Raw genomic sequence first — 102,183 nt, 5'->3', positions numbered from 1 at the left:
CAAAGCTCATCATTAAGCTAAGGACCCTGGCACTAAACACCTCCCTCTGCAACTGGATCCTGGACTTCCTGACGGGCCTCCCCCAGGTGGTAAGGGTAGGCAACAACACATCTGCCACGCTGATCCTCAACACCGGGGCCCCTCAAGGGTGTGTGCTTAGTCCTCTACTGTACTCCCTGTTCACCCAAGACTGCATGGAAAAGCACGACTCCAACACCATCATTAAGTTTGCTGACATCACAACAGTGGTAGGCCTGATCACCGACAACGATGAGACCACCTATAGGGAGGAGGTCAGAGACCTAGCAGTGTGGTGCCAGGACAACAACCTATCCCTCAACGTAACCAAGACAAAGGAGATGATTGTTGACAACAGAAAAAGGCAGGCCGAACAGGCCCCCATTCACATCGACGGCGCTGTAGTGGAGCGGGTCGAGAGTTTCAAATTCCTTTGTGTCCACATCACCAACAAACAAACATGGTCCAAACACACCAAGACAGTCGTGAAGAGGGCACGGCAACACCATTTCCCTCTCAGGAGACTGAAAAGATTTGGCATGGGTTCCCAGATCCTCTAAAAGTTATACAGCTGCACCGTCGAGAGCATCCTGACTGATTGCATCACCGCCTGGTATGGCAACTGTTCGGCATCCGACTGCAAGGCGCTACAGAGGGTAGTGCGTACGGCCCAGTACATCGCTGGGGCCAAGCTTCCTGCCATCTAAGACCTCTATACACTAGGCGGTGTCAGAGGAAGGCCCAAATCATTGTCAAAGACTCAAGTCACCCAAGTCATAGACTCAGCTACCGCACGGCAAGCGGTACCGGAGCGCCAAGTCTAGGTCCAAAAGGCTTCTTAACAGCTTCTACCCCCAAGCCATAAGACTGCTGAACAATTAATAAAATGGCCACCCGGACTATTTACAATGACCCCCTACTCCCCATGCTGCTACTCACTGTTTATCATCACTTCACCCCTACCAAAGTACAAATTACCTCGACTAACCTGTACCCCCACACATTGACTCGGTACCGGTACCCTCTGTATATAGCCTCGGTATTGTTATTTTATTGTGTTACTTTTTTTATTTTAGTTAGTAAATATTTTTGTAAATATTTTCTTAAATCTATTTCTTGAACTGCATTGTTGGTTAAGGGCTTGTACATACTGTAAGCTTTTCACTACACCTGTTGTATTTGGTGCATGTGACGAATAACATTTGATTTGATTTGATCAACTGTGCAAAGGAGATGTGTCGCGCTGCATGAGGCAAGTGGTGGTCACACAAGATACTGACTGGTTTCGTGACCAACAGATGCATATCTGTATTCCCAGTCATGTGAAATCCATAGATTAGGGCCTAATATATATGAATATATTTCAATTGACTGATTTCCTTATATGAACTTTAACTCAGTGAAGTCTTTGAAAAGGTTCCGATAATCACTGTCCCTTGCTTGGGCATTTGTACAATAAATTTAAGGTACAAATGTCCCCTTCCCAAGTGACATTTAAGTTACAAATGTCCCTTGCCCAAGCAAGGGAGAGTGATTATCGGAGAGGCAACGTCCTTGGTGAATCTAGCTACGGACTATCAACACATACTGAACAGCTCACGGGTACAGACAGGAGCATGCTACGTGGCAGACCAATCCAAACTCATCTCCTGGCATGTCCAATCCATCCATTATCTCAGCCAATCATGGCTAGTGGGAAGGTTCCTGGCTTTTCCCCTGGCTAAACCAACTAGGCTTGTAATTTAACAATTTTATTCATATTTATGGATGGAATACAAGTTTGTTATTAAATCACATGAAAGGTCACACGTTCCAGAAGACATTTCTGCCCCGCCCCCCCCCAAAAAGACGCATTTTGATAAAAAAAAAAAACGTTTACATTCAAATGCCTCTCCTCTGAAGTAGCGATGTGTGAAATACGTCTAGTTTCCTGAAACTAGTCAAAAATGTCTCTAAAAGACAGAGCCTGTCTGACAAACACAGAGCAGGCATGTAACAGAACCCTCTGTGTGTGTGTGTGTGTGTGTGTGTGTGTGTGTGTGTGTGTGTGTGTGTGTGTGTGTGTGTGTGTGTGTGTGTGTGTGTGTGTGTGTGTGTGTGTGTGTGTGTGTGTGTGTGTGTGTGTGTGTGTGTGTGTGTGTGTGTGTGTGTGTGTGTGTGTGTGTGTGTATGTGCGCTAGTTAGCAGAGCAGGCATGTAACATCAGAACACTTGACCCTGTCTGCCACCTCTTCTTGATTGAAGCACAATGACTGGTGACAAGAGAGAAAACTAAAATGCCCAAAGATCATATTCTCTATTTTCTTACGTAACAGAATCTAATATTCATCCTGTGGCTATAATTGGTTGCCAGGACACGTTAATAGTATAAATAATACATAAAAATTGAATATAATACATCTTATATATATCTTATAATACATCTTATGTCTATTTCCAAGATTTTCTCCTGTCTTCAAATTGCTCCTCTATTCATGGCATTGATGTCAGAGCGAGGTTGCAAACTGTTTCCCCCCCATTTAGTTATGTTGTCAATGTCCTATTTATATAGTGAAAGGGTGAAGGACCTCCTCAGTGTAAGAGGATGAGTAATGGAAGAGCTGTATAGAGCTGTCTTTAACCTGCTGTCTCTCTCTCTCTCTCTCTCTCCCCCCTCTCTCCCCCCTCTCACTCTCACTCTCTCTCTCTCTCTCTCTCTCTCTCTCTCTCTCTCTCTCTCTCTCTCTCTCTCTCTCTCTCTCTCTCTCTCTCTCACTTCCTCTCTCTCTCTGACTCTCTCTCTCTCTCCGTCTCCCTCTCTCTGACTCTCTCTCTCCATCTCCCTCTTTACTTCCCTCTCTTTATCTCTTCTCCTTCTGTCTCACTGTGTCTCTCTCTCGCTCGCTCTCCCCCCTCTCACTCTCTCTCTCTCTCTCTCTCTCCTCTGTCTCTCTCTCGTCTCTCTCCATTTTGTCTGTCTCTATTTCCCGTCTAACCAGCCGTGTCCTGAGTAACTGTCTGAGGTAAGAGGTAGGAGCCAGAGAGGAAGGGAAATTACTTTTATTCATATGGCGGAACTTTCATTATCACTCAGAGTATTACACTCAATGGATGTTTACAAAAGTAGTAAATAAATGTTGTTACACATGCAATTAAACCCAGACTCAATTGGAATATAGTTTACTCCTATCTCTCTGTGCAATTACATTTGTTTTTCTATTTGAATTTTATCAATCAAGTCAGTTAAGAACAGATTCTTATTTACAATGACGGCCTAACCCAGCCAAAACTGGACGACACTGGGCCAATTGTGCACCACCCTATGGGATCCCAATCACAGCCGGATGTGATGCAGCCTGGATTTGAACCAGGTACTGCAGTGACGCCTCTTGCACTGAGATGCAGTGTCTTAGACCACTGCGTGCCACTCAAAGAGGTGGTATTATGAAAATTATGCTCAGAATTCTTTAGAAGGGTGATATCTTAGTGCCCTCCAGTGGCGATGACTATAATTGCAGCCAGAGAGACAACAGCAGCAACACTCAATAGGTGTACCGCTTCTGTGCTTTGGCAAAGTGGGTGGGGTTATATCCCGCCTGTTTGGCCCTGTCCGGGGGTATCGTCGGATGGGGCCACAGTGTCTCCCGACCCTTCCTGTCTAGGGTCAGTCTGTTATATCTGGTGTCCTGTGTGAATTTAAGTTTGCTCTCTCTAGTTAGTTCTAAATATTTCTAAAACCTAAAGCATTGTGTTTGGGACAAATCATTCCCTAAACCCTAATCCTCAACTATATCTCGTAATGAATAATGTGGAAATTGAGCAAGTTGAGGAGACTAAACTGCTTGGAGTAACCCGGGATTGTAAACTGTCATGGTCAAAACATATTGATACAACAGTATTTGATATATTGATATATTGATATTGATATTGATCCGTAATAAAGAGCTGCTCTGACTTCTTAATAACACTATCACCTGGACTACAGTTCAGTCGTGTGGTCAGGTGCCACAAAGAGGGACTTGGGAAAATTGCAGTTGTCTCAGAACAGGGCAGCACGGCTAGCCCTTAAAAATACACTGAGAGCTATACATTAATGACACGCATGTCAATCTGTCCTGGCTCAAAGTGGAAGAGAGATTGACTTCATCACTACTTGTTTTTGTAAGAGCTGTTGACAAGCTGAAGGTACCGAGCTGTCTGTTTAAAATACTAGCACACAGCTCGGACACCCACGCATACCCCACAAGACATACCACCAGAGATCTCTTCACGGTCCCCAAGTCCAGAACAGACTATGGGAGGTGCACAGTACTACATAGAGCCATGACTACATGGAACTGACTACACCTTATGGAACAGCGGGGGCTTGTGATGTAACACAAACATAGGCACAGACACATGCATACACACACACGATAACACACACACACGTACACATTGATATTGTACTGTAGATATGTGGTAGTGGTGGAGTAGGGGCCTGAGGGAACCCAGTGTGTTGTGAAATCTGTGAATGTATCGTAATGTTTTTACAATTTTTATTTAATTTAATTTTTCTATTGTCTGAGCCAATAGAGTTGGCGTTGTGTCCCAAATGACATCCTATTCTCTCTTATGGGTCAAAAGTAGTGCACTAAATAAGTGATAGGGTGTCATTTGGGACACATACAAATCTATTGGCACAGACAAGATGGTCCCTGTGGTAGACCTGTGGCGGACCTGGGGTTTGCCAACAGCCAACGCCTTCACCCACCCACATACGACCCAGCCAGCCACTGCCGTGACCACAGCCGTGCGTAAACTGTTATCATTCATCATCCCCCCACCCCATTCTTGGTTCTCTCTTCCTCCATCATCCCCTCTCTCTCCTATCGTCCATCTGCTCTATCTGTTCTTCATGATTGATCACAGGAGTATAGGTTGATGAGGGCGTAGCTAATGTCTCTGTTACTAATAATAGCAATAAGGGCGGTACCGTCCTCTGTGTTCCTTACCTGTTACAATCACACCTTCGTTGAAGACAGAGCTGTACTATTTAACTTTCTTCATCAACACCTGTCTTTCTGACCCTGAACAAGGCTGTTAAAACCTTCTCAGCAACACCCTACTTCCTCTCACCAAGACAGTTCAAATGATTACTGAGGAAATAAATGTCAGTTATTCCTCCAAGGTGCCAAACGTTGGGGAAACAGTCAGCTTGGCATTACATTCAGTGTTAATAACAACCAAATCCAGTGTGTTGTTACATAAACCATAAACAACTCTACTTCCACTCTGCAAAGTGTAGTGGCCATAAAAGCTGTGGTCTAGAGGGTTTGATGTACAGTTTTTGGGGGGTTTATACAGACTCTCCAGCATTCTCTCTCTCTCACACACACCCTTTATCTCTGAACTAGCACGGCTCTGGCCATTAGAAGGAATGATTCCAGTTGAATATTTTAGGACCAGTCCTCTCCTCTCATCCATTGAAGTTCCCCTATAATAGAGACTCCTGGCTTTCGACCAGTAGAGTAGAGACAATAGAGACAATAGATAATCATTATAAGAGGGTAAAGGTAAGGGGCTATATTTCACATAATTCCTAGCCGCCTACACAGTACCGATCAAATCAATTTTTCCATACATTGACAACTCAACTACCAGAAATAATTTGACAGGACATTAATCTTATTGCATTGAATTGTTAATCTGTGTGCTTTTTCCTCAGAGAGGTCAAATGATAGTACTGTACTCCCTGCTGACCTTAAACAAAGAACCCTTTCATTTAGAATATGTTGCGTCGTTGCTATGGTTTCACAACAATTATTCACTCATAGTGTTTCTACTTAGTGGATGTAGCTATATGACCACTAGATGGTGCTGTAACACTTCATAGGTCTTTTGTAGCCCACATGATGTGTAGCCTATTTGTATGTAGGTTATATCCTCATGTAGCTGCACTTAAAAGACATTTTACTCATGCTTTTCCTTTCATCTACGTTTCATTGAATATCGTTGTCACAGAGCTGATCTCTAATGTTAAAAAGGTCCAATGAGTCACCGATTAAAACTGTTTGCAGTGGAAGACCTTTGATCAGTGTAGCAAAGTTCTCTGTTATTTCTATTGTTGTTCAACCGTGAAAAGGAACATAAATGTATGAGACATGCCGATTCATTTGGTTTAGTTTTGTGGCAAACCTTTTGTTTACAGCTCTACTCTTTCCATTCATGCATTTGGTGATTAAAAGTACTATTACAAAGTGATCATGTTTAAGAACTAACACTTGGTTCTCTTCCTCCATCACCCCCCCTCTCTCCTGTCATCTATCTGCTCTATCGGTTCTTCATGAATGATCACAGGAGTATAGGTTGATCAGGGCGTAGCTAATGTCTCTGTTACTGATAACAGCAATAGGGGCGGTACCATCCTCTGTGTTCCTTATCTTTTACAATCACAGCCTCCCGGGTGACGCAGTGGTCTAGGGCACTGCATCGCAGTGCTAGCTGCGCCACCAGAGTCTCTGGGTTCGTGCCCAGGCTCTGTCGCAGCCGGCCGCAACCGGGAGGTCCGTGGGGCGACGCACAATTGGCATAGCGTCGTCCGGGTTAGGGAGGGTTTGGCCGGTAGGGATATCCTTGTCTCAGTATGTAAAATGTAATAAAATGTATGCACTCTACTGTAAGTCGCTCTGGATAAGAGCGTCTGCTAAATGACTAAAATGTAAATGTAAAATGTTGAAGACAGAGAAGCTAGGATTCTAAAGCCAGAGCTGTACTATTTAAATTCACTGGCAACAGCTCTCGTGAACATTCCTGCGTTCAGCATGTGAAATGGCACTCTTCCTCAACTTCATATATCTGTGGCATTGTATCCTGTACATTTTAGAGTGGCCATTGATTGTCCCCAGCACAAGGTTCACCTGTGTAATGATCATGCTGTTTAATCAGCTTCTTGATATGTCACACCTGTCAGGTGGATGGATTATCTTGGCAAAGGGAAAATGCATAACAGCGACATTTGAGAGAAATACTTTTTTGGGATGTTTTATTTCAGGACATGAAACATGGGACTTTACATATTGATTTATATTATTGTTCAGTGTATTCCTCCAGGTGCTGCAGTGGGACCAACACTTTACATGGTGATTTATATTATTGTTCAGTATATTCCCCCAGGTGCTGCAGTGGGACCAACACTTTACATGGTGATTTATATTATTGTTCAGTGTATTCCCCCAGGTGATGCAGTGGGACCAACACTTTACATGGTGATTTATATTATTGTTCAGTGTTTCCCCCAGGTGATGCAGTGGGACCAACACTTTACATGGTGATTTATATTATTGTTCAGTGTATTCCCCAGGTGCTGCAGTGGGACCAACACTTTACATGGTGATTTATATTATTGTTCAGTGTATTCCCCCAGGTGATGCAGTGGGACCAACACTTTACATGGTGATATATATTATTGTTCAGTATATTCCCCCAGATGCTGCAGTGGGACCAACACTTTACATGGTGATATATATTATTGTTCAGTGTATTCCCCCAGGTGATGCAGTGGGACCAACACTTTACATGGTGATATATATTATTGTTCAGTATATTCCCCCAGATGCTGCAGTGGGACCAACACTTTACATGGTGATTTATATTATTGTTCAGTGTATTCCCCCAGGTGATGCAGTGGGACCAACACTTTACATGGTGATTTATATTATTGTTCAGTGTTTCCCCCAGGTGCTCCAGCATCAAAAGGTAATTTAATTAATTCCAGGATTTGCATGTTTAGTGATTAATGAATATAAATTTAAAGTCTTTCATGTTATTTATCTCAATCTCTTCAAAGACTCAATCATGGACACTCACTGACAGTTGTGGCTGCTTTGTAATGTCTATTTTGTTCTATATTTTAATATAATTTATATTTGTAATGCCAGCCCCCATCGGAGGCGTTTTGGTAGGCCGCCATTGTAATAGTTTTCTTGACTTACTTGCCTAGTTAAAGGTTAAATACAATTTAAATAGTCCCACTGAATAACTACAGAGTTTGTGTTAGTAAATGCACTGAACATGCTCATCAGTTGAGTCTGTAGATGCTCAACTTGTTTCACTTTATTTGGATAGTTCCAAATCGTCTTTTAAAATTTGACCTTTTAACTAGGCAAATCAGTTAAGAACAAATTGTTATCGATAATGACGGCCTAGGAACAATGGGTTAACTGCCTTGTTTAGGTGCAGAACAGATTTATACGTTGTCATCTCTGGGATTTGATCTAGTAACCTTTCGGTTAATGGCCCAACGCAGGCTAACTGCTGGCCCATAGTTACTAGAATTTCAACAAAAATGCTGATAGTTGTAACTGATATGCAGCTGAGATGCTGCTTGTATCCTACACAATGAATAGTCCAATATTTACATCGAGTTATGGGGGAAAGCGTTTAAATTGTTCATTATATGAGTGTTAACAGATTTGGTGGGGGTAGCGTTAATGTGCACACGTGTGTGACTGCATGTGTTAAGCATAAAGAATGTTTGATTATTCCTATGTAATGATAATTACAATATTTGCGAATGTTATGAAATGTCCGATGGAAGTGAAACTATACTGGAGAAATAGCAAACATACAAGAACAATTTTGTGAAATCAAGTTAGTTACATAATTGTTTATGGTAAATGGGGGTCTAAACATATAAAACATTTTTAAATTAATATTGTTCAATAATTCATACATTGTGTTATTACCATGTCAATGGACCAAAAGGCAACGGATTGTAGGAAAGATCCACCTATTGTTGTACCTTCTGAGACAAAGAACTGGGTTCAATTAGAATCACTCACAGATGATCATAATAACAGAAAAGGCACACAGAATCAGTAACGGTGTCAATTTCTATTACTGCACTTTTTATTCATAAAGTCACACACTTGTCTCATGTCTCCTTTGTGGACATCCTCACTGAAGTGTAAGTCACACCAGTGTAGATGCCGTTGGATGGGAAGACCAGCTGACTGCCATTCATGCAGGTGACTTTAACTGTGGCCCTGTAGTCGAGGTCGATATTCGCTTTCCCCATTGTGATATCAACATCTATGGTCTTCCCTGGTGGGATCTTCATGTTGATGGTACCCGATTCTGTTATGGTCTCTGTCTTGTGCAGGTTGGTGAATTGCTCCACTCCCATGGTCAAGCTGAACCCTGATGACACCTCGACCAGATCTGGGATCCCTGCTTTGACCGACACATTCAAGGTGGACTCCATTTTGTTGCTGACAGACCAGGAGGAAGTCTTGGTCAGGGTCTTGCTGTATGAAATGGACTTTTCTAGAACCAAGGAGGTGTCGTTGTGGTGAGACACGGATTTCACATTTTCTGAGATCACCTAAAACCAACAAAGATAAGTTGTTCAAACAAGACAAAGACAATTTAATAACTTATAGATTTTTAGAAAGCCAACAATAATAACAGGTGTGTGTGCTTGCTATCGTGGACTGATGCGTACGAGTAAAGGTAAAAAACATTTAAAAAAAAGGTGTTAGGCCTATTTTACTGACCAAGGCAATTAAACATAAGGCATGACTGTCCTAGAAATGAGATGCCTGATGAACGTCGACCCCCATATTGGATTACATGTTTTAAAGTGGACAGCCCCCTTAATGTTAGAGCATCGGTAGAGTTTTCCTGAGCCGTCTACACACACCTGGGGTTTGAAGAGGGACAGGGTGGGATACTCCATGTCAGTCATTACGGACGACTTGATGGTTTTGATGAAGAGGAAGCCCATGCAGTCGATGTCCGAGCCAGACCTGCCCTGCAGCCCCAGGCAGATTCCGGACCCCACATCTATGGTGTACTCAGTCTTCAGTTCCCAGCTGGTCATTTTTTCAAAGAACTCCCTGTTCTCACTCGTCGTGAACTTGATGGCACCCAGACGTGTGCCGGCGCCGTTACCCCACAGAGACAGCTTTGTGATGCGCTCACCGAGGTTGAACTCAAACTCATTGAAAGTGTTAGCATCTCCAAAAGTCGCTACTTTCCCGTCGGTCAGCTCCGCCCGCACAGCTTTCACCTGCGAGCCTCCCACCGCCACTCCGATCTTCTTGAGGGTGGCACCGTTGTCCATGCCGTGGAATTCAAAGGAAGTGCCTCCTCCACCACCGATCAAATGCAGTGTGGTTGCCATGTGTGTGCGCGTCACGTAACCTGAAATACAAATTTGTACCAATCAATTTAAGAAACCTCCAACTCAAGGAACTGATTCAGACATTCAAAGCCACAGAGTCCCTCTCCTACTCCCAGAACCTCCCCACTCTGCCTCCTGATCAACACCATGGAGTCCCTCTCCTACTCCCAGCACCTCCCCACTCTACCTCCTGCTGTTTCTTCCTGATCAACATGGTGACTTATATGTAATGAAACATTGTTGTGTAAGTGAGCACATCTCTATTAACTTTAAGTAGAAGTGCATTCTGATGTTGTTATATTTACAAAGAATCATGATGAATATGAATGTTACAGATTCCACACCAGAATGTGAATTGGTTATGGAGCTGGAACTCACCTTACCGCTTTGAAATATCTGAAAGAATAAAGATGGCATTTTATTAATTAATATATAACCATATTTATTAACACAGGCTAGCATATTCACAGGTATGTACTAAAATATTTTGACAATGTCTAATATAGAACAGGGTCTGTCAAACTTTTAAATTTCCTGTCCAATTAAAAAAAAAAAAATAACCCTCAGATTTAGTCAAGTAACACCTAAAACATGACTGAATAATAAAGTAAAGTGAACAATTTCAATGACCAAAAACAGTCCTTTTGACATACGTCTGCAGGACCAGCTACAAAATACAAGACGTACCAAGAAGCTCTCCCTGAGCAACACAGGACATCAAAGAAGCTCTCTCTTCCTAACAAAGGAACACTGGCTTATAAAGCTGCAGAAGGAGTTTGTAATTGCCGACAGCTGTATCCCCTAACGAGAGGGCGGGATCAGAGCTCCAATCTGCACTGGGGCTGACCAATCAGCTGCTTGGGGGAATCCAGGAAGCCATTTCCTGAAATATACATATACACAAACCCACAACTCAAAAACTGGGGAACGTAACAGTATTGAAGATGAAGAGACAGCTTGATGTAAAACACTACACTCAACAGTCTACTCACCTCACATTAAACATCATACTAACATCATACTTTTGAATTCAAAACAGAACAATAGGAAGCTGAAGTCAACCATGTGAAAACAAGGCCACAGTAAACATGTCGTCCCCCACGAATGATGCACCGCCTCCTGGGCCAATTGACTTATTGTGTGTTACTAACAAATTGCAGTTAATTACCATAACTCCCACCTTGGAGCAATCAGTGTAATTTTGTAAATGTTGGATCTCTATGGCAAGACGAATCATTCACCCAAGCTTAGTCAAAATATTACCAGTGCTGTCTGAGATATCTTGTTTTACTAACTTACAAGCAAACATACTGACAGAGACAGATCCGTAGTCCCCTCCCCAATTCCATCGTGGGGAACAACAAACCCATACCATGCTTGATTAACTAGACTTTATAAATGATTAAGCAACTGTTTCAGAATATAGGAAGCTAAATATATATATATGTATGTTTTGTTCATTATTTGGTCAAAATAAAAATGTAGCTCTGAAATATTTCCTCATATAGCAAGATGAGTTATGTAGGGACATTGTGTAATTACATACAACGATATGCAGGCCTCAGTGTTCAGGATGACTATAGAAGATAGTAATTGAAGTAAACTGATATGTCTGATTGAATATGCAATAAACCTGTTTAAGAGTCAAGACTCAGAGTGAAGTTCAATTGTTTAACACCAAAGACGCAACAGTTGAATACGTGTCTCTGGAGGGGAGAAGCACTCTTTCATAAAGCAGCAAAACTCCTCCCACGTCCATACAATGATGTGCATCAGTAGTTTCTATTGAAATTCACACAAACCCTTTGACCCTGATTAAGACATTGTATTGTGCTAATCATGACAAATATGTATCAACAGTTTCAACTACTCTTGGCACCACTTCCTCTTCTTGCTCTTTGAGTAAGAGAGCATATCGGTGGTTTCCAGTCACTACCCTAAACACGTTCACTAATATGCAACAACAGCTTTCTCTACTCATACTATACACTCTTAGAAAGAAAGGTTCTATCTAGAACCTAAAATGGTTCTTTAGCTGTGCCTAGAGGAGAACCCTTTGAAGAACCCTTATTGGATCCAGGTAGAACACTTTTGGTTCCAATTAGAACCCTTTTGAGTTCCATGTAGAACCCTTTACACAGAGAGTTCTACAAGTAACCCCAAATAGTTATATCTGCGACCACAAAGGGTTCACCTTGGAAACAAAAATGTTTCTCCGATGTGGCGAGTCGGATAACCGTTTTGGAATCCATTTTTCTAAGACTGTAGTTTTGTTCATCAAAACATCCTATAAGTGTATTAATATCATACCTTTACTTCAACAAGGAACACAGACTGAGACCAAGGTCTCTTTTACAGCTGGGCCCTGCGTATACATGTTTACACATACAGTTTAGGTACAATGATTAAAAAACTAAACAAGACAAACAAAACAATCACAGATAACACAAAAAAATACAGCAACAGATTGCATTTACACGCAGGTTATTCCCCTAACAGCACAAGAACTTGCATTACATGAAACAGTTACAAGGAATACAAAAATAACAATTCTCCAATAAATATTTAAAATGGGCAAGGGGGACAAGAGTCTCAAGTTTAAGTTTAGTCTACAAGCTATTCCATAGGCAAGGTGCGTCCATGTGGTGGAAAATGTCTTATACTGAAGACATAGCAGTAAATTGTACCAGTGGCATTTCCTTCAACCTCATTAACACATTTTATTGTGCTAATCATGACAACTGTGTGTGGTGGAAATTCAACACCAGGGTCACCTGAAGTCCGTATTAAATGAAACATGATTTACTATCAGTTAACTGGAGGTAGGTAGGGGTAAAGTGATTATTCATAGATAACAGCGAGTACCAACAGTGTATGTGAAGAGTGTGAAGGAATGTGTGTGTGTGTGTGTGTGTGTGTGTGTGTGTGTGTGTGTGTGTGTGTGTGTGTGTGTGTGTGTGTGTGTGTGTGTGTGTGTGTGTGTGTGTGTGTGTGTGTGTGTGTGTGTGTGTGTGTGTGTGTGTGTGTGTGTGTGTGTGTGTGTGTGTGTGTGTGTGTGTGTGTGTGTGTGTGTGTGTGTGTGTGTGTGTGTGTGTGTGTGTGTGTGAGTACAGTAGTGCGTGTGAGTGTGTGTTTAGAGTTCACTGAGTGTACATCGAGCCTGTACTAGAGAGTCAGTGGAAAAAATAAGAATAAATACAAATAAAGTAAGGGTTTCAGTGCAAATATTCATTCTAGCCATTTTATAAACTGTTCAGCAGTCTTATGGCTTGAGGTTAAAAGCTGTTAAGGAGCCTTTTGGTCCCAGACTTCACGCTTCGGTACAGCGTTCCATGTGGAAGCAGAGAGAACAGTCTATGTTTTGGGTGGCTGGCGTCTTTGACAATTTTTTGGGCCTTCCTTTGACACAGCCCAGTATACAGGTCCTGGATGGCAGGAATCTCGGCCTCAGAGATGTACTGGGCCATACGCACTACCCTCTGTAGCTTCCTTGCGGTCAGATGCCGAGCAGTTGCCAAACCAAGTGGTGATGCAACCAGTTTGAAATTGTTGCCCCATCTAGATTGAAGTATAAACAGATATTTCCATAGAGGCCTGAAATTGCCAGTATATAAGTAGTCAGTCCTGAGAACATTGACAAGACTGAGAACATTGACAACATTGAAAACCGTGTGAACACTGAGAGCTATCAAAACTCTGAGAACTCTAAGAACACTGATAACTCTGAGAACACTGAACACTGAGAACACTGAGAACACTGAACACTGAGAACACTGAACTCTGAGAACACTGAGAACACTGAGAACACTGAGAACACTGTGAACACTGAGAACACTGAACTCTGAGAGCACTGAGAACACTGTGAACACTGAGAACACTGAGAACACTGAACACTGAGAACTCTGTGAACTCTGTGAACACTGAGAACACTGAACACTGAGAACACTGAACACTGAGAACTCTGTGAACACTGTGAACACTGAGAACACTGAACACTGAGAACACTGAGAACACTGAGAACACTGAGAACACTGACCACTGAGAACTCTGAGAACACTGAGAACACTGAGAACACTGAGAACACTGAGAACACTGTGAACACTGAGAACACTGTGAACTCTGAGAACACTGAGAACACTGAGAACACTGAACACTGAGAACACTGAACACTGAGAACTCTGAGAACACTGAGAACACTGAGAACACTGAGAACACTGAGAACACTGTGAACACTGAGAACACTGAACACTGAGAACACTGACCACTGAGAACTCTGAGAACACTGAGAAGACTGAGAACACTGAGAACACTGAGAACACTGAGAACTCTGAGAACACTGAGAACACTGAGAACACTGAGAACACTGAGAACTCTGAGAACACTGAGAACACTGAGAACTCTGAGAACACTGAGAACACTGAGAACACTGAGAACACTGAGAACACTGAGAACACTGTGAACTCTGAGAACACTGAGAACACTGAGAACACTGAACACTGAGAACACTGACCACTGAGAACTCTGAGAACTCTGAGAACACTGAGAACACTGAGAACACTGAGAACACTGAGAACACTGTGAACTCTGAGAACACTGAGAACACTGAGAACACTGAACACTGAGAACACTGAACACTGAGAACACTGAGAACACTGAGAACACTGAGAACACTGACCACTGAGAACTCTGAGAACACTGAGAACACTGAGAACTCTGAGAACACTGAGAACACTGTGAACTCTGAGAACACTGAGAACTCTGTGAGTGAGAAAAAACCATGATAGATTGAAACAATATCCCAATATGACTCCTAGACCAATTCTTGGTGTGCTGTGTCCTTTGTGTTTGAGTCCTAACAACAACAACACACCGATAGATGACATTCTCCGTGAGGGACCTGATAGTCTTAGCAGTGTTGTACATACACTATATACAGTGCATTCAGAAAGTATTCAGACCCTTCACTTTTAACCACATTGTTTTACGTTACAGCCTTATTCTAAAATGGATTCAATTGTCGTCGTCCCCCCCCTCATCAATCTACTCACAACACCTATAATGACAAAGTAAAAAGAGGTTTTTAGAAATGTAACCCTAACCCGAATGTGTTAAAAAAAAAAATTAAACATCACATTTACAGACCCTTTACTCAGTACTTTGTTGAAGCACCTTTGGAAGCGATTACAGCCTCGAGTCTTCTTGGGTATGACGCCAAAAGCCTGGCACACCTGTATTTGGGGAGTAGTGAATTTCAAGCACAGATTCAACCATAATGACCAGGGAGGTTTTCTTATGCCTCTCAAAGAAGGACCCTGATTGGTAGATGTGTAAAAAATAAAAAATAAAGCAGACACTGAATATCCCTTTGAGCATGGTGAAGTTATTAATTAGGCTTTGGATGGTGTATCAATACACACAGTCACTACAAAGATACATGCGTCCTTCCTAACTCAGTTTCCGGAGAGCAAGGAAACTGCTCAGGGATTTCACCATGAGGCCAATGATGACTTTATAACAGTTACAGAGCTTGATGGTTGTGATATTAGAAAACTAAGAATGGATCAACAACATTGTAGTTACTCCACAATACCAAAAGAAATGACAGAGTGAAAAGAAGGAAGCCTGTACAGAATACTAATATTCCAAAACATACATCATGTTTGCAACAAGGCATTAAAGTGATACTGCAAAAAATGTGGCAAGAAATGAACATTTTGTCCTGATTACAAAGTGTTATGTTTGGGTCAAATCCAACACAACACATCACTGATATCCCTCTTCCTATTTTCAATCATAGTGGTGGTTGCATCCTGTTATGTGTATACTTGTCATCGGCAAGGACTAGGGAGTTTTTTAGGAGGGAAATTAAACGGAATACAGCTATAAGCACAGGCAAAATCCTAGAGGAAAACCTGGTTCAGTCTGCTTTCCAACAGACACTGGGAGATGAATTCACCTTTCTTCAGGACAATAACCTAAAACACAAGGCCAAATCGACACTGGAGTTGCTTACCATGACGACATTGAATGTCACAGCTTAAAAATCAATGGCAAGACTTGAAAATGGATGTCTAGCAATTATCAACAATCAACTTAACAGGGCTTGACGAATGTTCAAAAAATAATGGGCTAATATTATACAATCCAGGTGTGCTACGCTCTTAGAGACTTACCCAGAAAGACAGCTGTAATCACCGCCAAAGGAGCCTCTACAAATAATTGACCTAAAACCTCTTAGGGCTAGGGGGCAGTGTTCGGAAGTTCGGATAAATGACGTGCTCAAAGTAAACTGCCTGTTACTCAGGCCCAGAGGCTAGGATATGCATATAATTGGTAGCATTGGATAGAAAACACTCTGGAGTTTCTAAAACTGTATGTCTGTGAGTATAACAGAACTGATATTGCAGGCGAAAACCCAAGGAAAATCATCCAGAATTGTTTTTTATGGTCACTGTCCATTTCAACACCTTTCTGTTGGATACACAAATAAATAGCTCCCAGATTGCAGTTCATATGGCTTCCACTAGATGTCAACAGTCTTTAGAAAGGGTTTCAGGCTTGTTTTTTGAAAAATGATTTAGTAGTTGTAGTTTTTCAAGGTGGCTCTCATTTTGGCTGTAGTCTTGTGGCGCGCGTGGATGAGGGTGTGCACCTGGTTATTTATCTCCGGTATTGAATATACTACATTCCGTCTTAAATTGTATCATTTATTTACATATTAGGGTACCTGAGGATTGATTAGAAACATTGTTTGACTTGTTTTGACGAAGTTTATTGGTAACTTTTGGGATTCCTTTGTATGCATGTTGAACTAGTGGAACGGGTGGATTACTGAATCAAACACGGCAACTAAACTGACTTTTTTTGGATATAAAGAAGGACTTTATTGAACAAAACAACCATTTGTTGTGTAGCTGAGACCCTTGGGATTGCAATTTTAAGAAGATCTTCAAAGGTAAGGGATTTATTTTATCGCTATTTCTGACTTCTGTGACCCCTCTGCTGGTTTGGAAAATGTTTTTAATTCTTTTGTATGCTGGGCGCTGTCCTCAGACAATCGCATGGTATGCTTTCGCCGTGAAGCCTTTTTGAAATCTGACAACGTGGTTGGATTAACAAGAAGTTAAGCTTTTAAATGATGTTTGCACTTGTATGTTCATGAATGTGTAATATTACAATTTTGTAATTTGAATTTGGCGCACTCCAGCTTCACTGTATGTTGTCGATTTTGATCCCGAGTTGGGTAAGAACATGGTCCATCTTGTTGAGGTGATGTGAACAAGTCTCACTTCTCATGAGAACGTCGTCCACATAGATTATCGTACCCCTGGACGCTGCATCTGGCATTGCCTTGTGCAGGAAAATGTTTAACTCTGAGGGGGAGTTCTCATAAACAAACGGGCAACAATTGAATGTGAAGAGCTTGTTCGAGAACGAGAAAGCCAACTTGTGTTGGTCACAAGCTGTGTCATTGGACAACAAGACAACATGACCAGTTTGTTGAGTTGTCTATGGTCAACGGTAAGACGCCATTTACCCGTTGGTTTCAGAACAGGCCACACGGGAGCACTGTACGTACTGTTACATTCGTTGATTATCCGTTTAGCTAATAGGGAGTCGATAATCTCTTGTACCACTGTGTATGCTGCGAGCGGAATTTTGTATTGTCTCACAAATGTAGGAGATGTTCCGGGTGGCGTAGGAATACGCACCGCATGAATGCCCATAACACCGCAATCCAGTGAGTCTGTCAACCAGATCTCACTGTGTTTGTTAAACAATTCTCTCAACTGATGCCTTTCCATGTCCTTGACAAGACCGTCAGCCTCCGACAGTAGTTGTACTACCTGTGCATGGAAACCAGGATATGGTTCGGGGACATTGTACAGGTCTTCACCGGGTGGTGACGGCATGACTATCCTACCGATCCTTGACTTTGGCGATGTCATTTACAAAATAGCCTCCAACACTCTACTCAGCAAATTGGATGCAGTCTATCACAGTGCCATCCGTTTTGTCACCAAAGCCCCGTATACTACCCACCACTGCGACCTGTATACTCTCGTAGGCTGGCCCTCGCTTCATATTCACCGCCAAACCCACTGGCTCCAGGTCATCTATAAGTCTTTGCTAGGTAAAGCCCCACCTTTTCTCAGCTCACTGGTCAACATAGCAGCACCCACCCGTAGCACGCGCTTCAGCATGTAAATTTCCCTGGTCACTCCCAAAGATTATTCCTCCTTTGGCCGCCTTTCCTTCCAGTTCTCTGCTGCCAATGACTGGAACGAACTGCAAAAATCCCTTAAGCTGGAGACTCATATCTCCATTACTAGCTTTAAGCACCAGCTGTCAGAGCAGCTCACAGATCACTGCACCTGTACATAGCTGATCTGTAAATAGCCCATCCAACTACCCTATCCCAACATTGCTCTTTTTTATTTTTATTTTGCACCCAGTATCTCCACTTGCGCACTCATCTTCTGCATATCTATCACTCCAGTGTTTAATTGCTATATTGTAATTATTTCGCCACAATGGCCTATTTATTACCTTACCTGTCACGTTCTGTCCTTAGTTCTTTTGTTAAATCTTTGTTTTAGTATGGTCAGGGCGTGAGTTGGGTGGGTTATCTATGTTCGTTTTTCTATGTTGGTTTTTGCGTTTGGTCTGGTATGATTCTTAATCAGAGGCAGGTGTCGTTAGTTGTCTCTGATTGATAATCATACTTAGGTAGCCTTTTTCCACCTGTGTTTCGTGGGTGTTTATTTTCTGTCTATGTGTATGTCACCAGACAGGACTGTTTCGTTTTGTGTCATTCTCGTTTATCGTTAGTTTTGTTGTTTTGTTCGAGTTTCGTTTTCATTAAAATAATGAATACTTGCCACGCTGCAGTTTGGTCCTCCTCTCTTTCGCCCGACGACGAGCGTTACATTACCTCCCTTAAAACTCCAGTGTTTAATTGCTATATTGTAATTATTTCGCCACGATGGCCTATTTTTTGCCTTACCTCCCTTATCCTACCTCGTTTGCAAAAACTGTATATAGACTTTTTCTATTGTATTATTGACTGTATGTTGTTTATTCCATGTGTAACTCTGTGTTGTTGTTTGTTTAAGTGGATCTAGCGGTTAGTTCCAACAGCGGGTTGCCATTGATAGTTAGCCCCAAGCCGAATAGTTGCGGGGATAGGGATGGAAGAACGCAGTGGTGCCTTCCATCCGGTATCCGGGCGCCAGGTTCAGTCTTACAGAAACCTCTGTGGTTCTTGCCTAGAATCCCCATGACGGACTCAGTTATCACCTTGCAAGCTTCAGGAATAGTCTGCCCGGTTGCCATTCGCACCGGTTCGAAAGACAAGGCATGTTGGTCTGGCTGCGCCAAAGACCGAAGAACTTGGTGCATGGTATTGAGTTTAACACCCAATCTTACCAACATTTCTGCTCCCACATAGAATGTATGTGGGAGGTCTGCGACAACCAGTTGGTAGTGAGATACTTCCTTGGTTCCAATGCAGATTGATAGCGCACACACCCCTATAGCGGTGAGTATCGTCTGGGGAGTCTTTCCCAGTGGAAATCTGAATGTTTTCGGCACAAGTGGATTGCAGTTAGCCGTTTTCGAAATTGCGTTGAATATTTACATACTGATTGCAGATTTTTCCAACCAGGTTGCCAGTATGGCATCCTCAACCATAGTGCCGTTTAGGCACACACCCCTTATCAGAGGAGGGCGGTAAGTGTCAGCTGGTGAATCACCCAAGCCACACAGGAAAATCTCATGTTCAGTTAAGTTCTTAGTTGAACTTTTCACCTTGTCATTTGCCACCAATGGCGGACTCATGACCAAGTTCATCGGGTTTGCGTCAGATGCTGACATCGAACCCACGTCGAACCCGCAAGGGGTATACTCCCTCTCCCCCTCTAAAGCACTCCACGTCGCCGGTCAACTAACCACCATTCCTGGCAAACATCATTATGGACACCTGGACTTCCTCATTACGCACACCTGTACGTGTTTGCTTTAACATCTCCAGTTAACTGATAATGTCATAATTTAATATGGACTTCAGGTGTCCCTGATGTTCAATTTCCAACACACACATTTGTCATGATTAGCACAATAAAAATGTGTTAATCAGGGTGAAAGAAACCCCACTGGTGTTCCCAGCCAGAGCTTCACTGCTGAACCACCACAGACAAATCAACCATAAGTTTGTGATGCCAGAATTGAGGTGGAAATTTACCACCAAGGACTCAGAATCTCAAAGCAAATGAAGCAATCTTTATTTGTTTAAAACTTCTTCAGGCTGCAGGGTGAATATTGAAAAAACTGGAAAATATGTGCACATTTTCAAACGGCCTCTTAAGAAATTTTTGATTTTACAATATGCATATATTTACTACTGTTGGATAGATAACAGTCTATAGTTTCTAAAAAGGTTTGAATTATTTCTCTAAGTCGAACAGAAATATTTTTACAGCCATTTTCCCAGCCGAATTGAGATTTCCAAAATGCGATGTGTCTCTTTAAGACCTTGTCTATAAAAGGTCATTACACTTAGGACCGTAGAAACACGTCATACGCCTTCATCAGCGTGTAATGCGGAAGTGAGAATTGAAAGGAGTCGAATATCTCGTCCATGGACTGAATACCACACCTTCTTGTGAGACCTGCGCAGTTAAAAAAAAATTCCGGGCGCGAGGCAGAATTTGGTCTCGGCTACTGGAAGAAGGTCGATAAAGGTGAATATGATCTCTGACTTCGATATTATTTGATACATGTCACAAAATCATCCTAAAGTATGTTTTTTCAATATACTTTAATTATATTATTGCAATTTATTCTGGACTTTAGACGTGATGTTTTGGAAGAATGTTTTGAAGACAGAAAGTTTAGCGCCGCACATCCGTGGTGCTTGCTAACCAAAGAGGGAAATATTTCGTTCTGGAACCCAACTAAAGACTGTACTGGACATTGGACCCCGTTACAACATTCTGTTGGAAGATCAACAAAGATAAGGACCCAATTTGGGATGCTTTTTCATATATCTGTCGAACTGTTCAATGCTAACTGTGCTAACTGTGCTAGGCTAGCGCTTGACTAGAATCAATGCTGCCTTATGCTAGCTTATGTTGTTAGCTAATATAACGATATATTGTGTTTTCGCTGTAAAACACTTCAAAAATCGGAAATATTGGCTCTATTCACACGATATCTGTCTTTCATTAGCTATCCACCATATCTTTTTCTGAAATGTTTTATGAGGTGTAATTAGTAGTCGACGTTGGTGTATGTATTTTCTCTGGCTACTCCCGTCTGGATTCAGACTGTAGCTATGTGGTAGCATTTATGGTAGCATCAATGTAAAACTGATTTATAGCTAAAATATGCACTTTTTATGAACAAAACATAGATTTATTGTGTAACATGTTATATGACTGTCATCTGAGGTAGTTTTTTCTGGGTTCTTTAGGTTGGTTTTAGTTTATTTCGGTTGGCTTGTGCATGCTACTTGAATCATAATTCATACATCATAATCATATTCATACGTGTCTGTCCACTTTTGTATTTGGTGGTGAGCTAACATAAATATATGTGGTGTTTTCTCTGTAAAACATTTAAAAAATCGGACATGTTGGCTGGATTGACAAGATGTTTATCTTTCAAATGCTGTATTGGACTTGTTAATGTGTGAAAGTTAAATATTAAAAAAAAATAGATTTTGAATTTCGCGCCCTGCAGCTGTTGTCATTTTCGTTCCGACATCGGGTTTGCAGCCCAAACAGGTTAATGTACAGAGAGGTTTACAAACCTTGGTATAGGTCTACTGAAGCTCTGAAGGGGCAAAGTAAAAACAGGTTTTTGGAAATGTAAGTATGATTTGCGGGTTAATTCCTGCATGCGACTGGCTGTTATCATGTGGGCTCAGTTCACAAAGAAATTGAGCAAGGTCTCATATTTTAACTTCCAGAACATATACTGGACATTTACCAATTCATCTGAGGGGGAGGTTATGATCGTGTCCCTTTGTGTATTTACCCAGTCACCTTCACGAACCATGATAAACAGAACAGAGAATGCATACAGCTTGTACAATTCACTACTATGTCTTCAGTTTAAGACATTTTCCACCACATAGGCTTTAAACTTGTAGAATGTGTTGATGAAAAAACTACAGTCTCAGAAAAAAAAAATCCAAAATGGTTATCAGGATCTCCCCATAAGAGAACCATTTTTGGTTCCAAATAGAACTGTTTGTGGTTTCAGGTAGAACTCTTTTGGGTTCCTTGCAGAACTCTACATGGAATTCAAAAGGTTTCTACCTGGAACCAAAAAGGGTTCTTCAAAGGCTTCTCCCATGGGGACAGCCAAAGAACCATTTTAGGTTCTAGATAGAACCTTTCTTCTTAGAGTGTATAGTATGAGTAGAGAAAGGTGTTGTTGCATTTGAGCATGTTTTGGCAAGTGACTGGAAACCACCAATATGTGTCGCCACTTCCAGCAAGAAGAGGAAGTGTACAATGTCTTAATCAGGGTCAAAGGGTTTGTGTCAATTTCATTAGAAAACTACTGACGCACATCATTGTATTGGCATGAGGGGAGTTTTGCTGCTTTATAAGAGAGTGTTTCTCCACTCCAGAGACACGTATTCCACTGTTGCATCTTTGATGTTAAACAACTGAACATCACTCGGAATCTCGGAACCAATCAATTTTCTTCCATCAAGATCTTCAATAGCCATCCTTAACACTGAGGACTGCATAACATTGTACGTAAGTACACAATGTCCCGAAATAACTCATCTTGCTATATGAGCAATATTTGAGAGCTATATATTTATTTTGACCAACTTATTAAAACATTTCAGCGAACAAATGCTTCCTATACTCTGAAACAGTTCCTACATCAGTTATAAAGTTTAGCTGAACAAGCATGGTATGGGCTTGTTGTCCCCCAATATTACATTGGGGAGGGGACTACGGATCTGTCTCTGTCTGTCTGTTGGTATGTTTGTTTGTACGTAGGTAAAACAACATATCTGAGAGCACTGGGCTGATTGTGACAAAGCTTGGGTGAATGATTCGTCTTGCCATAGAGATCCAACATTTACAAAATTACACTGATTTGCCCAATGTGGGAGCTATGGCAATTAACTGCAATTTGTTAGTCACACGCAATATCTAAATTGGCCCAAATCAAATCAAATGTTATTTGTCAGATGCGCAGGTGTCACCTTACAGTGAAATGCTTAATTACGAGCCCTTAACCAACAATGCAGTTTTAAGAAAATACCCCCAAAAATGTAAAAAAACCCCCAAAAAGTAATAGATAAGAATAACAAATAACAGCAGCAGCATAATGTAAAAACAAACAAAATAGCTTGGTTGGTTGAGAGATGATAAGACGGCAGCCCTTCCCTCCGGTGCCATCGTGAAATAAATAGTGGTTACTGCATCAGTCAATTGGCCCAGGAGGCGGTGCATCATTCGTGGGGGACGACATGTTTACTGTGGCCTTGTTTTCACATGGTTGACTTCAGCCTCCTATTGTTCTGTTTTGAATTCAAAAGTATGATGTTAGTATGATGTTTAATGTGAGGTGAGTAGACTGTTGAGTGTAGTCCTATACATCAAGCTGTCTCTTCATCTTCAATACACTGATTGACACATCTAGCATTGGGTGCTGTCATTTTCAACGTAGGTGACTGGTCTATCTCAGGCAAAAAACAGGCTTTGTTCAGTCACTTTACCAACTTCGTTATCCTTAATTTAAATGTAATGCATAAACAGGAACGTTACCAACAAACAAACATTTAACTGGCTCCAACTTCTGCTCCTCTGTGTGCAGCGATAGACCCTGCAGCAGCTGAGCAGGAGGGGAGGGACTCAACTCTCACACACACTCTCGTTCGCTTTCTGTGCCTTCTGCCTGCAGACATAAATGTTAATAAATCCCAAATAATGAAATTGATATAATTCATCATGTATATTTATCTGTTTAAATCAAATTATTTGTGCACATTAGGTACCTCCCTACTAGGGACACGATTGGCTGGAATGATATTTCAGAGTGATTGCAGAGTGAAGGACAATCAAAGAAGCTGGATCTTCTCTTTGAATATTTTACATACTGATAGCTGACAGTGTGATGACAATTTCACCAAATTAAAAAATAAATCTGACGTAATGCAGCTTTAAAATGGAAGCTTACTTAAATTAAATTAGAGAATTTATTTCCATCTTTGAATCTGAGGCCTGCATACGTGTTGTATGCTAGTAAAAACAAATCTTAACAACTCATCTTGCTAAGTGAAAAAATTTTGAACTAATGTTGATTTGACTACTAATTAACTGCACATTTCTTGGAACAAATGCTTCCTAAATGATGAAACAGTTGACTTACTGGTCATTATTATTAATAACCATTTGAAATCAAGGTTAATTTTGGATCTACATTCAATAATGAAGTTTGAATGATTCATGTTTTAGGTGTTACTTGACTAAATATGATGGTTAGTTTTAATTGGACAGACACTTGATAAAGTTAACAGACCCTGTTCTATATTAGACACTGTCATAATATATTAATACATACCTGTGAATACTAAAGCCTGTCTGAAAGAATATTGGACTATATTATAATATATTAATACATACCTGTGAATACTAAAGCCTGTCTGAAAGAATATTGGACTATATTATAATATATTAATGCGTACCTGTAAATACTAAAGCCTGTGTTAAAATATTGTTTTATGTTATAATATATTAATGCATACCTGTGAATACTTTAGCCCATCTTAAAGAATATTGTCCTATATTATAATAAATGAGTACATACCTGTGAATAGTGCAGCCTCTGTCCTAAAGAATATTGTTCTATATTATAATAAATTAATACATACCTGTGAATAGTGCAGCCTCTGTCCTAAAGAATATTGTTCTATATTATAATAAATTAATACATACCTGTGAATAGTGCAGCCTCTGTCCTAAAGAATATTGTTCTATATTATAATAAATGAGTACATACCTGTGAATAGTGCAGCCTCTGTCCTAAAGAATATTGTTCTATATTAAGTCATGTCAATCTTTATTCTTTCAGATATTTCAAAGCAGCAACGTTTTTTGGAAAGGTGAATTTCAGCACCATAAACACCTCATATTATGATGAGCATCTATTACATTCATACTCATCATTATAGGGCAGGTTATCATATACTGATGTAGCATCTATTACATTCATACTCATCATTATAGGGCAGGGTATCATATTCTGAAGTAGCATCTATTACATTCATACTCATCATTATAGGGCAGGTTATCATATACTGATGTAGCATCTATTACATTCATACTCATCATTATAGGGCAGGTTATCATATACTGATGTAGCATCTATTACATTCATACTCATCATTATAGGGCAGGTTATCATATACTGATGTAGCATCTATTACATTCATACTCATCATTATAGGGCAGGGTATCATATACTGATGTAGCATCTATTACATTCATACTCATCATTATAGGGCAGGTTATCATATACTGATGTAGCATCTATTACATTCATACTCATCATCATAGGGCAGGGTATCATATACTGATGTAGCATCTATAAAATGTGCACTCATCATTATTCATGAGTATTCCTAATTATAGCAACATATGAAATAATTTTATAAGTGCATAGAGATGTGTTCACTTACATAACAATATGTTTCATTACATATAAGTCACCAAGTTGATCAGGAAGAAACAGCAGGAGGTGGAGTGGGGAGGTGCTGGGAGTAGGAGAGGGACTCCATGGTGTTGATCAGGAGGTAGAGTGGGGAGGTGCTGGGAGTAGGAGAGGGACTCCATGGTGTTGATCAGGGGGTAGAGTGGGGAGGTTCTGGGAGTAGGAGAGGGACTCCATGGTGTTGATCAGGAGGTAGAGTGGGGAGGTGCTGGGAGTAGGAGAGGGACTCCATGGTGTTGATCAGGAGGTAGAGTGGGGAGGTGCTGGGAGTAGGAGAGGGACTCCATGGTGTTGATCAGGAGGTAGAGTGGGGAGGTGCTGGGAGTAGGAGAGGGACTCCATGGTGTTGATCAGGAGGTAGAGTGGGGAGGTGCTGGGAGTAGGAGAGGGACTCCATGGTGTTGATCAGGAGGTAGAGTGAGGAGGTGCTGGGAGTAGGAGAGGGACTCCATGGTGTTGATCAGGAGGAAACAGCAGGAGGTAGAATGGGGAGGTGCTGGGAGTAGGAGAGGGACTCCATGGTGTTGATCAGGAGGAAACAGCAGGAGGTAGAATGGGGAGGTGCTGGGAGTAGGAGAGGGACTCCATGGTGTTGATCAGGAAGAAACAGCAGGAGGTAGAGTGGGGAGGTGCTGGGAGTAGGAGAGGGACTCCATGGTGTTGATCAGGAAGAAACAGCAGGAGGTTGAGTGGGGAGGTGCTGGGAGTAGGATAGGGTCTCCATGGTGTTGATCAGGAGGTAGAATGGGGAGGTGCTGGGAGTAGGAGAGGGACTCCATGGTGTTGAGCAGGAGGTAGAGTGGGGAGGTGCTGGGAGTAGGAGAGGGACTCCATGGTGACTCAGGTCCGTAGCTGAGGAGGAAGGAATGGGTGTGATAGATTCCAGACGAATAGAGATGGAACGATCAGAGGAGGGCAAGGAGGAGTTAGGAGCAATAACAGAACACGTCATTCTCAGTGACTTGAGGATTGTGCAGCGATTTACTCACCCTAGACCAGAGCTACCGTCCTGTATTTTTTCATTACAATCCCAATCTAGTCCACCTGATTCTAATAATTAACTTTTTGGTATACTGAATCAGGTTAGTTACAACTGGGGCTGGAGTGAAAACCTACAGGAGTGTAGCTCTCCAGGAACATGGTTAGAGAGCCCTGCCCTAGACTGATGTGTTGCTTGACCTCTAGTTCCTACCATGAGTCATTATATCCCTTGGTTATTGTTTGATCCTTTCATCTTGTTCTTTAATTTACTTTTGGTGCTTCGAATTTATGAATCAGATCTGAGTTTGAGTTAGAGGTTTCTTAAATGTATCTGTACAAACTTGTATTTCAGGTTACGTGACGCACACACACATACTGAACATGGCAACCACACTGGAACTTATAGGTGGTCAAGGAGGCAGTTCATTTGAATTCCACGGCATGAACAACGGTGCCACCCTCAAGAAGATCGGAGTGGCGGTGGGAGGCTGGCAGGTGAAAGCTGTGCGGGCGGAGCTGACCGATGGGAAAGTAGCGACTTTTGGAGAGGCTAACACTTTCAGTGAGTTTGAGTTCAACCTCGGTGAGCGCATCACCAAGCTGTCTCTGTGGGGTAACGGCGCCGGCACACGTCTGGGTGCCATCAAGTTCACGACGAGTGAGAACAGGGAGTTCTTTGAAAAAATGACCAGCTGGGGACTGAAGACTGAGTACACCATAGATGTGGGGTCCGGAATCTGCCTGGGGCTGCAGGGCAGGTCTGGCTCGGACATCGACTGCATGGGCTTCCTCTTCATCAACACCGTCAAGTCGTCCGTAATGACTGACATGGAGTATCCCACCCTGTCCCTCTTCAAACCCCAGGTGTGTGTAGACAGCTCAGGAATACTCTACCGATGCTCTAACATTAAGGGGGCTGTCCACTTTTAAACATATAATCCAAAAATGGGGGTCGACATTCATCAGGCATCTCATTTCTAGGACAGTCACACACACATACAGACACATTAGTTACTATTGTTGGCTTTTTAAAAATCTATTGATCAGTTCCTCACTGATGATTACTTCTAAAATTGTCTTTGTCTTGTCTGAACAATTTGTATCTTTGTGTGTGTGTTGATTTTAGGTGACCCCAGAATATGTGAAATCCGTGTCCTACCACAATGACACTTCATTGGTTCAAGAAGAGTCCATTGCATACAGCAAGACCCTGACCAAGACTTCCTCCTGGTCCGTCAGCAACAAGATAGAATCCACCTTGAATGTGTCGGTCAAAGCAGGGATCCCGGATCTGGTCGAGGTGTCATCAGGGTTCAGCTTGACCGTGGGAGTGGAGCATTCCACCAGCTTGGAGAAGACAGAGACCATAACAGAATCAGATACCATCAACCTGAAGATCCCGCCAGGGAAGACCATGGATGTTGAGATCACAGTGGGGAGAGCAAATATCGACCTCGACTACAGGGCCACAGTGAAAGTCACCTGCATGAATGGCAGTCAGCTGGTCTTCCCATCCAACGGCATCTACACTGGTGTGACTTACACTTCAGCGAGGGTATCCACAAAGGAGAGATGAGACAAGTGTATGACATCATGAATAGTATGCACAGTGATAGAATGTGACACCATGACTAATTCTTTGTGTGCCTTTTCTGTTATTATGATAATCTTTGATTGATTCTTATTGAACCCAGTTGATTCAGCTCTTCTGTTATTATGATCATCTTTGAGTGATTCTTATTGAACCCAGTTGATTCAGCTCTTCTGTTATTATGATAATCTTTGAGTGATTCTTATTGAACCCAGTTGACTCAGCTCTTCTGTTATTATGATAATCTTTGAGTGATTCTTATTGAACCCAGTTGATTCAGCTCTTCTGTTATTATGATAATCTTTGAGTGATTCTTATTGAACCCAGCTGACTCAGCTCTTTCTGTTATTATGATAATCTTTGAGTGATTCTTATTGAACCCAGTTGATTCAGCTCTTCTGTTATTATGATAATCTTTGAGTGATTCTGATTGAACCCAGTTGACTCAGCTCTTCTGTTATTATGATAATCTTTGAGTGATTCTTATTGAACCCAGTTGATTCAGCTCTTCTGTTATTATGATCATCTTTGAGTGATTCTTATTGAACCCAGTTGATTCAGCTCTTCTGTTATTATGATAATCTTTGAGTGATTCTTATTGAACCCAGTTGATTCAGCTCTTCTGTTATTATGATCATCTTTGAGTGATTCTGATTGAACCCAGTTGATTCAGCTCTTCTGTTATTATGATCATCTTTGAGTGATTCTTATTGAACCCAGTTGACTCAGCTCTTTCTGTTATTATGATAATCTTTGAGTGATTCTTATTGAACCCAGTTGACTCAGCTCTTTCTGTTAGTATGATAATCTTTGATTGATTCTGATTGAACCCAGTTGACTCAGCTCTTTCTGTTATTATGATAATCTTTGATTGATTCTGATTGAACCCAGTTGACTCAGCTCTTTCTGTTATTATGATCATCTTTGAGTGATTCTAATTTAACCCAGTTGATTCAGCTCTTCTGTCTCAGCAGAGGGTATAAAGACAGGTGGGTGATTCCTACAATCCGTTGCCTTTTGTGTCCAATGACATGTTAATAACACATGTTGTGTTTAATTATTGAACAACATTATGGTTTGTCCCCCATTTACCATAAACACAATGTCATGTAACGATAACTTAATTTCATAACGAATTTGTCTTGCGTGTTTGCCATATCTCCAGTTAAGTTTCAACTTCCATTGGATATACTATTCATAAAATTCACAAATATTGTAATTATCATTACATTTGTCACGCCCTGACCTTAGAGAGCCATTTTATTTCTCTATTTGGTTAGGTCAGGGTGTGATGTGGGGTGGGCATTCTCTGTTCTATTTTCTATGTTTTTGTATTTCTTTGTTTTGGCCGGGTATGGTTCTCAATCAGGGACAGCTGCCTATCATTGTCTCTGATTGGGAACCATACTTTGGCAGCCTTTTTCCCCACCTGTCTTGGTGGGTAGTTAACTTTATTTGTGGCACTAAAGCCCTGTAAGCTTCACGGTTGTTCGTTTTGTTTCTTGTTTTGTTGGCGTCATTCCAAAATAAAAAGGAATATTTACGCTCCCCACGCTGTACCTTGGTCTGCTTCTGATGACGCCCTTGACAACGTTGAGTTCTCTTTCTAACTAATTGTTTATCCTGATTAACACATGCAGTCACTCAAACACGCGCACATTCCCGCTAAACACACATCGCATCTGTTGACAGACTCGTATTATGATTGCAAAATACTGCAAAATTTAAACACTTGCCCATAATCCCCCTAACCCAAAAGACATGTAAATATTGGACTATACATTGTGTAGAATACAAGCAGCATCTCAGCTGCAACTAACAGCATTTTTGTTGTAGTTCTAGTAACTATGGGGCAGCAGGTAGCCTAGTGGTTAGAGCGTTGGGCCATTAACCAAAAGGTTGCTAGAATCCCTGAGATGACAAGGTATACATCTGTTCTGCCCCTGAACAAGGCAGTTAACCCACTGTTCCTAGGCTGTCATTGTCAATAACAATTCGTTCTTAACTGATTTGCCTAGGTAAATAAAGGTCAAATTTTGTGTTCCAGGCTAGATCCAATTTGCTGAGTAGAGTGTTGGAGACTATTTTGTAAATGACATCGCAGAAGTCAATGATGGTAGGACAGTCTGTTTTATGAGGGTATGTTTGGCAGCATGAGTGAAGGAGGAAGCCAATTCTACCTTTCATTTTGGATTGGAGATGTTTAATGTGAGTCTGGAAAGAGACTTAAAAATTTAACCAGACACCTAGGTATTTGAGGGCAGCGATCGGTTGAAGAGCCTGCATTTAGTTTTACTTGCATTTAAGAGCAGTTGGAGGCCACGGAAGGAGAGTTGTATGGCATTGAAGCTCGTCTGGAGGTTAGTTAACACATTGTCCAAAGAAGGGCCAGGAGTATACAGAATGGTGTCGTTTGCGTAGAGGTGGATCAGAGAATCACCAGCAGCAAGAGCGACATCATTGATGTTTACAGAGAAAAGAGTCGGCCCGAGAATTGAGCCCTGTGGCACCCCCATAGAGATTGCTAGAGGTCCGGACAACGGGCTTTCCGATTTGACACACTGAACTCTGAGAAGTAGTTGGTGAACCAGGCGAGGCAGTCATTTGAGAAACCAAGGCTGTGGAGTCTGCCGATACGAATGTGGTGATTGACAGAGTCGAAAGCCTTGACCAGGTCGATGAATAAAGCTGCACAGTTTTGTCTCTTATCGATGGCGGTTATGATTTCATTTAGGACCTTGAGCGTGGCTGAGGTGCACCCATGACCAGCTCGGAAACCAGGTAGCCTAACGGTGGGATTCGAAATGGTCAGTGATCTGTTTTTTAACTTGGCTTTCGAAGACCTTAGAAAGACAGGGTAGGATAAATATAGGTCTGTAACAGTTTGTGTCTAGAGTGTCACCCCCTTTGAAGAGCTGGATGACCGTGGCAGCTTTCCAATCTTTGGGGATCTCAGACGATACAAAAGAGAAGCTGTTGACCGGGATAGGGGTGGCCAGGTGGAAAGCATGGCCAGCCGTAGAAAAATGCTTTTTGAATTTCTCAATTATCTAGGATTTATCGGGGGTGACAGTGTTTCCTAGCCTCAGTGCAGTGGGCAGCTGGGTGCTATTATTCTCCATGGACTTCACAGTGTCCCAGAACTTTTTGGAGTTTGTGCTGCAGGATGCAAATTTCTGTTTGAAAAAGCTAGCCTTTGCTTTCCTAACTGCCTGTGTATATTAGTTCCTAACTTCCGTGAAAAGTTCCACACATCGCGGGGGATATTCGATGCTACTGCAGTACGCCACAGCATGTTTTTGTGCTGGTCAAGGGCAGTCAGTTCTGGAGTGAACCCTATCTGTTCCTGGTTCAAAAAATGTTGAATGGGGAATGCTTATTTAAGATGGTGAGAAAAGCACTTTTAAAAAGCAACCAGGCATCCTCTACTGACGGAATGAGGTCAATATCCTTCCAGGACACCCGAGCCAGGTCGATTAGAAAGGCCTGCTCGCTGAAGTGTTTTAGGGAGCGTTTGACAGTGATGATGGGTGGTCATTTGACCGCAGACCCATTATTGACACAGACAATAAGGCAGTGATCGCTGAGATCCTGGTTGAAGACAGCAGAGGTGTATTTGGATGGCAGGTTGTTTAGGATGATATCTTTGAGAGTGCCCGTGTTTACAGATTTGGGGTTGTACCTGGTAGGTTCATTGATAATTAATTGATAATTTGTGTGAGATTGAGGGCATCAATCTTAGATTGTAGGACGGCCGGGGTGTTAAGAACAAATTCTTATTTTCAATGACAGCCTAGTAACAATGGGTTAACTGCCTTGTTCAGGGGCAGAACAACAGATTTGTAGCTTGTCAGCTTGGGGGTTCAAACTTGCAACCTTCCGGTTACTAGTCCATCGCTCTAACCACTAGGCTACCCTGCCTAACTGTGCCTTAAAATCAAAAATAAATTACTGACAGTGTCACCAACAAAGAACCCCCACACCATCAATCACACCGCCTCCTCCATGCTTCACGGTGGGAACCATACATGCGGAGATCAATTTGAGTGAATTCGAAGTGTACCTGTGGATGTATTTCAAGGCCTACCTTCAAACTCAGTGCCTCTTTGCTTGACATCATGGGAAAATCAAAAGAAATCAGCCAAGACCTCAGAAAAACAATTGTAGACCTCCACAAGTCTGGTTCATCCTTGGGAGCAATTTCCAATCGGCTGAAGGTACCACGTTCATCTGTACAAACAATAGTACGCAAGAATAAACACCATGGGACCACGCAGCCGTCATACTGCTCAGGAAGGAGACGCTTTCTGTGTCCTAGAGATCAATGTACTTTGTTGCAAAAAGTGCAAATCAATCCCAGAACAACAGCAAAGGACCTTGTGGAGATGCTGGAGGAACCAGGTACAAAAGTATCTATATCGACAGTAAAACGAGTCCTATATCGACATAACCTGAAAGGCCGCTCAGCAAGGAAGAAGCCACTGCTCCAAAACCGCCATAAAAAACCCAGTCTACGGTTTGCAACTGCACATGGAGAAAAGTCTTCTGGTCTGATGAAACAAAAATAGAATTGTTTGGTCATAATGACCATCGTTATGTTTGGAGGAAAAAGGGGGAGCCTTGCAAGCCGAAGAACACCATCCCAAACATGAAGCACGGGGGTGGCAGCATCATGTTGTGGGGGTGCTTTGCTGCACGAGGGACTGGTGCACTTCACAAAATACATGGCATCATGAGGGATGAAAATTATGTGGATATATTGAAGCAACATCTCAAGACATCAGTCAGGATGTTAAAGCTTGGTCGCAAATGGGTCTTCCAAATGGACAATGACCCCAAGCATACTTCCAAAGTTGTGGTAAAATGGCTTAAGTACAACAAAGTCAAGGTATTGGAGTGGCCATCACAAAGCTCTGACTTCGATCCCATAGACCATTTGTGGGCAGAAATTAAAAAAGCAAGGAGGCCTACAAACCTGACTCAGTTACACCAGCTGTCAGGAGGAATGGGCCAAAATTCCCTCAACTTATTGTGGGAAGCTTGTGGATGGCTACCCGAAACGTTTGACCGAAGTTCAACAATTTAAAGGCAATGCTACCAAATACTAACTGAGTGTATGTAAACTTCTGACTCACTGGGAATGTGATGAAAGAAATTAAAGCTGAAATTAATAATTATTTCTACTATTATTCTGACATTTCACATTCTTAAAATAAAGTGGTGATCCTAACTGACCTAAGACAGGGAATTTTTTACTAGGATTAAATGTCAGGAATTGTGAAAAACTGAGTTTAAATGTATTGGGCTAAGGAGTATGTAAATTTTTGACTTCAACTGTATATATACAGTGGGGCAAAAAAGTATTTAGTCAGCCACCAATTGTGCAAGTTCTACCACTTAAAAAGATGAGAGAGGCCTGTAATTTTCATCATAGGTACACTTCAACTATGACAGACAAAATGAGGAAAAACATTTCCAGAAAATCACATTGTAGGATTATTAATGAATTTATTTGAAAATTATGGTGGAAAATAAGTATTTGGTCACCTACAAACAAGCAAGATTTCTGGCTCTCACAGACCTGTAACTTCTTCTTTAAGTGGCTCTTCTGTCCCACGGAAAACAACATGGTCCTATACTCAGACCCCCTACTGACCCTCAACATGGTCCTTAGTCTCAGACCCCCTACTGACCCTCAACATGGTCCTTAGTCTCAGACCCTCTACTGACCCTCAACATGGTCCTTAGTCTCAGACCCCCTACTGACCCTCAACATGGTCCTTAGTCTCAGACCCTCTACTGACCCTCAACATGGTCCTTAGTCTCAGACCCCCTACTGACCCTCAACATGGTCCTTAGTCTCAGACCCCCTACTGACCCTCAACATGGTCCTTAGTCTCAGACCCTCTACTGACCCTCAACATGGTCCTTAGTCTCAGACCCTCTACATGGTCCTTAGTCTCAGACCCTCTACATGGTCCTTAGTCTCAGACCCTCTACTGACCCTCAACATGATCCTTAGTCTCAGACCCCCTACTGACCCTCAACATGGTCCTTAGTCTCAGACCCCCTACTGACCCTCAACATGGTCCTTAGTCTCAGACCCCCTACTGACCCTCAACATGGTCCTTAGTCTCAGACCCTCTACATGGTCCTTAGTCTCAGACCCCCTACTGACCCTCAACATGGTCCTTAGTCTCAGACCCTCTACATGGTCCTTAGTCTCAGACCCCCTACTGACCCTCAACATGGTCCTTAGTCTCAGACCCTCTACTGACCCTCAACATGGTCCTTAGTCTCAGACCCTCTACTGACCCTCTACATGGTCCTTAGTCTCAGACCCTCTACTGACCCTCAACATGGTCCTTAGTCTCAGACCCTCTACTGACCCTCAAAATGGTCCTTAGTCTCAGACCCCCTACTGACCCTCAACATGGTCCTTAGTCTCAGACCCTCTACATGGTCCTTAGTCTCAGACCCCCTACTGACCCTCAACATGGTCCTTAGTCTCAGACCCTCTACATGGTCCTTAGTCTCAGACCCCCTACTGACCCTCAACATGGTCCTTAGTCTCAGACCCCCTACTGACCCTCAACATGGTCCTTAGTCTCAGACCCCCTACTGACCCTCAACATGGTCCTTAGTCTCAGACCCTCTACATGGTCCTTAGTCTCAGACCCCCTACTGACCCTCAACATGGTCCTTAGTCTCAGACCCTCTACATGGTCCTTAGTCTCAGACCCCCTACTGACCCTCTACATGGTCCTTAGTCTCAGACCCTCTACTGAACCTCAACATGGTCCTTAGTCTCAGACCCTCTACTGACCCTCTACATGGTCCTTAGTCTCAGACCCTCTACTGACCCTCAACATGGTCCTTAGTCTCAGACCCTCTACTGACCCTCAACATGGTCCTTAGTCTCAGACCCCCTACATGGTCCGTAGTCTCAGACCCCCTACTGACCCCCTACATGGTCCTTAGTCTCCGACCCCCTACTGACCCTCAACATGGTCCTTAGTCTCAGACCCTCTACATGGTCCTTAGTCTCAGACCCCCTACTGACCCTCAACATGGTCCTTAGTCTTAGACCCTCTACATGGTCCTTAGTCTCAGACCCCCTACTGACCCTCAACATGGTCCTTAGTCTCAGACCCTCTACATGGTCCTTAGTCTCCGACCCCCTACTGACCCTCAACATGGTCCTTAGTCTCAGACCCTCTACATGGTCCTTAGTCTCAGACCCCCTACTGACCCTCAACATGGTCCTTAGTCTCAGACCCTCTACTGACCCTCAACATGGTCCTTAGTCTCAGACCCTCTACATGGTCCTTAGTCTCAGACCCCCTACTGACCCTCAACATGGTCCTTAGTCTCAGACCCTCAACATGGTCCTTAGTCTCAGACCCCCTACTGACCCTCAACATGGGCCTTAGTCTCAAATCCCCCTCTCAGATTCAGCTTGTCATCTTTCTGTATCTAATGCACAATGTGGTGGGAGGTCACCCACTAAGGACCTCCACCAGCTGCATACAGACACACATAAAGCGGGATTCAGAAAATGTACACCAAATGGGAAACCAAAATATTGTTTGGCTTCAGCAGGCCTTTATTTTTTTTTACATTTGCGTCATTTAGCAGACGCTCTTATCCAGAGCGACTTACAGTAGAGTGCATACATTTTATTACTGAGACAAGGATACCCCTACCGGCCAAACCCTCCCTAACCCGGACGACGCAATGCCAATTGTGCGTCGCCCCACGGACCTCCCGGTTGCGGCCGGCTGCGACAGAGCCTGGGCGCGAACCCGGTGGCGCAGCTAGCACTGTGATGCAGTGCCCTAGACCACTGCGCCACCCGGGAGACCCTTTATACCCTTATACCCTATATACCCTATATACCCTTATATACCCTTATAACTTTGTGGTTATCTAGACATATCGGTGAGAGACTGTGGAGAGAGTTGAGCCCTTAAATCCACAGGTCCCTGCACAGTTCTGAGAAAGGAGCGATTAAAGGAACTCTGACACACTGTAATCACACAGCTATGACACAGCCACAACTCAGAACCTAAGTGAATCATACTAAGTGACTTCGCCAGAGAAAATAATATGTTGTGAGAACTCTCGCTCCAGAGAAGGAGAAAGAGGTCGGGGTACTGAAGTGATTGAATAAAAAAAGGTATTGTTTATAATTACGCTGCACATTGTAGAATCGAAAGCAGCTGCAAATGGGAAAATTGTGTTGGCCACCTTCTCTCTGCCTTAAAAGACGTTTCAGAAAACACATACTTCTAACCTCTAAGAGCTTGGACCGTTAAAAACTGTTCCTTTTTAAATTAATTTTAGATTTCACATATGGCAGGCAAAGAGTAAACACATGTTTAGCATCCATGTGTAAACAGGATATGTGTTATATCTTGGTTCTATTCCCTATAGCTCAGAATGCTGATAACAAACGTGTGTGTCTGTGTGTGTGTGTGTGTCTGTTTCTCATAGTTTGGTATGAAGATCAGAGGATGAAAGTGAATATTTACAGTTATTTTGGGGTGAAGTGGGGTTGAAAGTATCGACTAGGAGACTAGTGTTTATTGTTATGTTGATGTTGGGGCATGTCGGGCTCTGCCAGATCAGCACTCCCTCTTTGACCTGTAGTGTCCATGTGTGTCTGTCTCTCTCTCTGTAAAAATCTCACCAGGAGTTACACCAAAACTATCTTCAGGGTTCAATGAAATTATATTTTTTTGTCTTTTCATGTCTGAGGTTTTCCAAAGTTTTACCATAGAGCTATACAATTACATCTTTACAGGTCCATTTACAGCTATCTGTCTGTGCCTCCAGCAGGTGATGTGATGTGTAGGAAGTATGTGAAATATAGCCCATTACCTTTACCCTCTTATAATGATCATCTATTTTCTCTACTGTCAGGCCGAAGATAGTTTTTAGTCTATATTCTTAGTAGTTGTCTATTTACCACCACAAACCGATGCTCACACTAACACGCACTCAATGAGCTGTATAAGGCCATAAGCAAACAGGAAAATGCTCATCCAGAGACGGCGCTCCTAGTGGCCGGGGACCTCAATGCAGGATAACTTAAATCCATTTTACCTCATTTCTACCAGCATGTTAAATGTGCAACCAGAGGTAAAAACTCTGTGCGTGTGTGAGTGTGACTGCATGTGTGCTAACAAACACATTAGAAGATTCTTAAATTAAATAATAAATGAATCATGACTAACAATTAGTTAGAAAGATTACAACTCAATGTAATGATCATCAAAATATTGAAATGATAATTACAATATTTGTGAATTTTATGAATAGCATATCCAATGGAAGATGAATAAACTTAACTGGGGATATGGCGCAAGCTTACTGACACACCAGACAAATGGTTTATTATAAATGAAATGAATTATAGTTACATAACATTGTTCTGTAGTGAATGTTGTTCAATAATTCACACAACACGTGTTAAAATGTAATTGGACACAAAAGGCAACGGATTGCAGGAATCACACATCTGTTGTTATACCATCTGCTGAGACAGAAGAGCTGAATCAACTGGGTTCAATAAGAATCACTCAAAGATTATCATAATAACAGAAGAGCTGAATCAACTGGGTTCAATCAGAATCACTCAAAGATTATCATAATAACAGAAGAGCTGAATCAACTGGGTTCAATTAGAATCACTCAAAGATTATCATAATAACAGAAGAGCTGAATCAACTGGGTTCAATCAGAATCACTCAAAGATTATCATAATAACAGAAAGAGCTGAATCAACTGGGTTCAATCAGAATCACTCAAAGATTATCATAATAACAGAAGAGCTGAATCAACTGGGTTCAATAAGAATCACTCAAAGATTATCATAATAACAGAAGAGCTGAATCAACTGGGTTCAATCAGAATCACTCAAAGATTATCATAATAACAGAAGAGCTGAATCAACTGGGTTCAATCAGAATCACTCAAAGATTATCATAATAACAGAAGAGCTGAATCAACTGGGTTCAATCAGAATCACTCAAAGATTATCATAATAACAGAAGAGCTGAATCAACTGGGTTCAATCAGAATCACTCAAAGATTATCATAATAACAGAAGAGCTGAATCAACTGGGTTCAATCAGAATCACTCAAAGATTATCATAATAACAGAAGAGCTGAATCAACTGGGTTCAATCAGAATCACTCAAAGATTATCATAATAACAGAAGAGCTGAATCAACTGGGTTCAATCAGAATCACTCAAAGATTATCATAATAACAGAAGAGCTGAATCAACTGGGTTCAATCAGAATCACTCAAAGATTATCATAATAACAGAAGAGCTGAATCAACTGGGTTCAATCAGAATCACTCAAAGATTATCATAATAACAGAAGAGCTGAATCAACTGGGTTCAATCAGAATCACTCAAAGATTATCATAATAACAGAAGAGCTGAATCAACTGGGTTCAATCAGAATCACTCAAAGATTATCATAATAACAGAGAAGGCACACAAAGAATTAGTCATGGTGTCATATTCTATCACTGTGCATACTATTCATGATGTCATACACTTGTCTCATCTCTCCTTTGTGGATACCCTCGCTGAAGTGTAAGTCACACCAGTGTAGATGCCGTTGGATGGGAAGACCAGCTGACTGCCATTCATGCAGGTGACTTTCACTGTGGCCCTGTAGTCGAGGTCGATATTTGCTCTCCCCACTGTGATCTCAACATCCATGGTCTTCCCTGGCGGGATCTTCAGGTTGATGGTATCTGATTCTGTTATGGTCTCTGTCTTCTCCAAGCTGGTGGAATGCTCCACTCCCACGGTCAAGCTGAACCCTGATGACACCTCGACCAGATCCGGGATCCCTGCTTTGACCGACACATTCAATGTGGATTCTATCTTGTTCCTGACGGACCAGGAGGAAGTCTTGGTCAGGGTCTTGCTGTATGTAATGGACTCTTCTTGAACCAATGAGGTGTCATTGTGGTGGGACACGGATTTCACATATTCTGGGGTCACCTAAAATCAACACACACACAAAGATACAAATTGTTCAGACAAGACAAAGACAATTTTAGAACTAATCATCAGTGAGGAACTGATCAATAGATTTTTAGAAAGCCAACAATAATAACTAATGTGTCTGTATGTGTGTGTGACTGTCCTAGAAATGAGATGCCTGATGAATATCGACCCCCATTTTGGATTATATGTTTTAAAGTGGACATCCCCCTTAATGTTAGAGCATCGGTAGAGTTTTCCTGAGCCGTCTACACACACCTGGGGTTTGAAGAGGGACAGGGTGGGATACTCCATGTCAGTCATTACGGACGACTTGACGGTGTTGATGAAGAGGAAGCCCATGCAGTCGATGTCCGAGCCAGACCTGCCCTGCAGCCCCAGGCAGATTCCGGACCCCACATCTATGGTGTACTCAGTCTTCAGTGGCCAGCTGGTCATTTTTTCAAAAAACTGCCGGTTCTTACTCGTTGTGAACTTGATGGCACCCAGACGTGTGCCGGCGCCGTTACCCCACAGCGACAGCTTGGTGATGCGCTCGCCGAGGTCAAACTCAAACTCACTGAAAGTGTGCGAATTTCCAAAGGTCGCAACGCGCCCGTCGGTCAGCTCCACCCGCACAGCTTTGATCTGCCAGCCTTCCACCGCCACTCCAATCTTCTTGAGGGTGGCACCGTTGTCCATGCCGTGGAATTCAAATGAACTGCCTCCTCCACCACCGATCAAATGCAGTGTGGTTGCCATGTTGAGTGTGGGTGTGCGTCACGTAACCTGAAATACAAATTTGTACAGATACATTTAAGAAACCTCTAACTCAAACTCAGATCTGATTCATACATTCGAAGCACCAAAAGTAAATTAAAGAACAAGATGAAAGGATCAAACAATAACCAAGGGATATAATGACTCATGGTAGGAACTAGAGGTCAAGCAACACATCAGTCTAGGGCAGGGCTCTCTAATCATGTTCCTGGAGAGCTACACTCCTGTAGGTTTTCACTCCAGCCCCAGTTGTAACTAACCTGATTCAGTATACCAAACAGTTAATTATTAGAATCAGGTGGACTAGATTGGGATTGTAATGAAAAAATACAGGACGGTAGCTCTGGTCTAGGGTGAGTAAATCGCTGCACAATCCTCAAGTCACTGAGAATGACGTGTTCTGTGATTGCTCCTAACTCCTCCTTGTCCTCCACCCTCCTCTGATCGTTCCATCTCTATTCGTCTGGAATCGATCACACCCATTCCTTCCTCCTCAGCTAGGGACCTCAGAGTCACCATGGAGTCCCTCTCATACTCCCAGCACCTCCCCACTCTACCTCCTGATCAACACCATGGAGTCCCTCTCCTACTCCCAGCACCTCCCCACTCTACCTCCTGATCAACATCATGGAGTCCCTCTCCTACTCCCAGCACCTCCCCACTCTACCTCCTGATCAACACCATGGAGTCCCTCTCATACTCCCAGCACCTCCCCACTCTACCTCCTGATCAACACCATGGAGTCCCTCTCCTACTCCCAGCACCTCCCCACTCTACCTCCTGATCAACATCATGGAGTCCCTCTCCTACTCCCAGCACCTCCCCACTCTACCTCCTGATCAACACCATGGAGTCCCTCTACTACTCCCAGCACCTCCCCACTCTCCCTCCTGCTGTTTCTTCCTGACCAACACCATGGAGTCCCTCTCCTACTCCCAGCACCTCCCCACTCTACCTCCTGATCAACACCATGGAGTCCCTCTCCTACTCCCAGCACCTCCCCACTCTACCTCCTGATCAACACCATGGAGTCCCTCTCCTACTCCCAGCACCTCCCCACTCTACCTCCTGATCAACACCATGGAGTCCCTCTCCTACTCCCAGCACCTCCTCACTCTACCTCCTGATCAACACCATGGAGTCCCTCTCCTACTTCCAGCACCTCCCCACTCTACCTCCTGATCAACACCATGGAGTCCCTCTCCTACTCCCAGCACCTCCCCACTCTACCTCCTGATCAACACCATGGAGTCCCTCTCCTACTCCCAGCACCTCCCCACTCTACCTCCTGATCAACACCATGGAGTCCCTCTCCTACTCCCAGCACCTCCCCACTCTACCTCCTGATCAACACCATGGAGTCCCTCTCCTACTCCCAGCACCTCCCCACTCTACCTCCTGATCAACACCATGGAGTCCCTCTCCTACTCCCAGCACCTCCCCACTCTACCTCCTGATCAACACCATGGAGTCCCTCTCCTACTCCCAGCACCTCCCCACTCTACCTCCTGATCAAGACCATGGAGTCCCTCTCCTACTCCCAGCACCTCCCCACTCTACCTCCTGATCAACACCATGGAGTCCCTCTCCTACTCCCAGCACCTCCCCACTCTACCTCCTGATCAACACCATGGAGTCCCTCTCCTACTCCCAGCACCTCCCCACTCTACCTCCTGATCAACACCATGGAGTCCCTCTCCTACTCCCAGCACCTCCCCACTCTACCTCCTGATCAACACCATGGAGTCCCTCTCCTACTCCCAGCACCTCCCCACTCTACCTCCTGATCAACACCATGGAGTCCCTCTCCTACTCCCAGCACCTCCCCACTCTACCTCCTGATCAACACCATGGAGTCCCTCTCCTACTCCCAGCACCTCCCCACTCTACCTCCTGATCAACACCATGGAGATAGATAGATAATAGATTCTACATCAGAATATGATAACCTGCCCTATAATGATGAGTATGAATGTAATAGATGCTACATCAGAATATGATAACCTGCTCTATAATGATGAGTATTATTGTAATAGATGCTCATCAGAATATGATAACCTGCCCTATAATGATGAGTATGATTGTAATAGATGCTCATCAGAATATGATAACCTGCCCTATAATGATGAGTATGAATTTAATAGATGCTCATCATAATATGAGGTGTTTATGTTGCTGAAATTCACCTTTCCAAAAAAAGTTGCTGCTTTGAAATATCTGAAAGAATAAAGATTGACATGAATTAATATAGAACAATATCCATTAACACAGGCTGCAGTATTTACAGGTATGTACTAATATATTTTGACAATGTCTAATATAGAACAGGGTCTGTCAACCTTTTAAAGTACCTGTCCAATTAAAACTAACCCTCAGGTTTAGTCAAGTAACACCTAATACCTGAATCATTCAAACTTCATTACTGAATGTAGATACAAACTTTACCTCGATTTCAAATGGTTTCAGAAAGGTCAAGTATTTTTTTTTACCGGCATGTGATGCTACTCTGTAGTGTGCAAGCAGCTGCATCATTGGTAGTGTAGTCATGATTTGTATTGCCTTATTCTTGAATTATGTCCTATAAGACCCTAATTATGAATATCTATGATCACATGGTAGCGCCTGCTCTTCTCCAGATTGACTGGTAGAAAGTGTAGACAGACACCCATAAACGCTTTAGACACTAGACATGTTAGAGCTGCAGTGCAGTTCACCTTTACCTGCAGTTTAAACCTGTTGAGGACAGAGGGCGCTGTTTTCACTTTGGGGGAAAATCGTGCCCAATTTAAACGGCCTCGTACTCAATTCTTGCTCGTACAATATGCATATTATTATTACTATTGGATAGAAATCGATGCTCTGTTCTAGGGCCTGCCTATAAATGGGCTTCATATATATCAGTATACATGCACTTCATATGTCTTCCACTAGATGCCGACAGGCAGTGAGAGAAGAAATGGAGGGTATAACTTGATCTGGGGTCGAATAAAAGCTCTCGGCATGACGTGTCACCAGTTTCCTGTTTTCTGGAGAGCGCGTGAAGGGACCTGGTTTTGCCTTCTGAAAAGCTGTCGTTATAGACAACTAATATCTCCGGCTTTGATTTATGTGACAATATCATCGTAAAGTATGTTTTTTCAATATAGTTTTATTAGATTATTGAAATTTATTCGGGACGTTAGGCATGTTGCGTTGTGTGCCTTTGTTCAGGAAGGAGAGCTTTGCGCTACTTTGCTAGCTTTCCGTGCTAATTGACTGGAGAAGAGGACATTCTAAATCCAAACAACGATTGTTCTGGACAAAGGACCCCTTGTACAACATTCTGATGGAAGATCGTCAAAAGTAGGACCCATTTTATGATGCTATTTCATATATCTGTCGAACATGTGAAATAGTCGTTTGCGCCCAGATTTTGGGCACGCTCTCGCTATAACTAAGCTGGATGTCGTAATGAAGTTATTTTTCGAGTTCTAACACGCCGATTGCATTAAGAACTAGTGTATCTATCATTTCCTATACAACATGTATTTTCTAGAAACGTTTATGAATAGTTATTTGGTCAGAATAGTTGAGTGTCAAAAAAATATCCGCACATTCTGGGAAAAAGATGCTACGTTAGCACAATGTATAACCACTGATTTCAGCTCTAAATATGCACATTTTTGAACAAAACATAAGTGTATGTATAACCTGATGTTATAGGACTGTCATCTGATGAAGGTTTATGAAGGTTAGTGAAAATTAATATCTTTTGCTGGTTTATTCGCTATCGCTAACGTGCCTATTGCTATCGCTAACATGCCTTGATGAATGAATGCGGTAATGTGGTAGGCTATTGTAGTAAGCTAATATAATGCTTTATTGTGTTTTCGCTGTAAAACACTTAAAAAAATCGGAAATATTGGCTGGATTCACAAGATGTTTGTCTTTAATTTGCTGTACACCATCGATTTTTCAGAAATGTTTTATGATGAGTATTTAGGTATTTGATGTTGGTGTCTGTAATTACTCTAGCTGCTTCAGTGCTATTTCTGACGGTATCTGTGATGGTAGGTGCAATGTAAAACTGATTTATACCTCAAATATGCACATTTTTCGAACAAAACATAGATTTATTGTATAACATGTTATCCTGTTTGGGCTGCAGGGGGCGTATTGATTAGTCAGTTAAATCGTGCCCATTTCAAACGGCCTCGTACTCAATTCTTGCTCGTACAATATGCATATTATTGTTATTATTGGATAGAAAACACTCTCTAGTTTCTATAGCCGTTTGAATTATGTCTCTGAGTGAAACAGAACTCATTCTATAGCACTTTTCCTCCCAGTGAGTGAGTTTTCAGAAATTTGGCCTCTGGTTCCAGATCAGTTTTAAAGCCCCTGTAAATCCTATGAGGATACAAACACTGCCCACGCCTTCCTCTAGATGTCAGTAAGTGGTGACAATTTGAATGGAGTCGATTGCGCAATCATGGCCTCTATAAATCACCAAATACCGGAAGTAGCGTTCTTTTGGACTCTGCGCTCAACGCAAGAAGGACATCGGACTGACCTTTTTCCAAGCCTTGGTTTAGCCAGTAATATAGCGCCGGTCATGTTTTTACTCGTAATAGGTGTTAAAAACATCATAAGGTAGTTAATTTAAACCGTTTTATAGCAATTTATATCCGTTTAGTGCGATTTTGAGGCATTTCTATGTGATACTCTTTGAAGCGCTGGGCACGTTTCGGGGTCCCGGTCGAATGTTAGTGGGCATTTCGACGGACAGAGGGCATCTTTCGACCAAAAGAAGATTAGACCCAAGAGAGGATACATTGCCCAAGATTCTGATGGAAGATCACCTCATAGTAAGAAATATTTAAGATGATAAATCGTTGTTCTGTCGAAAAATTTTAAACGCATATTCCGCCATTTTGTTTGGTATAGCTTCGCTTGGCGAACCCTGTATTGCACAGTAAGGATAATTTTAGAAATGTAATTCAGCGATTGCATTAAGAACTAATTTGTCTTTCGATAGCTGTCCAACTTATATTTTTTTAGTCAAGTTTATGAATAGATATCCATGAGACAAGATCACTGTGAAAGATGGCGACCGACATTTTCAGGCTAGTTTTGCTAGTATTGTCATTGTAGAACCACGGTTTTAGTGGCTAAATATGCACATTTTCGAACAAACTCTATATGTATGTTGTAATATGATGTTACAGGAGTGTCATCGGAAGAATTCTGAGAAGGTTAGTGAAAAAATTAATATATTTTGGCGATGATAACGATATCGCTCTCTTTGGCTTGAATCAATGGTCGGGTAACGTTTGCATATGTGGTATGCTAATATAACGATTTATTGTGTTTTCGCTGTAAAACACTTAGAACATCTGAAATATTGTCTGAATTCACAGGATCTGTATCTTTCCATTGCTATGTGCTGTGTATTTTTAAGAAATGTTTTATGATGAGTAAATTGGTAATACACATTGCTCTGTGTATTTATTCTAGTCGAGTTGTGATGGTGGGTGCAATTGTAAACTATGATTTATACCTGAAATATGCACATTTTTCTAACAAAACCTATCCTATACAATAAATATGTTATCAGACTGTCATCTGATGAGGTTTTTTCTTGGTTAGTGGCTATCAATATCTTAGTTTAGCCGAATTGGTGATAGCTACTGATGTTGAGAGAAAATGGTGGACAAGGAAAAATGGTGTGTTTTGCTAACATGGTTAGCTAATAGATTTACATATTGTGTCTTCCCTGTAAAACATTTTAAAAATCTGAAATGGTGGCTTTATTCACAAGATCTGTATCTTTCATTAGGTGTCTTGGACTTGTGATTTAATGATATTTAGATGCTGCTATTTAATTGTGACGCTATGCTAGCGATGCTAATCAGTGTGGGGGGGGGTGGGGGGATGTTGTCATAGGTGTACCGGTGTCGGGCTGCAGCCATAACAGGTTATAAGACTGTCATCTGATGAAGTTGTTTCTTGGTTAGTTTGGTTGGTTCTTGGTTAGTTAGGTTGGCTTTTTGCATGCTACCTGTGCTGTGAAAAATGTCTGTCCTTTTTTGTATTTGGTGGTGAGCTAACATAAATATATGTGGTGTTTTCGCTGTAAAACATTTTAAAAATCAGACATGTTGACTGGATTCACAAGATGTGTATCTTTCATTTGCTGTATTGGACTTGTTAATGTGTGAAAGTTAAATATTTCTAAAAAATATCTTTTGAATTTCGCGCTCTGCCTTTTCAATGGAATGTGGGAGGAGTTCCGCTAGCGGAACCCCGGTGCCAGACAGGTTAAACATTTACAATCTGTCATTTCAGTATGAAATACTAGTTGTGTTAGTCAAATAAAGATGTAAAGGAAAGTTTGGTATAAAGCACTAGACTCAACTATATTGGAACAACTAAACATCATACTGTCATACCACATCTGTATATCTGAGTCAAATTAATCCCTGTGATAATATAGCAGAAATACAACATGAAAATGCAACAAGAAATATGATTAGCTAGAGAAACCTGTGTTTAGTCACTGACCTGAACACATGTTACACAGGATCAGCAGAGCAGGCCAACGTCCACCATGTGAAAACAAAAACAATAGCAGGCTAAAGTGAACAATGTGAATACAAAAAAATATACCGATCAACTACAAATAATGACCAGTAAGCTTCCATTTTAAAGCTGCATTACGTCAGATGTATTTTTTTATTTGGTGAAATTGTCATCACACTGTCAGCTATCAGTATGTAAAATGTTCAGAGAGAAGATCCAGCTTCTTTGACTGTCCTTCACTCTGCAATCACTCTGAAATATCATTCCAGCCAATCATGTCCCTAGTAGGGAGGTACCTAATGTGCACAAATAATTCGATTTAAACAGATAAATATACGTGAGGAATTATATCAACTTCATTATTTGGGATTTATTAACATTTATGTCTGCAGGCAGAAGGCACAGAAAGCGAACGAGAGTGAGAGAGTTGAGTCCCTCCCCACCTGTTCAGCTGCTGCAGGGTCTATCGCTGCACACAGAGGAGCAGAAGTTGGAGCCAGTTAAATGTTTGTTTGTTGGTAACATTCCTGTTTATGCATTACATTTAAATTAAGGATAACGAAGTTGGTAAAGTGACTGAACAAAGCCTGTTTTTTGCCTGAGATAGACCAGTCACCTACATTAAACATTTCAGTACCCAATGCCAGATGTGTCAATCAGCGTATTGAAGATGAAGAGACAGCTTGATGTAAAACACTACACTCAACAGTCTACTCACCTCACATTAAACATCATACTAACATCATACTTTTGAATTCAAAACAGAACAATAGGAGGCTGAAGTCAACCATGTGAAAACAAGGCAACAGTAAACATGTCGTCCCCCACGAATGATGCAGTATCCACTATTTATTTCACGATGGCGCCGGCGGGAAGGGCTGCCGTCTTATCGTCTCTCAACCAACCAAGCTATTTTGTTTGTTTTTACATTATGCTGCTGCTATTATTTGTTATTCTTATCTCGTACTTTTTTTTACATTTTTGGGGGGTTATTTTCTTAAAACTGCATTGTTGGTTAAGGTTAAAGTTTAAGGGCTCGTAAGTAAGCATTTCACTGTAAGGTGACACCTGCGCATCTGACAAATAACATTTGATTTGATTTGGGCCAATTTAGATATTGCGTGTGACTAACAAATTGCAGTTAATTGCCATAGCTCCCACATTGGGCAAATCAGTGTAATTTTGTAAATGTTGGATCTCTATGGCAAGACGAATCATTCACCCAAGTTTTGTCAAAATCAGCCCAGTGCTCTCAGATTTATTTTTTTACCTACGTACAAACAAACTTATGAACGGACAGACAGAGACAGATCCGTAGTCCCCTCCCAAATTTAATATTGGGGGACAACAAGCCCATACCATGCTTGTTCAGCTAAACTTTATAACTGATGTAGGAACTGTTTCAGAGTATAGGAAGCATTTGTTCCCTGAAATGTTTTAATAAGTTGGTCAAAATAAATATATCGCTCTCAAATATTCCTCATATATCAAGATGAGTTATTTCGGGACATTGTGTACTTACGTACAATGTTATGCAGTCCTCAGTGTTAAGGATGGCTATTGAAGATCTTGATGGAAGAAAACTGATTGGTTCCGAGATTCCGAGTGAAGTTCAGTTGTTTAACATCAAAGATGCATCAGTGGATACGTGTCTCTGGAGTGGAGAAACACTCTCTTATATAGCAGCAAAACTCCCCCCACGTCCATGCAATGATGTGCATCAGTAGTTTTCTATTGAAATTCACACAAATCCTTTGACCCTGATTAAGACATTGTATTGTGCTAATCATGACAAATATGTATCAACAGTTGTAACCACTCCTGGCAAAACTTCCTCTTCTTGCTGGAAGTGGCGACACATATTGGTGGTTTCCAGTCACTTGCCAAAACATGCTCAAATGCAACAACACCTTTCTCTACTCATACTATACACTCTAAGAAGAAAGGTTCTATCTAGAACCTAAAATGGTTCTTTGGCTGTCCCCATAGGAGAAGCCTTTGAAGAACCCTTTTTGGTTCCAGGTAGAAACCTTTTGAGTTCCATGTCGAGTTCTGCAAGGAACCCAAAGAGTTCTACCTGAAACCACAAAGAGTTCTATTTGGAACCAAAAATGGTTCTCTTATGGGGAGATCCTGATAACTGTTTTGGAATCCTTTTTTCTGAGACTGTAGTTTTTTTCATCAAAACATTCTACAAGTTTAAAGCCTATGTGGTGGAAAATGTCTTATACTGAAGACATAGCAGTGAATTGTACAAGCTGTATGCATCTGTTCTGTTTATCATGGTTCGTGAAGGTGACTGGGTAAATACACAAAGGGACACGGTCATAACCTCACCCTCAGATGAATTGGTAAATATCCAGTATATGTTCTGGAACTTAAAATATGAGACCTTGCTCAATTTCTTTGGGGACTGAGCCTGAATGATAACAGCCAGCCGCATGCAGGAACAACCCCAAAATCATACCTACATTTCTAAAAACCTTGTTGCTTTGCCCCTTCAGAGCTTCAGTAGACCTATACCAAGGTTTGTAAACCTCTCCGTACATTAAACAAATAAAGATTGCTTCATTTACTTTAAGTTTACTTTGAGTCCTTAGTGGTGAATTTCCACCTCAATTCTGGCATCACAAACTTATGGTTGATTTGTCTGTGGTGGTTCAGCAGTGAAGCTCTGGCTGGGAACACCAGTGGGGTTTCTTTCACCCTGATTAACACATTTTTATTGTGCTAATCATGACAAATGTGTGTGTTGGAAATTGAACATCAGGGACACCTAAAGTCCATATTAAATTATGACATCAGTTAACTGGAGATGTTAAAGCAAACACGTACAGGTGTGCGTAATGAGGAAGTCCAGGTGTCCGTAATGATGTTTGCCAGGAATGGTGGTTAGTAGACCGGCGACGTGGAGTGCTTTAGAGGGGGAGAGGGAGTATACCCCTTGCGGGTTCGACGTGGGTTCGATGTCAGCATCTGACGCAAACCCGATGAACTTGGTCATGAGTCCGCCATTGGTGGCAAACGACAAGGTGAAAAGTTCAACTAGGAACTTTACTGAACATGAGATTTTCCTGTGTGGCTTGGGTGATTCACCAGCTGACACTTACCGCCCTCCTCTGATAAGGGCTGTGTGCCTAAACGGCACTATGGTTGAGGATGCCATACTGGCAACCTGGTTGGAAAAATCTGCAATCAGTATGTAAATATTCAACGCAATTTCGAAAACGGCTAACTGCAATCCACTTGTGCCGAAAACATTCAGATTTCCACTGGGAAAGACTCCCCAGACGATACTCACCGCTATAGGGGTGTGTGCGCTATCAATCTGCATTGGAACCAAGGAAGTATCTCACTACCAACTGGTTGTCGCAGACCTCCCACATACATTCTATGTGGGAGCAGAAATGTTGGTAAGATTGGGTGTTAAACTCGATACCATGCACCAAGTTCTTCGGTCTTTGGCGCAGCCAGACCAACATGCCTTGTCTTTCGAACCGGTGCGAATGGCAACCGGGCAGACTATTCCTGAAGCTTGCAAGGTGATAACTGAGTCCGTCATGGGGATTCTAGGCAAGAACCACAGAGGTTTCTGTAAGACTGAACCTGGCGCCCGGATACCGGATGGAAGGCACCACTGCGTTCTTCCATCCCTCTCCCCGCAACTATTCGGCTTGGGGCTAACTATCAATGGCAACCCGCTGTTGGAACTAACCACTAGATCCACTTCAACAAACAACAACACAGAGTTACACATGGAATAAACAACATACAGTCAATAATACAATAGAAAAAGTCTATATACAGTTTTTGCAAACGAGGTAGGATAAGGGAGGTAAGGCAAAAAATAGGCCATCGTGGCGAAATAATTACAATATAGCAATTAAACACTAGAGTGATAGATATGCAGAAGATGAGTACGCAAGTTGAGATACTGGGTGAAAAGGAGCAAAATAAAAATAAAAAGAACAATATTGGGATAAGTTAGTTGGATGGGCTATTTACAGATGAGCTATGTACAGGTGAGCTGCTCTGACAGCTGGTGCTTAAAGCTAGTAATGGAGATATGAGTCTCCAGCTTCAGGGATTTTTGCAGTTCCAGTCATTGGCAGCAGAGAACTGGAAGGAAAGGCGGCCAAAGGAGGAATTCTCTTTGGGGGTGACCAGGGAAATTTACATGCTGAAGCGCGTGCTACGGGTGGGTGCTGCTATGGTGACCAGTGAGCTGAGATAAGGCGGGGCTTTACCTAGCAAAGACTTATAGATGACCTGGAGCCAGTGGGTTTGGCGGTGAATATGAAGCGAGGGCCAGCCTACGAGAGCATACAGGTCGCAGTGGTGGGTAGTATACGGAGCTTTGGTGACAAAATGGATGGCACTGTGATAGACTGCATCCAATTTGCTGAGTAGAGTGTTGGAGGCTATTTTGTAAATGACATCGCCGAAGTCAAGGATCGGTAGGATAGTCATGCCATCACCACCCGGTGAAGACCTGTACAATGTCCCCGAACCATATCCTGGTTTCCATGCACAGGTAGTACAACTACTGTCGGAGGCTGACGGTCTTGTCAAGGACATGGAAAGGCATCAGTTGAGAGAATTGTTTAACAATCACAGCGAGATCTGGTCGACAGACTCACTGGATTGCGGTGTGATGGGCATTCATGTGGTGAGTATTCCTACGCCACCCGGAACATCTCCTACATTTGTGAGACAATACAAAATTCCGCTCGCAGCATACACAGGGGTACAAGAGATTATCGACTCCCTATTAGCTAAACGGATAATCAACGAATGTAACAGTACGTACAGTGCTCCCGTGTGGCCTGTTCTGAAACCAACGGGTAAATGGCGTCTTATCGTTGACCATAGACAACTCAACAAACTGGTCATGTTGTCTTGTTGGCCAATGACACAGCTCGACCAAGAAATGCCAAAGGTGGCAAACGCCAAGTACTTCTCCACCGTCGACGTGGCGAACAGTTTCTGGACCATGAGAGTCGACCCTTGTGACCAACACAAGTTGGCTTTCTCGTTCTCGAACAAGCTCTTCACATTCAATTGTTGCCCGTTTGTGTATGAGAACTCCCCCTCAGAGTTCAACATTTTCCTGCACAAGGCAATGCCAGATGCAGCGTCCAGGGGGACGATAATCTATGTGGACGATGTTCTCATGAGAAGTGAGACTTGTTCACATCACCTCAATAAGATGGACCATGTTCTTACCCAACCGACAACATCCAGTGAAGCTGGAGTGCACCAAATTCAAATTACAAAATTGTAATATTAAACATTCATGAACATACAAGTGCCTACATCATTTAAAAGATTAACTTCTTGTTAATCCAACCGCATTGTCAGATTTCAAAAAGGCTTCCTGGCGAAAGCATACCATGCGATTGTCTGAGGTCAGCGCCCAGCATAGAAAAGCATTAAAAACAATTTCCAAACCAGCAGAGGGGTCACAAAAGTCAGAAATAGCGATACAATAAATCCCCTACCTTTGAAGATCTTCCTCGGTTTGCAATTCCAAGTGTCTCAGCTACACAACAAATGGTTGTTTTGTTCAATAAAGTCCTTCTTTATATCCAAAAAAAGTCAGTTTAGTTGCCGCGTTTGATTCAGTAATCCACCCGTTCCACTAGTTCAACATGCATACAAAGGAATCCCAAAAGTTACCAATAAACTTCGTCCAAACAAGTCAAACAACGTTTCTAATCAATCGGCAGGTACCCTAATATGTAAATAAATGATACAATTTAAGACGGAATGTAGTATGTTCAATACCGGAGATAAATAACCAGGTGCACACCCTCATCCACGCGCGCCACAAGACTACAGTCAAAATGAGAGCCACCTTGAAAAACTACAACTACTAAATCAATTTTCAAAAAACAAGCCTGAAACCCTTTCTAAAGACTGTTGACATCTAGTGGAAGCCATGGGAACTGCAATATGGGAGCTATGTATTTGTATATCCCACAGACAGGTGTTGAAATGGACAGTGACCATAAAAAGCAATTCTGGATGATTTTCCTTGGGTTTTTGCCTGCAATATCAGTTCTGTTATACTCACAGGCATAGAGTGTTAGAAACTCCAGAGTGTTTTCTATCCAATGCTACCAATTATATGCATATCCTAGCCTCTGGGCCTGAATAACAGGCAGTTTACTTTGAGCACGTCATTTATCCGAACTTCCGAACACTGCCCCCTAGCCCTAAGAGGTTTTTAAGTCAATCCTTTGTAGAGGCTCCTTTGGCGGTGATTACAGCTGTCTTTCTGGGTAAGTCTCTAAGAGCTTAGCACACCTGGATTGTATAATATTAGCCCATTATTTTTTGAACATTCTTCAAGCCCTGTTAAGTTGATTGTTGATCATTGCTAGACATCCATTTTCAAGTCTTGCCATTTATCTTTAAGCTGTGACATTCAATGTCGTCATGGTAAGCAACTCCAGTGGAGATTTGGCCTTGTGTTTTAGGTTATTGTCCTCCTGAATTCATCTCCCAGTGTCTGTTGGAAAGCAGACTGAACCAGGTTTTCCTCTAGGGTTTTGCCTGTGCTTATAGCTGTATTCCGTTTATTTTCTATCCTAAAAAAACTCTCTAGTCCTTGCCGAAGTATACACATAACATGATGCAACCACCACTATGATTGAAAATAGGAAGAGGGATATCAGTGATGTGTTGTGTTGGATTTGACCCAAACATAACACTTTGTATTCAGGACAAAATGTTCATTTCTTGGCCACATTTTTTGCAGTATCACTTTAATGCCTTGTTGCAAACATGATGTATGTTTTGGAATTTTAGTATTCTGTACAGGCTTCCTTCTTTTCACTCTGTCATTTATTTTGGTATTGTGGAGTAACTACAATGTTGTTGATCCATTCTTAGTTTTCTAATATCACAGCCATTAAACTCTGTAACTGTTTTAAAGTCACCATTGGCCTCATGGTGAAATCCCTGAGCAGTTTCCTTGCTCTCCGGAAACTGAGTTAGGAAGGACGTATCTTTGTAGTGACTGTGTGTATTGATACACCATCCAAAGCCTAATTAATAACTTCACCATGCTCAAAGGGATATTCAGCGTCTGCTTTATTTTTTATTTTTTACACATCTACCAATCAGGGTCCTTCTTTGAGAGGCATAAGAAAACCTCCCTGGTCATTATGGTTGAATCTGTGCTTGAAATTCACTACTCCCCAAATACAGGTGTGCCAGGCTTTTGGCGTCATACCCAAGAAGACTCGAGGCTGTAATCGCTTCCAAAGGTGCTTCAACAAAGTACTGAGTAAAGGGTCTGTAAATGTGATGTTTCATTTTTACATTTTTAATACATTCGGGTTAGGGTTACATTTCTAAAAACCTCTTTTTACTTCATCATTATAGGTGTTGTGAGTAGATTGATAAGGGGGGGGGACAATTTAATCAATTTTAGAATAAGGCTGTAACGTAACACAATGTGGTTAAAGGTGAAGGGGTCTGAATAATTTCTGAATGCACTATATATAGTGTATGTACAACACTGCTAAGACTATCAGGTCCCTCACGGAGAATGTCATCTATCGGTGTGTTGTTGTTGTTAGGACTCAGACACGAAGGACACAGCACACCAAGAATTGGTCTAGGAGTCATATTGGGATATTATTTCAATCTCTCATGTTTTTTCTCACTCACAGTGTTCTCAGTGTTCTCAGAGTTCAGTGTTCCCAGTGTTCAGTGTTCTCAGTGTTCTCAGAGTTCAGTGTTCTCAGTGTTCTCAGTGTTCTCAGAGTTCTCAGTGTTCAGTGTTCTCCGTGTTCTCAGTCTTCACAGTGTTCTCAGTGCTCTCAGAGTTCTCAGAGTTCCTAGTGTTCTCAGTTTTCTCAGAGTTCACAGAGTTCACAGTGTTCTCAGAGTTATCAGTGTTCTCAGAGTTATCAGTGTTCTCAGTGTTCCCAGAGTTCACAGTGTTCTCAGTGTTCTCAGTGTTCTCAGTGTTCACAGTGTTCTCAGTGCTCTCAGAGTTCTCAGTGTTCACAGTGTTCTCAGTGTTCTCAGTGTTCTCAGTGTTCTCAGTGTTCACAGTGTTCTCAGTGTTCTCAGTGTTCTCAGTGTTCACAGTGTTCTCAGTGTTCACAGTGTTCTCAGTGCTCTCAGAGTTCTCAGTGTTCACAGTGTTCTCAGTGTTCTCAGAGTTCTCAGTGTTCTCAGTGTTCACAGAGTTCTCAGTGTTCTCAGTGTTCTCAGTGTTCACAGTGTTCTCAGTGCTCTCAGAGTTCTCAGTGTTCACAGTGTTCTCAGTGTTCTCAGTGTTCAGTGTTCTCAGTGTTCAGTGCTCTCAGAGTTCTCAGTGTTCACAGTGTTCTCAGAGCTCTCAGTGTTCACACGGTTGTCAATGTTGTCAATGTTCTCAGTCTTGTCAATGTTCTAAGGGTTGTCAACGTTCTCCGCGTTCTCAAAGTTCTCAGGACTGACTACTTATATACTGGCAATTTCAGGCCTCTATGGAAATATCTGTTTATACTTCAATCTACATGGGGCAACAATTTCAAACTGGTTGCATCACCACTTGTTTTGGCAACTGCTCGGCATCCGGCCAGAGGGAAGCTACAGAGGGTATTGTGTATGGCCCAGTACATCTCTGAGGCCGAGTTTCCTGCCATCCAGGACCTATATACTGGGCTGTGTCAAAGGAAGGCCCAAAAAATTGTCAAAGACGCCAACCACCCAAAACATAGACTGTTCTCTGCTTCCACATGGAACGCTGTACCGAAGCGTGAAGTCTGGGACCAAAAGGCTCCTTAACAGCTTTTAACCTCAAGCCATAAGACTGCTGAACAGTTTATACAATGGCTAGAATGAATATTTGCACTGAAACCCTTACTTTATTTGTAATTATTCTTATTTTTTACACTGACTCTCTAGTACAGGCTAGATGTACACTCAGTGAACTCTAAACACACACACACACACGCACACATACACACACACACACACACACACACACACACACACACACACACACACACACACACACACACACACACACACACACACACACACACACACACACACACACACACACACACACACACACACACACACACACACACACACACACATACATTCCTTCACACTCTTCACATACACTGTTGATACTTGCTGTTATCTATGAATAATCACTTTACCCCTACCTACCTCCAGTTAACTGATAAAAAAATCATGTTTCATTTAATACGGACTTCAGGTGACCCTGGTGTTGAATTTCCACCACACACAGTTGTCATGATTAGCACAATAAAATGTGTTAATCAGGTTGAAGAAAATGAAACTGGTACAATTCACTGCTATGTCTTCAGTATAAGACATTTTCCACCACATGGACGCACCTTGCCTATGGAATAGCTTGTAGACTAAACTTAAACTTGAGACTCTTGTCCCCCTGCCCATTTTAAATATTTATTGGAGAATTTTTATTTTTGTATTCCTTGTAACTGTTTCATGTAATGCAAGTTCTTGTGCTGTTAGGGGAATAACCTGCGTGTAAATGCAATCTGTTGCTGTATTTTTTTGTGTTATCTGTGATTGTTTTGTTTGTCTTGTTTAGTTTTTTAATCATTGTACCTAAACTGTATGTGTAAACATGTATACGCAGGGCCCAGCTGTAAAAGAGACCTTGGTCTCAGTCTGTGTTCCTTGTTGAAGTAAAGGTATAATAATAATACACTTATAGGATGTTTTGATGAACAAAACTACAGTCTTAGAAAAATGGATTCCAAAACGGTTATCCGGCTCTCCCAATAGGAGAACCATTTTTGGTTCCAAGTAGAACCCTTTGTGGTCGCAGATAGAACTCTTTGGGGTTACTTGTAGAACTCTCTGTGTAAAGGGTTCTACATGGAACTCAAAAGGGTTCTAATTGGAACCAAAAGTGTTCTACCTGGATCCAATAAGGGTTCTTCAAAGGGTTCTCCTCTAGGCACAGCTAAAGAACCATTTTAGGTTCTAGATAGAACCTTTCTTTCTAAGAGTGTATAGTATGAGTAGATAAAGCTGTTGTTGCATATTAGTGAACGTGTTTAGGGTAGTGACTGGAAACCACCGATATGCTCTCTTACTCAAAGAGCAAGAAGAGGAAGTGGTGCCAAGAGTAGTTGAAACTGTTGATACATATTGGTCATGATTAGCACAATACAATGTCTTAATCAGGGTCAAAGGGTTTGTGTGAATTTCAATAGAAAACTACTGATGCACATCATTGTATGGACGTGGGAGGAGTTTTGCTGCTTTATGAAAGAGTGCTTCTCCCCTCCAGAGACACGTATTCCACTGTTGCGTCTTTGGTGTTAAACAATTGAACTTCATTCTGAGTCTTGACTCTTAAACAGGTTTATTGCATATTCAATCAGACATATCAGTTTACTTCAATTACTATCTTCTATAGTCATCCTGAACACTGAGGCCTGCATATCGTTGTATGTAATTACACAATGTCCCTACATAACTCATCTTGCTATATGAGGAAATATTTCAGAGATACATTTTTGTTTTGACCAAATAATGAACAAAACATATATATATATATTTAGCTTCCTATATTCTGAAACAGTTGCTTAATCATTTATAAAGTCTAGTTAATCAAGCATGGGATGGGTTTGTTGTTCCCCACGATGGAATTGGGGAGGGGACTACGGATCTGTCTCTGTCAGTATGTTTGCTTGTAAGTTAGTAAAACAAGATATCTCAGACAGCACTGGTAAGATTTTGACAAAGCTTGGGTGAATGATTCGTCTTGCCATAGAGATCCAACATTTACAAAATTACACTGATTTCTCCAAGGTGGGAGTTATGGTATTTAACTGCAATTTGTTAGTAACACACAATAAGTCAATTGGCCCAGGAGGCGGTGCATCATTCGTGGGGGACGACATGTTTACTGTGGCCTTGTTTTCACATGGTTGACTTCAGCTTCCTATTGTTCTGTTTTGAATTCAAAAGTATGATGTTAGTATGATGTTTAATGTGAGGTGAGTAGACTGTTGAGTGTAGTGTTTTACATCAAGCTGTCTCTTCATCTTCAATACTGTTACGTTCCCCAGTTTTTGAATTGTGGGTTTGTGTATATGTATATTTCAGGAAATGGCTTCCTGGATTCCCCCAAGCAGCTGATTGGTCAGCCCCAGTGCAGATTGGAGCTCTGATCCCGCCCTCTCGTTAGGGGATACAGCTGTCGGCAATCACAAACTCCTTCTGCAGCTTTATAAGCCAGTGTTCCTTTGTTAGGAAGAGAGAGCTTCTTTGATGTCCTGTGTTGCTCAGGGAAAGCTTCTTGGTATGTCTTGTTGTTGGTCTGTATATTGTAGCTGGTCCTGCAGACGTATGTCAAAAGGACTGTTTTTGATCATTGAAATTGTTCACTTTACTTTATTATTCAGTCATGTTTTAGGTGTTACTTGACTAAATCTGAGGGTTAGTTTTAATTGGACAGGTACTTTAAAGGTTTGACAGACCATGTTCTATATTTGACAGTGTCATAATATATTAATGCACACCTGTGAATACTGTAGCCTGTGTTAATGAATAATGTTATATATTATATATTAATAAAATGCCATCTTTATTCTTTCAGATATTTCAAAGCGGCAACTTTGACTGAAAAGGTGAGTTCCAGCACCATAAACAACTCACATTCTGAAGTGGAATCTAACATTCATATTCATCATGATTCTTCGTAATTATAGCAACATCAGAAATAATTTTATAAGTGCATAGAGACGTCTTCACTTACACAACAATATGTTTCATTACATATAAGTCACCAAGTTGATCAGGAAGAAACAGCAGGAGGTAGTGGGGAGGTGCTGGGAGTAGGAGAGGGACTCCATGGTGTTGATCAGGAGGTAGAGTGGTGAGGTGCTGGGAGTAGGAGAGGGACTCCATGGTGTTGATCAGGAGGTAGAGTGGTGAGGTGCTGGGAGTAGGAGAGGGACTCCATGGTGTTGATCAGGAGGTAGTGGGGAGGTGCTGGGAGTAGGAGAGGGACTCCATGGTGTTGATCAGGAGGTAGAGTGGGGAGGTGCTGGGAGTAAGAGAGGGACTCTGTGGCTTTGAATGTCTGAATCAGTTCCTTGAGTTGAAGGCTTCTTAAATTGATTGGTACAAATTTGTATTTCAGGTGACTTGCACACACATGGCAACCACACTGCATTTGATTGGTGGTGGAGGAGGCACTTCCTTTGAATTCCACGGCATGAACAACGGTGCCACCCTCAAGAAGATCGGAGTGGCGGTGGGAGGCTCGCAGGTGAAAGCTGTGCGGGCGGAGCTGACCGACGGGAAAGTAGTGACTTTTGGAGATGCTAACACTTTCAATGAGTTTGAGTTCAACCTCGGCGAGCGCATCACCAAGCTGTCTCTGTGGGGTAATGGCGCCGGCACACGTCTGGGTGCCATCAAGTTCACGACGAGTCAGAATCGTCAGTTCTTTGAAAAAATGACCAGCTGGGAACTGAAGACTGAGTACACCATAGATGTGGGGTCCGGAATCTGCCTGGGGCTGCAGGGCAGGTCTGGCTCGGACATCGACTGCATGGGCTTCCTCTTCATCAAAACCATCAAGTCGTCTGTAATGACTGACATGGAGTATCCCACCCTGTCCCTCTTCAAACCCCAGGTGTGTGTAGACAGCTCAGGAATACTCTACCGATGCTTTAACATTAAGGGGGCTGTCCACTTTTAAACATGTAATCCAATACGGGGGTCGACATTCATCAGGCATCTCATTTCTAGAACAGTCATGCCTTATGTTTAATTGGCCTTGGTCAGTAAAATAGCCCCAACACCTTTTAAAAGAAAAGAATGTTGTACCTTTACTCATACGCATCAGTCCAAGATAGCAAGCTATCTATTATCAGTTATTAAATTGTCTTTGTCTTGTTTGAACATCTTGTATCTTTGTTGGTTTTAGGTGACCCCAGAATATGTGAAATCTGTGTCTCACCACAACGACTCCTCATTGGTTCTAGAAAAGTCCATTTCATACAGCAAGACCCTGACCAAGACTTCCTCCTGGTCCGTCAGCAACAAGATAGAATCCACATTGAGTGTGTCGGTCAAAGCGGGGATCCCAGATCTGGTCGAGGTGACATCAGGGTTCAGCTTGACCGTGGGAGTGGAGCAATTCACCAACCTGCATAAGACAGAGACCATAACAGAATCGGGTACCATCACCGTGAAGATCCCGCCAGGGAAGACCATAGATGTTGATATCACAATGGGGAAAGCGAATATCGACCTCGACTACAGGGCCACAGTCAAAGTCACCTGCATGAATGGCAGTCAGCTGGTCTTCCCATCCAACGGCATCTACACTGGTGTGACTTACACTTCAGTGAGGATGTCCACAAAGGAGAGATGAGTTAAGTGTGTGACTTTATGAATAAAAAGTGCAGTAATAGAAATTGACACCATTACTGATTCTTTGTGCCCTTTTCTGTTATAATAACCTGAGTGATTCTAATTGAACCCAGTTCTTTGTCTCAGCAGAGGGTATAACAATAGGTGGGTCTTTCCAAACAATCTGGAGCCTTTTGTGTCCAACGACATAAAAATAAAGAAGAGCCGCACACTCTAGGAGCTCAGATGCAAAAATATTTTATTTACCAACGTTTCGACAGGCAAGCTGTCTTCATCAGGGTACAATCACAGACACTGCGGGATGACTCGTTTATATAGTGTCAAGACACACAGGTGTCTGTAATCGTGGCCTAATATCATTGGTTAATTTCTCAAATATTAAAATGGCATAGAAAGAGCAGCATACAATAAATACAAATTGATAGCATACGATCATAGACTCACTTAAGACTACAAACAACCACAATGACAGTCACAAGAATGGCTTCAGATCAAAGTTCACGTTGAGACCGAAGGGATCAAGGGTCTTTAAGTGAAAGATGCAGGCAGCCTCGTTTAAACAAATTAAGGTCACCACCTCTCCGAGGGACGGTGACATGTTAGATGCCAATATAACGCAGACGAAATTGAGTGGCCTGCCTCTAAAGTGGGCCGCATGTCACGACTTCTGCCGAAGTCGTTGCCTCTCCTTGTCCGGGCGGTGTTCGGCGGTCGACTTCACCGGTCTTCTAGCCATCATCGATCCATTTTTCATTTTCCATTGGTTTTGTCTTGTCTTCCCACACACCTGTTGTCAATCCCATTCATTACCTGTTGTGTATTTAACCCTCTGTTTCCCTTCATGTGTTTGTCAGAGATTGTTTGTTGTCAAGTGTTGTGTTGATTGTGTATAGGTGTGCGACGGGTCTTCGTACCCAGATTTGTTTTATATTTTTTCCGTGAGTGTTATGGAGCAGATTACTGGGACTTTAATTAAAGTACTCCATTCTACACTCTATTTGACTCTCCTGCGCCTGACTTCCTCTGCCACTTATACACGCCATTGTGACAGAATCTCTGACCATAAAAAAATGAAGTCAGCAGGAGGAGGCACTTCACTAATGGAGGTTGAGGAACGCGTCCTGGAACACGCGGCGGAGATTGACAGTCTGTGCGCTGCCATGGATCGCATTGTCCAGAGTATGGACCGCTGGGAGAGACAGGGAGCTTGTCCAGTACCTCCACCACCACCTGGAATTCCTTTGAACCTTTTTTATCCTCCGGAACAGAACAGGATCCAGTTATCCCTACCCACGGGATACAATGGAGATGCTGCCAGGGTTTTCTCCTAAAACTGAACTTGTATCTGGCCACGGTCTCTCCAGTACCATCAGACCGTGAGAAAAGCTTCGCCCTCGTCTCATGCCTTACCGGGAAAGCCCTGGAGTGGGCCAACGCTGTGTGTGGAGAGGATAAGGCGTTGGACCATTTTGAGGAGCTCATCTGCCATTTCCGGAAGGTATTCGACCACCCATCCGAAGGCAGAGCAGCAGGTGAGCTCCTCTATCATCTGAGGCAGGGGAAGAGGAGTGCTCAGGAGTGCGTACAATCTGGTGCGTATTAGGAGGGGTGATGAGTGGAAGACGGCATTTAGCACCACCTCATGTCATTATGAGTACCTGGTCATGCCATATGGGTTGATGAATGCTCCATCAGTCTTCCAATCGTTTGTAGATGAGATCTTCAGGGACCTGAACGGGCAGGGTGTAGTGGTGTATATCGATGATATTTTGATATACTCTGCTACACGCGCTGAGCATGTGTCCTTGGTGCGCAGGGTGCTTGGTCGCCTGTTGGAGCATGATTTATATGTCAAGGCTGAGAAATGCTTGTTCTTCCAACAATCCATCTCCTTCCTAGGGCATCAGATTTCCACTTCAGGAGTGGAAATGGAGAGCGACCGCATTACAGCCGTGCGTAATTGGCCGACTCCAACCACGGTAAAGGAGGTGCAGCGTTTTTTAGGGTTTGCCAATTACTACCGGAGATTTATCCGGGGTTTTGGTCAGGTTGCAGCTCCCATTACCTCACTGCTAAAGGGGGGACCGGTGCGCTTGCAGTGGTCGGCCGAGGCGAATAGGGCTTTTGGTAAACTGAAGGCTCTGTTTACCTCGGCGCCTGTGTTGGCTCATCCGGATCCCTCTTTGCCATTCATAGTAGAGGTGGACGCATCCGAAGCTGGGATAGGAGCAATGCTCTCTCAGCGTTCGGGTGTGCCACCGAAGCTTCGCCCCTGTGCTTTCTTTTCGAAGAAGCTCAGCCCGGCGGAGCGTAACTATGATGTGGGGGACCGAGAGCTGTTAGCTGTCGTAAAAGCCTTGAAGGTGTGGAGGCATTGGCTTGAGGGGGCTAATCACCCTTTTCTCATCTGGACTGACCACCGCAATCTGGAGTACATCCGGCAGGCGAAGAGACTAAATCCTCGCCAGGCAAGGTGGGCCATGTTTTTCACTCGTTTTGTGTTTACGCTTACTTACAGACCAGGCTCCCAGAACGTCAAGGCAGACGCATTGTCTCGGCTGTATGACACAGAGGAGCGACCCATGGATCCCACTCCCATACTCCCAGAGTCGTGTTTGGTGGCGCCAGTAGTGTGGGAGCTGGACGCGGACATTGAGCGGGCGTCACGTGCAGAGCCCTCTCCTCCTGAGTGTCCAGCTGGTCGTCTGTACGTTCCGTCTGCTGTCCGCGACCGATTGATCTATTGGGCTCACACATCACCCTCCTCTGGTCATCCTGGGATAGGTCGGACGATGCGCTGCCTTGATGGGAGGTACTGGTGGCCCACTTTAGCTAAGGACGTGAGGATTTATGTTTCCTCCTGTTCGGTGTGCGCCCAGTGCAAGGCTCCTAGACACCTGCCTAGAGGTAAGCTTTTACCTTTACCCGTTCCTCAACGGCCGTGGTCGCACCTGTCAGTGGATTTTGTGACTGATCTTCCACCTTCACAGGGTTACACCACGATCCTGGTCGTTGTGGATCGGTTCTCTAAGTCCTGTCGTCTTCTCCCTTTGCCCGGTCTCCCTACGGCCTTACAAACTGCGGAGGCTCTGTTTACACATGTTTTCCGGCATTATGGGGTGCCTGAGGATATAGTGTCTGATCGGGGTCCCCAGTTCACGTCAAGGGTCTGGAAGGCGTTCATGGAACGTCTGGGGATCTCGGTTAGTCTTACCTCAGGTTTTCACCCCGAGAGTAATGGGCAGGTGGAGAGAGTTAACCAGGATGTGGGCAGGTTTCTGCGGTCCTATTGCCAGGACCGGCCAGGGGAGTGGGCGAAGTTCGTGCCCTGGGCAGAGATAGCCCAGAACTCGCTACGTCACTCCTCCACTAACCTTACCCCTTTTCAATGTGTATTAGGGTATCAGCCGGTTCTGGCTCCTTGGCATCAGAGTCAGACCGAACCTCCTGCGGTGGACAATTGGTTTCGGCACGCTGAGGAAACTTGGGAGGCAGCCCACGTCCACCTTCAGCGTGCCATAAGGCGCCAGAAAATTGGCGCAGACCGTCGCCGCAGTGAGGCCCCGGTGTTCGTACCAGGGGACAGGGTCTGGCTCTCGACCCGAAACCTGCCCCTCCGCCTGCTCTGCCGGAAGCTGTGTCCGCGGTTTGTGGGGCCGTTTAAAGTCCTGAGGAGAGTGAACGAGGTATGTTATAGATTACAACTGCCCACTAATTACCGTATTAACCCCTCGTTCCATGTGTCTCTCCTCAGGCCGGTGGTGGCTGGCCCGCTCCAGGAGGCTGAAGTGCGTGAAGTTCCTCCGCCTCCTCTAGACATCGAGGGGGTCCCGGCGTACGCTATTCGATCCATTTTGGATTCGAGACGTCGGGCGAGGGGCCTTCAGTACCTCGTGGACTGGGAGGGGTACGGGCCGGAGGAGAGATGCTGGGTTCCGGTGGAGGACGTTTTAGATCCTTCCATGTTAAAAGAATTCCACCGCCTCCATCCGGATCGCCCTGCACCTCGCCCTCCGGGTCGTCCCCGAGGCCGGTGTCGACGCGCTGCTGGAGCCGCGCGTCAGGGGGGGGGGTAATGTCACGACTTCTGCCGAAGTCGTTGCCTCTCCTTGTCCGGGCGGTGTTCGGTGGTCGACTTCACCGGTCTTCTAGCCATCATCGATCCATTTTTCATTTTCCATTGGTTTTGTCTTGTCTTCCCACACACCTGTTGTCAATCCCATTCATTACCTGTTGTGTATTTAACCCTCTGTTTCCCTTCATCCTTCATGTGTTTGTCAGAGATTGTTCGTTGTCAAGTGTTGTGTTGATTGTGTATAGGTGTGCGACAGGTCTTCGTACCCAGATTTGTTTTATATTTTTTCCGTGAGTGTTATGGAGCAGATTACTGGGACTTTAATTAAAGTACTCCATGCTACACTCTATTTGACTCTCCTGCGCCTGACTTCCTCTGCCACTTATACACGCCATTGTGACACCGCAACTGGGTAGGTCAAGTTTTGGCACCTAATGGTGCTACGATGCTCTGAGATACATACTTTTAATTCATGCTTTGTTTTACCCACGATTTTTACCACGAGGACAAGTTATAAGATAAATAACTGCCTTAGTGGAGCACGTAATAATGCCTTTGGGATCGATTTCCCTGTTTGTGGGTGTTTGAAGGATCTACATTTATAAGTGCCATTGCATTGAGCACAGCCATTACACTTGTAATTTCCATCCAGTAGGGGCACAAATAGACGTTGTTCAGGAATATCTTGGGGTGGTAAATCAGTGTACCAATTGGTCTCAGAGATTTCTGCCCCGCAAAAATATGACCAAGGGAAGGTCCGATAACACACTACCGAGACTATCATCGGATTTTAGAATGTGCCAATGTTTGTGAAGATTCTCTAAATTTGTTCAGAGCGCTTTGAATAGCGGGTAGTTAGAATGCAAGAATGCGTATTTTTGCGAGACTGCCCTTGAAAAAGGTCGTCTCGTTTTGTTTTGAATTTTCTCAATGGCAATATTAATCTGATCATTTTTGTACCCCCTCTCCTTGAACTTTCTTTGTGACTCAGCCATATTTCTGTCGAAATCTGATTGTTTTTTTCAAATTCTTTTGATTTAACAGAATTGGCTAAAGGACACCAGCAGTATGATCTCTATCATTGAATATTTTGATCCTCTCCCTGAGAATACCTTGTTAGTTACTTTTGATGTTGAGTCGTTATAAACAAATATTCCTCACGAGGGCGGTATTGAAGCTATGGAACATTTTCTTCTGCAACGTGACCCTAATAAACTACCTTCCAGTGAATGCATTATAACATTGGCTGAAATAGTACTCACACACACACAACTATTTCATGTTTCTAAATGATTTCTTTATTCAGACGAAGGGTACTGCTATGGGATCCCCCATGGCTCCTAACTATGCTAATTTGTATGTGGGTTACATGGAGAAACAGTCTATTTTCAATCCTCTCAAAAATGTTTTCTTGCCTAACATCATTATTTGGAAACGGTATATTGATGATATTTTTGTTCTATGGAGGGGTTGATGCAGAACGGCTCCAGGCGTTCCATGCTTTTCTTAACTCCTGTTCTGAACATCTGAGATTTACTATGCAATCTGATACACGTCAAATCAGTTTCCTTGATCTTCTGATCTTGTGTGAAAATAATGTTCTATACACTGATCTTTACAGGAAACCTACTAATCGTAACAGTTTGTTGAGGGCTGATAGTTGTCACCCACTTCCCTTGAAAAACAGTTTGCCCTACAGCCAAAGGAGGGGAGCTGTTCTGCGAGTGGTATAATAAAAAAGTCAACAAAAGTTGATAAGAGGGGTCAACACTGCGTCAATGCCCGCTACAATAGGGCACCCTGGAGGTTTTGGTAACATTCTTGTGTAATTTCGGCAAAGTATAGAAAGTGGCAATTTTAGGTTGTTGAATAGCCAAAAAGTCATGTTCTTTTTTGGTTATCTGGCCACAACCTAAATACCCATCTAGGACAGTTAAGATAGTATTGAGAAGTGGGGTCACTTCTGACTTTCTTGTAAAAAGTGTTGTGAAGCAGCTGTCTATGACACTCATTTACATAAGCTGTCCTATCCATAAGTACAACCGACCCACCCTTGTCAGCAGGATGAATAAGGACTGAGGTATCGGATTGTAAATCAAGCAAAGCTTGTTTTTCATCCTTAGGTAAATTGTGGAAAGATTTGGACTCCTGTTTGTTCTTAAGGAGATGCGCAACATCTTTTTCAACAAGTCTACAATATATCTCGATAGAGTGATTGCGATTGGTTGGAGGTATTAAATAACTCTTGCTTCTAAAAGGAGCCGGGGTATGTGCAGGTGAGCAACATACTGGTTCAATAGAAATGCATGACAGCTTTCCTGTCGAAACGTTGGTAAATTAAATATTTTTGCATCTGAGCTCCTAGAGTGTGCGGCTCTCTCCTAAATAGGTGTGTTTTTCTTTTTCTTCTACAATGTCATGTTAATAACACATTTTGTGTGAATTATTGAACATCATTAATTTCAGGATGTTTTGTTATATGGTTAGACCCCCATTCACCATAAACACAATGTTATGTAACGATAACTTGATTTCATCAAGAATTTGTCCTGTGTTTTTGCCATATCGCCCGTGTAGTTTCGACATCCAGTGGACAGACTTTTCATAACATTCACAAATATTGTAAGTATCATTACATTGGAGTTCTCTTTCTAACAAATTCTTTATGATTAACACATGCAGTGACTCAAACAAGCGCACATTCACGCTACACATCACATCTGTTAACAGGCTCGTATAATGAACAATTTAAAAACTTCCAATTCACCCTAACCCAAAAGACGTGTAAATATTGGACTATACATTGTGTAGAATACAAGCAGCATCTCAGCTGCAACTAACAGCATTTTTGTTGTAGTTCTAGTAACTATGGGGCAGCAGGTAGCCTAGTGGTTAGAGCGTAAATAACATGGTGAGCGTAAATTACATGGTGATATATATTATTGTTCAGTGTATTCCCCCAGGTGATGCAGTGGGACCAACACTTTACATGGTGATTTATATTAGTGTTCAGTGTATTCCCCCAGATGCTGCAGTGGGACCAACACTTTACATGGTGATTTATATTATTGTTCAGTGTATTCCCCCAGGTGATGCAGTGGGACCAACACTTTACATGGTGATTTATATTATTGTTCAGTGTATTCCCCCAGGTGATGCAGTGGGACCAACACTTTACATGGTGATTTATATTATTGTTCAGTGTATTCCCCCAGGTGCTGCAGTGGGACCAACACTTTACATGGTGATTTATATTATTGTTCAGTGTATTCCCCCAGGTGATGCATTGGGACCAACACTTTACATGGTGATTTATATTATTGTTCAGTGTATTCCCCCAGGTGATGCAGTGGGACCAACACTTTACATGGTGATTTATATTATTGTTCAGTGTATTCCCCCAGGTGATGCAGTGGGACCAACACTTTACATGGTGATTTATATTATTGTTCAGTGTATTCCCCCAGATGCTGCAGTGGGACCAACACTTTACATGGTGATTTATATTATTGTTCAGTGTATTCCCCCAGATGCTGCAGTGGGACCAACACTTTACATGGTGATTTATATTATTGTTCAGTGTATTCCCCCAGGTGATGCATTGGGACCAACACTTTACATGGTGATTTATATTATTGTTCAGTGTATTCCCCCAGGTGCTGCAGTGGGACCAACACTTTACATGGTGATTTATATTATTGTTCAGTGTATTCCCCCAGGTGATGCAGTGGGACCAACACTTTACATGGTGATTTATATTATTGTTCAGTGTATTCCCCCAGATGCTGCAGTGGGACCAACACTTTACATGGTGATTTATATTATTGTTCAGTGTATTCCCCCAGGTGCTGCAGTGGGACCAACACTTTACATGGTGATTTATATTATTGTTCAGTGTATTCCCCCAGGTGCTGCAGTGGGACCAACACTTTACATGGTGATTTATATTATTGTTCAGTGTATTCCCCCAGGTGCTGCAGTGGGACCAACACTTTACATGGTGATTTATATTATTGTTCAGTGTATTCCCCCAGGTGATGCAGTGGGACCAACACTTTACATGGTGATTTATATTATTGTTCAGTGTATTCCCCCAGATGCTGCAGTGGGACCAACACTTTACATGGTGATTTATATTATTGTTCAGTGTATTCCCCCAGGTGCTGCAGTGGGACCAACACTTTACATGGTGATTTATATTATTGTTCAGTGTATTCCCCCAGATGCTGCAGTGGGACCAACACTTTACATGGTGATTTATATTATTGTTCAGTGTATTCCCCCAGATGCTGCAGTGGGACCAACACTTTACATGGTGATTTATATTATTGTTCAGTGTATTCCCCCAGGTGATGCAGTGGGACCAACACTTTACATGGTGATTTATATTATTGTTCAGTGTATTCCCCCAGGTGCTGCAGTGGGACCAACACTTTACATGGTGATTTATATTATTGTTCAGTGTATTCCCCCAGGTGATGCAGTGGGACCAACACTTTACATGGTGATTTATATTAGTGTTCAGTGTATTCCCCCAGGTGATGCAGTGGGACCAACACTTTACATGGTGATTTATATTATTGTTCAGTGTATTCCCCCAGGTGCTGCAGTGGGACCAACACTTTACATGGTGATTTATATTATTGTTCAGTGTATTCCCCCAGGTGCTGCAGTGTCAAAACATAATTTCCCTCATCCCAATAGTTGCCATTTGGCTGTGTTGAGTGATTATTACATATTAATTTAAACAGTATTTCACTTCATTTAGATAGTCCCAATTCATATCTACAGAGAGTTACTAGAGTTAGTAAATGCACTGAACATGCTCATCAGCTGATACATAGTTGAATGTGAAGTAGATGGTCTGTAGACGCCAACTAAACTCTACTTGTGTTTCACTTTATTTGGAGAGTTCCAAGTCATACTTTATTTTTATTGTTTATTTTATTTAACCTTTGTTTAACTAGGCAAGTCAGTTGAGAACAAATTCTTATTTACAATGACAGCCTAGGAACTGACGGGCAGATCGACAGATTTTTTACCTTGTCAGCTCGAGGATTCAATCTAGCAACCTTTTGGTTACTGGCCCAACGCTCTAACCACAAGGATACCTGCCGCCAGATAGTTACTAGAATATGCTCTTAAATTATAACTGATATGCAGCTGTGATGCTGCACAATTTATAGTCCAATATTTCAACTTATTTGGGGGAAGGGGGGATTGGGGCAAGTGTTTAAATTGTGCAGTATTTAGCAATCACAATATTCTGTTAGCAGCAGTTGTGATGTGCATGAGACTGTGTGTGTGTGTGTGACTGCATGTGTGCTAACAAACACATTGGATGATTCTGATATTAAAATAATAAATACATCATGATAAACAATGTGATTAGAAAGAGAACAACTCAACGTCATGATAATTAAAATATTTGTGAATTGCATTATTATTATATCAAATGGAAGTTTGATAAACTTATAAACTTGACTGGGGACATGGTGAAACAAAAGACAAATGGTTTATTATTCATGAAATTAAGCTATAGTTACATAACATTATTTTTCTATGGTAAATTTGTGTCTAACCATATATTAAAACATTTTTCAATGAATGTGGTTCAATAATTCACACAAAATACACTACCGGTCAAAAGTTTTAGAATACCTACTCATTCAAGGGTTTTTCTGTATTTTTACTATTTTCTGCATTGTAGAATAATAGTGAAGACACCAACACTATGAAGTAACACATATGGAACCAAATGGTTGAGGTCAGGGGATTGTGGACTCTTCTTCTTGGTGAAATAGCCCTTACACAGCCTGGAGGTGTATTGGGTCATTGTCCTGTTGAAAAACAAATGATAGTGCCACTAAGCTCAAACCAGAAAGGATGGTGTATCGCTGCAGAATGCTGTGATAGCCATGCTGGTTAATTGTGCCATGAATTCTAAATAAATCACAGACAGTGTCACCAGCAAAGCACCCCCACACCATCACACCTCCTCCTCCATGTTTCACGGTGGGAAATACACATGCAGAGCTCATCCGTTTGTCCACAATGCGGCGGTTGGACGCAGCGGTTGGACGCAGCGGTTGGATCCAAAACCTCCAATTTGGACTCCAGCCCAAATTACACATTTCCACCAGTCTAATGTCCATTGATCAGATTTCTTGGCCCAAGCAAGTCTCTTCTTCTTATTGGTGTCTTTTAGTAGGGGGTTCTTTCGACCCTGAAGGCCTGATTCACACAGTCTCCTATGAAAAGTTGATGTTGAGATATGTCTTTTACTTGAACTCTGTGAAGCATTTATTTGGGCTGCAATTTCTGAGGCTGGTAACTCTAATAAACTTAGACCCGCAGCAGAGGTAACTCTGGGTCTTCCATTCCTGTGGCGGTCCTCATGAGAGCTAGTTTCATCATAGCGCTTGATGGTTTATGCGACTGCACTTGAAGAAACTTTCAAAGTTCTTGAAATTTTCCAGATTGACTGACATTCATGTCTTAAAGTAATGATGGACTTTGGTTTCTCTTTTCTTATTTTAGCTGTTCTTTCCATAAAATGGACTTGTTCTTTTACCAAATAGGGCTATCTTCTGTATACCACCTCTACCTTGTCACAACACAACTAATTGGCTCAAACGCATTAAGAAGGAAATCCATTCCACAAATTAACTTTTAAGAAGGCACACCTGTTAATTGAAATGCATTCCAGGTGACTACCTCATGGAGCTGGTTGAGAGATTGCCAAGAGTGTGCAAAGCTGTCATCAAGAAAAAAGGGTGTCTATTTCAAGAATCTAAAATCTATTTTGATTTGTTAAACACTTCTTGGTTACTACATGATTCCATATGTGTTAGTTCATAGTTTTGATGTCTTCACTATTATTCTGCAATGTAGAAAATAGTCAAAATAAAGAAAAACCCTTGAATGAGTAGGTGTTCTAAAACTTTTGACCTGTAGTGTATGTGTTAACATGTTATGGGACACAAAGGCACCGTATTGTAAGAATGACCCTCCTGTCGTTTTCCCCTCTGCTGAGACAGAAATAAAAAGCTGAGTCAACTGGGTTCAATCAGAATCACTCAAAGTTTATCATATTAACAGAAAGACCTGAGTCAACTGGGTTCAATTATAATCACTCAAAGATGATCATAATAACAGAAAGAGCTGAGTCAACTGGGTTCAATCAGAATCACTCAAAGATGATCATAGTAACAGAAAAGGCACACAAAGAATTATTTAATTCTATCACTGTACTTATTATCTCTCCTTTGTGGATACCCTCGCTGAAGTGTAAGTCACACCGGTGTAGACGCCCTTGGATGGGAAGACCAGCTGACTGCCATTCATGCAGGTGACTTTCACGTTGGCCTCGTAGTCGAGGTCGATATTGGCTCTCCCCACTGTGATCTCAACATCCATGGTCTTCCCTGGCGGGATCTTCAGGTTGATGGTATCTGATTCAGTTATGGTCTCTGTCTTCTCCAAGCTGGTGGAATGCTCCACTCCCACGGTCAAGCTGAACCCTGATGCCACCTCGACCAGATCCGGGATCCCTGCTTTGACCGACACACTCAAGGTGGACTCTATCTTGTTGCTGACAGACCAGGAGGAAGTCTTGGTCAGGGTCTTGCTGTATGAAATGGACTCTTCTTGAACCAAGGAGGTGTCGTTGTGGTGAGACAGAGATTTCACATATTCTGGGCTCACCTAAAATAAACACACACACACAGACACACACACAAATATACAAATTGTTCAGACAAGACAAAGACAATTTAAGAACTAGTCATCAGTGAGGAACTGATCAATGAATTTTTAGAAAGCCAACAATAATAACTAGTGTGTGTGTGTATGTGTGTCTACTGTCCTAGAAATGAGATGCCTGATGAATATCGACCCCCATATTGGATTATATGTTTTAAAGTGGACAGCCCCCTTAATGTTAGAGCATCGGTAGAGTTTTCCTGAGCTGTCTACACACACCTGGGGTTTGAAGAGGGACAGGGTGGGATACCTCATGTCAGTCATTACGGACGACTTGATGTTGTTGATGAAGAGGAAGCCCATGCAGTCGATGTCCGAGCCAGACCTGCCATCCAGCCCAAGGCAGATTCCAGACCCCACATTGATGGTGTACTCAGTCTTCAGTCCCCAGCTGTTCATTTTTTCAAAGAACTCCCTGTTCTCACTCGTCGTGAACTTGATGGCACCCAGACGTGTGCCGGCGCCGTTACCCCACAGAGACAGCTTTGTGATGCGCTCGCCGAGTTTGAACTCAAACTCATTGAAAGTGTTAGCATCTCCAAAGGTCGCAACGCGCCCGTCAGTAAGCTCCGCCCGCACAGCTTTCACCTGCGAGCCTCCCACCGCCACGCCGATCTTCTTGAGGGTGGCACCGTTGTTCATGCCGTGGAATTCAAATTCACTGCCTCCTTGACCACCTATACGTTCCAGTGTGGTTGCCATGTTGAGTGTGTGTGTGTGTGTCAAGTACCCTAAAAAAAAAAAAATTGTACACATAACTTCAAGCTTCAACTCAAAGGAGATCTTATTCAGACATTCAGAGTACCAAAAGGAAATTAAAGAACAAGATATAAGGATCGAACAATAACCAAGGGATATAATGACTTATAATGACCCAGCACCTCCCCACTCTACCTCCTGCTGTTTCCTCCTGATCAACACCATGGAGTCCCTCTCCTACTCCCAGCACCTCCTCACTCTACCTCCTGATCAACACCATGGAGTCCCTCTCCTACTCCCAGCACCTCCCCACTCTACCTCCTGATCAACACCATGGAGTCCCTCTCCTACTCCCAGCACCTCCCCACTCTACCTCCTGATCAACACCATGGAGACCCTCTCCTACTCCCAGCACCTCCCCACTCTACCTCCTGATCAACACCATGGAGTCCCTCTCCTACTCCCAGCACCTCCTCACTCTACCTCCTGATCAACACCATGGAGTCCCTCTCCTACTCCCAGCACCTCCTCACTCTACCTCCTGATCAACACCATGGAGTCCCTCTCCTACTCCCAGCACCTCCCCACTCTACCTCCTGATCAACACCATGGAGTCCCTCTCCTACTCCCAGCACCTCCCCACTCTACCTTCTGATCAACACCATGGAGTCCCTCTCCTACTCCCAGCACCTCCCCACTCTACCTCCTGATCAACACCATGGAGTCCCTCTCCTACTCCCAGCACCTCCCCACTCTACCTCCTGATCAACACCATGGAGTCCCTCTCCTACTCCCAGCACCTCCCCACTCTACCTCCTGATCAACACCATGGAGTCCCTCTCCTACTCCCAGCACCTCCCCACTCTACCTCCTGCTGTTCTTCCTGATCAACTTGGTGACTTATATGTAATGAAACATATTGCTGTGTAAGTGAGCACGTCTCTATGCACTTATAAAATTAATTCTGATGTTGCTATGATTACGAATTATAGTACAAATATTACAGATGCTACATTAGAATATAATTAGCTGCCCTATAATGATGAGTATGAATGTAATAGATGCTACATAAGTATATGATAACCTGCCCTATAATGATGACTATGAATGTAATAGATGCTACATCAGAATATAATAACCTGCCCTATAATGATGAGTATGATTGTAATAGATGCTACATCAGTATATGATAACCTGCCCTATAATGATGAGTATGAATGTTATAGATTCTACATCAGAATATAATAACCTGCCCTATAATGATGACTATGAATGGTGTAGATGCTACTTCAGAATATGAGGTGTTTATGGTGCTGGAACTCACCTTTCCAAACAAAGTTTCTGCTTTTAAATATCTGAAAGAATAAAGGTTTAAATTATTTAATATATAACAATATGCCTTAAGACAGGCTGCACTATTCACAGATATGTACTAATATGTTATAATATAGAACAATATTCTTTAAGACAGGCTGCACTATTCACAGATATGCATAAAAATATTTTGAAACTCTCTACTATAGAACAGGGTCTGTCAACCTTTTAAAATATACAGTATGTCCAATTAAATCTAACATTCATATTTAGTCAAGAAATTCCTAAAACATGGCTGTTAATTAATAATTAAAACTTAATTTCTGAATGTAAATCAGAACTTTACCTCGATATCAAATGGTTTCAGAAACGTGAAGTATTTTATTTTACGGGACTTTAACAATTTAGAATCTGTAATTTCAATACTCAAGTGTTTTGTGGGTAGTTGTTTCCTGTTTTGTGTCTGCACCTGACAGAACTGTTTCGTTTTGTTCTACTTTGTTATTTTGTTTCAGTGTTCAGTTTGATTAAATATCATGAACGCTTACCACGCTGCACCTTGGTCTCCTTCTACTTCATACGACGAGCGTGACAATATGAATAGGTAGCAAAACCTGTGTTTAGTCACTCACCTGAACACATTACACAGGATCAGCAGGGCTAGCTAGAGAAACCTATGTTTAGTCACTCACCTGAACACATATTACACAGGATCAGCAGGGATAGCTAGAGAAACCTATGTTTAGTCACTCACCTGAACACATTACACACGATCAGCAGGGCTAGCTAGAGAAACCTGTGTTTAGTCACTCACCTGAACACACATTACACAGGATCAGCAGGGATAGCTAGAGAAACCTGTGTTTAGTCACTCACCTGAACACACATTACACAGGATCAGCAGGGCTAGCTAGAGAAACCTGTGTTTAGTCACTCACCTGAACACACATTACACAGGATCAGCAGGGCTAGCTAGAGAAACCTGTGTTTAGTCACTCACCTGAACACATTACACAGGATCAGCAGAGCTAGCTAGAGAAACCTGTGTTTAGTCACTCACCTGAACATATTACACAGGATCAGCAGAGCTAGCTAGAGAAACCTGTGTTTAGTCACTCACCTGAACACACATTACACAGAATCAGTAGAGCTAGCTAGAGAAACCTGTGTTTAGTCACTCACCTGAACACACATTACACAGGATCAGCAGAGCAGGCCAACATCCACCATGTGAAAACAAAAACAATAGCAGGCCAAAGTGAACAATGTGAATACAAAAACATCATGTCATATATACCGATCAACTACAAATGATGACCAGTAAGTCAACTGTTTCATCATTTACGTATCGTTTGTTCCCTGAAATGGGCAGTTAATTAGTAATAAAATCAACATTAGTTATAAAATGTTTTTCACTTAGCAAGATGAGTTGGTTAAGATTTTATTTTACTAACATACAACGCTTTTGCATGCTTAAGTTTCAAAGATGGATTAAGATTCTCTAATTTAAGTAAGCTTTCATGTTAAAGCTGCATTAGGTCATAGTTATTTTTAACAATTTCGTGAAATTGTCATCACACACTGTCAGCAAACAATATGTAAAATGTTCTGAGAGAAGATCCAGCTTCTTTGACTGCCCTTCACTCTGCAATCACTCTGAAATATCATTCCAGACAATCGTGTCCCTGGTAGGGATGTACCTAATGTGCACAAATAATTTGATTTAAACAGATAAATATACATGATGAATTATATCAATTTCATTATTTCGGATTTATTAACAGTTATGTCTGCAGGCAGAAGGCACAGAAAGCGAACGAGAGTGTGAGAGTTGAGTCCCTCCCCTCCTGTTCAGCTGCGGCAGGGTCTATCGCTGCACAAGAGGAGCAGAAGTTGGAGCCAGTTAAATGTTTGTTTGTTGGTAACGTTCCTGTTTATGCATTACATTTAAATTAAGGATAACGAAGTTGGTAAAGTGACTGAACAAAGTCTGTTTTTTGTCGAGATAGCACCAGTCACCTACTTTGAAAATTGGCAACTTTCCAGTTGACTTGATGGACTATTGCTAGCAAAGTCTGCTTTCTACAGACTTACCTACTGCAGCTTTAACAGAGCAAACTGGCTGGCATGAAGAACTTCCTCTCTCAGTTCACCTTTCCCTGCAGTTCAATCATTTGGAACCTGACATTTCAGTACCCAATGCTAGATGTGTCAATCAGTGTATTGAAGATGAAGAGACAGCTTGATGTAAAACACTACACTCAACAGTCTACTCACCTCACATTAAACATCATACTAACATCATACTTTTGAATTCAAAACAGAACAATAGGAAGCTGAAGTCAACCATGTGAAAACAAGGCCACAATAAACATGTCGTCCCCCACGAATGATGCACCGCCTCCTGGGCCAATTGACTTATTGTGTGTTACTAACAAATTGCAGTTAATTACCATAGCCCCCATATTGGGCCAATTAGTGTCATTATGTAAATGACAAATCTGTATGGCAAGACGAATCATTAGCCCAAGCTTTGTCAAAATCAGCCCAGTGCTCTCAGAGATATCTTGTTTTACTAACTTACAAGCAAACATATGGACGGACAGAGAAAGATCCGTAGTCCCCTCCCCAATATCATCGTGGGAGACAACAAACCCATACCATGCTTGATTAACTAGACTTTATAAATAATTAAGCAACTGTTTCAGAATATAGGAAGCATTTGTTCCCTGAAAGTTTTGTTCATTTGTTGGTCAAAATAAAAACATAGATTTAAAATATTTCCTTATATAGTAAGATGAGTTATTTAGAGACATTGTGTACTTACATGGAATGATATGCAGGCCTCAGTGTTAAGGATGACTATAGAAGATCTTGATGAAAGAAAACTGATAGGTCTGATTCAATATGCAATAAACCTGTTTAAGAGTCAAGACTCAGAGTGAAGTTGCAACAGCGGAATATGTGTCTCTGGAGAGGAGAAGCATTCTTTCATATAGCAGCAAAACTCCTCCCACTTCCATAAAATGATGTACATCAGAATTTCCACAGAACCTTTCACCCTGAATAAACATTGTATTGTGCTTATCTTGACAGATGTGTTTTGTGGAAATTGAACACCAGGGACTCCTTTAGTCCATATTAAATGATTAATTCTATATTATCACTTAACTGGAGAGGATAAAACAAACACGTACAAAGTACAAGTCTGCCACAAGCTCTGCCAGGGAGGTCCTTCAGTTCTCTTATATACTGCTACACATTAAGAAACAAAAGAAACGACATGGGCATGGTTCATACGGTTGGTTACTGCAGGTAACTGGCTGTTATATCACACTCCCAATCACAGCCAGATCTCTTTGCACTGACATGCAGTGCCTTAGACCGCTGCGCCACTTGGGAGCCTAACCTTCCTTCCTTGCTAGTTGACTACAGTAGGAAGATGTCTTTTACCAAGGCAACATGACTGTAAACTTCACGGAAGCATTTAGGGAAATGTTCCATCAAAATGAATCATATATCAATATAATTTACATATTTTGCTCCACATTTTTTTCAACACTTAAGCCTATGTAGCTGTAGCTCAAAAAGTTCACGTCTGTGTATTACATGGAAGATGAAAATCAATAATAAAAATGAATGTGTCAAGCGCAGGGCGTAGCAGGTGTTTATTGAAAAGGACCAAAAGGGGGAGGCATGTAGCCTGGTCCAGGGGCAGGCAGAAGGTCATACACAGAAAGTCCAAAGGCAACAGTACAGGCAGGGAAAAGGCTAGTAATGTAGTCCGGGAGGTCAAGGCAATAGGTAGATAACAGGTAATCCAATAGACTAAAGTACAGGCAGGGACTAGGCAAAAAGACATCATTAGTGAGGCAGGAAAATACTATCATACACAGGAGGAGTAAATTACGGGAAAACCAGTAATCTGATGGGCATGTGTCACAAAACAAGTAATACGTCACAGTGACGGGGTGCAAAGAACTTAACTAAATAATGTGTGATAATGACATACAGGTGTCTGAACAGGTGATTAGAATTCAGGTGATTGGGATCTGGAGAGTGAGCTGCGTTCAGGGGATCTAGGTGTTTGAGAGAGTGAGCTGGAAAGTGGTCTGGAAAGTGAGCTGCGTTCAGGGGATCTCCGTGTTTGAGGGTGTGAGTTGAAAGCAGACGTTACAATGTGTAGGCTAATGTTAAGAGGAGACCCTAATCTGTACCTACATACCTCAACCAGAAGCTATGGATTACAGGCAACATTCGCACTGAGCTAAAGGGTAGAGCTGCCGCTTTCAAGGTGCGGGACTCTAACCCGGAAGCTTACAAGAAATCCCGCTATGCCCTGCAACGAACCATCAAACAGGCAAAGTGTCAATATAGGGCTAAGATTGAATCATACTACACCGGCTCCGACGCTCGTCTTATGTGGCAGGGCTTGCAAACTATTACAGACCGCAAAGGTGATGCACAGCCGCGAACTGCCCAGTGACACAAGCCTACCGGACGAGCTAAATTCCTTCTATGCTCGCTTCGAGGCAAGCAACACTGAGGCATGCATGAGAGCATCAACTAGGGCAGCTCATGACTGAAGAGCAGCTCATGACTGGAGGACGGCTCCTGACAGGCGGGCGGCTCTGGCGGCTCCTGACTGGCGGGCGGCTCTGGCGGCTCCTGACTGGCGGGCGGCTCTGGCGGCTCCTGACTGGCGGGCGGCTCTGGCGGCTCCTGACTGGCGGGCGGCTCTGGCGGCTCCTGACTGGCGGGGGGCTCTGGCGGCTCCTGACTGGCGGGCGGCTCTGGCGGCTCCTGACTGGCGGGCGGCTCTGGCGGCTCCTGACTGGCGGGCAGCACTGGCGGCTCCTGACTGGCGGGCGGCTCTGGCGGCTCCTGACTGGCGGGCGGCTCTGGCGGCTCGTGACTGGCGGGCAGCTCTGGCGGCTCCTGACTTGCGGGCTGCTCTGGCGGCTCCTGACTGGCGGGCGGCTCTGGCGGCTCCTGACTGGCGGGCAGCTCTGGCGGCTCCTGACTGGCGGGCGGCTCTGGCGGCTCCCGACTGGCGGGCGGCTCTGGCGGCTCCCGACTGGCGGACGGCTCTGGCAGCTCCTGACTGGCGGGCAGCTCTAGCGGCTCAGGACAGACGGGCGGCTCAGATGGCACTGGACACAGCCGGGCAGCTCAGATGGCGCTGGGCAGACGGGCAGCGCAGGCGGCGCTGGGCAGACGCGCAGCGCAGGCGGCGCTGGACAGACGGGCGGCGCAGGCAGCGTGGGGCAGACGGGCGGCTCAGGCGACGCTTGGCAGTTGGCAGACTCTGGCCTGCCGAGGCGCACTACAAGCCTGGTGGGTGGTACCGGCACTGGTGGTACCGGGCTGAGGGCACGCACCTCAGGGCGAGTGCGGGGAGAAGGAACAGTGCGTACAGGGCTCTGGAGACGCACAGTAGGCTTGGTGCGTGGTGCCGGAACTGGTGGTACCGGGCTGGGAACACACTGGGCGAGTGCGGAGAGGAGGAACAGGACCCACAGGGCTCTGGAGAGCACAGGAAGCCTGGTGCATGATGTTTGCACTGGTGGTACTGGGCTGGGAACACGCACCACTGGGCAAGTGCGAGGGGCTGCCACAGGAGAGCTGGTGCATGGGGCTGCCCCAGGAGAGCTGGTGCATGGGGCTGCCCCAGGAGAGCTGGTGCGCTGAGCTGGCACAGGACGTGCAGGGCTAGGGAGGCGCACAGGTGGCCTGGTGTGTGGTGCTGGCACAGTCTTCACCAGACGGCTAGCACGCACCTCGGGACGAGTATGGAGAGCTGACCCAGGTGACATCAAGTCCCCCACACGCTCCGTCGGGCGGATGTCGTGCCTCAAACACCAACACAGCACCTCCCTCATAACTCTCTCCTCCAATTTCCCCATTAGATCCTTCACAGTCTCTACTTCACTCGCCTTGCTCACCTCCACCTCCAGTCTCTACTTCACTCGCCTTGCTCACCTCCAACTCCAGTCTCTACTTCACTCGCCTTGCTCACCTCCACCTCCAGTCTCTACTTCACTCGCCTTGCTCACCTCCACCTCCAGTCTCTACTTCACTCGCCTTGCTCACCTCCACCTCCAGTCTCTACTTCACTCGCCTTGCTCACCTCCACCTCCAGTCTCTACTTCACTCGCCTTGCTCACCTCCACCTCCAGTCTCTACTTCACTCGCCTTGCTCACCTCCACCTCCAGTCTCTACTTCACTCGCCTTGCTCACCTCCACCTCCAGTCTCTACTTCACTCGCCTTGCTCACCTCCACCTCCAGTCTCTACTTCACTCGCCTTGCTCACCTCCACCTCCAGTCTCTACTTCACTCGCCTTGCTCACCTCCACCTCCACCCCAACTGGCTCTGGTTCCATCCTCGGCTCCTCACGGTAAGCACGGGGAGCTGGCTCAAGTCTCCTACTTGACCCAGCTACACCCAACCCCCCCCCCCCCCCAAGACATTTTTGGGGCTGCCTCTCGGGCTTCCAGCCGCTCTGCCGTGCTTGCTCCTCATACCGGCGCCTCTCTGCTTTTGCTGCCTCCAGCTCTGCTTTGGCTGTGCCCAGGTTCCTTTGCCGTCTAATACTTCCTCCCAAGTCCAGGAGTCCTGTGTCTTTGGCCGCTGCTGTTGTTGCCCGTTACCACGCTGCTTGGTCCTTGATCCTTGATCCTTCACCCACCACAGGAGATGTAGCAGGGATCGGACCAAAGCGCAGCTTAGCCAATGTTCATCATGTTTAATGAAGACCATAAACTTGAACACTACAAAATACATAAACAACAAAACGTGAAAAACGATACAGTCCTATCTGCTGCAGAGACACAAAGACAGAAAACAACCACCCACAAAACCCAACACAAAACAGGCTACCTAAATATGGCTCCCAATCAGAGACAAACGACTAACACCTGCCTCTGATTGGGAACCATATCAGGCCAAACACAGAAACAGGAAAACTAGACACACAACATAGAATGCCCACTCAGCTCACGTCCTGACCAACACTAAAACAAAGAAAACATGGTCAGAAGGTGACAATGTGTATTCTTTGTAAGGATTTGGAATTGTTCCACAGTCTTGAACCTGTTTGGGCTGCAGGGGCAGTATTGAGTAGCCGGATAAAAGGTGCCCATTTCAAACGGCCTCGTACTCAATTCTTGCTTGTACAATATGCATATTATTATTACTATTGGATAGAAAACACTCTCTAGTTTCTAAAACCGTTTGAATTATATCTGTGAGTAAAACAGAACTCCTTTTGCAGCAAACTTCCTGACAGGAAGTGGAAAATCTGAAATCGATGCTCTCTTCTAGGGCCTGTCTATTAAAGTCCTTGATATTTATTCGTTTATATGCACTTCATACGTCTTCCACTAGATGTCGACAAGCAGTGAGAGAAGAAATGGAGTGTGTAACTTGCTCTGGGCTCGAATAAATGCTCTTTGTATGACGTGTCACCAGTTTCCTGTTTTCTGTAAGGTGCGTCAAGGGACCTGGATTTGCCTTCTGTACAGCTGTCGTTATAGACGACTAATATCTCCGGCTTTGATTTTATTTTATACATGTGACAATATCATCGTAAAGTATGTTTTTTCAATATAGTTTAAATCAGATAATTGAAATTTTTTCGGGAGTTTTGCCGTGTTCCGTTCTCTGAGTTTGTTGACGATGGAGAGATTCGCGCCACTTGGCAAGTGTGCTTGCTAAATCGAGAGGGAAAAGGCCGTTCTAAATCCAAACAACGATTGTTCTGGACAAAGGACCCCTTGTACAACATTCTGATGGAAGATCAGCAAAAGTAGGATCCATTTTATGATGTTCTTTCATATATCTGTCGTATATGTGAACTAGTCGTTTGCGGCCAGGTTTTGGGTACTCTCTCGCCATAACGTAAACTGCATATCGTAATGAAGTTATTTTTAGAATTCTAACACTGCGATTGCATTAAGAACTAGTGTATCTATCATTTCCTATACAACATGTATTTTTTTGTTATGTTTATGAATAGTTATTTGGTCAGAATATGTGTCAGAAAAAGTGTCAGAAAAACATCCGGACGTTGTGGGAAAAAGATGCTACGTTAGCACAATGTATAACCACTGATTTCAGCTCTAAATATGCCCATTTTCGAACAAAACATAAGTGTATGTATAACCTGATGTTTTAGGACTGTCATCTGATGAAGCTTATCAAGGTTAGTCAAAAATTACATTTATTTTGCTGGTTTGTTACGATCGCTAACTTTTGCTACTGGGGAATGGCTTGTGTTTCTGGCTATTGTGGTGAGCTAATATAACGCTATATTGTGTTTTCGCTGTAAAACACTTAAGAAATCGGAAATATTGGCTGGATTCACAAGATGCTTGTCTTTCATTTGCTGTACACTATGTATTTTTCAGAAATGTTTTATGATGAGTATTTAGTTATTTGACGTTGGTGTCTGTAATTATTCTGGCTGCTTTCGGTGCAATTTCTGATTGTAGCTGCAATGTAAACTATGATTTATACCTGAAATATGCACATTTTTCGAACAAAACATAGGTTTATTGAATAACATGTTATAAGACTGTCATCTGATGAAGTTGTTTGTTGGTTAGTTTGGTTGGTTCTTGGTTAGTTTGGTTGGCTTTGTGCATGCTACCTGTGCTGTGAAAAATGTCTGTCCTTTTTTGTATTTGGTGGTGAGCTAACATAAATATACGTGCTGTTTTCGCTGTAAAACATTTTAAAAATCAGACATGTTGGCTGGATTCACAAGATGTGTACCTTTCATTTGCTGTATTGGACTTGTTAATGTGTGCAAGTTAAATATTTCAAAAAAATATATTTTGAATTTCGCGCCCTGCACTTGAAGTGGCTGTTGTCATATTGTGGCCGGCCTCGGGCTTGCAGCCAGAAGTTAAGTTAAGTCTGTGCCTCTTATAAAGAAATGGGGGTGGGTCTGTGAGAAAGCATTTCAAAGATAAACAAAGAGCACTGTAGGGGAGTAGAGATAAGAGGCTAATCAGACATACCTCTATAAATCAACTTGAGGGAGTGGTTTTTACTCCTGAGGCCTCAGAAAACACTGTAACTATTGTATTTCTTGCAAGATTGTACAGCTGTGTATGCATGGGCTTGTCTGAGGAGTAGCAGGTAAAGATATCACAGGGGGTTGACTACAGGGCATGAATAAAACAACTTTTCCTAAGGGGCAGAACTCAGGAGAGACATCAGTTGAATGTGTGATGTTTGATCTTTGACTTCTGTCTACAGCTGTATTTTGATTAAAATTGTTATCATTTATACGTGCACATTTAAAGTGTTCCTTATTTGTTAAAACTTCTTATGGCTGCAAGGCAAAGTGTTGAGTAGCCAGTGAAATCGTGCCCATTTCAAACGGCCTCCTACTCAAATCTTGCTCGTACAATATGAATATTATTATTCTTTTTGGATAGAAAACACTTTCTAGTTTCTAAAAGAGTTGGAATTATTTCTCTGAGTGAAACAGAAGTCCTTCTGCCGCACTTTTCCTGACCAGGAAGTGAAATGTCAGAAATCGATGCTCTTTTCAACCTGATGCCTATACATGGTCTTAACACTTAGGAGTCTGCTGACACTCTATACACCTTCCTATTGGTGTAAAGAGGATGTCAGAGAATTATTTTTTTTGCTCCTCTTGGTCTGTGGTGGAAAAAAAACTATTTCTTTGACGTGACGGTCCACTTCCGGTACTCTGAAGGAAGTGGGATTGATTTCTGTTTCGCCTTGGTAACGAACGGCTAACGTCTCCGGCTCGATTTTTTTTTGATACATGTGACCATATCATCGTAATGTATGTTTTTTCAATATAGTTTAATCAGATTATTGAAACTTTATTCGGGAGTTTTGCCGTGTTCCGTCCTCTGACTGTGTAAACGTTGGAGAAATTTATGCCACTCGGCTAGTGCCAATGCTAATTGAAGAGGGACATTTGCCATTCTGAATCGAAACAACGACTCATCTGGACAGAGGACACCTTCTTCAACATTCTGATGAAAGATCAGCAAAAGTAAGACCCATTTTATGATGTTATTTCATATATCTGTCGTGCATGTGAACTGGCCGTGGGCGCCCAATTATTTCTGTCTATTGTAGCTACGCTAATATAGCGATACATTTTGTTTGCGCTGTAAAACATTTAATAAATCAGAAATATTGTTTGGAATCACAAGATGCCTGTCTTTCAATTGCTGCAGACTATGTATTTTTCAGAAATGTTTTATGATGAGTAATTAGCTATTTGACGTTGGTGTCTGTAAATATTATGGCTGCTTTTGGTGCAATTTCGGATTGTAGCTGAAATGTAAACTATGGTTTATACATGAAATATGCAAATTCTTCGAACAAAACATATGCTATACAATAAATATGTTATCAGACTGTCATCTGATGAATTTGTTTCTTGGTTAGTGGCTATTTATATCTTTATTTGGTCGAATTTGTGATAGCACCTGATGGAGTAAGAAACTGATGGCGTTAGAAAAAGTTGGGTCTTTTGCTAACGTGGTTAGCTAATAGATTTACATATTTTGTCTTCCCTGTAAAACATTTAAAAAATCGGACATGTTGGCTTGATTCACAAGATGTGCACCTTTCATCTGGTGTCTTGGACTTGTTAATGTGTGAAAGTTAAATATAAAAAAAAAAAAATAGATTTTGAATTTCGCGCCCTGCACTTTGAGTTGGATGTTGTCATAAGTGTACCGGTGTCGGGCTGCCCCCGTAAAAGGTTAACCTGTCTAGCCCCGGGGTTCCGCTAGCGGAACTCCTCCCACATTCCACTGGAAAGGCAGAGCGCGAAATTCAAAAAATATTTTTGAGAAATATTTAACTTTCACACATTAACAAGTCCAATACAGCAAATGAAAGATAAACATCTTGTGAATCCAGTCAACATGTCCGATTTTTAAAATGTTTTACAGCGAAAACACCACGTATATTTATGTTAGCTCACCACCAAATACAAAAAAGCACAGACATTTCTTTCACAGCACAGGTAGCTTGCACAAAGCCAACCTAACTAACCAAGAACCAACCAAACTAACCAACAAACAACTTCATCAGATGACAGTCTTATAACATGTTATTCAATAAATCTATGTTTTGTTCGAAAAATGTGCATATTTGGCGGCTCTGGCAGCTCCTGACTGACGGGCGGCTCTGGCGGCTCAGGACAGACGGGCGGCTCTGGCGGCTCAGGACAGACGGGCTGCTCTGGCGGCTCAGGACAGACGGGCGGCTCTTGCGGCTCAATACAGACGGGCGGCTCAGGCGGCACTGGACAGACGGGCAACTCAGGTGGCGCTGGACACACAGGCGGCTCACGCGGCGCTGGACAGACGGTTTGCTCAGGCGGCGCTGGACAGACGGGCGGCTCAGGCAGCACTGGACAGGAGGGAGACTCAGGCGGCGCTGGACAGGAGGGAGACTCAGGCGGCGCTGGACAGGAGGGAGACTCAGGCGGCGCTGGACAGGAGGGAGACTCAGGCGGCGCTGGACAGGAGGGAGACTCAGGCGGCGCTGGGCAGGAGGGCGGCTCAGGCCTGCCGAGGCGCACTGTAGGCCTGGTGCGTGGTGCCGGAACTGGTGGTACCGGGCTGGGGACAAGCACCACTGGGCGAGTGCGGGGAGCAGGAACAGGGCATACTGGACCCTGGAGGCGCACTGTAGGCTTGGTGCGTGATGCCGGAACTGGTGGTACCGGGCTGGGGCACACACCTCTGGGCGAGTGGTGCGGGGAGCAGGAACTGGAGGCCTGGTACGTGGTGCCGCCACCAGAGGGCTGGTGCGTGGGGCTGCCACAGGAGGGCTGGTGCGTGGAGAAGGCACCGGATAGACCGGACCGTGGAGGTGCACTACAGGTCTCGAGCACCGAGCCTGCCCAACCCTACCTGGCTGAATGCTCACCGTAGCCATGCCAGAGCGGACAGGTGGAATAGGCCGCACTGGACTATGCACACGTACTGGAGACACCATGCGTAGGGCTGGTGCCATGTACACCGGCCCGAGGAGACGCACTGGAGACCAGATGCGTAGAGCCGGCTTCATGGCACCTGGCTCGATGCCCACTCTAGCCCGGCCGATACGAGGCGCTGCTATGTACCGCACCGGGCTATGCACACGTACTGGAGACACCTTGCGTATCTCCGCATAACATGGTGCCTGCCCGGACCATCTTCTCCACGATAAGCACGGGGAATTGGCACAGGTTTCCTACCTGACTTAACCACAACCCCGTGTGCCTCCCCCCAATACATTTTTGGGGCTGCCTCTCTGGCTTCCATCCGCGCTTTCGTGCTGCTTCCTCATTCCACCACCTCTCGGCTTTAGCTGCCTCCAGCTCTTCATGAGGGCGGCGATATTCTCCAGCCTGTGCCCAGGGTCCCTTGCCGTCCAGAATCTCTTTCCAGGTCCAGGAGTCCTGCGATTTTGGCCGCTACTGCTGCTGCTGCTCCTTACCACGCTGCTTGGTCCTTTGGTGGTGTGTGATTCTGTAACGTTTTTCGTTGGGCGAAAGAGAGGAGGACCAAAATGCAGCGTGATGATTATCCATTTTAATTGAATACTTTAACAACGAACAAAAACAATAAACTGACAAAATTAACGAAGACGAAACAGTCTCGTAACATAAACACAGGAACACAGTAACAGGAACAATCACCCACAATACCACAATACAAAACAGGCTACCTAAATATGGTTCACAATCAGAGACAATGTCTAACACCTGCCTCTGATTGAGAACCATATCAGGCCAAACACATAGAAATAGACAAACTAGACATACAATATAGAATGCCCACTCATATCACACCCTGACCAAACAAAACATAGAAACAAACAACGCAAACTATGGTCAGGGCGTGACAATAATATGTTGTATTAATAGAAGGGGAGGGGCTATGGGACCCCTCCTCCTCTACATTTATAGGATCCTAGACTACAGACTAACAATATATATATTCATTGTAAGGATTTAGAATTGTTACACAGTCTTTAAGTCTGTGCCTCTTATAAAGAAATGGGGGGGGGACGTCTGTGAAATAGCATTTCAAACATAAACATAGAGCTCTGTAGGGGAGTAGAAGAGATAAGAGGCTAGTCAGACATACCTCTATAAATCAACTTGAGGGAGTGGTTTTTACTCCTGAGGCCTTAGAAAATACTGGAACTATTATATTTCTTGCAAGTTTGTACAGTTGTGTATGCATGGGCTTGTCTGAGAAGCAGCAGGTCATGAAATCACAGGGGGTTGACTACATGCATGATAAAAGCAACTTGGACTTTTCCTATGAGGCAGAACTCAGGAGAGACATCAGTTGAATGTGTGATGTTTGATCTTTGACTTCTGTCTACAGCTGTGTTTTCATTAAAATTGTTATCATTTATACGTGCACATTTTGAGTGTTCCTTATTTGTTAAGTATTAAAACGGAGCACAGAAAAACTGAACTAACAATAGCCTTGCTACTGTGATTTTCAAAGGTCTTTTTCAGAGTATTTACTTCTTCAGGATTGAAATCAATCCCTTTCTTCAGGTTAACGATGCAGACAGTGTTCTTTTACACCAAGTCCATGATGTCATCTCCTCTCTCTTTGATTTTAGACCCCCCCCCCACATTCACCCCCTTTTTCTACACTGCAAGCATATGAATGAATTCAGCAATGCCTTTTTTCTCCTTGGTGGTCTTAAAGTCACGATTGGCCTCATGGTGAAATCCCTGAGCAGTTTCCTTACTCTCCAGAAACTAAGTTAGGAAGGACACCTGTTACTTTGTAGTGACTGGGTTTATTGATACACCATCCAACGCCTAATTAATAACTTCACCATGCTCAAAAGGATATTCTGATAAAAAGCACACCATGCAATAATCTGAGACTGTGCTCAAAAATAATCACATTTCTCCTCCATGTTGGAGTCAACAGAAATACGAAATTACATCATAAATATTCCCTTACCTTTGATAATCTTCATCAGAAAGCACTCCCAGGAATCCCAGTTCCACAATAAATCGTTGTTTTGTTCGATAATGTCCATTACTTATGTCTAAGTAGCTCCTTTTGCTAGCATGTTTAGTGCTGATTCCTGATTATTATTTGACCATGCTTGTCACTTATGAACATTTTGAGCATCTTGGCCATGTTCTGCTATAATCTCCACCCGGCACAGCCAGAAGAGGACTGGCCACCCCTCATAGCCTGGTTCCTCTCTAGGTTTCTTCCTAGGTTTTGGCCTTTCTAGGGAGTTTTTCCTATCCACCGTGCTTCTACACCTGCATTGCTTGCTGTTTGGGGTTTTAGGCTGGGTTTCTGTACAGCACTTCGAGATATTAGCTGATGTACGAAGGGCTATATAAAAGACACTTGATTTGATTTGATTTACACATGTCCAAACGCTCGCGCAGATACAGGCAAACTCGGACAAAAACTTTAAAAAGTTATATAACAGGTTGAATAAACTGGTCAAACTAAGTGGAAAATCAATCTTCAGGATGTTGTTATGATAACTATCCAATAACGTTCCAACCGGAGAATTCCTTTGTGTTTCTAGAAGTTGGAAAGCAAGACGATATCGTTTGGAACGCGCGTGACCAGGAACTGGCATTCTGCCAGACCACTGACTGAAACACCTCCCATCCGGCTCAACATCACACTAGAGGCTTCATTCCACGTTCTGCAGACTGTTGACATCTAATGGAAGGCGTAGGAAGTGCAAACATATCCATATCTTACAGGGAATTGAAAAGGTGATGAGTTGAACATCGACCAGCCTCAGAATTTTCACTTCCTCTTGGAATATTTCTCAGGTTTTTGCCTGCCATATGAGTTCTGTTTTACTCACAGACATCATTCAAACAGTTTTCGAAACTTAAGAGTGTTTTATATCCAATAGTAATACTAATATGCATATATTAGCATCTGGGACAGAGTAGGAGGCAGTTCACTATGGGCACGCAATTCATCCAAAAGTGAAAATGCTGCCTCCTATCACAAAGAAGTTAAAATAGTTACAGAGTTTATGGTTGTGATATGAGAAAACTGAGGATGGATCAACAACATTGTATTTCCTCCACAATACCAAAATAAATGAAATAGTGAAAAGAAGGAAGTCTGTACAGAATAGAAAGACTCCAAAACACGCATCATGTTTGCAACAAGAAACTAAAGTGATACTGCAAAAATTGTGGCAAAGAAATTAACTTTTTGTCCTGAATACAAAGCCTTATGTTTGGGTCAAATCCAACACAACACATCACTGAGTATCCCTCTACATATTTTCAATCACGGTGGTGGCTGCGTCATGTTATGTGTATGCTTGTCATCGGTAAGGACTAGGGAGTTTTTTAGGATAAAAATAAACGGAATACAGCTGTAAGCACAAGCAAAATCCTAGAGGAAAACCTGGTTCAGTCTGCTTTCCAACAGACATTTGGAGATGAATTTACCTTTCAGGAGGACAATACCCTAAAAAACAAGGCAACATCTACATGGGAGTTGTTTTCCTAGGGGTGGCAGGTAGCCTAGTGGTTAGAGCGTTGGGCCAGTAAGCAAAAGGTTGGTGGATTGAATCCCCAAGCTGTCTTTCTGCCCCTGAACAAGGCTGTTAAAACTTCTTATGGCTGCAATCCCGTTAACGGGATCAACATCCGGGAAATTTCAGAGCGACAAACTAAAAATACAACATCGTGACATTAAACATTCTTGAAAATTCAAGTGTCTTACATCCTTCAAAAGATTAGAATCATGGTAATCAAACTGCGTTTTCCGATTTAAAATAGCTATTACAGAGAAAAAATGACATGCTTTTGTTTGAGAAGAGCGATCAACAACAACAAACTCCATGACAGGTTTGACACATTCACATCTGAAGGTAAAATTATGACTTACATTCTGATATCTTGCTCTTATTTCTCCTCCTGAGGGTCCCAGTGATCAAATGAAGTGCCGTTTTCTTTGATAAAATCCATTTTTATAGCCTAACACGAAACATTTTGTAAACCGCTTGTGTCGTGAATTCCGTTTCTATCAACTTTTGATGAAGCATTCCATAAAGTTCTAACCTAAGTAGTCTATCTGTATATGGGAAGTAGTCTGACTATGAAACGGAGCGGTAGATATATTAAAATAGGTGAGGATATAAACTAGGCTTTGTGAGAAGGAAGGGTGGTTCTGTTCGGACAAGATGACTGCACTTATTCAATACTGAAAGAAGTATTAAAAAAGGAGGAAGGGAAACCAAAATCTATAAATCTGAGATAAAAGCCAAATCTATAGACAAGAGGTTCCAGGAGAGAGGGAAACCTAATATAGCGGAGTAAGGTACGAGATATTAACTTTAAAAGTCTGCTGACACAAAATAATAGGTTATTAACTGGGACTTTATGCCCCCGTGGAAATAGCTTATATTAGTACGGGTAAGATTTAATGTCCAACAAATGCAACGCTATAGATAAAGTTTCCAAACGGGAGAACAATCAAAGTAACTAGGTAAAAACTAACGGTAAAAACAACACATACATTGATCATAGAAATACATATACAGATAGTGATAAATACCATAGCTACTTGGAGCGGCAAGGATTTATTAAACATGGGTAGTAAATCCTCCAAGGAGGTCCCAGAATGGACGGGAGATCATCGTTATATGGAGCAGAAAGACAAAAAGAACATTGAATTCTGTTTAAAATGGAGGAAAAAGTATGAATTTGACGGACGTTTAACTTCTTGCAACTATAGGGGGTGCTGTTTCGCATTAGCATAATTTGCTCTACAGATTAAACTGCCTAGTACTCAATTCTTGCTCGTACAATATGCATATTATTGTTATTATTGGATAGAAAACACTCTCTAGTTTCTATAGCCGTTTGAATTCTGTCTCTGAGTGGAACAGAACTCATTCTACAGCACTTTTCCTCCCAGTGAGTGAGTTTTCAGAACTCTTGGCCTCTGGTTCCAGATCAGTTTTAAAGCCACTGTAAATCCTATGAGATACAAACACTGCCCACGCCTTCCTCTAGATGTCAGTAAGTGGTGACAATTTGAATGGAGTCGATTGCGCAATCATGGGCTCTATAAATCGCTAAATACCGGAAGTAGCATTCTTTTGGACTCTGCGCTCAACGCAAGAAGGATATCTGACTGGCCTTTTTCCAAGCCTTGGTTTAGCCAGTAATATAGCGTCGGTCATCTTTTTACTCGTTATAGGTGTTAGAAACATCATAAGGTAGTTAATTTAAACCGTTTTATAGCAATTTATATCCGTTTAGTGCGATTTTGAGGCATTGCTTTGTAATACACTTTGAAGCTCCGGGCACGTTTCGGGGTCCCGGTCGTACGTTAGTGGGCATTTCGACGGACAAGTGGACATCTTTCGACCAAAAGAAGATTAGACCCAAGAAAGGATTCATTGCCCAAGATTCTGATGGGAGAACAGCTCATAGTAAGAACAATTTATGATGATAAATCGTGTTTCTGTCGAAAAATGTTAAACGCTTATGCCGCCATTTTGTTTGCTATAGCTTCGCTTGGCGCAACCTGTATTGAAAAGTAAGGATAATTTAAAAAATGTAATTCCGCGATTGTATTAAGAATTAAATTGTCTATCAATCGCTGTCCACCCTGTATTTTTTTGTCAAGTTTATGAGTATTTATGTATAAGACTAGATCACTGTCTAATATGGTGCACGACATTTTCTGACCAGCTGGGCTACTTTTGTCATTGTCTAACCATGATTTTGGTGGCTAAATATGCACATTTTCGAAACAAACTCTATATGTATGTTGTAATATGATGTTACAGGAGTGTCATCTGAAGAAGTCTGAGAAGGTTAGTGAAAAAATTAATATATTTTGGCGATGATAACGATATCGCTCTCTTTGGCTTGAATTAGTGCTCGGGTAACGTTTGCATATGTGGTATGCTAATATAACGATTTATTGTGTTTTCGCCGTAAAATCTGAAATGTTGTCTGAATTCACAAGATCTGTGTCTTTCCATTGCTATGTGCTGTGTATTTTTAATAAATGTTTTATGATGAGTAAATTGGTAATACAAGTTGCTCTCTGTAGTAATTCTAGTCGCTTTGGTGAGATTTGTGATGGTGGCTGCAATGGCAAACTATGATTTATACCTGAAATATGCACATTTTTCTAACAAAACCTATCCTATACCATAAATATGTTATCAGACTGTCATCTGATGAGGTTTTTTCTTGGTTAGTGGCTATCAATATCTTAGTTTAGCCGAATTGGTGTTAGCTACTGGTGTTGAGAGAAAATGGTGGACAAAGAAAAATGGTGTCTTTTGCTAACGTGTTTAGCTAATAGATTTACATATTGTGTCTTCCCTGTAAAACATTTTAAAAATCTGAAATGGTGGCTTTATTCACAGGATCTGTATCTTTCATTAGGTGTCTTGGACTTGTGATTTAATGATATTTAGATGCTACTATTTAATTGTGACGCTATGCTAGCGATGCTAATCAGTGTGGGGGGGGGGGGGGGGTGCTCCCGGACCCGGGGTAGAGGCTCGTGAAAGGTTCAATGTATATTAAGGATAATGAAGTTGGTATAGTGACTGAACAAAGCCTGTTTTTTGCCTGAGATAGCACCAGTCACCCACGTTGAAAATGTCAGCACCCAATGCTAGATGTGTCAATCAGTGTATTCAAGATGAAGAGACAGCTTGATGTAAAACACTACACTCAACAGTCTACTCACCTCACATTAAACATCATACTAACATCATACTTTTGAATTCAAAACAGAACAATAGGAGGCTGAAGTCAACCATGTGAAAACAAGGCCACAGTAAACATGTCGTCCCCCATGAATGATGCACCGCCTCCTGGGCCAATTGACTGATGCAGTAACCACTATTTATTTCACGATAGCGCCGGAGGGAAGGGCTGCCGTCTTATCGTCTCTCAACCAACCAAGCTATTTTGTTTGTTTTTACATTATGCTTCTGCTATTATTTGTTATTCTTATCTCGTACTTTTTTTTACATTTTTGGGGGGGTATTTTCTTAAAACTGCATTGTTGGTTAAGAGCTTGTAAGTAAACATTTCACTGTAAGGTGACACCTGCGCATCTGACAAATGACATTTGATTTGATTTGGGCAAATTTAGATATTGCGTGTGACTAACAAATTGCAGTTAATTGCCATAGCTCCCACATTGGGCAAATCAGTGTAATTTTGTAAATGTTGGATCTCTATGGCAAGACGAATCATTCACCCAAGTTTTGTCAAAATCAGCCCAGTGCTCTCAGATATGTTGTTTTACCTACGTACAAACAAACATACGGACGGACAGAGAGAGACAGATCCGTAGTCCCCTCCCCAATTTAATATTGGGGGACAACAAGCCCATACCATGCTTGTTCAGCTAAACTTTAGAACTGATGTTTGGGGTTTTAGGCTGGGTTTCTGTACAGCACTTTGAGATATTAGCTGATGTACGAAGGGCTATATAAAATAAACTTGATTGATTGATGTAGGAACTGTTTCAGAGTATAGGAAGCATTTGTTCCCTGAAATGTTTTGTTAATAAGTTGGTAAAAATAAATATATAGCTCTCAAATATTGCTCATATAGCAAGATGAGTTATTTCGGGACATTGTGTACTTACATACAATGTTATGCAGACCTCAGTGTTAAGGATGACTATAGAAGATCTTGATGGAAGAAAACTGATTGGTTCCGAGATTCCGAGTGATGTTCCGTTGTTTAACATCAAAGATGCATCAGTGGATACGTGTCTCTGGAGTGGAGAAACACTCTCTTATAAAGCAGCAAAACTCCCCTCATGCCAATACAATGATGTGCGTCAGTAGTTTTCTATTGAAATTGACACAAACCCTTTGACCCTGATTACGACATTGTATAATCATGACAAACGTGTATCAACAGTTTTATCCACTCTTGGCACCACTTCCTCTTCTTGCTGATTAGCCAGAGAGCATATTGGTGGTTTCCAGTCACTTGCCCAAACATGTTCATTAATATCTACTCATACTATACACTCTTAGAAAGAAAGGTTCTATCTAGAACCTAAAATGGTTCTTTAGCTGTGCCTATAGGAGAACCCTTTGAAGAACCCTTATTGGATCCAGGTAGAACACTTTTGGTTCCAATTAGAACCCTTTTGAGTTCCATGTAGAACCCTTTACACAGAGAGTTCTACAAGGAACCCAAAAGAGTTCTACCTGAAAACAAAAATGGTTCTATTTGGAACCAAAAAGGGTTCTTCTATGGGGAGAGCCAGATAACTGTTTTGGAATCCTTTTTTCTAAGACTGTAGTTTGTTCATCAAAACATCCTATAAGTTTAAAGCCTATGTGGTGGAAAATGTCTTAAACTGAAGACATAGCAGTGAATTGTACAAGCTGTATGCATCTGTTCTGTTTATCATGGTTCGTGAAGGTGACTGGGTAAATACACAAAGGGACACGGTCATAACCTCCCCCTCAAATGAATTGTCAGAATGCCCAGAACATTTTCTGGAAGTTAAAATATGAGACCTTGCTCAATTTCTTTGTGAACTGAGCTCGCATGATAACAGCCAGTCACATGCAGGAACCAACCCGTAAATCATGCTTACATTTCTAAAAACCTTGTTGCTTTGCCCCTTTAGTGCTTCAGTAGACCTATACCAAGGTTTGTAAACCTCTCTGTACATTAAACAAATAAAGTTTGCTTCATTTGCTTTGAGTTTCTGAGTCCTTAGTGGTAAATTTCCACAACATTTCTGGTTCCACAAACTTATGGTTGATTTCTACGTGGTGGTCCAACAGTGAAGGTCTGGCTGGGAACCCCAGTGGCGTTTCCTTCACCCTGTGTCACGCCCTGGCCTTAGTATTCTTTGTTTTCTTTATTATTTTAGTTAGGTCAGGGTGTGACATGGGGAATGTTTGTGTTTTGTTGGTTTTGGGTGATTTTTATGGTAAAGGGGTTGTTGGGTATAGTATATGGGTTTGTGTGGAGTACATGTGTCTAGTGTTGTCTATGTATGTTTAGTTGTCTAGGAGAGTCTATGGTTACCTGAATGAGTTCCCAATTAGAGACAGCTGATTTCGGTTGTCTCTGATTGGGAGCCTTATTTAGGGTAGCCATAGGCTCTCATTGGTTGTGGGTAATTGTCTATGTCAGAACGTTTGTAGCCTGTTGTATGTGCACGACGTTTATTAGCTTCACGATCGTTTGTTGTTTTGTTAGTTTGTATTAAGTGTTTCGTGTTTATTTTTCGTCATCTTTAAAAATAAAAGAAGATGGCTTATTTTCCTAAAGCTGCGTTTTGGTCCATCAATCCTCCACACGATCGTGACAGAATTACCCACCATCGGACCAAGCAGCGGAAAACAAAGCAACAGCAGCAATGTCAAGACTCCTGGACGTGGGAGGAAATTCTAGACGGGAGAGGACCCTGGTCACAGCCAGGGGAATATCACTGCCCCAAGGCAGAGATGGAGGCAGCACGGCGACACGGGAGGAAGCCCAAGAGACAGCACAAAAAAAATTTTGGAGGGGGGCACTTGGAGCAGTCGGCGAAGTTGAGGGGTGAGTCTGAGTGTGTCGAGGAGTTATTGGACAGATTGGAGGAGAGTGAACGAAGGGGAGATTATGAGACATTCGAAGAGTTGTTGACGAAATTGGAGGAGAGTGAAGAGAGAGAGCTGTTGGTTTGGCAGAGTATGCAATGCATTCTCCCTGAGGAGCGTATTAGCTGTCCGATGCCACCTGTGTCAGTTCCTCGTACTCAGCCTGAAACTTGTGTTAAAGTTCCGGAAGATTTGATGCCGGCTATACACACCAGGTCTCCAGTACACCTTCACAACCCGGTGTGTCCTGTTCCTACTTTTTGCACTCATCCTGAGATGCATGTCCCCAGCCCTGTACCACTAGTTCCGGCACCAAGCACTAGGTCTAAGGTGCGTCTCCAGAGCCCTTTACGCACTGTTCCTGCTCCCCGCACTAGCTTTGAGGTGCGTGTTTCCAGCCCATTACCACCAGTGCCTACACCACGCATCAAGCTTCCTGGGTGTCTCCAGAGCCCTGTTGTTCCTCCACGTACTAGCCCTGTGGTGCGTGTCTCCAGCACATTACCACCAGTGCCTACACCACGCACCAAGCCCTCTGTGTGTCTCCAGAGTCCTGTACGCACTGTTCCTTCTCCCCGTACTCGCCCTGATGTGCGGGTCCTCAGCCCGGTACCACCAGTACCGGTACCACGCACAAGGCCTATAGTACGCCTTGAGAGTCCAGTGTGCCCTGTTGTTGCTCCCCGCACTAGCCTTGAGATGCGTGTCCCTAGCCCGGTACCACCAGTTCCGGCACCACGCACTAGGCCTAATGTGCGTCTCCAGGGTCCAGTATGCCCTGTTCCTTCTCCCCGCACTAGCCCTGAGATGCGTGTTCCCAGCCCGATACCACCAGTGCCGGCACCACGCACTAGGCCTAATGTGCGTCTCCAGGGTCCAGTATGCCCTGTTCCTTCTCCCCGCACTAGCCCTGAGATGCGTGTCCCCAGCCCGGTGCCACCAGTCCCGGCACCACGCACCAGGCCTACAGTGCGCCTCAGCCGGCAGGAGTCTGCCGTCTGCACAGCGATGACTGAACTGCCCGTCTGCCAAGCGCCATCTGAGCCATCCGTCTCCCCAGCGCCATCTGAGCCATCCGTCTCCCCAGCGCCATCTGAGCCATCCGTCTGCAATGAGCCTGCAAAGCCGCCCGTCTGCCATGAGCCTGCAAAGCCGCCCGTCTGCCATGAGCCCACTGAGCCGTCCGCCAGACAGGAGCCGCTAGAGCCGCCAGCCAGACAGGAGCCGCTAGAGCCGTCCGTCAGACAGGATCTGCCAGAGCCGTCAACCAGACAGGATCTGCCAGAGCCGCCAACCAGACAGGATCTGCCAGAGCCGCCAATCAGACAGGAGCAGCCAGATCAGTCAGCCAGCCATGAGCAGCCAGATCCGTCAGCCAGCCATGAGCAGCCAGATCCGTCAGCTAGCCATGAGCAGCCAGATCCGTCAGCTAGCCATGAGCAGCCAGATCCGTCAGCTAGCCATGAGCAGCCAGATCCGTCAGCTAGCCATGAGCAGCCAGATCCGTCAGCTAGCCATGAGCAGCCAGATCCGTCAGTTAGCCATGAGCAGCCAGATCCGTCAGCTAGCCATGAGCAGCCAGATCCGTCAGCTAGCCATGAGCAGCCAGATCCGTCAGCTAGCCATGAGCAGCCAGATCCGTCAGCCAGCCATGAGCAGCCAGATCCGTCAGCTAGCCATGAGCAGCCAGATCCGTCAGCTAGCCATGAGCAGCCAGATCCGTCAGCCAGCCATGAGCAGCCAGATCCGTCAGCCAGCCATGAGCAGCCAGATCCGTCAGCCAGCCATGAGCAGCCAGATCCGTCAGCCAGCCATGAGCAGCCAGATCCGTCAGCCAGCCATGAGCAGCCAGATCCGTCAGCCAGCCATGAGCAGCCAGATCCGTTAGCCAGCCATGAGCAGCCAGATCCGTTAGCCAGCCATGAGCAGCCAGATCTGTCAGCCAGCCATGGGCCGTCCCTCAGTCCGGAGCTGCAGTCCCTCAGTCCGGAGCTGCCATTCCTCAGTCCGGAGCTGCCATTCCTCAGTCCGGAGCTGCCCCTTACCCTGGTGCTGCCCCTTACCCTGGTGCTGCCCCTTACCCTGGTGCTGCCCCTGACCCTGGTGCTGCCCCTGACCCTGGTACTGCCCCTGACCCTGGTACTGCCCCTGACCCTGGTACTGCCCCTGACCCTGGTACTGCCCCTTAGTCCGGAGCTGCCCCTTAGTCCGGAACTGCCCCTTAATGCAATGGGGTTAATGTGGAGGGGGGTCATTTGGAGGAAGCCTAGGAGGTGGTTAGGGACTGTGGTGACGTGGGGACCACAACCAGAGCCGGAGCCGCCACCGTGGATGGAAGCCCACCCAGACCCTCCCCTAGACTGTGCAATGGTGCGCCCGGAGTTCGCACCTTAAGGGGGGGGTTATGTCACGCCCTGGCCTTAGTATTCTTTGTTTTCTTTATTATTTTAGTTAGGTCAGGGTGTGACATGGGGAATGTTTGTGTTTTGTTGGTTTTGGGTGTTTTTTATGGTAAAGGGGTTGTTGGGTATAGTATATGGGTTTGTGTGGAGTACATGTGTCTAGTGTTGTCTATGTATGTTTAGTTGTCTAGGAGAGTCTATGGTTACCTGAATGAGTTCCCAATTAGAGACAGCTGATTTCGGTTGTCTCTGATTGGGAGCCTTATTTAGGGTAGCCATAGGCTCTCATTGGTTGTGGGTAATTGTCTATGTCAGAACGTTTGTAGCCTGTTGTATGTGCACGACGTTTATTAGCTTCACGATCGTTTGTTGTTTTGTTAGTTTGTATTAAGTGTTTCGTGTTTATTTTTCGTCATCTTTAAAAATAAAAGAAGATGGCTTATTTTCCTAAAGCTGCGTTTTGGTCCATCAATCCTCCACACGATCGTGACACCCTGATTAAGACTGTTGTGTCTTTGGCATCATTAAACCGAAGACTTAAAAAAAAAAAATTATTCTCTGTAAATATTATTATGTGATTAAACTAACTTAATCATGTAACTGTAATTAAATAGGAAGTCGGGGAACAAAGGAAAATATTCAGATAACAAAGTTATAATTGTCCTGATATAGCTTTCAGATATTTTAATATCTGATCAATTAGATTAATTCATTAATTAGAAGACTAATCTGTCGATCTACTTCTCTGATAGAGTTCAGTGTGTCAAATCGGAGGGTCTGTTGTCCGGACCTCTGGCAGTCTCTATGGGGGTGCCACAGGGTTCAATTCTCGGGCCGACACTCATCTCTGTATACATCAATGATGTCGCTTTTGCTGCTGGTGAGTGTCAGATCCACCTCTACGCAGACAACACCATTCTGTATACTTCTGGCCCTTCTTTGGACACTGTGATAACAACCCTCCAGGCGAGCTTCAATTTCACACAACTCTCCTTCCGTGACCTCCAATTGCTCTTAAATACAAGTATGTGGACAACTACAAATACCTAGGTATCTAGTTAGACTGTAAACTCTCCTTCCAGACTCACATCAAACATCTCCAATCCAAAGTTAAATCTAGAATTGGCTTCCTATTCCGCAACAAAGAATCCTTCACTCATGCTGCCAAACATACCCTTGTAAAACTGACCATCCTACCAATCCTCGACTTCGGTGATGTCATTTACAAAATAGCCTCCAATACCCTACTCAATAAATTGGATGCAGTCTATCACAGTGCCATTCGTTATGTCACCAAGCCCCATATACTACCCACCACTGCGACCTGTACGCTCTTGTTGGCTGGCCCTCGCTTCATACTCGTCGCCAAATCCACTGGCTCCAGGTCATCTACAAGACCCTGCTAGGTAAAGTCCCCCCTTATCTCAGCTCGCTGGTCACCATAGCAACGCCCACCCGTAGCACGCGCTCCAGCAGGTATATCTCTCTGGTCACCCCCAAAACCAATTCTTCCTTTGGCCGCCTCTCCTTCCAGTTCTCTGCTGCCAATGACTGGAACGAACTACGAACTACAAAAATCTCTGAAACTGGAAACACTAATCTCCCTCACTAGCTTTAAGCACCAGCTGTCAGAGCAGCTCATAGATTACTGCACCTGTACATAGCCCATCTATAATTTAGCCCAAACAACTACCTCTTTACCTACTGTATTTATTTATTTTGCTCCATCGCAACACAATATTTCTATCTCTACTTTGCACTTTCTTCCACTGCAAATCAACCATTCCAGTGTTTTACTTGTGTTAGTCTTTACTGATTTTTCTACTGTATTATTGACTGTATGCTTGTTTTAGTTTTTTTACTCCATGTGTAACTCTGTGTTGTTGTATGTGTCGAACTGCTTTTCTTTATCTTGGCCAGGTCGCAATTGTTAATGAGAACGTGTTCTCAACTTGCCTACCTGGTTAAATAAAGGTGAAATAAAAAATAAAAATAAATAAAAATATTGGTGGTTTCAGTCACTTGCCCAAACATGTTCACTAATACGCTACAACACATTTCTCTTCCCAAACTATACACTCTTAGAAAAACAAGTGCAGTCAACCTCACCCTCAGGCCAATTGGTAGAATGCCCAGTATATGTTCTGGAAGTTAAAATATGAGACATTGCTCAATTTTCTTTGGGAACTGAGCCCGCATGATAACAGCCAGTCGCATGCAGGAACCAACCCATTAATCATGCTTACATTTCTAAAAACCTGTTTTTGCTTTGCCCCTTTAGAGCTTCAGTAGACCTATACCAAGGTTTGTAAACCTCTCTGTACATTAAACAAATAAAGATTGCTTCATTTGCTTTGAGATTCTGAGTCCTTAGTGGTAATTTCTCCGTGGTGATCGAACAGCGAAGGTCTGGCTGGGAACCCTAGTGGCGTTTCCTTCACCCTGATTAAGACACTTTATTGTGCTAATCTTGACAGATGTGTGTGGTGGAAATTGAACACCAGGGACATCTGAAGTCCATATTAAATAAATAATTGTTTTTTGTCAGTTAGCTGGAGAGGTTTAAACAAACACGTACAAAGTGGTCATTAAGGGGTCATTAAGAGGTCATTAAGAGGTCATTAGGGAGGTCATTAAGGAGGTCATTAGGAGGTCATTAATGGGTCATTAAGAGGTCATTAAGAGGGCATTAGGGAGGTCATTAAGGGGTCATTAAGGAGGTCATTAGGAGGTCATTAAGGAGGTCGTTAAGGGGTACCTAGCTGTTGGCCGGGGTTTGAGTAGCCAGGAGTAAAGCACGGCAAGCCTTAGAGAAATGCTTATTGAAATTCTCGATTATCATGGATTTATCGGTGGTGACAGTGTTACCTATCCTAAGTGGAGTGGGCAACTGGGAGCAGGTGCTCTTATTCTCCATGGACTTTACAGTGTCCCAGAACCTTTTGGAGTCAGAGCAACAGGATGCAAATTTCTGTTTGAAAAAGCTAGCCTTTGCTTTCCTGACTGCGTGTATTGGTTCCTGACTTCCCTGAAAAGTTGCATATTGCGAGGACTATTCGATGCTAGTGCAGTCCGCTACAGGATGTTTTTGTGCTGGTCGAGGGCAGTCAGTTCTGGAGTGAACCAAGGGCTATATCTGTTCTTAGTTCTACATTTTTTGAAAGGGGCATGCTTATTTAATTATTACTATTTAAAAATTACTTTTAAAGAGCGACCAGGCAATCTCGACTGAAGGGATGAGGTCAATAACCTTCCTGAATACCCAGGCCATGTTAATTAGAAAGGCCTGCTTGCAGAAGTGTTTTAGGGAGCATTTGACAGTGATTAGGGGTGGTCTTTTGATCGCGGACCCATAGCGGATGTAAGCAATTAGCCAGTGATCTCTGAGATCCTAATTGAAATCAGCAGAGGTGTATTTGGAGGGCAAGTTGGTCAGGATAATATCTATGAGGGTGCCCATGTTTACGGATTTAGGTTAGTACCTGGGGGGTTCCTTGACAATTTGTGTGAGATTGAGGACATCTATCTTAGATTGTAGGACTGCCGGGATGTTAAGCATATCCCAGTTTAGGTCACCTAACAGAACAAACTCTGAAGATAGATGGGGGGCCATCATTTCACATATGGTGTCTAGGGCACAGCTGGGAGCTGAGGGGGGTCTATAACAGGCGGCAACAGTGAGAGACTTATTTCTGGAGAGATAATTATTCTCTAACTGTTTGGGCATGGACCTGGAAAGTATGACAGAACTTTACAGGCTATCTCTGCAGTAGATTGCAAATCCTCCCCATTTGGCAGTTCTATCTTGACGGAAAATGTTTTAGTTGGGGATGGAAATCTCAGAATTTTTGGTGGCCTTCCTAAGCCAGGATTCAGACACGGCAAGGACATCAGGGTTGGCGGAGTGTGCTAAAGCAGTGAGTTAAACAAACTTAGGGAGGAGGCTTCTGATGTTAACATGCATGAAACCAAGGTTTTTTTGGTTACAGAAGTCAACAAATGAGAGTGCCTGGGGACACGCTGGGCCTGCGTTAACCTCCACATCACGCGATGAACAGAGGAGGA

General features: G+C 43.1%; 5 protein-coding genes across 14 annotated transcripts; 2 read left to right on the top strand and 3 right to left on the bottom strand.

Annotated features, from left to right (window-relative positions):
• Nucleotides 1–8,860: 8,860 nt before the first annotated feature.
• Nucleotides 8,861–10,885, bottom strand: LOC129860328 (aerolysin-like protein). Its single transcript, XM_055930646.1, has 4 exons — nucleotides 10,850–10,885; nucleotides 10,541–10,558; nucleotides 9,680–10,182; nucleotides 8,861–9,361 (listed from the first exon to the last, which is right to left on the bottom strand). Exons 3-4 carry the CDS (start codon nucleotides 10,160–10,162, stop codon nucleotides 8,912–8,914), a joined length of 933 nt encoding a protein of 310 aa, XP_055786621.1. The 5' UTR covers nucleotides 10,163–10,182; nucleotides 10,541–10,558; nucleotides 10,850–10,885; the 3' UTR covers nucleotides 8,861–8,911.
• Nucleotides 10,886–22,751: 11,866 nt separating this feature from the next.
• LOC129861311 (aerolysin-like protein) lies at nucleotides 22,752–30,026 on the top strand. Of its 4 annotated transcripts, none has more exons than XM_055932622.1 (4): nucleotides 22,752–22,931; nucleotides 25,268–25,298; nucleotides 27,240–27,751; nucleotides 28,014–30,026. In XM_055932622.1, exons 3-4 carry the CDS (start codon nucleotides 27,269–27,271, stop codon nucleotides 28,461–28,463), a joined length of 933 nt encoding a protein of 310 aa, XP_055788597.1. In that variant the 5' UTR covers nucleotides 22,752–22,931; nucleotides 25,268–25,298; nucleotides 27,240–27,268; the 3' UTR covers nucleotides 28,464–30,026. The 4 variants fall into 4 exon arrangements, with proteins under 4 accessions (XP_055788597.1, XP_055788595.1, XP_055788596.1 ...); XM_055932620.1 differs by having other exon boundaries at nucleotides 22,752–22,935; XM_055932621.1 differs by lacking the exon at nucleotides 25,268–25,298.
• A 7,819-nt stretch (nucleotides 30,027–37,845) lies between these two features.
• LOC129861305 (aerolysin-like protein) lies at nucleotides 37,846–76,995 on the bottom strand. 5 transcript variants are annotated; one of them, XM_055932610.1, is made up of 5 exons: nucleotides 76,911–76,995; nucleotides 48,353–48,484; nucleotides 42,456–42,486; nucleotides 39,769–40,278; nucleotides 37,846–39,507 (listed from the first exon to the last, which is right to left on the bottom strand). In XM_055932610.1, the coding sequence occupies exons 4-5, from the start codon at nucleotides 40,249–40,251 to the stop codon at nucleotides 39,058–39,060; spliced, it is 933 nt and encodes a 310-aa protein (XP_055788585.1). In that variant the 5' UTR covers nucleotides 40,252–40,278; nucleotides 42,456–42,486; nucleotides 48,353–48,484; nucleotides 76,911–76,995; the 3' UTR covers nucleotides 37,846–39,057. The 5 variants fall into 5 exon arrangements, with proteins under 5 accessions (XP_055788585.1, XP_055788586.1, XP_055788587.1 ...); XM_055932611.1 differs by having other exon boundaries at nucleotides 48,357–48,484; XM_055932612.1 differs by lacking the exon at nucleotides 76,911–76,995 and having other exon boundaries at nucleotides 48,353–48,498.
• Nucleotides 58,112–60,284, top strand: LOC129861308 (aerolysin-like protein). The gene is made up of 4 exons (XM_055932615.1): nucleotides 58,112–58,147; nucleotides 58,445–58,475; nucleotides 58,991–59,488; nucleotides 59,783–60,284. The coding sequence occupies exons 3-4, from the start codon at nucleotides 59,006–59,008 to the stop codon at nucleotides 60,230–60,232; spliced, it is 933 nt and encodes a 310-aa protein (XP_055788590.1). The 5' UTR covers nucleotides 58,112–58,147; nucleotides 58,445–58,475; nucleotides 58,991–59,005; the 3' UTR covers nucleotides 60,233–60,284.
• On the bottom strand, nucleotides 69,803–93,917 carry LOC129861304 (aerolysin-like protein). Of its 3 annotated transcripts, none has more exons than XM_055932607.1 (4): nucleotides 93,748–93,917; nucleotides 74,094–74,124; nucleotides 72,290–72,801; nucleotides 69,803–72,013 (listed from the first exon to the last, which is right to left on the bottom strand). In XM_055932607.1, the coding sequence occupies exons 1-4, from the start codon at nucleotides 93,850–93,852 to the stop codon at nucleotides 71,564–71,566; spliced, it is 1,098 nt and encodes a 365-aa protein (XP_055788582.1). In that variant the 5' UTR covers nucleotides 93,853–93,917; the 3' UTR covers nucleotides 69,803–71,563. The 3 variants fall into 3 exon arrangements, with proteins under 3 accessions (XP_055788582.1, XP_055788584.1, XP_055788583.1); XM_055932609.1 differs by lacking the exon at nucleotides 93,748–93,917 and adding an exon at nucleotides 76,911–76,999; XM_055932608.1 differs by lacking the exon at nucleotides 93,748–93,917 and adding an exon at nucleotides 75,266–76,871.
• Between the last annotated feature and the right edge of the window lie 8,266 nt (nucleotides 93,918–102,183).

Source organism: Salvelinus fontinalis, chromosome 8, assembly GCF_029448725.1.
Source record: "Salvelinus fontinalis isolate EN_2023a chromosome 8, ASM2944872v1, whole genome shotgun sequence".
In the NCBI taxonomy this organism is placed as follows: Eukaryota; Metazoa; Chordata; class Actinopteri; order Salmoniformes; family Salmonidae; genus Salvelinus; species Salvelinus fontinalis.
This window is presented reverse-complemented; position numbering and strand designations above follow the sequence as displayed.

Bases quoted from the DNA above. Each gene is read 5' to 3' on its own strand.
- LOC129861311 (XM_055932621.1), top strand. From the start codon at position 27,269: ATGGCAACCACACTGGAACTTATAGGTGGTCAAGGAGGCAGTTCATTT. The intron at 27,752-28,013 runs GTGTGTGTAGAC...TGTTGATTTTAG, and splicing joins TGTCCCTCTTCAAACCCCAG to GTGACCCCAGAATATGTGAA.
- LOC129861304 (XM_055932607.1), bottom strand. From the start codon at position 93,852: ATGTTAAACAACGGAACATCACTCGGAATCTCGGAACCAATCAGTTTT. The intron at 74,125-93,747 runs GTAAGTACACAA...TTATTCTTTCAG, and splicing joins AGGTCTGCATAACATTGTAT to ATATTTAAAAGCAGAAACTT. The intron at 72,014-72,289 runs GTGTGTGTAGAC...TGTTTATTTTAG, and splicing joins TGTCCCTCTTCAAACCCCAG to GTGAGCCCAGAATATGTGAA.
- LOC129861308 (XM_055932615.1), top strand. From the start codon at position 59,006: ATGGCAACCACACTGCATTTGATTGGTGGTGGAGGAGGCACTTCCTTT. The intron at 59,489-59,782 runs GTGTGTGTAGAC...TGTTGGTTTTAG, and splicing joins TGTCCCTCTTCAAACCCCAG to GTGACCCCAGAATATGTGAA.
- LOC129860328 (XM_055930646.1), bottom strand. From the start codon at position 10,162: ATGGCAACCACACTGCATTTGATCGGTGGTGGAGGAGGCACTTCCTTT. The intron at 9,362-9,679 runs GTGTGTGTAGAC...TGTTGGTTTTAG, and splicing joins TGTCCCTCTTCAAACCCCAG to GTGATCTCAGAAAATGTGAA.
- LOC129861305 (XM_055932610.1), bottom strand. From the start codon at position 40,251: ATGGCAACCACACTGCATTTGATCGGTGGTGGAGGAGGCAGTTCATTT. The intron at 39,508-39,768 runs GTGTGTGTAGAC...TGTTGATTTTAG, and splicing joins TGTCCCTCTTCAAACCCCAG to GTGACCCCAGAATATGTGAA.